The 144,179-nt window shown below is 38.7% G+C and overlaps 1 non-coding gene across 1 annotated transcript; it reads left to right on the top strand.

The window, feature by feature from the left end:
- Positions 1 to 122,478: 122,478 nt before the first annotated feature.
- Positions 122,479 to 122,609, top strand: LOC132650241 (small nucleolar RNA SNORA17). The gene has a single exon (XR_009588621.1). It is a non-coding gene; the product is annotated as a small nucleolar RNA SNORA17 (small nucleolar RNA).
- The last annotated feature ends 21,570 nt before the right edge of the window (positions 122,610 to 144,179 follow it).

The following is a 144,179-nucleotide window of genomic DNA, read 5'->3' as shown; positions in this document are numbered from 1 at the left end:
TATGTATCTGTTTCAATCCCCTGCTGGGTAGAATCTTTTAGAGGACATCTGTAGTAGGCTCCTGTCATGTTCCCTTTCTTCTCCCACTTCCAGCGTCTATCCTGTTTTCTGTTCTGGATGAAGATTAAGCATCTTACCCAGGGTCCTCCTTGATGTTTGGCTTCTTAAGTGTACAGATTTTTAGGATGATTATCCCATATTATAAGTTTAATATCCACTTATAAGTGAGTATATACCATGTGTGTCTTTCTGCTTCTGGGTGACCTCACTCAGAATGATCTTTTCTAGTTCTCACCATTTGCCTGCAAATTTCATGATTTCCTTGTTTTTAATAGCTGGGTAGTATTCCATTGTGCAAATGTACCACACGTTCTGTATCCATTCTTTGGTTTAGGGATATCTAGGTTGTTTTCAGATTCTAGCTATTACAAATAAAGCTACTATGAATATAATTGAGCAAATGTATTAATTCAATCCTTAATAAATATTGATCATGAAAAATATAAAAGAAATGGAAGCTTTACATATTGAAATACCTCCTTTTCAATCTATATGAAAATTGGTGCTAAAATACACTAGATTTGAGAATGACAATATTTTCTTAAGATGGTGGAACTTCTGTTATCCTTTGTAGTAGCATTTTAAATAAAATACTCTATAGAAGATACATGTTTCAATTCATGGCAGAGTGTTGGTGGTGGGCCTGAATCCTTGATTCTGGAGGGTTCCGATCTCCTGGTACAGTATGATTAAGATTCCCTCCCTAGACACCCTACACACACAGTGGGCCCTGAGGTGGTAAAAAGAATTTCTCAGGGCCAGTCTTTCTCTTTCCAGTCAAGGGCAGAAGATCATACAGCTATCAGATATAATTTATCAAATGATATACATTTCCCACCATACTTTTGGTTAAATGGAAGACTAAGGCACTTTTAGACCACAAAGAACATAGCTATTTACTGTACTATTAAAAAGAAAAAGATGACAATGTGATGGAAATATAAAACCACACACTACTGAGTTAATGTTACATAACGTTATATTTTTAACGTGGAGCTAGTGAAGGCTAAACAAACACTTATTTTGTTTGTGGGGCAGGGCAAGATGGCGGAACCAAGAGGACTCTCATTCTGAGCAGCAGCACAGCAGGATCGGCACAGTGACCAGCAATCAGAACTCGTGGCCATAAATCACAAGTGATTGTTGTTTCCCAGATGAGAGGATAGACCACGGTGGGGGATTCAATCAGCTTTTAACTCACCCGGCTAAACTCCGGAAGAGATCCCGGTTCCATCAGATGCTTAGTCGCCAACCCCAGCCCAGAGCCACATGCCAGTGTGCTCTGGCCACCGTCCCACACTGAACTGTGCTCACCACAACATCAGAGACTGGAATCTCCAGTTGAGAGATAACCCCACGGTTCAGGAAACAATTGGGACTGACCTTAGGTCACCCAGACATCCCCTGGAAAAGACTCAGGTTCCGTGGGCACCCCAGGAGCCAGCCCAGAGCCAGAGCCCGGGACCCAGGCTCCGGCACAGAGCCCTGCCTGCTCGCCTGATTCACTGCCTCAGATAGAACTGTGGGCCCCAGGGCACCAGAGATTGAGTTTCACTGTCGGGTGCAAACCCATAGAGAGGGAATCGGCTGGTCTGATCTCAGAGCACTCAGCCGACACCCCTGCCCCCCAAAAAGGTCTCAGGAAAATTTCCCAGTTTAGGCAGACACCCAGACTCCCAAAGGCCAGAAAGACAGAACCAAACGCGTCTGTGCCTGCGGGTTCTACTCGCCATCCCGTACAGAACGGCAGTCCCCAATCTAGCCCAGAAGGGTACACACACTGCCAGCCCAGATCAGAGCGTAGAGCCTCTAGACCAACGCAGTGCCCTCAGCCAACATCCCAGATAGGGACACACAGCTTCCGGCCCAGAGTGAGGTGCGCTGCCTCCAGACCAGAGAGGAGCCCTCAGTTGCCAGCCTAGAGAGGCCTGCACAGCATCCAGACCAGAGCGGCACCCCCTAGGCGCCCACTCAACCTAGGTACACATTCTCCAGGCCCAGAGCAGAGCACTCAGCCCCTAGCCCAGAGAATTGCTGGGTGCTCCTTTCAACTTCCCGAACAGAACTGTGTGCCCCAGGATACCAGATTGAGTTTCCCTGTTGGGAGAAAACCACATAGCTAGGGAATCAGCAGGATCTTCAAGAGGGCTGTACCTGGAAAACAGTGTAACAACAACAACAACAGCTCACTAAATTCAGAACGAGAAACCCAGCAGCGGGGCAACTGTCTTGAGAAATTCTCTGGGTGAGAGGAGAGCTCCCCTAACTAACAAAGACCACAGCTACTACTCAGGTCTATACACCTGAGGTGAGCAGTGGCAATTCCTGAGAAACACTGGCCATAGAGTGACCATACCCAAAAAGCAGAGAAGGCCTCCTTCAGGAAAAATCATCTTCTGGCCAAAGGGATTCTCCCTACCTCAGGACTCCAGGAAGTACAGAAACTAACAGCCAACACCTAAAACAGCCCAATGGGTAGAGGTCAGCGTAAAAGCCCAACCAACAAAAGACGTAACAATATGGCATCTCCAGAACCCAGCCATCCAGGGGTGAGCAGCCCTGGACAACCCAGCATAATAGAAAACCAAGAATATCTATGCTGATGAAGAGGATAATAGAGGAAACAAATAAAATACGTAAATAATTAGAAGAAGATAAAACCAAACAGATCATGGCTATTCATAAAGAAATGGAGGAAATTAAAGACAAGCAGATTATGGCCATCTGTGAAGAAATACGGGAAGATGCAGCCAAACAGTTTGTGGCCTTCAGAGAAGAAATAATTAAATCACTGAAAGAAATTAAAGAAACAGAGCTGAAGGAACTAAAAGAAAAACAGGAAAATACAATCAGAGAGGTAAAGGAAGTACACAAAACAACTCAATATCTGAAGATAGAACTGGAAAAATTAAAGAAAACACAAATGGAGGAAATAATGGAGAGGAAGAATCTAGGGAACTACAGAGGTAAGCATAACCAACAGACTACAAGAGATGGAAGAAAGAATCACAGGTGTAGAAGATACAATGGAAGAAATCGATGTATCTGTCAAAGAAAATGTTGAATCCAAAAAAAAAAAAAACCTGACACAGACCGTCCAAGAAATCCAAGACAAAATGAAAAGACAAAACCTAAGAATAATAGGTATAGAGGAAAAAGAAGACTGCCTTCTCCAAGGCCCAGAAAATAGTTTCAACAAAATCATTGAAGAAAATTTTCCCAAGTTGAAGGAGAGGCCAATAAGAATACATGAAGCCTACAGAACACCAAATAAATTTGACCAGAAAAGAAAATCCTTCTGCCACATAATAATCAAAAGAGTAAGTATACAGAACAAAGAAAAAATACTAAAAGCAGAAAGGGAAAAAGGCCAAGTAACATATAATGGCAAACCCATTAGAATCACACCTGACTTTTCAACAGAGACTATGAAAGCCAGAAGGGCCTGGACAGATATCATGCAGACCCTAAGAGAACATAGATGTCAGCCCAGGCTACTATACCCCGCAAAACTCTCAGTCCTCATAGACGGAGAAAACAAGATATTCAATGACAAGAATAAATTTCAACAATATCTACAAACAAATCCAGCAATACAGAAGACACTGGAAGGGAAAATAGAACCCAAGAAAATTAGCTACCTTCAAGAAAACACAGGAAATAATTAACCTTACTACAGTAAAACAAAAAGCAACCAAGCACACAACCTGATGACCACAGCCAACATCAAAATCAAGGGATCTGACAGCAACTGGTCATTAATCTCTCTCAACATCAATGGACTCAACTCTCCAATAAAAAGACACAGATTAACAGAACGGATACATAAACAAAACAGAGCAATCTGTTGCATACAAGAAACACACCTAAGGCACAAAGATAGACATTACCTGAGGGTAAAGGTTTGGAAGACGACTTTCCAAGCAAACGGACCCAAGAAGCAAGCAGGAGTAGCCATTCTAATATCTGATAAAATAGACTTTCAACCAAAATTAATAAAAAGAGATGGGAAAGGACACTTCATACTCATCAAGGGAAAATTCCACCAGGAAGACACCACAATCCTGAACATCTACGCCCCAAATACAAGAGCACCCACATTTGTAAAAGAAACATTGATAAAACTTAAACCACGTATAGATCCTCACACATTAATAGTGGGAGACTTCAACACCCCACTCTCAACAAAGGACAGGTCAACAAAACAGAAATTAAATGAAGAAACAATGTCTCTGACAGAGGTCATGAATCAAATGGACCTAATAGACATTTACAGAACTTTACACCCAAACACAAAAGAATTTACCTTCTTCTCAGCACCTCATGGAACCTTCTCCAAAATAGACCATACAGTTGGTAACAAACCAAGCCTCAACAGATACAAGAAGATTGAAATAATTCCTTGTATCCTGTCTGATCACCATGGAATAAAGCTGGACCTCAACAACAGCAGAAATAGCAAAAAGCCTACATACACATGGAAACTGAACAACATGTTACTAAATGACAGCTGGATCAGGGAAGAAATAAAGAAAGAAATTAAAGTCTTTCTAGAACTCAATGAAAATGAAGACACAACATACCCAAACTTGTGGGACACAATGAAGGCAGTGCTAAGAGGAAAGTTCATAGCACTAAGTGTCTTCAAGAAGAAATTCAAGACAGCTCATTCAAGCAACTTAAGGGCCCACTTAAAAACCCTAGAAAAAGAAGAAGCAGACACACCAAAAAGGAGTAGACAGCTGGAAATAATCAAACTCAGGGCTGAAATCAATCAATTGGAAACAAATAAAACATTTCAAAGAATCAATGAAACCAAGAGCTGGTTCTTTGAGAAAATCAACAAGATCGACAAACCCTTAGCTAAGTAAAAGGCAGAGAGACACCACCCAAATCAACAAAATCAGAAATGAAAAGGGGGATATAACTACAGACACTGAGGAAATCCAATCAATCATAAGGACTTACTTCAAAAGTCTATATGCCACACAATTTGAAAATCTAAATGAAATGGACAATTTTCTTGATCGATTTGACTTTCCAAAGCTGAATCAGGACCAGGTAAATCAATTAAATAGTCCTATATCCCCCAAGGAAATAGAAGCCGTCATCAAAAGTCTCCCATCCAAAAAAGGCCCAGGACCAGATGGTTTCAGTGCAGAATTCTACCAGACCTTCAAAGAAGAGCTAACTCCAATGCTCTTCAAACTATTCCACCAAATGGAAACAGAAGGAACATTACCAAACTCATTCTATGAAGCCACAGTCACCTTGGTTCCTAAATCTCACAAAGACTCAACAAAGAAAGTAAATTTCAGGCCAATCTTGCCCATGAACATTGATGCAAAAATACTCAACAAAATACTTGCAAACGGAATACAAGAACACATCAAAGATATTATCCACTATGGCCAAGTAGGCTTCATCCCAGGTATGCAGGGGTGGTTCAATATATGGAAATCCATCAATGTGATCCACCATATTAACAAACTGAGAGAAAAAAAAAAACCACATGACAATCTCCCTAGATGTTGAAAAAGCATCTGAAAAAATCCAACATCCATTCATGTTTAAAGTATTGGAGAGATCAGGGATACAAGGCACATATCTAAACATAGTAAAGGTGATATACAGCAAGCCTATAGCCAACATCAAACTGAATGGAGAGAAACTTAAAGCAATCCCACTGAAATCAGGAACAAGACAAGGCTGCCCACTCTCTCCATATCTCTTCAACATAGTGCTGGAAGTTCGTGCTAGAGCAATAAGACAGTTGAAGGAGATCAAGGGGATACAGATTGGAAAGGAAGAAGTCAAATTATCACTATTTGCAGATGATATGATAGTATACGTGAGCGACAGAAAAACTCTACCAGGGAACTCATACAGCTGAGAAATACCTTCAGCAAAGTGGTTGGATACAAAATTAACCCCCAAAAAAAATCATTAGCACTCCTATATACTAAAGACAAAAGGGGTGAGAAAGAAATTAGGGAAACAACACCCTTCACAATAGCCACAAATGACATAAAGTACCTTGGTGTAACCCAAACTAAGCAAGTCAAAGACTTGTATGAAAAAATTTCAAGTCTCTGAAGAAAGAATTAAAAGAAGATATGAGAAGATGGAAAGATCTCCCATGCTCATGGCTTGGCAGGATTAACATAGTAAAAATGGCCATCTTACCAAAAGCAATCTACAGATTTATTGCAATTCCCATCAAATTACCAACACAATTCTTTACAGACCTGGAAAGAAAAATTTTCAACTTCACATGGAATAACAAGAAACCCAGAATAGCTAAAACAATCCTCTACAATAAAAGATCCTCCGGAGGTATCTCCATCCCTGATCTTAAGCTGAGCTATAGAACAACAGTTATAAAAACTGCATGGTACTGGCATAGAAACAGAATGGTGGATCAATGGACCCAAACAGAAGACCTAGAAATAAAGCCACACACTTATGGACACCTGATTTTTGACAAAGATGCCAAAACAATATAATGGAAAAAAAGATAGCATCTTCAACAAATGGTGCTGGTCTAGCAGGATGTCTACATGTAGAAAAATGAAAATAGATCCATACTTACCACTCGGCACAAAACTGAAATCCAAGTGGATAAAAGACCTCAACATAAAACCAGACACATTAAATTGGCTAGAAAAAAAAGTGGGGAATACCCTAGAACTCATTGGCACATGGGACAACTTCCTGAACAGGACACCAACATCAACAATCAATAAATGGGACCTCATGAAACTGACAAGCTTCTGTAAATCAAAGGACACCGTCATCAAAACAAAACGACTGCCTACAGATTGGGAAAGAATCTTCACTAACCCTTTAGCTGACAGAGGGCTAATATCCAGCATATATAAAGAACTAAAGAAGCTGAAAAGCAGCAAACCAAGTAATCTATTTAAAAAATGGGAAACAGAGCTAAACAGAGAATTCTCTGTAGAGGAATATCGAATGGCAGAGAAACACTTGAAGAAATGCTCAACCTCATTAGCCATTAGGGAAATGCAAATCAAAACAACCCTGAGATTTCACCTTAGTCCCATCAGAATGGCCAAGATGAAAAACTCAAGTGACAATACATGTTGTAGAGGTTGTGGAGAAAGGGGAACCCTCCTCCATTGCTGGTGGGAATGTAAACTTGTACAACCACTCTGGAAATCCATCTGGCACTTTCTCAGACAACTAGGAATAGCGCTTCCTCAAGATCCAGCTATATCACTCCTAGACATATATCCAAAAGAGGCTAAAGTACACAATAAGGACGTTTGCTCAACAATGTTTGTATCAGCCTAATTTGTAATAGCCAAAGGCTGGAAACAGCCCAGATGCCCCTCAACTAAAGAGCGAATGCAGAAATTGTGGTGCATCTATACAATGGAGTATTACTCTGCAATGAAAAATAAGGAAATCATGAAATTTGCAGGTAAATGGTGGAATCTGGAAAGAATCATCCTGAGTGAGCTGTCCCAGAAGCAGAAAGACACACACCGTTTATACTCACTCATACAGACTTATAGAATAAACCTAAAATCTGTCCATCTAAAGAAACTAATCAAGAGAGAGGTCTCTGACTAAAACGCTCAATCCCCATCCCAAATTGCAAAGAGGATGGACATCAGAAGAAGAAGAAAGCAGGAAACAACCATTGAACCTGCCACAGAGGGCCTCTGAAAGGCTCTGCTCTACAGACTATCAAAGATGCTGAGACTTTATGACCAACTGTTGGGCAGAGTGCATGGAATCTTATGTAAGAAGTGGGAAATAGTAGGTTATGTAGTGGACAGGAACCCCACAAGAAGAGCAACAGAACTAGAAAATTTGAACACAGGGGTCTTCCCAGAGACCCATACTCCAACCAAATACCAGGCATGGAGATAACCTAGAACCCCTGTGCAGATGTAATCCATGGCAATTTAGTTTCTAAGTGGGTTACATAGTAATGGGAAGAGGGACTGCCTCCAACACAATCTGATAGGTCTGCTCTTTGATCACCTCCCCCTGAGGGGAGAGCAGCCTTACCAGGCCACAGAAGATGACAATGCAGCCACTTCTAATGAGAACTGATAGTCTAAGATCAGAAAGAAGGAGAGGAAGACCTCCCCTATCAGCGGACTTGGGGAGGGCATGCATGAAGAAGAGGTAGTGAGGGTGGGACCAGGAGGGGAGGGGGGAGGGGCTTATGGGGGGATACAAAGTAAATAAAGTGTAAAAAATAATAATAAAAAATAAACCCATGTGTTTTAGGTTATGGTGCCTAAAAGCCTTTATAACACTCTTTACTGTGTTACATGCTTAGTCTAAGTTAAAATTCAATATTTTTGACTAAAGTAAGAGCAATACTTATAATAAAATTTCTACTTTTAGATATGAGCTGAATCATTTAGGGAAAAATAAGGCACTTTAAAACTAAGTGCAGCTAAATAATCATATATATATATATATATATTTATATCAGTAAAGTCATTATCTACAAACACTCACAAGGAAACTTAAGAGAATAAACATTTGTTTTATATTTAAATAGCTACTACTAAATAGTTGATGTGCAGTTAAAAAAACTATGAAAAGGTAAACATTAAGCAAGGCTACCTGCTGTATTATAAATTCTAGGTAAATGAAGAGCTTCTTTCCAATAGTGGAAAGACCTAAGCTCAAAGAAAAGAAAGCCTACAGGTACAAGCAATTCTAAACGTTTCAGCAATAATTAAAGCCCACCCATCTAATACTGGGATAAAAATTCCTGGGCTTCTGCCTATCACTGCCCTAGCACATAGAGAGGAAACAAGTAAAAACAAAAACAGAGGCCATCACAGACAGACAGGAATCCACATTCAAAGAGAAGAAGGAAATTAATAAAATAATTCAAGACATGAAAACAGAATTAGAATCAATGAAAAAAAAAAACATAAACAAAGAAATCCCTGGAGCTGGAGAACTTAAAGAAAAGATCAGGAACCACAAAGATAAGTATCACCAAAAGAATATAAGAGATGGAGGAGAGAATCCAAGGTGTTGAAGTTACAATTGCAGAAATAGATACATCTCTCAAAGAAAAAAATAAAATTAGAAAATTTCCATACACAAAGTATCGAAGAAATAAAAGACATTATGAAATTATGAAACCTAAGAATAATAGGACTAGACATAAGAGAAGATTGTAGGCTCCAAGGCCCAGAAAATATTTTTCTTTTTTTATTTTTAATTTTTTATTAATTACACTTTATACACTTTGTATCCCCCCTGTAGCTCCCTCCCTCCTCCCCTCCAAATCCCTCTCTTCCTTTGCCTTCTCCACGCATGCCCCTCCCCAAGTCCACTGATAGGGGAGATCTTCCTTTCCTTCCTTCTGATCCTAGTCTATTAGGTCTCATCAGGAGTGGCTGCATTGTCATCTTCTCTGGCCTGGTAAGGTTGCTACCCCATCAAGGTGAGTTGATCAAAGAGCAGGCCAATCAGTTCATGTCAGAGGCAGTCCCTCTTCCCATTACTATGTAACCCACTTGGACACTGAACTGCCATGGGCTACATCTGTGCAGGGGTTCTAGGTTATCTCCATGCATGGTACTTGGTTGGAGTATCAGTCTCAGGAAAGACCTCTGTGCTCAGAATTTTTGGTTTGGTTGCTCTCCTTGAGGATCTCCTGTCCTCTCCAGATCTTACTATTTCCCAATTCTTTCATAAGATTCCCTGTACTCTGCCCAAAGGTTGGCCATAAGTCTCAGCATCTGCTTTGATAGTCTGCAGGGCAGAGCCTTTCAGAGGCCCTCTGTGGCAGGCTCCTAACTTGTTCCCTGTTTTCTCCTTCTTATGATGTCCATCCTCTTTGCCTTTCTCGATGGGGATTGAGCATTTTAACCAGAGTTCTCCCTCTTGATTGGTTTCTTTAGGTATACAGATTTTAGTAGGTTTATCCTATATTATATGTCTACATGAGTGAATATATATGGTGTGTGTCTTTCTGCTTCTGGGATAGCTCACTCTGGATGTTCCTACCAGTTACCAGCAAATTTCATGACTTCCTTGTTTTTTTTTTATTGCTGAGTAATATTCTATTGTGTAGATGTACCACAATTTCTGTATCCATTCCTCAGTTGAGGGGCAACTGGGTTGTTTCCAGGTTCTGTCTATTACAAATAAATCTGCTACAAACATGGTTGAGCAAATGTCCTTATTGTGTACTTGAGCCTGTTTTGGATATATGCCTAGAAGTGGTATAGCTTGATCTTTAGGAAGCACTATTCCTAGTAAACTTGTACAACCGCTCTGGAAATCAATCTGGTGCTTTCTCAGACAACCAGAAAATATTTTTGAGAAAATCATAGAAGAAAATTTTGCCAACCTTAACAAAGAGATGCCCATAAACATATAAGGGGCCTACAGAACACCAAATAGACTAGACCATAAAAGAAATTCCTCCCACCACATAATAATCAGAACACTAAATTTACAGAACAAAGAAAAGTTTTGAAAGTGGCAAAGGAAAAGCAACATATAAAGGCCAAGTAACATATAAAGGCAGACCTATCAGCATCACACCTGACTTGGCAACAGAGACTATGACAGCCAGAAGGGCTGGGATGGATATCATGGAGATACTTAGAGATCACAGATGTCAACACAGACTACTATATCCAGCAAAACTTTCAATCAACATAGATGGAGAAAACAAAAAATTCCATGACATAACTAAATTTAAACAATATATACACAGCAATCAAGCCATAGAGAAGATACTAGAAGGAAAACTCCAACCCAACGAGATCAACTACAGTCAGGAAAATACTGGATAAAGACACTGTCACAACACAAAAATCAAAAGAAAACAAATGCACAAACACAGTCACCAGCAATTCCACAACAAAAGGAACAAACAATCATTGGTCACTAATATCTATTAACATCAATGGTATCAACTCTCCAATAAAAAGACACAGACTAACAGTCTGGTTGTTGAAACAGGATCCAACATTCTGCTGCATTCAAGAAACACACCTGTGCAACAAAGATCGACACTACCTCAGAATAAAGGACTGGAAAAAGATTTTCCAAGCAAACAAACCCATTTATTAACCGTTGATCTTAGAGCATGAGCTGTTGCTCTTCTGTTCAGGAATTTGACTCCTGTGTCAATGAGTTCAAGGTTCTTCCCCACTTTTTCTTCTAACAGATATAGTGTGTCTGATTTTATGTTGCCGTCTTCAATCCACTTGGAATTTAGTTTTGTGCAGGATGAAAAGTATGGGTCTATTTGCATTTTTCTACATGTAGACAACCAGTTAGACCAGTACCATTTGTTGAAGATGCTATTTTTTTTCTTTTATGTATTTATTTATTTATTTATTTTGGTAAATAATCAGGTGTCCATACATGAGTGAGTTTATTTCTGGACTTTCGCGTCAATTCTTTTGATCCTCCAGTCTGTTTCTAAGCCAGTACCATTCAGTTTTTATTACTGTTGCTCTATAATACACCTTGAGATCAGGCATGGAGATACCTTCAGAGGATCTTTTATTGTAGAGGATTGTTTTAGGTATTCTGGGTTTCTTGTTATTCCATATGAAGTTGAGAATTTTTCTATCTAGGTATGATAGAATTTTTCTATCAAGATCTGTTGGTATTTTGATAGGATTTGCATTGAATCTGTAGATTGCTTTTGGTAGGATAGCCATTTTCACTATATTAATCCTGCTGAACCATGAGAATGGGTAATCTTTCCATTTTCTGATATCTTCTTTAATTTCTTTCTTCATAGACTTGAAGTTTTTTCATACATGTCTTTCATTTACATGGTTAGAGTTATACCAACATATTGTGTGTGTGTGTGTGTGTGTGTGTGTGTGTGTGTGCATGTGGTGTGTCGGTATTATGAAGGGTGTTGTTTCCCTAATTTCTTTCTCAGCCCTTTTGCCTTTCATATACAAGAGGGCTACTGTTTTTTTTTTTTTTTTACTTAATTTTGTATCCTGCCACTTGACTGCAGTTGTTTATCAACTGAAGGAGTTACCTGGTAAAAATATTTGGGTCACTCCTGTATACTATCACATCATCTGAAAAAAGTGATACTTTGACTTCTTCCTTTCCAATTTGAATTCCTTTGATCTCCTTTAATTGTCTTATTGCTCTAGCTGGGACTTCAAGTACTATGTTGTAAATATATAGAGGGAGTGGGCAGCCTTGCCTTGTCCCTGATTTTAGAGGAATTGATTTAAGTTTCTCTCCATTTAGCTTGACATTGGCTATAGGCTTGCTGTATAATGCCTTCACCATGTTTGTGTATGTGCCTTCTATCTCTGATCTCTCCAAGACTGTAACCATGATGGGTATTGAATTTTAGCAAATGCTTTTTCAGAATCTAAGGAGATGATCACATGTTTTTTTTTTTTTCTTTCAGTTTGTTTATATGGTGGATTGCATTGATGGATTTTCTTGTATTGAACTACCTCTGCATAGCTGGGATGAAACCTAGTTTGTCATGGTGGATGATATCTTTGATGTGTTATTGGATTTGGTTTGTGAATATTTTATTGGTTATTTTTGCATCAGTGTTCATAAGGGAAATTGGTCTTAAATTCTCTTTCTTTACTGGGTCTTTGTGAGTGTTAGTGAGTTTGTGTAAGGGTTTGTCTATCTTGTTGATTTTCTCAAAGAAATCTCTTGGTTTCTTTGATTCTTTGAATTGTTCTCTTTGTTTCTTCTTTATTGATTTCAGCCCTGAGTTTGATTATTTCCAACCCTCTACTCCTCTTGGATATGTCTGCTTCTCCCTCCACCCCACGGTTTTCCGTGAGCCATTAAGTTGCTTGTATGTGATGTTTTGAATTTCTTCTTGAAGGCACTTTGTGTTATGAACTTTCCTCTTAGCACTGCTTTCATTGTGTCCCATAAGTTTGGGTAAGTTCTGCCCTCATTTTCATTGAATTCTAAAAAGTCTTTAATTTCTGTCATTATTTCCTTCCTGACACAGCTGTCATTGAGGAGATAGTTGTTCAGTTTCCATATGTGTGTAGGTTTTTTGCCATTTCTGTTGTTGTTGAGATCCAGATTTGTTCCATAGTGCTCTGTTAAGATAAAAGGGCTTATTTCAATCTTCTTGTATCTGTTGAGGCTTGCTTTGTGACCAACTATATATTCTATTTTGGAGAAGGTTCCATGAGGAGCTTTGAAGAAGATAAATTCTTTTATGTTTTGGTGAAACGTTCTGTAAATGCCTGTTAGGTCCATTTGAAACATGACTTCTGTTAGTGTCATCATTTCTCTGTTTAACTTCTCTTTTGTTGACTTGTCCTTTGTTGAGAGTGGTGTGTTGAAGTCTGCTCCTATTAATGTGTGGAGATCTGTGTGTGGTTTAAGTTTTATTAATGTTTCTTTTACAAATGTGGGTGCCCTTGTATTTGGGGCCCAGATGTTCAGAATTGAGATGTCGTCTTGGTGGAATTTTTCTTTGATGAGTATGAAATGACCTTATGACTTTTGATTAATTTTGGTTGAAAGTCTATTTTATTAGATATAAGAATGGCTATTCTTCCCAACAGTTGCCCATCAGGCTCAGCATCTGCTTTGAGAGTCTGAAGGGCAGAGGCTTTCAGAGGCCCTCTGTGGTAGGTTCCTCGGTTGTTTCCTGTTTTCTTCTTCTTCTGATGTCCATCCTCTTTGCCTTTCCAGATGGGGATTGGACATTTTAGTTAGGGTCCTCTCTCTTGCTTAGTTTCTTTAGATGCACAGGTTTTAGTGGGTTTGTCCTATATTGTATGTCTATATGAGTGAGTATATACCATGTGTGTCTTTTTGCTTCTGGGACAACTCACTCAGGATGATCCTTTCCAGATCCCACCATTTACCTGCAAATTTCATGATTTCCTTATTTTTCATTGCTGAGTAATATTCCATTGTGTAGATGTACCACAATTTCTGCATCCATTCTTCAGTTGAGGGGCGAATGGAATTTTAGGTAAGAACTGGGAAATAGTAAGAGCTGGAGAGGACAGGGTCTCCACAAGGAGAGCAACAGAACAAGAAAATTTGAACACAGGGAACTTCCCAGAGACTCATACTCCAACCAAGGACTATTCATGGAGATAACCCAGAACCCCTGCACAGATGTAGCCCAGGGCAGTTCAGAGTCCAATTGGGTTACATAGTAATGTAAAGAGGGACTGCCTCTGACATAATCTGATTGGCCTGCTCTTTGATCACCTCCCTCTGGGGGGGAGCAGCCTTACCAGGCCATAGTAGAGGACAATGCAGCCACTTTTGATGTGAACTGACAGACTAAGATCAGAAAGGAGAGGAGAACCTCCCCTATTAGTGGACTTGGGGAGTGGCATGCAAGCAGAGGGAGGAGGGAGGGTGGGATTGGGAGGTGAGGAGGGAGTTATGGGGGGATGCAGAATGAATAAAGTGTAATTGATGAAAAAAAAAAGAAACAGTAAAGCCAAAAAAAAAAAAAAGAATGGCTATTCTTGCTTGCTTCCTGGGTCTGTTTGCTTGGAAAAATATCTTCCATCCCTTTACTCCCAGATAATGTCTACCTTTGTGACTCAGGTATGTGTCTTACATGCAGCAGAATGTTGGTTGTTGTTTAGGCATCCAATAAAAAGTTTGTCTCTCTTATTGGAGATGTTTTTTGTGTCTTTTTATTGGAGAGTTGAGGCCATTGATGCTGAAAGTGATTAAGGAATGACCAGTGACTATTAGAGGCTTTTATTTAGATGTTGGTTGGGTAGTGTGTTTGTGTGCCTGGCTACTTTTAGTTTGATGCAGTGAGGTTATTTATTTTCTGTTTTCCTGGGTGTAGCTAGCTTTCTTGTATTGTGTTTTTCCTTCTAGTATCTTGTGGATTTTTGGGTAGGAACTGTTTAAATTTATTTGTGTTAATTAATACCTTGTTTTCTGCATCTATGATGATCGAGAGTTTTGTTGATTATAGTAGTCTGGGCTGACATCTGTGTTCTCTTAGGGTCCGCATGGTATCCAACCAGGACCTTCTGGCTTTCATTGTCTCTGATGAGAAGTCAGGTGTGATTCTGATGGGCTTGCTACTATATGTTACTTGGCCATGTTCCCTTGCAACTTTTTGTAGTTTTCTTTGTTCTGTATATTTACTGTTTTGAATATTACATTGTAGAAAAATTTTCTTTTCTGGTCTAATTTACTGGGTGTTCTGCAGATCTCTTGTATGCTTATAAGCTTCTCCTTTAAATTGGGGAAACTTTCTTTTATGATCTTGTTGTAAATATTTTCTGGTCCTTTCCTCTATTCCAATTATTCTTAGGTTTGGTCTTTTCAGGTTGTGTTGGATTTCTTGGATGGCTTCTGTCAGGAATTCTTTAGATTTAACATTTTTTGATAGTTTCATCTATTTCTTCCATTGTATCTTCCATGTGGCTCTAGCCTATATCAGACAGGTCTCATCAAGAATCGCTGTATTATCTTCCTTTGTGGCCTAGTAAGGCTGTTCCCCCCTCAGTGGGAGGTGATCAAAAAACCAGCAAAAGAGTTTATGTCAGAGACAGTCTCTGTTCCCCTTACTGGGACACCCACTTGGATACTGAGCTGCCATGGGCTCCATCTGAGTAGGGATTCTAGATTATATCCATGAATGGTCCTTGGTTGGAGTATCAGTCTCAGAAAGGACCCCTGTGCCCAGATATGTTTCTGTTTCTCTACTTGTGGAGATCCTGTCGCTTCCAGGTCTTTCTATCTTTCCCTTCTTTCTTGTTTGGTTATGAGCTTCAGCATTTGCTTTGATAGTCTACTTGTTATAGTCTGTAGAAGTCCTCTGTGGTAGACTTCTGTCCTGTTTCCTGTTTTCTTCCTCTTCCAATGTCCGTACCATTTGCCTTTCTGAATGAGGATTGATCATCTTACCCTGGGTCTTTATTGCTTAGCTTCTTTAGGTGTACAGGTTTTTGGTATGTTTATCCTATATTATATGTCTAATATCCACTTATCAGTGAATATATACCATGTGTATCTTTCTGTTTCTGGGATACCTCACTCAGGCAGAGCCTAGAATTCATTGGCACAGAAGACAGCTTCCTGAACAGGACACCAACAGCACAGGCTCTAAGAGCAACAATCAATAAATGGGACCTCATGAAAACTGAAAAGCTTCTGTAAAGCAAAAGAGACTGTTATCAGAACAAAACGACAGCCTACAGACTGGAAAAGTTTCTTCACCAACCCTGTATCTGACAGAGGGCTCATATGCAGAATATATAAAGAACTCCAGAAGTTAAAAAGCAACAAATCAACTAATCCAATTAAAAATTGAGTACAGAGCTAAACAGAATGCTCTGTAGAGGAATATCAAACGACAGAGAAACAGTTAAATAAATGCTCAGCATCCTTAGTCATCAGGGAAATGCAAATCAAAACAACCCTGAGATTACACCTTACACACATCTGCTCAACCATGTCTGTAGCAGCTTTATTCGTAATAGCCAGAACCTGGAAACAACCCTGATGTCCTTCAACTGAGGAATGGATACAAAAGTGTGGTACATTTACACAATGAAATACTTCTCAGCAATTAAAATTAGCGAAATAATGAAATTTGTAGGCAACTTGTGGGATCTTCCTGCATTATTTTATGGGTGGCCATAATCTGTTTGGCTTTATCTTCCTGTATTTCTTTACATATTTTATTCTTTTCCTCCATTACATTCATAAGCATAGATTTAAGGTCATTTTTCTAAATTTCACTTTGGATATCCAGCACTGCTTGCCCTTGGATAATGGCTCTGGAGATGCCACGTTCCTTTCGTTTTTGTTGTTTGTGCTTTTATGCTGCTCTTTATCCAGCTGGCTGTTTCAGGTATTGGCTGTGGGGGTGGGGAGGTGGAGTTGTGGTGGAGGTCCCCTTGGCAGGAAAATGATTGCTCCTGAAAGTGCTGTCCTCAGCTTTTGGGCTATGATCAGCAAATGGCTGCAACTCTGATCAGGTGTATGGTCCTTGAAGCTGAGTTCCTTTGGAATCCAGGTGCTCTTCTCTCACCAAAAGTGTCAGAGACAGCTTCCCTCCCACTGGCTTTTTTTTGCTCTGAATTTAGTGAGCTGTTACTGCTCATACACTGCTTTTGCTGGGTAAAGCCCTCTTGAAGTTACAGGAATCCCTGAGGTTTGTTTGGTTTTACTAGGGAGGCAGGTTGAGCTTTGGAGCAGCATCTGGGGCTGATCCCATAACTCCCAGGTGTCCATAGGTCAGATTTGAAGCCACACACTTGAACTGTAGACCCCAAAACACCATAGACTGGGTCTCCCTGGCAACTGAGGGCCTGCAGGAACCCAGGAACTCTTTTAGGATTTATCTGGGTGACCTGAAATTGGACTGATTGCTTCCCACACTTGGGATTTCCTCTCACCTGGGAAACACAATTGCTGGTGTTTGGAGGCCCACAGTTCAGTATGTTGGTTGTCTTGCAGTCACTACTGCCCTGCTCATCAGACACAGTGTGATTTCCACGCTACCATCTTGTAGCCTCCCTAAAACAAATTTAATAAAAAATATATTCTTATAAAAAAGAATACAGGAGTGATGCTGGTCTTTTCATAGAATATAAAAGACTTTTGGGAGTTCTCTCTTTCTCTCTCTCTACCTCTGTCTCTCTCTTTCTCTCCTCTAGCTCTCATGCCTTTATCAGCTCTATAAAAAGTCAAAAAGTCTACATGTTTAAGAACTTCTAACACCCATGAGTTAACTTACAACTTAAGTTCTGTAGGTAAATTTGGACTTTAACATATCAGTCATGATTGACCGAAATATTTTTTCTCTTTTTATTATTATTATTAATTACACTTTATTCATTTTGTATCCCCCCATAAGCCCCTCCCTCCTCACCTCCCGATCCCACCCTACCTCCCCCTTCTGCATGCATGCTCCTCCCCACGTCCACTGATAGGGGAGGTTCTCGTCTCCTTCCTTCTGATCTTAGTCTATCAGATCTCATCAGGACTGGCTGCATTGTCTTCTTCTGTGGCCTGATAAAGCTGCTTCCCCCTCAGGGGGAGGTGATCAAAGAGCAGGCCAATCAGTTTATGTCAGAGGCAGTCCCTCTTCCCATCACTATGTAAGCCACTTGGACACTAAACTGCCGTGGGCTACATCTGTGCAGGGGTTCTAGGTTATCTCCATGAATAGTCCTTGGTTGGAGTATGAGTCTCTGGGAAGTTCCCTGTGTTCAAATTCTCTTGTTCTGTTGCTCTCCTTGTGGAGTTCCTGTCCTCTCTAGCTCTTGCTATTTCCCACTTCTTACATAAAATTCCATTCACTCTGCCCACCAGTTGGCCATCAGGCTCAGCATCTGTTTTGATAGTCTGCAGGGCAGAGGCTTTCAGATGCCCTCTGTGGCAGGTTCCTACATTGTTTCTGGTTTTCTTATTCTGGCTTTCAGAGGCCCTCTGTAGCAGGTTACTAGGTTGTTTCCCGTTTTCTTCTTCTTCTGATGTCCATCCTCTTTGCATTTCAGGATGGGGATTAAGCGTTTTAGTTAGGGTCCTCTCTTTTGCTTAGTTTGTTTAGATGTACTGATTTTAGTGGGTTTATCCTATGTTGTATGTTTATATGAGTGAGTATATACCATGTGTGTCTTTCTGCTTCTGGGACAGCTCACTCAGGATGATCCTGTCCAGGTCCCACCATTTACCTGCAAATTTCATGATTTCCTTATTTTTCATTGCAGAGTAATACTCCATTGTATAGATGTACCACAATTTCTGCATCCATTCTTCAGTTGAGGGGCATCTGGGCTGTATCCAGCTTCTGGCTGTTACAAATAAAGCAGCTAGAAACATGTCCTTTTTGTGTACTTGAGCCTCTTTTGGATATATGCCTAGGAGTGGTATGGCTGGATCTTGAGGAAGCGTTATTCCTAGTTGTCTTAGAAAGTGCCAGATTGATTTCCAGAGTGGTTGTACAAGTTTACATTCCCACCAGCAATGGAGGAGGGTTCCCCTTTCTCCACAACCTCTCCAGCATGTGTTGTCACTTGAGTTTTTGATCTTGGCCATTCTGAAGGGTGTAAGGTGAAATCTCAGGGTTGTTTTGATTTGCATTTCCCTAATGGCTAATGAGGTTGAGCATTTCTTTAAATGCTTCTCTGCAATTCGATATTCCTCTACAGAGAATTCTCTGTTTAGCTCTGTTCCCCATTTTTTAAGTGGATTACTTGGTTTGCTGCTTTTCAGCTTCTTTAGTTCTTTATATATACTGGATATGAGTCCTCTGTCAGATAAAGGGTTGGTGAAGATTCTTTCCCAATCTGTAGGCAGTCGCTTTGTTTTGATGACAGTATCCTTTGCTTTACAGAAGCTTTTCAGTTTCAGGAGGTCCCATTTATTGATTGTTGCTCTCAGAGCCTGTGCTGTTGGTGTTCTGCACAGGAAGTTCTCTCCTGTACCAATGAGTTCTAGGGTATTCCCCACTTTTTTTCTAGCCGATTTAATGTGTCTGGTTTTATGTTGAGGTCTTTGATCCACTTGGACTTCAGTTTTGTGCAAGGTGATAAGTATGGATCTATTTTCATTTTTCTACATGTAGACATCCAGTTAGACCAGCACCATTTGTTGAAGATGCTATCTTTTTTTCCATTGTATGGTTTTGGCACCTTTGTCAAAAATCAGGTGTCCATAAGTGTGTGGGTTTATTTCTGGGTCTTCTGTTCGGTTCCATTGATCCACCATTCTGTTTCTATGCCAGTACCATGCAGTTTTTATAACTGTTGCTCTATAGTACAGCTTGAGATCAGTGATGGAGATACCTCCAGAAGATATTTTATTGTAGAGGACTCTTTTAGCAATTCTGGGTTTCTTGTTATTCCATATGAAGTTGAGAATTTTTCTTTCCAGGTCTGTAAAGAATTGTGTTGCCAATTTGATGGGAATTGCATTAAATCTGTAGATTGCTCTTGGTAAGATGGCCATTTTTACTATGTTCATCCTGCCACGCCATGAGCATGGAGATCTTTCCATCTTCTCATATCTTCTTCTAATTCTTTCTCAAGAAACTTGAAATTTTTCTCATACAAGTCTTTGACTTGCTTGGTTAGGGTTACACCAAGGTACTTTATGTCATTTGTGGCTATTGTGATAATTTGACTTCTTCTTTTCCAATCTGTATCCCCTTGATCTCCTTCAACTGTCTTATTGCTCTAGCACGAACTTCCAGCACTATGTTGAAGAGATATGGAGAGAGTGGGCAGCCTTGTCTTGTCCCTGATTTCAGTGGAATTGCTTTAAGTTTCTCTCCATTCAGTTTGATGTTGGTTTGCTGTATATCGCCTTTACTATGTTTAGATATGTGCCTTGTATCCCTGATCTCTCCAATACTTTAAACATGAATGGATGGATTTTGTCAAATGCTTTTTCAGCATCTAGGGAGATTGTCATGTGGTGTTTTTCTTCCAGTTTGTAAATATAGTGGATCACATTGATGGATTTCCATATATTGAACCACCCCTGCATACCTGGGATGAAGCCTTCTTAGTCATAGTGGATAATATCTTTGATGTGTTCTTGGATTCGGTTTGCAAGTATTTTGTTAAGTATTTTTGCATCAATGTTCATAAGGGAGATTGGCCTGAAATTCTCTTTCTTTATTGAGTCTTTGTGAGGTTTAGTACCAAGGTGACTGTGGCTTCATAGAATGAGTTTGGTAATGTTCCTTTTGTTTCTATTTTGTGGAATATTTTGAAGAGAATTGGTGTTAGCTCTTCTTTGAAGGTCTGGTAGAATTCTGCGCTGAAGCCATCTGGTGCTGGGCTTTTTTTGGATGGGAGACTTTTGATGACCGCTTCTATTTCTTTGGGGGATATAGGACTATTTAATTGATTTACCTGGTCCTGATTCAGCTTTGGAAAGTCAAATCGATCAAGAAAATTGTCCATTTTATTTAGATTTCCAAATTTTGTGGCATATAGACTTTTGAAGTAAGTCCTAAAGATTGTTTGGATTTCCTCAGTGTCTGTAGTTATGTCCCCCTTTTCATTTCTGATTTTGTTGATTTGGGTGGTGTCTCTCTGCCTTTTACTTAGCTTGGCTAAGGGTTTGTCAATCTTATTGATTTTCTCAAAGAACCAGCTCTTGGTTTCATTGATTCTTTGAATTGTTTTTCTTTGTTTCCAATTGATTGATTTCAGCCCTGAGTTTGATTATTTTCACCCGTCTACTCCTTCTTGGTTCTTTTTTTTCTAGGGTCTTTTTCTAGGGTCTTTAAGTGAGCCATTAAGTTGCTTGAATGAGATGTCTCAAATTTCTTGTTGAAGGCACTTAGTGCTATGAACTTTCCTCTTAGCACTGCTTTCATTGTTTCCCACAAGTTTGGGTATGTTGTGTCTTCAGTTTCATTGATTTCTAGAAAGACTTTAATTTCTTTCTTTATTTCTTCCCTGACCCAGCTGTCATTTAGTAACAAGTTGTTCAGTTTCCATGTGTGTGTAGGCTTTTTGCTATTTCTGTTATTGTTGAGGTCCAGCTTTATTCCATGGTGATCAGACAAGATAGAAGGGATTATTTCAATTTTCTTGTATCTGTTGATGCTTGCTTTGTGACCCACTATATGGTCTATTTTGGAGAAGGTTCCATGAGGTGCTGAGAAGAAGGTAAATTCTTTTGTGTTTGGGTGTAAAGTTCTGTAAATGTCTGTTAGGTCCATTTGATTCATGACCTCTGTCAGAGACATTGTTTCTTCATTTAATTTCTTTTTTGTTGACCTGTCCTTTGTTGAGAGTGGGGTGTTGAAGTCTCCCACTATTAATGTGTGGGGATCTATATCTGGTTTAAATTTTATCAATATTTCTTTTACAAATGTGGGTCCTCTTGTATTTGGTGCATAGATGTTCAGGATTGTGGTGTCTTCCTGGTGGAATTTTCCTTTGATGTGTATGAACTGTCCTTCCTCATCTCTTTTTATTAATTTTTTGAAAGTCTATTTTATCAGATATTAGAATGGCTACTCCTGCTTGCTTCTTGGGTCCATTTGCTTGGAAAGTCGTCTTCCAACCCTTTACCCTCAGGTAATATCTAACTTTGTGCCTTAGGTGTGTTTCTTGTATGCAACAGATTGCTGGGTTTTTGTTATGTATCCATTCTGTTAATCTGTGTCTTTTTATTGGAGAGTTGAGTCCATTGATGTTGAGAGAGATTAATGACCAGTTGCTGTTAGATCCCTTGACTTTGAAGTTGGCTGTGGTCATCAGGTTGTGTGCTTGGTTGCTTTTTGTTTTACTGTAGTAAGGTTAAATATTTCCTGTGTTTTCTTGAAAGTAGCTTATTTTCTTGGGTTCTATTTTCCCTTCCAGTGTCTTCTGTAATGCTGGATTTGTTTGTAGATATTGTTTAAATTTGTTTTTGTCATTGAATATCTTGTTTTCTCCGTCTATGAGGACTGAGAGTTTTGTGGGGTATAGTAGCCTGGGCTGACATCTATGTTCTCTTAGGGTCTGCATGATATCTGTCCAGGCCCTTCTGGCTTTCATAGTCTCTGTTGAAAAGTCAGGTGTGATTCTAATGGGTTTGCCATTATATGTTACTTGGCCTTTTTCCCTTTCTGCTTTTAGTATTTTTTTCTTTGTTCTGTATACTTACTCTTTTGATTATTATGTGGCAGAAGGATTTTCTTTTCTGATCAAATTTATTGGGTGTTCTGTAGGCTTCATGTATTCTTATTGGCCTCTCCTTCAACTTGGGAAAATTTCCTTCAATGATTTTGTTGAAAATATTTTCTGGGTCTTGGAGAAGGCAGTCTTCTTTTTCCTCTATACCTATTATTCTTAGGTTTTGTCTTTTCATTTTGTCTTAGATTTCTTGGACGGTCTGTGTCAGGTTTTTTTTTTTTTGGATTCAACATTTTCTTTGACAGATACATCGATTTCTTCCATTGTATCTTCTACACCTGAGATTCTTTCTTTCATCTCTTGTAGTCTGTTGGTTATGCTTACCTCTGTAGTTCCTGTTTTCTTTCCTAGATTCTTCTTCTCCATTATTTCTTCCATTTGTATTTTCTTTAATTTTTCCAATTCTATCTTCAGGTTTTCCTTCACCTGTCTGATTGTACTTTCTTGTTTTTCTTTTAGTTCCTTCAACTCTGTTTCTTTTATTTCATTCAGTGCTTTAAGCATTTCCTTTCTAAAGGCCATAAACTGTTTGGATGCAGCTTCCTCTATTTCTTTATGGATGTCAATATTCTGTTTGAGTTTATCTTCCTCTATGTCTTTAAGTATCTTATTTGTTTCCTCTGTTATCATCTTCATGAGCATAGTTGTTAGGTCATCTTCTTGGATTTCAGTTATGCTGGGGTGTCCAAGGCTACTTGCCCCTGGTAACTGGGTTCTGGAGATGCCATATTGCTCTGTCTTTTGTTGCTTGAGCTTTTACACTGGCCTCTACCCGTTGTGTTATCTTAGGTGTTTGAGGTTATTTTCTGGTGGTTCCTGGGGATCCTGTGGTGGAGAGAATCCCCTTTGCAGAAAGCTGGAATTTTACTGAAGGATGTCTTCTCAGCTTTTTGCATATAGTCCCTGGATGGCTGGCACTTTTTCTGGAGTTGTTGCTGCTCACCTCAGAGATAGAGACCTGAGTGGTAACTGTGGTCTTTGTTAGTCCAGAGGGTTCTCCTCTCACCCAGGGAAGTCCTGAGGGCAGCTGCCCTGTTTCTGGGTTTCTTGCTGTAAATTTAATGATCAGCTGCTGTGACCCAGTTGGACATCTGGCACACAGCAACTGTTTGTGCCTGTGTCTGGAGCACAGCTGAGTGATGGCGGCTCGGCCCCGCCACTCTGGTAGCTTTTTCCAGGGAAGGATTGGGTGATATAAGTCAGTACAGTTTCCTTCCTTCCCTCTGTATTCTCTGGAGACAGGGACTCTCAGTCTTTTTTTTCTTTTTTTTTTGCCCTGGTGCGCACTGCTCAGTCTCTGCCAGCTGGCTGGCTGCAGAAACTGCCTGTGTCTGGAGCACAGCTGAGTGATGGAGGCTCAGTCTCTGCCAGTTGTCTTGCACGCAGGAAGTGCCTGTGTCTGCCTTTCTGGCCTTTAGGAGCCTGGTGTCTGCCTAAACTGGGTAATTTTCACAAGACCTTTTCGGGGTGGGTGTGTCGGCTGAGTGCTCTGAGATCAGACCAGCTGTTTCCCTCCCTGTGTGTTTGCACAGGACAGTGAAACTCATTCGCTGGTGACCTGGTGCCCACAGTTCTATCTCAGGCGGCGAATCAGGCACACACGCAGGCAGAGCTCTGTGCAGGCACCTGGGTCTCTGGCTCTGGCTCCGGGCTGGCTCCTGGGGCGCCCGTGGAACCTGAGTCTTTTCCAGGGGATGTCTGGGTGACCTAAGGTCGGTCCCAATTGTTTCCTGTACCCTGGGGTTATCTCTCGACTGAAAATTCCAGTCTCTGATAGTGTGGTGCGCACAGTTCAGTTTGGGACCGTGACCAGAGACACTGGCTTGTGGCTCTGGGCTGGGGCTGGCGGCCGGCAGCCAAGCGTCTGGTGGAACCTGGATCTCTTCAGCGGTTTAGCTGGGTGAGTTAAAAGCTGATTGAATCCCCCACCGTGGGGTATCCTCTCACCTGGGAAACACAATGACTGTGGTTTATGGCCGCGAGTTCTGATTGCTGGTCACTGTGCTGATCCTGCTGTGCTGATGGTCAGAATGAGAGTCCTCCCGGCGCCGCCATCTTGCCCCGAAAACCATACAAAATATTTTTTAATTAATTACACTTTATTCACTTTGTATCCCCCTATAACCGCCCCTCCTTCCATCCTAATCCCACCTTCCCTCCCACTTCTTCATGCATACCCCTCCCCAAGTCCACTGATAGGGGAGGTCCCCTCTCTTTCCTTCTGATCTTAGTCTATCAGATCTCATCAGGAATGGCTGCATTGTCATCTTCTCTGGCCTGGTAAGGCTGCTCCTCCCTCATGGGGAGGTGATCAAAGAGCAGGCCATTCATTTCGTGTCAGAGGCAGTCCCTCTTCCTATTACTATGGGACCCACTTGGACACTTGTGGAGAGCTGCGTGTGCCACGCCCTAAAGAGGGTGCCGGTTTCCGCCTTCTGCCAACCAGACGGCGAGTGCTCTCAGGATAAACAACTTCTTATTGGCTGTGGTATGTCTGATGATCTGCCGTCTACCTATCTACACTTCCCACGTGGCTTCCTGGGATTGGTTGGCTCCAGGGTATTTATTACTGGGGAGGGCTCTCCCTGGGGTCAGAAGATCGCTCAAACCTTCCTGAATAAACTACCTGGAGAAGAGTTCGTGTGCCGCGCTTTCCTTGCTGGTCGAGGTGGTCGCGACAGACACTGAACTGCCATGGGCTTCATCTGTGCAGGGGTTCTAGGTTATCTCCATGCATGGTACTTGGCTGGAGTATGAGTCTCTGGAAAGACCCCTGTGTTCAAATTTTCTGGTTCTGTTGTTCTCCTTGTGGATCTCCATTTCTCTCCAGATCTTACTATTTCCCATTTCTTTCATTAGATTCCATGCACTCTGCCCAACAGTTGGCCGTAAGTCTCAGCATCTGCTTTGATACTCTGCAGGGAAGAACCTTTCAGAGGCCCTCTGTGGCAGGTTCCTAACTTGTTTCCTGTTTGCTTCTTCTTCTGATGTCAATCCTCTTTTCCTTTTGGGATGGGGATTGAGCCTTTTAGTCAGGGCCCTCCCGCTTGATTAGTTTCTTTAGATGTACAGATTTTAGTAGGTTTATCCTATATTACATGTCTATATGAGTGAGTATATACCATGTGTGTCTGTCTGCTTCTGGGACAGCTCACTCAGGATTATCCTTTCCAATTCCCACCATTTACCTGTAAATTTCATGATTTCCTTATTTTTCATTGCTGAGTAATACTCCATTGTGTAGATGTACCACAATTTCTGTATCCATTCTTCAGTTGAGGGGCATCTGGGTTGTTTCCAGCTTCTGGCTATTACAAATAAAGCTGCTACAAACATGGTTGAGTGAATGTCCTTATTGTGTACTTGAGCCTCTTTTGGATATATGCCTAGGAGTGTTGTGGCTGGAGGAATCTAGATGCTGAAAACCACAACTCAAGTGGTTTTGGAGTCCTAACCTTTTTATATTTGAGATAATGGATGACATTTAGCCCCAAACCTCAGAATGCTTATTATTTTCGTTCATTTTTTCATAAAATATAGTTTGATCATATTCTTTCCCCTCCTCCAACTCTTTTCATACCCACCCAACTTCTTGTTCTTTTTCTCCCAGAACAATGCAAACCCTACACACACACACACACACACACACACACACACATCAAAAGCAAAATAAGCAAAATACCAATAACACAGAACCAAAAGTCCCATTCACCGACAAACACACCAAATCATTGAGTCTGATTTGTATTGGCCATCTACTCCTGGGCATAGGGCCTGTTTCCCAAAGGGTACATTTGTTGCTGTTGTTGCTGTGGTTTATATTGGCTTTAATTCAGTACATTACTATGTTAGGCCCACAAAAACAACCATCATGGCTGAATGGTTCTATGAAAATAGACACGGAACTAGAAAATCACATGGCTGTGGAGCTTGGTTTAACATGTGTTTATATACACTCATTCACTTCCTTACACATACACACCAGTAATTCCTGGAATTACAGATATTTATATAATAACTGTTACCTTCGTCGTTTGTGGAAGAAAAAATTTTGAGAACAGGGTATCCTCAGATGTGTTTTGAGGACACCTCACAGGAGTGTTATTTGGATTGCCTGAACTCTGTGCTTCTCTCCAGACTCAATGTGAGACATAGTATGCAAAGCTGAGGTCCTGTCTGTCTCAACAAACAAAGCCACTTTTCAGAAGACAAATAAGAGTTCATCAAATGTACCTGTTGTTGCCTGTAGCCCAAAAGGTATCATTCTTTTGCTCTTTGGACACTGTATTTGCTTTAAAAAAAAATCTCAGCCCCCAGAAGGGAATTAATGTAACTAAATTAATGAGAAGAACCAAAGGGTACGTTTGATATACCCCTCCCATAGACTCTATGTTTTCATATGTATATCAACCAACTTTGTTTGTGTATGGAGGATACTTTTTACTTGGTGCCATCCATCCCCTTGGGAATATTACAATATTTCCACCTCCACTTCCACATAGATCTCTGAGCCTTGAGGATACAGGATTGATAAAGACATCCATTTAGGACTGAGTATCCCAAAGTGTTTTTGCTTATTGTGTAGTTGTGGTTTTCTGGGTTATTACCATCTACTACAAGAAGAAGTTTTCTTGATCTTTACTGCTTTAATCAACTAAATTATGGGAAAATTTATAGTGCAGCAGTAGAGAACTAATGCAGCTTCCAAAATATCACCTATTTCAGAACATATCTCTAAAGCCCCTAAAATTCTCAGTTAGTGTGTAATGTTTTTAAGTCTTATTTCGGTCAGGTTTGAATCTTAGTCATATTGTCATTATTTGTATGTAATACCATCATATAAGTTAAATTGCATAAAATATTTGTAATTAAAAATTCCTACAAATAAGACACAAGAATTTTTTTTTTGGTTTGCCTTATGCTGAAGGAAGTCTTTTTTTAACATTTTAGTTCATTACTTATAAAAGTGATATTTATTTCTTGTAAAAAATTTAGAAAATTCAACACCAGGTACAAAAGTAACTAATGTCAGTGAGGATTGACAAAAGTCAAAAAGCTGATAAGTCCAGCATCTGATGAGATCAAATAGATAACCAAAACTAAATATTCTAAACTAATAATTTTGTTTATGAAAATATTTTCAATACCACAAATTAACAATTTTTCCCAGTGAAAATGTATAATGTTCACTTTAACATCCTCAAATTAAATTTATATATTATAACTTCCTTATATGCCTAAGTTGAAAATAAAGCATAATTATATAACTGATATATACAGTATAGAGGTACAGTAACTAAAATACCATAAATGATATTTTAGTGTGTAAATACATTGATAGGATATTATCAGAAGACAAAATGAAGGTATTACTGTCAACTGAGAATATATTAGCTTCAAATGCAGGTGGATTTGGGAGTGTTGTATTCATATTTTACACAATGTAAGTGCTATGCCATTGAGAAAACAATGAAGTGATACTGAAATACTGAAACAGAAAATACCTTACCAACCGATAATTCTATGCTCACTGAAAAACATCTTTCAGAAATGAAAGATAAAGGCATGTTTAGACAAAACCTAAGAGAAGTTGTTGCTAACACAAACATAAAAATATGTTAAATAAGTTCTTCGTGAAGAAAATAATGGGATTCTAGGCAGCTACTTGAATATATGCAAAAGCTGTAAAACAATAGAGGAAAACCTTCTGAGAAACATTTCCAGAAAGAGCATGATTTTTAAAATTTGTGATTGGAACTTGTGGTAGGAAGCATTTATGCCAAATAAACATTTATGTATTCTTTTATGTTTCCTAGCATACTTTGAAGTTGAGGTGAAGTTTTTATGGCTCTGACCTTTGATCTAAGAGCAGAAGTGATGTATCAGGGTGCTGAGGTAGATAATAGTAGTCGGCCAATGGGAAGCATTTTATGTTCAAGTTTCTAAGGAGATATCATAAACAATATGGATTTAAAAGAGCATTTAAAAATTTTAGTAACTCTTTAGTTTTAAATTAAACTATGATTAGATAAAAGTAGAATTTTTAATTTAATTTTGGATTCTTCCCTTCTGCTCCAATTTTGAATGAGAAAGAACACTTTGATGACTTCACCTTTGCTTAACAAATAAAGAAGGTTGACATACAAACAAGGTAAAATCAAACTGACTTTCCTCTACATTGAAATCAGTCTCATTTATATTGTGTAATAAATAGGCCATTTATAAAAACAAAAAATATTTCCCAAATCTCTAAATTAAACATTTGCATAAAAATCTAAGAGGTGGAGAAAAAAGGTGTCTGTTCCAACACACGTTCTAGGAGTGTGATTTTGCTCATTCAAGACTCAATTTTTTTCAACACTCTATCTTTGAACAGGAAACCCATTATTAAAGAGTCAAAATAAAGGATAGAGAGATGAATTAGCCATTAAGACAGCTTACCACAGGGGGCCTCTGAAAGACTCTACAAAGCAGGGTATTGAAGCAGATGCTGACACAATAGCCAAACTTTGGGCAGAGTGCAGAGAATATTATGGAAGAAGGTGGATATAGAAAAACCTGGATGGGACAGGAGCTCCACAAGGAGACCAACAGAGCCAGTGAACTAGAATAAAGGAAAAGGAGGAAAAGAATGAAGGAGGGTAGAACCAGGAGAAGATGATTGAGGGGGTTACAGTCAGGATACAAAGTGAATAAAGTGTAATAAATAATACAAATAATAATAATCTTTATGTTAATAGAAACCCTTTAGACATGTATTAAAAATATAAAATAGATACAACTCCAAAAAAATGCTTAGTGCTAATCCAGAGAACCCCAATTCAGATCCCAGAACTCATGTCAGGTGGCTCACTACCATCTACAATTCCAGCTCGAGAGGATCAGACTCTTTCTTCTGACTTCTGCAGGCATACACACACACACACAAAGAGAGAGAGAAAGAGAGAGAGAGAGACAGACAGACAGACAAGCATTCAGGCAGACAGACACATGAACATGCATGTGCAAAAAATTGAAATTAATCTTTTAAGAGGGTGTAATACAACAAATGATAAAAATCTAGTAAATTAAGGAACTATTTTGAGCATATTACAGAATGTGAATGACTCAATGAAAGTATTACAGGTCATTTCATTCAATACTTATATTTTGTATGTAAGAAACTTAATAAATGTACCATAATTTCTGTATCCATTCCTCAGTTGAGGGGCATCTGGGTTGTTTCCAGATTCTGGCTATTACGAATAAAGGTGCTACAAACATGGTTGAGCAAATGTCTTTGTTGTGTACTTGAGCACATTTGGGCTATATGATGTCCAGGAGTGGTATAGCTGGATCTTGAGAACACACTATTCCTAATTGTCTGAAAAAGTGCCAGATTGATTTCCAAAGTGGTTGTACAAGTTTACATTCCCACCAGCAATGGAGGAGAGTTCTCCTTTTTCCACATCCTCTCCAGCATGAATTGTCATTTGAGTTTTTGATCTGAGCATTTCTGATGGGTGTAAGGTGAAATCTCAGGGTCGTTTTGAATTGCATTTCCCTGATAACTAAGGAAATTGAGTGTTTCTCTGCCTCTACAGAGAATCCTCTGTTTAGCTCTGTACCCCATTTATAAATTGGATTAGCTGATTTGTTGATTTCTAACTTCTTGAGCTCTTCTTTTTTTTATTTTTTGGTTTCTTTTTTATTAAATTTATATTTTTATATTAATTACAGTTTATTTGCTTTGTATCCCAGCTGTAGCCCCCTTCCTCACTCCCTCCCAATCCTACCCTCCCTCCCTCAACTCCTCCCTGCCGGCACCTCTCTAAGTCCACTGATAGGGGAGTCCTTCTCCCCTTCCATCTGACCTTAGCTTATCAGATCTCTTCAGAACTGGCTGCAATGTCCTGCTCTGTGGGCTATCAAGGCTGCTCCTCCCTCAGAGGTGGGGATGTCAAAGAACCAGCCACTCAGTTCATGTCAGAAACAGTCCCTGTTCCCCTTACTAGGGAAACCCAATCTGTAGGCTGTTTTTTGTGTTGTTGATAGTGTCCTTTGCTTTACAAAAGCTTTTCAGTTTCATGAGGTCCCATTTATTGATTGTTGATGTTAGAGCCTGTACTGTTGGTGTTCTTTTCAGGAAGTTGTCTTCTGTGCCAATGAGTTCTAGGCTCTTCCTGAGTGAGGTATCCCAGAGGCAGAAACACACACAAAGTTTATGCTCAGAAGTGGATATTAGACATATAATATAGGAATAAACATACTAAAACCTGTACTCCTAATGAAGGTAGACTCCTAACGAAGGGTACGATGATCAATCCTCAATCAGAAAAGCAAGCAGAATGGACATTGGAAGAGGGAGTAAACAGCAAACAGGAAAAGAGCCTACCACAGAAGGCCTCTGAAAGTCTCAACCCAGCAGTGTATCAAAGCAGATGCTGACGCTCATAGCCATACTTTGGGCAGGGTGCAGGGAATCTTAAAAAAGAAGGGAGAGATAGAAATAACTGGAGGGAGGGGCCAGGAGCTCTATAACAAGAGAACCAAGAAATCTAGGCACAGGGGTCTTTTCTGAGACCAATACTCCAACCAAGGACCATGCATGGAGATAATCTAGAACCATTGCTCATATGTAGTCCATGGCATCTCAGTATCCATGTGGGTTCCCTAGTAAGGGGAACAGGGGCTATTTTTGACATGAACTCCGTGGCCTGCTCTTTGATCTTTGTTCTTCCCCTGAGCAGGGAGCAATCTTACTAGGCCACAGAGGAAGACAATGCAGCCAGTCCTGATGAGACTTGATAGGCTAGTGTCAGATGGAAGGGGAGGAGGTCCTCCTTCTCAGTGGACTTGGAGAGGGGGATGGGAAGAGATGAGGGAGGGAGGGTGAGATTGGAAGGGAGTGAGGAAGGGGGCTACAGCTGGGATACAAAGTGAATAAACTGTAATTAATATATAAAAATTAAAAAGAAAATTGAATGCTGATAAAAGAAACTAACTAAAATAATTTCTACACTAATGCTGTCCCCAAAATAATCATACCAAGTATGAATAGTACATAGACAATGACCCAGATATATTATCTCTTAAGTTAGTAATTTCTTAATTAATATTCATTTACTCTGACATATGCTCTATATAAACATAGCTTTGTTTCTTTTATATGTGAATATGGATTTCAAAAGTTGAATGATACAACATAATGAGAGGAGTTAAAGACTATATATGAAAATCTATTTAAGAATATATAAAGTTATTCAAGGCAAAAATACTAGTGCTTCAAACCCCATCCAAAACTTTCTGAAATTAACCATCACCACATTTATTAATAAAATGCACTTGTACATCTTTATTTCCAGGGTAGGTTGTGCAAAAGCACCTACTTTGTTCCCACCAACTTCTGAACTGACTTGCTGGGGACAGTACTATAGCATGGAGCTAGGATATGGAATGTGGTCATTAATGCTTTGTGGAGGCCTCAGCAAGTTAATGAAAGGAATCCTTCCAATTTGTATCTTGCCTGACTCAGTCTTTGGCCTGACCACAAACTCAACCCAACCTGATTCTTTGTTCTCCATAAGCAAGAATAATCAGAGGCTTCATTTCTCTCCAACGAGCTCTCATATTTAGTCAACTATCTGTGCTCCCCCTCCATCTTAATGCTATGACCATGAGAGTAGAGAGAACATCACTGGAATGGAACATGCCTTCCTCTCAAACTTCTTTTCTGTAAGAAAACCCCATAATGCGTACTTTCCAGTCCTTCTTCCAGTTCATAAGATAGTATAATCTCAGCAGGTGAAGGCCATACAGTCCCAGGTGACTCATGCAGTACTGGGGAGCCTCATCTACCATGCCTTCCACACCAGGCACTGAGGGTACAGTATGCGATGCTTAAGGGATTCCATTTATTAAAAGGATATTTTAAGGTGTATTCTGTTGACATTGGTATCATACACATCTATAAGCAGAGTGCTTTCTTTCGGTGACAGGAGGGAGAAATGATGCAAACAAGGATCTAGTGGATGCACCTGCATTATGCAGAATGCTGACAAGGCAAATCATGGTGCATACCCAAGTGAATATTGTAATGTTTTCCAATTGTCTTACTGAAATCATTAGTGAATTCCCTCAAGACCCCAAAATTCATACCATGTTGACTTGCTGAATGGTGTATATTTTCTGTTTATTCCTGTCCCCGAATTTTCCTCAATAACTATTGTTTACCATTATATTATTGCTTAAATGTTTGGCTCTTTTTCTATTGTTTACAAAGGCTGACTTTAATTGCATATATCTATATGCCTACATAAATAAACAGTTGTAGGTTGAAATTGTGTGTTCCTATAGCATAGATATAATATTTATACTCTTTTTGGAGAATTGTTATTTAAGTTTGATCTCCCTTGCACAAATACTCTAAATAAGACTTTTACAATTAAATAATTCTTTTTACATTGTGATGTCTCTACTTTTCTGTTCAAATCCACCCCCAGTTTACTGCTCCAGTAGTCTCTAGGCTTAGAGAGGGTGTAGTTTGGGGCTAGAAAATGCTTTTAGGCAGTAGTTCTTAAATTTTATCATACATGAGAATCCCTCAGGAGCTTGTTAAAACAGAATGCTGAACTCACCAGAAGTTGTGATTCAGTAGGTCCACTGGATGCAGGGTGTTGAGTATTTGTATATTTGACAAACACCTAGGTGATATTGAAGCTACTGATCTGGGTACTACAGTATGAGTGTTGCTCTTCATGCAAATACATATCTGCCTATCTCTGACTTTGATATCATAGTTTGAAACTAGCTCACATACACAGAGAAAGAGAATTAAGGAAAAAAATGTTTTCATGTAATAATCATGTGGAAAGGAAGAAACTTTTAAAACTAGCGCACATACACAGAGAAAGAGAATTAAGAAAAAAACCTGTTTTCATGTAATAATCTTGTGGAAAAAAAGAATATAAAGTTTCATCCTTTTTCTTTTCAAAGTTAAATTTACAGAAGATAAGGTAGCCCACACTTGTAATAAGAGACAAGAGGGAGGAAGCTGAAACAGCATGTGATAGTTACTGTATTTTCTGTACACTGATATTTAGACTCCTCTCCCCACCCCCAAAAATAAGATCACCAGCTCTCCTTTGCTCTAGATAAATTTCATGGTCTATGTCTCAAACTGTAGTGAAAAAAAATTCATATTTGAATTTCCATTTCTTCATCAGATATGAATCTTAGGAAAGCAGCTCACACTAAAAGAGTAACTTGAAGATAGGTAGTAGAGAGAACATACTTTGAGAAGCAGCATTCAAACATAAAAAAGTGGTGAAACTTAAGAGTTTTGAAACCAATGTGATATTTTAGTAAACTCTAGAAGCAAGAATCCCTTCACATATTTTAAAAACATACTCGGACCTAGAAGTCTGGTGTGGTGACAATAAGTCTTGCAAATGTTGTCTAAGATTCTTTAAAAGGAAATATAGTAAACAAATTTATTTAGTAAGAAAACTAACTCCAGAGCTTTAAAACACTTGTTTCAATTACCTGATTCCTCAACAGTACCTCTGTGAACTTGACTGTTCTCCTCTTTAACATATTTGTTTTCATTCATATTAAAAAAGTTAAATGACAGAACTAAGAATGGAACTTGCGTCTTGGGACTATATACAGAGACCAAATTATTGTGCTGAGTTGAACTCAAAGCTAGTTGAATGTACAAGGCATAGTACTCCAGGTTGTCAACTTTTTGGGTGCTCTGCCATGCTTAGTACCTAAAGTTCACAAGCTATGGTACCATTGCACAAGATCCAGAATTAACAAGCAAATTACCACTCTCATTGAGCTATATTTTTTTGAGACTTCAAGATTATAGTCATCAAAGTGGAGGGACAGAAATGTTGAGGACAGAGACACCACTCAGGTCTGTTACTATTGGCATTATATTTCTTTCAAGAGCACAACAGAGGTGTCTGCATTTCTACAAGCCTTTCCAAAGCACTACAGGAAAATTGGTATAATCTGGCATTCCTTCACCATCTGCAAAGTGCATTTATTTGCAGCATCTGTCCCTAACTGTTAAACACCTTTGTGTATTTGCTGTGGTCCCATATGTTTATGAAAGGAGTAGCTTTGGTTAAGTGAAATATCAGGCAAGAGGGATAGACATGTCTGATTTGGGTTAAAATACATTACCCTCTAAGAACCATGACAGAAAGCCACTCTCAAAAGCATCAAGGATTAGAGAGCCAGAAGAACAGATTTATTTAAATATCAAGTGTCAGCTATAGACTTCAGTCTTACAAATTCTCCTATCCTTATGATACCATCACAAAGTTGTGTATTTCATCCTTATCTGCTCTTCATGCTAACACTCAGTATACATGAAAAGTAATTCTGGTTCTCCCATCCCTTCCCTAATTATTAGAAGACAGACATTTTAGAATGAGTTTCAATTGGTGTGATGTATTCACATTCTAGCTTGTCAGAATTCTTATTCAGTAGCATTTGTGAAGAAATGGAGAACTATAGTTGAATAGATCTTTGAGAGGACAACCCACTGACAGGATGGCTTGCAAGGCATCACATGATAAAACACACTGGTGTTTACCTTATTACCTTCCACATTCAGTTGCTGGCTTCTATCCAAGATTAGAATGGGATGCCTTAGGTACTTGACCTTTCACTTCACAATTTTTCCAGCTTTTATTTCCATGCCCACATCCCTTTGCTGTAGAGAGCAGTAGATATATAACACAAATCACAAGATCTAGAAACACTTATAATGAAAATAAGGATGCTTAGTGCAAGTAAACAGAACAAACAATACAGACACTACTTTTGCATATTGTAAACTATTTATCAATATGAAGGGCAGAATCAAAGCAGCACATTATTAACAAATTTTGATTGGAGCTCAGTCTTTAAAACAATTTTTCCTTCTTCTTTCAATATACACAGGTAACACAACAAACCAAATCAATGTGTTGATCAGTCACACACCTCTCCCGGGGCAAAGAGTTATTTGCAAAACATCAAACCCTCCTTCCACTGATATTCATTCTTATGCTTCTATAGAATAACCATGTGTAATTATCCTGCCTGGACTTCATGTGGTCAACGGCTTCCAGTTTCCTTTGATTTTGAGGGAAAATCACAGCAGTCTTCTCTAATTGCCAAGGAACTAGGATACAGGGCAAGTGTTGTGGGAGAAGTATGCAACTGTCTTCCACATCAAGTCAGTTGAATTCCCCAATTTCTGAGCTACTCTGTATTGCCTCTTCTGCCTTTTGTTTTTACTTACACTTTTCCCTTTATACTTTCTGGCAGATAAAGCAAATATCTGGAAGAAGAAAAACTGAGATTCCTCACTCCCTTGCTTTTCTGCTTTCTCTTCATTATCAAGTAGTGTTGGCCAACTTCGATTTATACATTTCCTCCTCCATTTCTCCCAGAGGAAATGAATTTGGATCCATATGCCAAGATTAGATCTTTAGATAATGATCTTGATGTATTAATAGTGCATTTGTTTAATTAGTATACCAGGGTTACAAACAAAAAATATATATTGTTAGCTCATATTGATTCTACATTCACTCTAATTCTAAATGCTACCATTATCTGTATTGTATTGTTTTGGAGACTGAAATATTAAGGAGTTACACAACTACCCAGTCATACAGACAACAAGCAATGATATGGAGACTTAAAGCCAGAAGTGTATGGCTTCATACTGATGTTTTAATCACTACATTTTACTGCCTCTCATAGTCTGATCAGCTGCAACAAGAAGTTAACCAATCATCCAAAAGAAGATAATTTTCCAAACCTTTTTAACATTCTTGAGTGTTTAGGATATACCTTACTATGCCTTAAACAGTAGTTTCAGGAGTAGGTGGATAATGAATTAAAAAGAGATGGGCTTTGTTATTAGCAGAAGGCATGAACAAAGAGCAAGGCAATATATCCTTGTAATAGATATAGAAAGATATAGTAGGGCAATAACTCTACAAGACAGGCTAACATTGACATACACATACAATATATATATATAATTTAGATATTATTCTGTGTAAATATGCACATATATCATGTTATATCTCATAAATACATACAATTAACATTTGGAAAATTAAAATTCATCATAAGTGTGAGATTCTTGGGCTGGGAAAGTTGATTTTTTGATAAATGTTTGCTGTGCAAGCATGAAGAAATGTATTTGGGTCTTTATGATCCAAATGAAAGTGTAGTGGCATACAACTGTATCTCAAGCACTGGGTTCAGGGCAGAGACAGGTGGATCCCAATTGCACACTGGCCAGTAGTCTAGCCCAAATGCTAAGCTCTAGGAACAGGGAGATACTGTATAGAGAGTGATAGGGAAAGATCTACCCATGCATGCAGACATGGGTCCAGTGTGCATGCGCGCACACACACACACACACACATACACACCACACACACACACACACACACACAAGACAGAGAGAGAGAGAGAGAGAGAGAGAGAGAGAGAGAGAGAGAGAGAGGAGGAGGAGGAGGAGGAGGAGGAGGAGGAGGAGGAGGAGGAGAGGGAGAGAACTTAAGAAGACTCTAGACTGTATCTGAGGGGCACAGGACCTGAAACTCTGAAATTGGAGAGTGGAGGGGTAACTGAAGCCAGAACATTGACATTGAGGCTTTCTGGGCGAGAGAGGACAACCAGTGAGCTGAGTCCAGGTCACCCGCACACATCTCCAGAGATTGAGAGTGGTGAATAATCAACCCTCCTGCACATCTTCTTGATCAGCAGAGGCAGCATACAGTGCCCACTGCTCCAAGCATGGGCCTCCCTGATCCGTAACTGAGACAGCAGAGGTAGGCCTCCCAGTTCCACAGCAGCAGGCAGCTGTACAGACCTCCCAAGTCTGCGGTCAGCTGTACAGGCTTCCCAGGGGCTCTCAGTGGGCAACTGTACCAGCCTCCCAGTTCTACGGCTACAGCAGCAGGTGGTATATGGGCCTCCCAGGTCTGTGGACAGTTGTACAGGCTTCCAAGGACCTCCCAGCTGGAAACTGTACCACCCTTCCAGGTCTGCAGCGGTTCCAGGCATCTGTACAGGCTTCCAGGGCCTCCCAGCGCGAGACTCTGTCATCCTCCCAGGTCTCCAGGGGTGGCAGCAGGGTCGCAGCTGGCCCTAACAGAAGCCTCCATGCTCGATGACTGGGCCTATTGTAATTATTCTTAGGTTTTTGTCTTTTCATGGCATCCTTGATTTCTTGTATGTTTTGTGTTTGGAACTGTTCTGATTTCATTTTTTTCTTTGTGAGACGTGTCAATTTCTGCAATTGTATCTTACTCAACTGAGATTCTTTCTCCCATCTTTTGTATTCTGTTGGTGATGCTTACCTTTGTGGTTCCTGATCTTTTCTCTAAGTTCTCCAGCTCCAGGGTTTTCTCCATTTGTGTTTTCTTTATTGATTCTAATTCTGTTTTCATGTCTTGCACCATTTCCTTCATCTGTTTGAATGTGGATTCCTGTCTTTCCATGATGGCCTCTACAGTTTTGTTGTTGTTCATTTCCTCTCTACATGCCACCAATTGTGCCTTTACTCATGCCCCTATTTCTCTGGCTGCCTTTGTGTTTCTTTGGGAGCTTTGTTTGTTTCCTCTTTATGTTCCTCTAATATCTGGATAAGCCTAGAATTAAGATCATTTTCTTGTGTTTCTGATGAATTAGCATGTCCAATGATTTTGGGGGTTGCTGGTGAAGCCATAATACCCTGATTCAAACAAATAAACATCTCTTTTATGAACACTGATAGAAAAATGCTCAATAAAATACTTGCAAAATGAATCCAAGATCTCATAAAAGATATCATCCAAGATGACCAAGTAAACTTCATCCCAGGTAAGCAGGGTGGTTCAGTATATGGAAAACCATAAATGTAATACACCAAATAAACAAACTGAAGAAAAAAAAACACATAATCATCTCTTTAGATGCTAAAAAAGCATTTGACAAAATCCAACAACTATTCATGTTTAAAGTCTTGGTGATATCAGAGATACAAGGCACATACCTAAACAAAGAAAAGAAAATATACAGTTACCCCATAGACAACATTAAACTAAATGGAGAGAAACTTAAATCAATCCCAATGAAATCAGGGACAAGGCAAGGTTGTCCACTCTCTCTCTATCTCTTCAACATAGTACTTGAAGTCCTAGCTAGATCAATAAGACAACTAAAGGAGATCAAGGGGATAAAAATCAGAAAGGAAGTCAAAGTATCACTATTTGCAGATGATGTAATACTATACATGAGTGGCCCCAAAAATTCAACCAGAGAAGTCCTTCAGCTGAAAAACATCTTCACCAAAGTGGATGGATAAAAAATTAACTCAAAAAAAAAATCAGTAGCCATCTTGTATATGAAAAAAAAAAAAAAAAGGATAAGAAAGAAATTAGGAAAACTACACCCTTCACAATAGCTACAAATAACATTAAATACCTTGGATTGACTCTAACCAAGCAAGTGAAAAACCTATTTGAAAACAAAAACAAACAAAAAAAACCCAAAAACTTTAAGTCTCTGAAGAAAGAAATTGAGAAGATATCAGAAGATGGAAAGACCTACCTTGCTCATGGATCGGCAGGAATACCATAGTGAAAATGGCCATTTTGTCAAAAGCAAATACATATTCAATGCAATTCCCATCAAAATACCAAAACAATTCTTTACAGACCTTGAAAGAACAATCCTCAACTTCATATGGAAAAACAAATACCCAGAATTGTCGAAACGATCCTGTACAACAACAGATCTTCTTGAGGTATCTCCATTCCTGATCTCAAGATGTACTACAAAGCAATAGTAATAAAAACTGCATGGTTCTGGCATAGAAACAGAATGGTGGATTGATAGAATAGAATAAAAGACACATAAATAAACCCACACACCTATGGATACTTGATTTTTGACAAAGAAGCCAAAACCATACAACGGAAAAAAGACAGCATCTTCAACAAATGGTGCTGGTTTAACTGGATGTCTACATGTAGAAAAATGCACATAGATCCATATTTTTCACCCTGCACAAAAGTAAAGTCCAAGTGGATCAAAGACCTCAACATATAACCAAACACACTAAACCTGTTAGAAGAAACAGTGGGGAAGAGTCTTGACCTCATTGGCACAGGAGACAACTTCCTGAACAGAACACAAATAGCACATGCTCTAACAATAATAATCAATAAATGGGACCTCCTGAAATGGAAAAGCTCCTGTAAAGCAAAGGACAGTGTCATCAGAAGAAAACAACAGCCTACAGACTGGAAAATGGGCTTCACCACCCCTATATCCGACAGAGGGTATACCCAGAATATATAAAGAACTCAAGAACTTAAACATCAAAAACTCAACTAATCCAATTAAAAAATGGGGTACAGAGTTAAACAGGAATTTCTTTATAGAGAAACACTTAAAGAAATGCTCAAAGTCTTTATTCATCAAGGAAATGCAAGTGAAAATCACCCTGAGATTTTACCTTTCTCCCATCAGAATGGCTAAGATAAAAAACTCAAGTGACAATACATGCTCGACAGGATGTGGAGAAAGGAGAACGCTTCTGCATTGCTGGTGGGAATGTAAAGTTGTACAATCACTTTTGAAATCCATCTGAGTCTTTCTCATAGCCAAACTTTGGGCAGAGTGCAGGGAATCTTATGAAAGAAGTGGGAGATAGAAAGATCTGAAGGGGACAGGAGCTCCACATAGTGAGCAACAGAATCAAGAAATCTGGGCCCAGGAGTCTTTCCTGTAACCACAAGAGATCTGAAATTCTCTTTTGGCCTCTATAGACACAAGGCATGTATGTGGTGCACAAACATGCATGCAGGCAAGGCACCCATAAACATAAAACATTTGTTTTTAAAAATTAGAAAACACAATTTTAAAAAAGCCATGTCAAGAAGTAGTGGCACACGCCTTTAATCCCAGCACTTGGGAGGCAGAGGCAGAAAGATCTCTGAGTTAGAAGTCATCCTTGTCTACAGAGTATGTTCCAGGATAGCCAGGATTACACAAAGATTTCCTGACTCAAAAATATGCAAACAAGCAAACAAACAAGCAAGCTACCAAACAACCCAGATTTTATTGAATACATGAATAATTAAGCCTACCATGGTATATACATTTTATGAAATTCTACTCAGCAATAAATATAAAATCTACTCATAAATGACAACTTACTTCAATCTCCAGGAAAATATTATGAATAAAATATCCAATATCAAATGCCCTATAATATATTATTTGATTTAAATAATATTCTTGAAATGAAATTATGGAGACAGAAAAGATAATAGTAATTGCCAGGAGGTAAGAAATGAAGAACAAAGGAGTAGATTATAACTATAGCATGGCTACAAAAAGATACTTACAGTGGTACAACTCTGTAGCTTGATTTTGCTGGTGGTCAAAGGACTATGTATCAAAAATATGCAGAATTAAATACACCAAAAGAGAGAAGGAAGATGGAGGGGAGAGGGAGAAAGAGGGATGGAACTCACACCAGCCAGCTCTGAAACACTTCCTATTCCCGTGACAATGTTTAATAATGAAAACATTCTTCTGGGGACTCTTTGAGGGAGATATTTGGGTGATGGTTCTGAGGTCCTTGTTCTGAGGTTGTTGCTGTTGTTCTGGGGATAAAATTCAAGGTTTTGCCCCAGTAAGGCAGATGACTTACCACTGTCCTATATCCTCAGCCCTTGGTTTATAATACAAAGTATCATTATAAAGTAGTCAAAATTGGCCTCAACTTTAAAATCCTCCTGCCTAGGCCTCCCAAATTGTGAAATTACAGGAGTACTACAGCATTTGGCTCTGACATTGCATAAACAGTGAAAACTGTAAAAATTCTATTTCTTCCCTCTAAACCAATTCTCTGAATTATTTTCTTAAAAATTCAGAACTAGTGAAACCTCTTAATTTACACACACTTACTGTGTAACTATGGGCAGTAGCCAGATTATGGATGTGCCCATTAGTGGATGAAGGGAAATGGGTAGAGCTGCGTCCCCTCCCTCCTTGTGTTAAGTGAAATCAATCAAGTTCACAACTACATATAATGCATATTTTCACTTATATGTGCAATCTGAAGTTTAGAACAAGAAAGTAGTATGGGAATATGATGAGTGTAGAAAAGGAAGTGGACAGGGAAGAGTAAGATCAGAACAGATGGTGTGTACAATAACTATACATCATATGTACATATGAAAATGACATGAGACCATTTACTTTGCACAATGAATTTTTACTTATAAAAATTTATAATTGGCAGTATATAAATCCTTTGTATGATATTGTTAGTAAATTATTATTCTACTTGTACACCATTTATTAACAATCATTCTTGACCAAAGCAGCCCTAAGTATGTAGAGGCAGATCTACTACATTAAAATGTTTTCCTATGCTGTTATGAAATTGTTCTCCTTATAATTTTGCCACTCATCCTCACCAGTGAAATAGGAAAGTATTTTAGTGGACTCTTTGTTATATTCAAATACTTTATTATTTTTTCCATGTGGACTAAGACTTGCAATAGGCAGCAGATAGTCCCTCTCTTTCATCCCAAGTGCTGATAATGGCTATAATTTTCTGCAAAGGCATCAGACCAATAATCAGCATGATTTCACAAATTCAACAGAATATAGTGATACTAGCATAACTGTACTTTGAATTTACATAACACCTTATCGCTGAAAGCATCTCTAATAACAAGGCTGGTGTGGGTGCCTCTTGTGTCACATTGAAGCAAGGAAGTTCCTGTAAACACCTTGTCATTTTAACTTATGTCATTTGGATAGGAAGTTTCTAAATTTGTGCTTTTTCATATCCACTGCATTATAAAAAGCTGAGGGTGAAAATATATGGTGCAGAGGAGCATTCAGGTGTAAGGGATTAATGGTTCTTTGGATTTTCTGGGAATTTACATGTAAAATCCTCATTAATGCTAATGTGAATTCTGGACCTGTATAAATCTTCTCTATCAATGAAAACATGTGCAATTTAGAGGGTTTCAATTGACATATTCTATTAACTCTGAAATTCCTAATTGATTTTCACTTTATTTGCTTCCTTGCCCTCCTCCCACATCCTACTGCCTTGACAAAGGGAAAAATATATTTTTCATTATGAACGTCAATGCAATTCTTTCTCCTTGACCAAGCTCAGAATGAGAACTGTCAGTATGACCCGACCTTTTAAAACCTCCTTTCTCAGCCAAATCCTCTGCTCTTTCTGGCTTCCATGTGAAGGCAAGGGCTTCTGGCCCCTGGGGCACTAAGCACTCATAAAAATCCCTTCTTAGTAATTATTGTTATTATTCCCCATTTGGTAAGTGGCAATATTGTTTATCTAGGCTAAGAGGCCACATCCTGTGTCCACCTTTCAACAACTATGGAATCATGCTGACACTGCTTCAAAATATAAACTTCTGTCCTTGGTTGTTGGTATGTGGCCTGTGAGGGAACCCTAGATTGTCACTTTTTATGAATATATGTCAATGGGTGAAGAATGCAAAAGTGAAGGGTGGCATACAATTGTGACAAAGTATAGTCAGCAAAGAAATAAGCTAGTGCCGGGGAAGGATCTGGGAGACCTGAGAGCCAGGGTGAATGCTGATGCAAGTGTTCAACAACTGGAGTGAAAATCAGAGAGCCAGAAGGCAAAGTTCAGGGCCAAGAAAAAAAAAAAAAAAAAAAAAAAAAGAACCAGCTAAAGAGGCCAGATTTATAGCACAATGGCAACACGTGATTCAGGATATTTACATAGGTGTGGAAATTCAAGCAATTTAGTCAATCCCAAAGGGAATATTGGAAGAGAAAGGGGAGCAAAGAAAGGGACAATAATGAAAAGGACCCAGACAGCAGACCTGTTTTGACTTGCCCTTAACAAAGCATTTATTGGGATTCTTGTGAAGATAGTCAGTCCTCCTAAAGCTGATCATAGCTGAGCACATAACTGAATATGTCTGAGACAAATACTATCTTGTCACAGAAATATCTTGATTATGAACAGATTCCCTCAGAGTAGATCTGATCACTCATGTGAAAAGCACCTGCCATAGTTCCATTACCTTAGATTTTTGCTAAACAAGAACATTGAACTATATTTTAATCTAACAAATCCAGCTTATTTTATACACTTCTGAAGCAGCTCCTCATAGGGAAGTAAATAATCTACATTGTTTTAAGATATATTGAGCAACCAAGATGTGGGTTGAGAGGTGTTACTAGAATTTTCAGGGGTGATACACAGTGACAAGCCCCAGATCTATTGACCTGTATAGGTAGGGAATATACATATGTTTAATATTTTTCTTTATTAATTACACTTTATTCACTTTGTATCCCCCCCGTGGTTCCCTCCCTCCTCCTGTCCTAATCCCTCCCTTCCTCCACCCTCTGCATGCATGCCCCTCCCTAAGTCCACTGATAGGGGAGGATTTCTTTTCCTTCCTTCTGATCCTAGTCCATTAGATCTCATCAGGAGTGGCTGCCTTGTCTTCTTCTGTGGCCTGGTAATGCTGCTTCCCCCTCAGGGGGGAGGTGATCAAAGAGCAGGCCAATCAGTTCATGTCATGTTTCTATTACTATGGAACCCACTTGGATACTGAACTGCCATGGGCTACACCTGTGCAGGGGTCTTAGGTTATCTCCATGCATAGTCCTTGGTTGGAATGTGCTTTAATATTTTTAACTTTCAATTACAGATAGTTAAATTAGTCATATTTTTGTTTCAAGACACATAATTACAATTAGTTACTAGTTTTATCAATTACTCAATTCATTAAATAGTATTTCATTTCTAACCATCTTCCCTGTATTCAATAATTTTAACATGTAGTATTTTAAGATGTGTTTTGGCGTGTGTGCTAAGTGACCCTTCCTATTTTTATTAAGATACAATTATACTATAACATGCACACATTTCAAGCTGTCAGTTGGTCACTAAACATGCCCTCTATGTGAGTACAGAGAAAAAAAAAGAGATTAATATGGACTAAAGAAGTAGTGTAGTTATTTTCTCTAGAGTTGGAAAGCCCCTAAGCTTCTAGAAGTGCAGGAACCTGTGAGTCTTAGGAAATCTACGATCCTTAGAAAAATCACAAGGTCCTTTCCCAAAGCTATATAGGCAATAAAAAGTTGCCAGGGAAGAAGTGACTCTTTCCATGAGAGCTACATGAAAATTGTTCAGGGAGATCCAGACATGCAACTTCCACTGTTCATACCTGGGGTTGTCTTTTTGATGATGTAGATGCAGATTGGTCATTCGTGTTCCTGTAATTAACCCCAATAAACTCATTGGTTCACTAAACTAGACTTGGGTGAGAATATTACTGGTTTGTTGTTGTTTTGTCTAACATTGATGTTTGTACACATCTCTCTGGGAAAAATAATCCAAAAGAAATCCAAAGTGTTTTCCCATAGAATTTAAGACTCTGATAACCCAAACTACATAGTTATATTTTTAAGAAGTCACAAACAATACAACATAATGGATAAATATAAAAAAATCTCTCAAAATGATTATTTCCTATTCGTTGATCTTCAGTCACTCAATAATTAATCATATATTTAGTGAGTTCCAGACATTGTGAATTTAATGAAGAAAAAGGAAATACCCCCTATTCATATGTTCCATAAAGTAGGATAAGTAAAACAAATATTAATTAGAGCAGTTAAATAAATATAAAACTTTACAGTACAAGAGAATTACAGAAAAGAGACTGGAAAACAGAGACAATTCATCAGACAGCTCAGACAAGGCTTCCTAGAGCTTCAATCTGTGACACAGCAGTTCAACAAGCATGGAGAGGTGTTAGAAAGGGAAAAGAGTATGAGTACATGCAAAGATCCTAAAGGCACATGGGAGGAGACATGGCAAAATCTAGTATGTGAAAGACAGCCAGGACAGACAAAAGAATGAGAGGGGAATAGGATGCTACCTTTGCTTAGATCCCTTCTCTAATCACTCCACTTAAGACTTACTGAGTTATTTTACACGTTTTCTGCCCTTCAGACACTCTAGCCTTCTTAATCTCATTCTTTACTCTCCTCTCCAGAAATGAACATTTGCATTGCATCATGGGTCCCCTTTAAGAAAAATGGCATTTTACCTCATATATTGTGCTAGGCAGGCTCAAAGGGCTTTTTAGCAGACACACCAAAGACCTTAAGTTCCTATTCTTCATGAAGTAAATTATTTTAGTAATAGCATCTATAACTTCTAATATTTTATACTTTGAAATAAGAATATTATCCTATATTATTCTAAGGATCTTTAGAGTAATCAGACAATAATCCTGAACAGGCTTATAGGCTAAATAGTAATGTAAATATTTCCACACAATGACTAAATTAAGTTGGATTCTATATATTTCTGGTTATATTTCTTAGATATATGAGTTATGTGGGATCTATGGTATAAGATGCTACAGTGAGGAATCAATGTTAAAATACCAATCCCATAATAAGAAGCTTCAGAGGAGTCTGGGAGGGATGAAGGGAATGACTCTAGTGTGGAATAATCAGAGAATATCACTTAAGCCAAAATAGTGTTTCCCAAGCGTATGCTTGTGAATTCATGCCAACAAACACTGGGAATTTATTTGACCAAGGTGAAATGATTAGACTGCAGAAAATTTGTACTGTTCATAGCCCTAAAATAGTTCAAGAGCTTATTATGAGCATATGTCATATTTCTTTCTTTTTAAAAATATAGATTCTTTCATGAAATGACAATATATGCCATTGACATGTGAATTCTGGTGTTTATGTGTGTGTGTGAGTGCACATGCACATGCTTTTGTGTCTTTACTTGACAAGATAACATGCTAAGAATACTGTGTCAATCTATTTGATAGAGTGAGGAAATACTTTTAATTTATGACATCTGAATATGGTAATCAGTGATTTAGGTGGGTTTCTTTATGTTAGTTTTGTCTCATTTTTTGAGGCAGCTTCTTCTATAGTCTAGGTTGGTCTCAAACTAGCTATGCAGCTTAGGATAATCTTGAACTTTTGATTATCCTGTTTGTACCAGCTGAGTGCATGGATTATATGTATATACTACCATTCCCAGATTTATGCAGTGCCTTAGGCATTCTGCATACTAAGGAAGTACTCTACTAACTGAGCTTCATTCCTATTTCAGATTGAACTGTTTTAAGATCCACACATCATTCAATGATGTAGGCCTAGGCAAATACCACCCTCCTGCCACTGAGCTTTCACAGCATATTATCTTGACAAGTGCAATGGCACCCACAACTTTGGCCTTCCTCTTTTCCTTAATTCATGTGAAATGAAATGAGCACACTCCTTTCTTTCCCTAGCGCAGATCTACAAATGATCTTGCCTGCATATTGGCTGTGTGAGCAAGTGAGCTACTACAACAAATGTGACACTTTTGTATTTAATGAATGCAAAAAAAAATTGCAGCTGCCTATGAGCCCAGCAAAACCACATTACAGAGCCACTGACTCAACTGTCAGACAGGCCAGAAGGTTAGAAAATTGATCTTTATGTTGGATTCTGATATTCTGCCCTCTCAGTTCCACGTAATAGTTTTAGCAATATAAGTTAAGGCTGATTCTTCCCCTGTATCAGAAGACAGTTAATGTTTTTACTTTAAGCAAAGTAATTACCTTGCACCTGTCATCCTTGCTTCTCGGTACACAGTTTATTTTTTGAGACAGGGCCTCAGATACCTCAGGCTAGCCTCTAACTTCACTATGTAGCTTATGTATATAACCTTGAACACCTACCTGATCCTCCTGTCTCCACCTCCTACTTGCTGGGAATGCAGATGTGTGCCATCAGGCTAAGTACACAATTTTATACCTCTATAAATTCTAAAATCAGTCTTCAGAGTCTTCTGTTTAAGGCCAGATCTTAAGTCGGATGGAGTATGTCCATTCCTTATACATCCATTATTTTCGTGATCATAATTTTGTGAACATATTATGTATATTGTGGTCATAATATATAAACATTGAATCATTATAACTTTATAATTTTTAAATTTTTGGGACAAGGACTCAAGCAGCTCAGGGCTTTAACTCACTTTATATAGCTTGAACTCTTGGTCTTCCTGCCTCCACTTCCATATTGCTTGAATTATTAAAAAATAACACCACACACAGTTTTATGTGATACTGATTATTTTAATAAATCCTATGTACCACCTGATACATTGTATTTTGGACAAAAAAAGTGTGACTAATAAAAACACATTTCTTGCCTTCAAACAATCTTAATATTTCAAAACTGACAAACATCTAAAAATGGAGATCCAAGATGGCAGCAACTTGGCTTGCATTTTATCTGGGGCAGAGGGGCAAGGATCAGAAACTCCAAAATTGGTGAGTAGAGAGGCAGCTGAACCCAGAACATCGACATTGACACGTCATAGGAGAAAGCGGACAAACCCTGAGCTGAGACCATTAGGATTCAGGTCAACTGTGGATTTCTCCGCGGGTTTCACCTGGGGTCGCAATTCTCCAGCACTTCCCCAGGACAGGCCTCCTTTCTCCCTCCATGGCAGAGGCAGAGGCTCCAGAGGCAGCCCACAGCGTCCACCACAGTGTGTGGTGCCCAGTCGACATTGCCTACAGCCCCTAGCACAGAGCACAGTGCCAGCAGCTCCAATAGGCCAACCAGGACCACGGCTCTCCAGGGCCTTCCAGAAAGCATCTGTTACAGCGGCCTCCTAGTCCTGCCACGGTGGTGGGACTCATAGTGTACCACAACACCAGCCCCCAAGTTCTGCGGTAACATAGAGATTATTGGGACAGCATTATCAACATTGAAGACCCTGCTCTGCAGGTCTGCCAGTGAAGTCCAGGCAAACACTCCCTGGAGCCCAGACAGATCTGAATACCAGAACAATGATATGACAGGACTGTAGACCACTGAGGTATTCAGGGAAATGGCACAGGCACACTGTGCCCATAAACTGAGACTGCAAACTGAGCCTATAAACAGCACCCACGAACAACACTAGCATCTGCACCTGCTCCTGTACCTGCATCCCCCTACTCATTCCAGCATCTGCTCTCTCTAGCACTCTTTCCTTCAAGACACACTGCCACACAAGCACGCATGCTTGCTACCCTGCAATTGTGATTCTGTGCCAGTGTCTCTTCCTCCCTTAGGTACAGTTGAAACACCAATGCACACTCTCAAACCAGTGGACCTTTCTCATGGTCCTGAAAAACATTCCAGAAACTACAGAAAGATTGACCCAGTCTGAAGTACAGGCTCTAGGAACAAACAGTGAAGGTTACAAAGTTTATGGATTAGTAGATGGCCAGAGATCAGCATCAGAACACACCCAACAAACATCAGGACATCATGGCTCCACCAGCAACCCCCAACATCAATTGATATTTCAATTCATTAGAAACATAGGAAAATGACTTTAAAGCTATGCTTATCTAATAAGCTATGCTTATTAGAGGCACATAAAGAGGAAATGAACAAATCTCTCAGAGAAATACTCACACAAGTGGAGGAAAATAAAGAGGAAATGAACAAAGCTCTTAAAGAAATAGAGAAAAGCACAACCAAAACAAATAGAGGCACAAGTAATGGGTTTTAGAGAGAAAAATGAACAAAAAAAAAATAGAGGTCATCATGGACAGACAGGAATACACAGTCAAACAGATGAAGGAAATGGGACAAGGAATAAAAACAGAATTAAAGTCAATAAAGAAAACAGAAACAGAGAAAACCCTGGAGCTGGAGAACTTAGAGAATACATCAGGAAACACAAAGGTAAATATCTCCAATAGAATACAAGAGATGGAAGAGAGAATATTGGGTATTGAAGATACACTTGCTTTAAGTGATATATCTCTCAAAAAAAGTAATATCAGAAAAGTCCCAAAAACAAAACATCCAAGGAATCAAGAACACCACGAAAAGACAAAATCTAAAATCAATAGAAATAGATGAAAAAGAAGATTCCAGGCTCTAAGGTCCAGAAAATATTATCAAGAAAATCATAGAAAAAATTTTCACAACTTAAAGAGATGTACATAAACATACAAGAGGCCTAAAGAACACCAAACAGACTAGACCAGAAAAGAAAATCTTCATGTCACATCCTAGTCAAAACACTAAATGTACAGAACAAAGAAAAGATATTAAAAGCAGCAAGAGAAAAAGGCCAAAAAACATAAAAAGGTAGACCTACAACAATCATACCAGACTTCAAAACAGGAACTATTAAAGCCAGAAGGGCCTGGGAAAATGTCATGCAGACATTAAGGGACAAGAGATGCCAATCCAGACTACTCTACCCAGCAAAGCTTTCAATCAACATAGATGGAGATGCAAAATATTCAATGACAAAATTAAAATTAAACAATATCTACACAGCAACACAGCCCTACAGAAGATATTAGAAGGAAAACTTCAATCCAACAAAAACAACTACACCCAAGAAAACATAGGCTATAGATAACTTTCACAACAAAAATTAAAACAACACAAGCAATGAATCACAGTAACACCACCAACTCCACAATAAAAGGAACTGATATTCATTGGTCACTATTTTCTATCAAGATCTATAGACTCAAATTAACCATAAAAATATGCAGATTAATGGAATGGTTGCAGAAAGAAGATCCAACATTCTGCTGCATCCGAGAAACACACCTCTGCAAAAAAGATAAAGACTACCTCAGAGTTAAGGGCTGGAAAAATATTTTTCAACCAACTGGACCCAGAAAACAAGCTAGAGTAGCTATCCTAATCTAATAAAATAGAACTTCAACCAAATTAATAAAAAGATGAGGAGAGACACTTCATTCTCATCAAAGGAAAAATCCACCAAGAGGACTTCACAGTCCTGAACATCTATGCCCAAAATACAAGACCACCTATATTTTTAAGGAAACATTATTAAAGCTTAAATCACACATCGATCTCAATAACAACTTAATAGTGGGAGACTTAAACACTCCACTCTCACCAAGAAACAGATCATCTAGACAGAAGCTAAATAGGGAAATAAAGGTATTACAGAGGTCCTAAATCAACTGGACCTAATAGATGTCCACAGAATTTTTCACCCGAATTCAAAAGAGTATACCTTCTATTTAGCACCCCATGGAACCTTCTCCAAAATAGATCATATAGTTAATCACAAAGCAAGCCTCAGCAGATACAAGACTGGATTATATCTGACCACCATGAACTAGAGTTGGACCTCAATAACAACAGAAATAGCAAAAAGCCTACACACACATGGAAACTAGACAACTTGCTACTAAATGACAGCTGGGTCAGGGAAGAAATAAATGAAGAAATTAAAGTCTTCCTAGAAATCAATGAAAATGAAGGCACAACACACCCAAACTTATGGAACATAATGAAAGCAGTACTAAGAGGAAAATTCATAGCACTAAGTGCCTCAAAAAGAAATTTGAAACATCTCATACAAGCAACTTAATGGTTCACCTGACAGCCTTAGGGAAAAAAAAAAGCAGACACACCCAAGAGGAGTGGATGGCTGGAAATAATCAAACTCTGGGATGTAATCAATAACTTGGAATCAAATAAAACCATTCAAAGACTCAAGGAAACCAAGAACTGCTTCTTTGAGAAAATCAACAAGATAGACAAACCCTTAGCCAATTTAACTAAAAAGCAGAGAGAAACTATCCAAATCAGCAAAAGTAGAAATGAAAAAGGGGACAAAATAACAGACACTGAGGAAATACAAACAATCATTAGGTCTTGCTACAAAAGCCTATATGCCACAAAAATTGAAAATCTAAACGAAATGGACAATTTTCTTGATAGATTCCATTTAGCAAAATTAACTGAAGATCAGCTTGAAAGATTGAATAGTCCTATATCTCCCAAGGAAATAGAAGCAGTCATCAGAAGTCTCCCTTCCAAAAAAAGCTCAGGGCCAGATGGTTTCAGCTCAGAATTCTACGAGACGTTCAAAGAAGAGCTAACTCCAATATTCTACAAAATATTCCACAAAACAGAAACAGAAGGAACATTAGCAAACTCATTCTATGAAGTCACAGTCACCTTGATACCTAAAACACACAGAAACCCAACAAAAAAAAAAGAAAACTTCAAACCTATCTCTTTTATGAATATTGATACAAAAATACTCAGCAAAATACTGGCAAACTGAATCCAAGAACATATAAAATATATCATCCACCATGACCAAGTAAGCTTCATCCCAGGCATGGAGGGGTGGTTCATTTTATGGAAATACATCAATGTAATCCACCATATAAAAAAAAAAAACTGAAGGAGAAAACTCACATGATCATCTCCTTAGATGCTGAAAAAGCATTTGAAAAAATCTAATACCCATTCATATTTAATGTCTTGGGGACATCAGTGATACAAAGCACGTACCTAAGCATAGTAAAGACAATATACAGCAAGCATATAGCCAATATCAAACTAAACAGAGAGAAACTAAAATCAATCCCATTAAAATCAGGGACAAGGCAAGGCTGCCCACTCTCTCCATATCTCTTCAACAGAGTACTTGAAGTTCTTGCTAGAACAATAATGCAATTAAAGGAGATCAAGGGGATAAAAATTGGAAAGGAAGAAATCAAAGTATCACTATTTGCAGATGACATGATAGTATAGACGAGTAACCCCAAAAATTCTACCAGAGAACTCCTTCAGCTGATAAACACCTTCAGCAAAGTGGTTGGATACAAAATTAACTTAAAAAAAAAAAAAAAAAAGCAGAAGCCTTCCTGTATACAAAGACAAAAAGACTAAGAAAAAAAATTAGGGAAACTACACCCTTCACAATAGCCACTAATAACATAAAATACCTTGGGGTGATGCTAACCAAGCAAATGAAAGACTTGATCAAATGAAGAAATTAAAGAAGACAGCAGAAGTTAGAAAGATCTCCCATGTTCACGGATAAGTAGGATTTACATCGTGAAAATGGCCTTCTTGCCAAAAGCAATCTACAAATTCAATGTAATTCCCATCAAAATACCAACACAATTCTTTACAGACCTTGAAAGAGCAATTCTTAACTTCATATAGAAAAACAAAAAACCCAGAACTGCCAAAACAATCTTGTACAACAACAGATCTTCTGGTGGTATCTCCATCCCTGGTCTCAAGCTGTACTGCAGAGCCATAGTAATAAAAACTGCATGGTACTGGCAGAGAAACAGAATGGTGGATCAATGGAATCAAATAGAAGACTTAGAAATAAAACCACACACTTATGGATACTTGAATTTTTTAATTTCTTTTTTTATTATTATTATTAATTACACTTTGTTCATTTTATATCCCCCCATAAGCCCCTCCCACCTCCCCTCCCGAACCCACCCTTCCTTCCCTTTCTGCATGCATGCTCCTCCCCAAGTCCACTGATAGGGGAGGTCCTCCTCTCCTTCCTTCTGATCTTAGTCTATCAGATCACATCAGGAAAGGATACTTGAATTTTACAAAGAAGCCCAAAACCATACAATGGAAAAAAAGACAGCATCTTCAAGGAATGGTGCTGGTCTACCTGGATGTCTACATGTAGAAAAATGCAAATAGATCCATACTTATTACCCTGCACAAAACTAAAGTCCAAGTGGATCAAAGACCTCAGCATAAAAGTGGATACACTAAATCATTTAGAAGAAAAGGTAGGAAAGAGCCTAGAACTCATTGGCACAGGAGACAAATTCCCGAACAGAACACCAACAGCACAGTCTTTAAGATCAACAATCAATAAATGAGACCTCATGAAACAGAATAGCTTCAGTAAAACAAAGGGCACTGTCCTCAGAACAAAATGACCACCTACAGACTGGGAAAGGATCTTCACCAAACATATATGTGACACAGGACTGATATCCAGAATATATAAAGAACTGAAGATGTTTAAAAAACAACAAATCAAGTATTCTAATTAAAAGCTGGGGTATGGAGCTAAACAGAGAATTTTCTCTAGAGGAATATAGAATGAATGAGAAGCACATACAAATTGGTCAACGTCCTTAGGCATCAAGGAGATGCAAGTCAAAATGATCCTGAGATTTCACCTTACACCCATCAGAATGGCTAAGATCAAAATCTCAAGATATAATACATGCTGGAGAGGATGTGGACTAAGGGGAACCCTCCTCCATTGCTGGTGGGAATGTAAACTTGTACAACCACTCTGGAAATCCATCTGGTACTTTCTCAGACTATTAGGAATAGTGCTTCCTCAAGATCCAGCTATACCACTCCTAGGCATATATCCAAAAGATGTTCAAGTACACAATAAGGATATTTCTTCAACCATGTTCATAACAGCTTTATTCGTAATATCCAGAATCTGTAAACAACCCAGATGTCCCACAACTGAGGAATGGATACAGAAATTGTGGTACATTTACACAATGGAATATTACTCAGCAATTAAAAACAAGGAAATCACAAAATTTGCAGGCAAATGGTGGGAACTAGAATCAATCATCCTGTATGAGGCATCCCAGAAACAAAAAGACACACATGGTATATACTCACTTATTAGTGGATACTAAACATATAATATAGGATCAACATACTAAAATCTATACATCTAAAGACGCTGAGCTAGAAGGATGACCCTCTGTAAAATGATCAATCCTCACTCAGAAAGGCAAACACGATGGACATTGGAAGAAGGAGAAAACAGGAAACAGAGCCTATCAGAGAGCACCTCTGAAATAGTCTTCCCAGCATGGTATCAAACCAGATACTGAGACTCATAACTTTGGGCAGAGTGCAGGGAATCTTAGGAAAGACAGGACAGATAGTAAGACCTGGGGAGGACAGGAGCTCCACAAGGAGAGCAACAGAACCAAAATATCTGGGCACAGGGGTCTTTTCTGAGACTGATTCTCCAAACAAGGACTATTCATGTATATAACCTCAAACCCCTGCTCAGATGTAGCCCACGGCAGCTCATTGTTCAAGTGGAATCCCTAGTAAGGGGTTCAGAGAGTGTCTTTCAAATGAACTCAGTGGCTAGCTCTTTGACAGCCTCCTCCTGATTGGAGAGCACCCTTGCCAGACCACAGTGGAGGACAAATAGTCAGTTCTAATGAGACTTGATAAGCTAGGGTCAGATGGAAGGGGATGAGGACCTCCTCTATTTGTGGACTTGGAGAGGGGCTTGGGAGGAGATGAGAGAAGGAGGGTGAGATTGGGAGGGAATTTGGGAGAGGACTACATCTGGAATACAAAGTGAATATACTGTAATTAATAAAAAAACATAATAATAAAATTGGTAACACTTATTAAAACACTCTGAGGAAAGTATAGGTAGAAAGCTTTACATACTCTTACTCTTTTGACCCTTATAATCTTATTTGAAAGGTACTATTATTATCTCCACTTTTTGTATCAAGATACTGAGACATGAGGTTAAGTACATACCCGGATTACACCACTAACATATAACAGAGCTAACTCCTGACAGTCTGCCTCCACAATTTGACCTATAAACCACTGAGCTCTAAGAAAGAATATCCCTATATAAAATGCATCATTAAAATTAATACTTTACAAAGTGAATAAAATGTAAATAATAAAAATAATTAAAATTAAAAAATGAGTACTGTACTTTAATGGCAACACACACACACAAGAATGTAATCTGAAGTATGTTGGGCTGGGAGGGTGATGGAGGTTGAAAATGTATTTAGAAAGGTGATTGGTCTAAGACACCTTCTTGGAATAAATACTCCTGTGTCAGGTCTTCAATGAAAAGGAGCACAACTGTTTGTCAGACTTGCTGTTCCTAACCTCAGCCAGCTTAATAAAGAAAAGGCCTTAACAGGATTTAAAACAATTACCCTATGATAAGGTAGTCTTGTTCTTGACCTCATATATAAATTTGAAGTAATATTGGCACACACACACATTCTATAGGAACATATAATTAAAAGGAATTAAGGGCTTATTCACAAAACTTTATGGAATGGACCATAATCTTTAGAAATTGGCCACAACAATTGGAAAAGCAGTTAATCTCATAGGACTAAAGAATGAGTTAGCTATTGAGAAGAAATCATTGATAGAGAAATCAATATGTCTTAGATAAGCCCCAGATGTAATGGTGTGAAAAGAGAGAGCAGCATATAATCAAGCCCTTACATTATAAAACAGACCAGAGATTTATCATCACCAAATGTTATTTAAAATAGCCTATCACCTTAAACACTTGCCACAACTGCACACTTTTTTTTTAACTGCACACTTTTTATCCTCTCTATTCAGTCAAACTTAAAGCTTATTTGGTTTTATCATCATTTTGATGTCTTGCACTCCAATCTGCATTTTAATCACCAAATGACATCACTACCCTTGATATCTGTCTTCTTTTTATAGATTTTACTACTCTGCATGTGAATTTTTAGATTAAAAACAAAATGGAAATTATTGTTATCTTGAAATACAGCTACATTTGCTTTCAGAACCATTATTCATTTGCAATTTCTTTGTATAAGTAATCAAATGACTGCTTTTCACCAAACACATCATTTTGATATTGGAACATTTCACTTCTACCAGCTAAGGCTAAAATTAGCTATGAAAAGTAAAGTCATAATCATTGCATGAAGCTATTCAGGGTACGTTCTTTCACCTATTATTAGCACATGAAAAAATAACTGATTCAGCAAAGAAATAATTTTTAAAAATAAGCCATTAGGTTTTAGTCTCTTTAGGACTAATTTGTACAATGAGTGTACTTAAGAGAGCTGAAAATTCAGCACCTAGCACTACATGCAACAACAAAAATTTCAATAAAAGTAAAAATTTGTAATTGGAGAGTTCTGCTGTATATCCTTTGGCAGAATATCTTTGCTAAGGTTTAATATTGTTTAATGTCTGCGTGTATATGTTTGTAAGTCAGTTTGTGCCACAATGTGCTCATGGAAGTCCAAGAACAACTTACAGAAATTATTTTTTTCTGTCTATGTTTTGGGCACCAAACTCATGTCAGGCTCCAGAGCTGACATGCTCTACCTGTTTAGGAATCTTACCAACCCCTAAAATGTTATTATCATCTGAGTTTTTCCTATACATTATTGTTCACTGGGCACTTAGAATCTGTGATAAATGGTCTTTCTCCTAGGATTAGAAACATATGTCTATAACCTAACTTGTAAGGCAAAAACTGTATAGCTATCATTCATACCAGTAGAGTATAAAGTAGCTATAAATGCCGAGAACGTGAATATATCAAAGTTTCTTTCACAGCTCTCAGGGGTTATAAAACAAAAGCAAAATTGACCAAACCTAATTGTACTCTTGCACAAGTTCATTCACATAATTGTCTATTCAGATATTTTCTTTAGGCATGCCTCTAAATAGCACTAAGTCAGAAACACTTTCAAGGAGGTACAAAGTTGAGCAATGTTCCATTAATTATTAAGTTTAGAAAAATACCATGAAACCAACATTTATTAAATACATATTATAACCTATGAGATACTAGAGATGGTAAAATTAAGGTTTATTTTACTCTCTCAACATGTTTGTAATCAGTGACTATAATAGACAAGTAAGTGAATAACCACTGAGCATATATAGTAAAAGCCATGCACACAAAGGTTGTAGAACAGAAGAATGCCATAATACAATTCAGCCCTAGTCCTTGTATATTATGATTCTACATATCTGTAGAATTGACTCTACATAGCTGTGCTCTCTGTGTACACTGACTCTACATATCTGTGCTCTCTGCATTCTTAGACTTTACATATGTGTGCTCTCATCTTCTGAACACCTTCCACCAAAAGAAGAAAATAATCCCACAAAGGGACGGAGGTACTGATGTAGTCATTTCCATAACACTGTGCAATTTTGTATAAAGTGTAGGTTGAGATTGGAAATTACATAAGCAAACCATGATTGTCATACATATACCATCACATCTCCACTGCATGTAATTATGATACAATTGCATCAATTACATGAAGCACACATGGTTAGCAAAGTTGATAGATGCAATCACTAGAAATTCTTCTACATTGGAATTCTATTCAACAGATGACATTTTTCCAATTTACATTTCAGTTATACTTAACAAATGTTTAGGAAGAGTGACCTTAAGGATCTCTGGTTTCTAAAAGAAATTGGCCTCTATCAGCATCTAGACAGACTTGCTAGGTAATCTTAACTATTAAGCTCATCTTCTGTCTAAGAAAATTACTGCTACTTTCTGATTAGAATGAAAAACAAAACTGCCACCCCCCATGAGTCTGTACAAAGAATAACAAAGTGGCAATCATGGAGCCTCTATGGATCTGCACTAGGTCCTCTGCATATATGTTGTAGGTTTTTGAGCTTGGAGGTTTTGTTGAACTCCTAACAGTGGGCATGGGGGTGTCTTTGAATCTTTTGCCTACTCTTGGGACCATTTTCCTTCTATTGGGTTACCTTGCTCAACCCTGATATGAAGGTTTCTATCTAGCCTTGTTGCATCTTGTTTAGTTTATATCCTTAGGAGACCTGCTCATTTCTGAAGGGAAATGGAAGAGGAGTGTATATATGGGAGATGGAGAGTCAGAGGGATCAGGTTGAATAGGAGTTAAAGAAAAGTCAGGATGTACTGAAAACAAAAACTTAAATAATAATAATAGCAAACATAGTTCTTGAAGAGTTTGTATTTTCTATACTATAACATAATTTATTCTTGATCTTTATATTTATTATATCACTGTTGTTTCTTGGAGAATTTTATTTCTTTTAGGAGAAAGAGTGGTTTTTTGGTTTGGTATTAGCTTAAGGCCAGACACACACACACACACACACACACACACACACACACGCACGCACGCACACACACACACACACACACACACACATACACACACACACAACTAAAAATTTGCTCTTCCTGTTACCACTGGGAAAAACTGAGCATAGATAAAAAAACAAACTTGTTACTTCCAAAATATTGTAATCATGTAAAATACATTCAAATATATATATATTATATAACATATATGTTATATAATAGAAATACGTATAGATTTTAAAAAGAAAGCATCAATACATAGTAGTCATATGATCAGATCAGAGGCTTTGGAAGAACTTTAACATCAGATTGAAGTATACATGTTCACCACTTTGTCATTAATTCAACAACTATAAGCAACAGATCCTCATTATATGTTTAGGATTGTGCTTTGTGAAAATGGAAGACTGATGAATGTACCAAAATCTCTACCATGAAAACACTTCCATCGTAGCAAATCAGGACAATCAATCAGGAAGCATGCATTAGTTTATTTTAGATATTTAGTAGTAATGACCTTTAGAGGAAAGAAAATACAATCAAGAACTACAGATTGATGAGTGATCTTTTTGAATATAAAGTTTCCAAGAAAGTTTCGAATGGGTGGCATTCACTAAGATGGCCACACTTTTTTAGAGATGAAGAATAGTATTAACTCTCCTTTGAAAACTGTTGTATGTGAAAGAAATAATACATAAAGAGCATCTAGTACTTCTCTATCATTAGAAGCACATCCTCTAAACTTTACTAAAAGTTACTTTATTGTTTAAAGGAAAGGGTGATGAAAGTAGTTAGCAAAAAAGCTCCAGTGAGTCAAAAAACACTGTTGTTCCTCTAGTTGTTATTGAACCTCTTGAAACTAAATACATGGAGAGGACCTAGAACCCCTGTACAAGGAAAGCCCATTGGCTGCTCAATTTCCAAGTGGGTTCCCTAGTAAGGGGTACAGGGTTGTCTCTGACATAAACTCAGTGGCAGGCTCTCTGATCACTTCCCCCGTTGGGTGCAACCTTACCAGCTCAAAGAGGAAGATGATGCAGCCAGCCCTGATGAGACCTGATAAGCTAGGGGAAGATAGAAGAGGAGAAGGACCTCCCCTATTAGGGCACTAGGGAAAAAGCATAGAGTGAAATAAGGAGGGTAGATAGGACTAGGAGGAAACAAGAAAGGGGGCTGCAGTGGAGACAAAAAGTGAATGTATTGTAATATATATATATATATATATATATATATATATATAATTTAAAAGAACAAAAAAAAAAAGACTTTGGATACAGCATGGTATATGACAAAACAATTTTAATGAAACATATTCCTCTAATTCCATGATGTCCCTTCATGATCCTGGATGACTCTAATTCTTTCCTACAGCAGTGAAATGCCATGCTTATTTTCTCTCTCAGAAGAACCCTGCATCAAGGAGTGAGCTATTTCATTATGTGTGCTGCCTTTGAACGGGAGTTCCTGTGAGTGTCTGTAGCAATATGTGGTGATTGTTCCATTCTTTCACAGCCTCATGCATGATGCACTCTGTTTTTTATTCCCAATACTTCTCACTTCAAAGGATGCTATTTTTCTAGGGAAAGACAAACCACTAAGATCCACAAGAAAAAAAAAAAAAAGAAGAAGCTCTTGCTGAAAGCTGCCTTTCTTCTTTGTCATTCTGACACTGACTTGCCAGCCTACTTTCCAGTTTGCCAGATCCCCTCGGTATGTACAGAAGTCAGCCTCTATCCCCCTTCCCCTAGCCTGAACTTTCTTTTAACTTAGTGCTGTTCTATCTCCACTGCCACCTAATATTTGATACACCTCAATTCTGAGTCAGAAATTCAATAGAAACAGGTTTTAAGTGAAAAAGTACTATCCAAAGCATTTATTTCATACCCTCCCACAGCTCAGGCAAGTGAGTGGGACAAATGTAATTACTTACTTTTAGAAGTAGAATACTTTTAGAAGTAGAAATGGAGGCTTGTAAGTAAAAGCATTACAAAGGTCACAATGGGAAGTCAGTGTTTACAACCTAACTATCACTACTTCTAAAGTACCTGAAAAGCTTCTGAACCAGGTGTATTTTCACACATGTGAAATGAAGTATTAGGCAAGCGTCCTTGTATTGAAAACTGTTTTTACTTTGATCACTGCCAGTAGTAAGGAAGCAGTCTGTCTAGTGGTTAAGAGCTTTAATGGCAAGGGAATCCAAGATGGCGGCAACCAGCACACAACATATCTGAGAGGCACAGGATCCAAAACTCTGAAATTGGTGAATGGAGGGGCAGCTGAAGCCAGAACATTGACACTGCGGCTTCCTGGGCCATAGGCGAAAGCACGAGAGTTGAGACCATTTGGATCCAGGTCATTCCCTGAATGTCTCCTAGGACAGAGTGTGAATATTCAATCACCCTACACTTCCACTTAGCCCAGGCATGGACCTTCCTCCTTGGCGGGGGCAGCCCACTGCTCCAAGCACAGAACTCTCTGCTTGGTAAACGAGACAGCAGGCCTCCCAGTTCCACCACAGCAGATGCCTGTACAGGCCTCCCAGATCTGAGGGCAGCTGTAAGGGTCTATCCAGGTCTGTTGGAGGCTGTAAGGTCTCTCCAGGGCCTCCCAGGAGGTGGCTGTTCCAGCCTCCCAAGTCTGTAGCAGTGGTAGCAGGGTGGCAGCTACCCCTCCAGGAACATCCATACTCCTGCTCTGTGACTGAGACAACAGAATTGGCTATGCCAAGTAAGGATCTTCCTGCCCATTGGATAAACAGTGGAAACCACTTAGCTGATGGATCTCTTACACTTTCATTTGCCCCTGTGGGCCCAGATCTGAGAGTAGAGAAGAGGGGGAATCCATGTTCTTTCTGATTAAGCCTGCTAGCGAACGAGTGTGCCTTCAAGTGAGTGCAGGCAGAATGCCAGATTCAGGGTTTCTCTACACTAGCAGCCAGACATCGGATCACTCTCACCCACACACCCACTGTGGGCAAAATAGGGATTCTTGGGACAGGGTTTTCAACACTAAAGTCCCTGTTCTGTGGGTCTAGCAGTCTAGTCCAGACAAACAATTTCTGGACCCCAGACAGATCTGAATACCAGGAGGAGAGTACAACATGCCTGTAGACCATCGGGGTATTCAGGGCTCCTGTGCAAGCATACTGTGTCAGAAACATCGCTAGCACTCCACCCCCTCCTGTGCTTAATCCCCACATTCCAGGCATCTACACACTCTAACACCCTGTCCTTCAAGGCACAATTCTAAGCACATGCACTCGCTTGCTTTCCCTCATTTGTGCACTTATATCTGCAACCTTCCTCCCTTAGCTACAGCTGAAGCACCAACATCCACAATCATAACAGTGGATTTCTCTCATCTTCCTGAAGAATACTCCAGACACCAAAAAAGATAGAACAAGTTTGAAGTACAGACTCCAGGAACAAACAGCGGAAGTTACAGATAAGCAGATGGCTAAAGGTTGGCATAAGAACACAACCAGAAAAATCAGGGTATCATGACTTCATCAAAATCAATGGACATGCTAATTCATTGGAAACAAAGGAAAATGATTTCAATTTTAGGCTTATCCAGATATCAGAGGCACACAAAGAGTAACAAACAAAGCTCTCAAAAAAAAATAAAATAAAATACAGGCAAATGCAGCCAAACAAATAGATGCATGGGTAAAGGCAGAGAGGAAACAAACAAAGCTCTTAAAGAAATACAGGCAACTACAGCGAAACAAATAGAGGCACAAGTAGAGGCACAATTAGTGGCATATAGATAGGAGACGAACAAAAAAATGAGGCCATAATGGAAAGACAAGAATCCACATTCGAACAGATGAAGGAAATGGTGAAAGACATGAAAACGAAATTAGAATCAATGAAGAAAACACAAACAGGGAAAACCAGACAAGAAACTACTCGCATCACATAATAATCAAAACACTAAATCTACAGAACAGGAAAAAATGTTAAAAGCAGCAAGGGAAAATGGCCAAGTAACATATAAAGTAGACCAATCATAGTTACACCGGACTTATCAACAAAACCTATTAAAGCCAGAAGGGCCTGGGCAGATGTTATGCAGACTATAAGATAACACAGATGCCAACCCAGACTACTATGCCAAGCAAAGCTTTCAATCAACATACATGGAGAAAACAAAATATTCCATGACAAAACTAAACTTAAACAATATCTACAAAACAACAGAAGATGCTAGAGGAAAATTTCAACCCAAAAAAATCAACTACACCCAAGAAAACATAGGATATAGATAACATCATAACAAAAAAAAAATAAATAAATAAAACAAAATGAGCATTGAAACACAGTTACACCACCAGCTCCACAATAAAAGGAACTAACATTTATTGGTTACTATTTTTAATCAACATAAATGGGCTCAACTCTCCAATAAAAAGACACAGACTAACAGAAGAGTTGCAGAAACAAGATCCAACATTCTGCTGCATCCAAGAAACACACCTCTGCAACAAAACTAAACACACTACCTCAGCATAAAGGAATGAAAAAGTTTTTTCAAGCAAATGGACCTAGAAAACAAGCTGGTGTATCTACCCTAATATATAATAAAAAGGCATTCAACCAAAATTAATCAAAAACATGAGGAGGAGAACTTGATTCTCATCAAAGGAAAAATTCACCAGGAGGACATCACAATTCTGAATACCTATGCCCAAAATAAAAGAGCACCTTCATTTGTAAACGAAAGATTATTAAATTTAAATCACACATTGATCCCAACACCTTAATAGTGGAAGACTTCAACACTCCACTCTCACCAAGGGACAGATCATCTAGACAGAAACTAAATAAGGAAATAATGACACTTACAGAGGTCCTAAATCAAATGGACCTAATAGATGTCCACAGAACTTTTCACCCAAACACAAAAGAGTATACCTTTTTTTTCAACACCTCATGGAGCTTTCTCAAAAATTGACCATTTTGCTGGGCACAAAGCAAGCCTCAACAGATACAAGGAGATCAAAATAATCCCTGATATCCTATCAGACAACCATGGCCTAAAAATAGACCTCAACAACAACAGAAATAACAAAAAACGTACATACACATGGAAACTAAACAACTCTCTACTCAATGACACCTTAGTCAGGGAAGAAAGGAAAAACGAATTTAGAGATTTCCTAAAATTCAATGAAAATAAAGGGAGAAAAGAAGAAACAGGATACAAGCCTACCAGAGGGCCTCAGAAGACTACCCAACAGGGTATTAAACCAGATGCTGAGGCTCATAACCAAACGTACCACAGAGTGCAGGGAATCTTATGAAAGAAGGGGTATAGAAAGACCTGGAGGCTTGCTTTGTGGCTGGATACAAAATTAACTCGAAAAAATCAGTAGCTTTTCTGTATATGAAAGACAAAAGGGTTGAAAAAGAAATTAGGGAGACTACACACCTCACAATAGCCACTAATAACATAAAGTACCTGGGTGTGACTCTAGCTAAGCAATGAAGGACCTGTCTTAAAAAAAAAATCAATTCTCTGAAGAAAGAAATTGAAGAAGATATCAGAAGTTGGAAAGATATCCTGTGCTCATGGCTTCGCAAGACTAAGGTATTGAAAATGGGCATCCTGCCAAAGCAATCTACTGATTCAATGCAATTCCTATCAAAATACCAACACAATGCTTTACAGACCTTGAAAGAACAATTCTCAATTTCATATGGGAAAACAAAAACCCAGAATTGACAAAATAATCCTGTACAACAACAGATCATCTGACAATATTGCCATCCCTGATCTCAAGCTGTACTGCAGAGCCATAGTAATAAAAACTGCATGTTACTGGCAGAGAAACAGAACGGTGGATCAATGGAATCGAAATGAAGACCCAGAAATAAAACCACACACTTATGGATACTTGATTTTTGACAAAGAAGCCAAATCCATACAATGGAAAAAAAGACAATATCTTCAACAAATGATGGTAGTCTAACTGAATGTCTACATGCAGAAAAATGCAAATAGATCCATATTTATTACCCTGCACAGAACTAAAGTCCAAGTGGATCAAGGACCTCAACATAAAACCAGACACACTACATCTGTTAGAAGAAAAAGTGGGAAGAGCCTTGAGCTCATTGGCACGGGAGACCACTTCCCTAACTGTATACCAAAAGCACAGGCTCTAAGATCAACAATCAATAAATGTGACCGCTTGAAAATGAAAAGCTTATGTAAAGCAAAGGACAGTGTCATCAGAACAAAATGACAGCCTACAATCTGGGAAAGGATCTTCACCAATCATATATCTGACAGAGAGCTAATATCCAACATATATAAAGAACTTGAGAAGTTAAAAAGCAACAAATCAATTCAACTAAAAATGTGGTACAGTTCTAAACAGAGAATTCTCTATAGAGGAATATCGCATGGCAAGGAAACACATAAAGAAATCCCCAACATCCTTAGTCATTTGGGAAATGCAAATCAAAAGGACCCTGAGAATTCACTTTATACCCATCAGAAAGTCAAGTGACAACACATGCTGGAGAGGATGTGGAGAAAGGGGAACACTACTCAATTGCTGGTGGAAATGTAAACTTGTACAACCACTCTGGAAATCAATCTGGCACTTTCTTAGACAATTTGGAATAGTGCTTCCTCAAGATCCAGCTATACCACTCCTAGGCATATAACCAAAATATGCTCAAGTGCGCAACAAGGACACTTGCTTAACCATGTTTGTAGCAGCTTTCCTCATAATAGCCAGAACCTGAAATCAAACCAGATATCCCTCAACTGATGAATGGACACAGAAATTTTAGTACATTTACACAATGGAACATTAATCGGCAATTAAAACAAGGAAATCATGAAATTTGCAAGCAAATGGTGGGACCTAAAAATGATCATCATGGGTAAGGTATCCCAGAATGATCCACATGGTATATACTCACTTATAAGTGGATATTAGACATATAATATAGGATAAACATACTAAAATCTGTACACCTAAAGAAGCTAAGCAAGAAGGAGTACCCTGAGTTAGATGAGCAATCTTCCCTCAGAAAGACAAATTGGATGGACATTGGAAGAGAGAGAAAACAGGGAAAAGGACAGGAGGCTACCACAGAGGGCCTCTGAAACACACTCCCCAGCAGGGTATCAAAGCAGATGCTTAGGCTCATAGCTAAACCTAGAGCATATTTCAGGAAATCCTGTGAAAGAAGGGCGAGTTATAAAGACCTGGAGGGGACAGAAGCTCCACAAGGAGAGCAACAGAACCAAGATCTCTGGGCCCAAAGGTCTTTTATTAGACTGACACGCCAACCAAGGGCATTCATGAAGATAATCTAAAACACCTGCACAGATGAAGGCCATGGCAGCTCAGTCTCCAAGTGGATCCCCTAGTAAGGGGAAAAGGGACTGTCTTTGACATGAACTCAGTGGCTGGCTCTTTGTTCACCTCCCTCTCATGGAAGAGCAACCTTACCAGGCTACAGAGGAAGACAATGCAGCCAGGCTTTATGAGACCTGATAGGCTAGGGTCAGATAGGAGGACCTACCCTATCAGTGGACTTGGAGAGGCCCATAGGAGGAGATTAGGAAGGGAGTTTGGGATTGGGAGGGAATAGGGAAGGGGGCTATAGCTTGTATGCATTGTGAATAAAATGTAATTAATATAAAAATTAAAACAGAGCTTTAATGGCAAGCTGAGATTGCCAAGATGATGAAAAATTAGACTGTCCTTTTTGTTAGCTGTATAAAATTGACTAAGGACTTCATCTGTGCATGGGTGTTTTAATGTTTAAACTAGAGAAATAATAGTAGCTTGTTCTATTATAGTAATGATTATGTGAGTAATTACCACTTATTTATAAAAATCTTTGGTACATAGTAAATACTCAATAAATATCTATTACTAGTAATAATAATAATATACTTAATATCTAAATTTTTCACTGTTGACTCTGTCAATTATGTCAAGGCCAATTTCATATTAAGAAATCATTTCTGTCTTAGCCCAGCCAGGTCTTTCACATATTGTTCCAGTACTCAACTGGTTGATTCTCCTGATCTTGGTCTCTATGCATCACCCCACTCTGCAGTTCTAGCCCAGTTTCTATACCCAGTGCTTCAGCCTTGTACATATACACAATGGCATACCATTCAGCTGTAAAGAAAAATGAAATTTGCAAATAAATACGGGATTGGAAGAACTAGAAAGTATATTGAGTGTGGTAACCCAGCCCCCAAAAGATAAAATATACATGTTCTTTCTCATCTGTGGTTCCTAGCTCTAAAATTTCAGATGTGCCTATGTGGCCTTGTACAATTACAAATACCAGGAAATTAATAAGAGGACCATGGCATGGAAGAGACTACTACAGTAAAGAGAACAGAATACAAGTAATGTGTGAAGGAATTTGGGTGAAATAAAGAGTAAGTTTTAATTCAATTTAGAGAGAGAAAATACAGAAGGACATGGGGAAAGGAGGATAAAATAGCATTAATCATGTCTGGAAAACCCATAAGGAATCCTAGAATTATTTATTTATCTAAATTACACATTACATACAATACATTAAGTTTGTGTGTATTTGTATATATAGCTCAAATGAAATCATCTTGTTTTGGTTGACAATATTCCATGCAAAGAGACAGACATTAATAACAACAACAAAACTACCAGGCATGAGTTGTTGGTAAGAGTAGAACAAGAGACACCCCAAACAATATTGGCTATTGTTGTTGCCTTTGATTGCCCACCAGAAGTTGAAAGTAAGTCCATATTGCTAGAAGACACCATGCACTTCAGAAATAAGTTCTGGAGGATCTTGAGTTGGATCTACCTTGAAAGCTTCCTCCATGAGGACTAGCTTTCATAGTACCAGAAGTTGTCATGCGAGTATTCAAGGGAGGGAGGCAACCAATATTCCTACCCAAATAGCAACATTTTATGAACAAAGACAATGGCCAGCATGGCTAACCTTAAGGGTACAATAGTTATATTCATATCTTGGTGGTAAATAACAGTTCTCTGATTGGACTAAGTGACCATTCAAGAGAAGGGACATTATGCCTGGTACTAGAAACCTAGACAACCACTTATGACTAGAGAGGCCATGTATGACAGAGGAGAACGTACTACTGCCATTTTGCTAAACAAGTATAATTTCTAAATGCAGTCTAAATATCTGTCTTCAAATTCACAGGTAAGTGTAGCTCTCACTGTTCATCAAAGAGACATCTCTTTGCAGCAGAAGGAAACCATAACAAAAACCTACAACTGGTCAAAATATAGAGAACAAATGACTGTTTGGTGCTCAGCCCTAGTTGATACATCTACAACACAGATCTTCCACTCAAGGCTCAGGGAATGTTATATATGAATATATAGAAAGATTGTAAGAGCCAGAAGAAAAGGAAATATAGTGGGAGACTGCATCTCCTAGAAATATCAGGAAGCTACACACCCATGAAGTCTCAAAAACATGGCTGCCTAATTAAGACCTAAACAAGGATGAAAACAATAGACATGGTAATGGGAAATGGGAAACCTCAGGACCCGCAACCCTACAAAAAGAACAGGAGAATTAATCTTCCTCAGAGAAGAGCTCCCAACTACTTATCTAACAAAATCACTCTGTCCTGGTTCATATACATATAACTAGCACTGAACAGATTGAACAAGTTTTACTTCTATATTAGACATAATATATACATGTATTACATATATATATACATGTATCATATATATACATGTATCATATATATATATATATATATATATATATATATATAACAATTAAAGAAAAAGAGGCTGTGATTTTGAGAGAGATCCAAGGGAGAGTAGATGAAACAGGTTGGAAGGAGGGAAAGGAAGAGAAAAGTGATGTAATTTTATTTTAATTTGAAAACAAAGAAGGAGGAAATTATTTCTGTTCTTTGGTTCAGGTTGGCTTAGCTTACCAGGGGTTAGCACAGTTAATGGTCTTTGTTCACTCATGTTCTTGCTATGTCAGTAATTCTATATGAAAGGGCTGGCAGTCTACAGTGACATCAATACTTTGAGCAATATAGCATAGCACAATAAATACTGTTGCTGACCTAGCAATAATTCTCTACTGAATACGAATTGTGGGACAGCTCTGAATTTCTGATCACTATAAGACATTTTGCAGAAAAGCTTTCTGAAGCAATGTTAAGGAGGTGGCAATCTAGCTATAAGCTGGAAAATCACTCCACATGTCCTGGACCAGTCCATTACCTTAGATGTTATTTCTGCCTGATAACTGAACTTCTGAGTACTCACAAGCAAGGCCATAGCATTCAATTCAACACAAATCAGAAATTCCAAAACAGCACTTCACTTCAAACTTCTGAGAGACTTAGGTTACAAGATTATGCCCTCCACTCCACCCCCACTCCCAATGTTATACATTGCCCGTGTTGAACTAAAATCCCAGATGTCCAAAGAAAATTCCTGTGCTTCAGGAGAGAAATATTTGCTATGTATTACTGAAATGGAAACATGTCTCTGTGGTACGTTTATGCCAGGTGAACTTCCGAATGGAATTGCAGCTGCAATACCTTGAGAGAAACATCTGCAAGAAATTTTCTGCATGGGAAAACAAACAAACAAACAAACAAAAACAGTCTTCATGGCATTCTCCCCAAAGGGAAATTCCTGTAACCTTTATCTGACAGGCAAACAATAAGTATTCACAAAAGAGCATATTGCTTATATTCCCCTGACTGTTTTTTTTTTTTTTTTTTTTTTTTTTTTTACTCTGGCAATATATATATGGTGGATAAACTGCAGGTATATTTCTTGTCCTGATCCAGGTGCAAGATTTCAGTGCTTGAGTGAAACCAAAGGCAAAGAGTCAATAAAGTACTCAAAGCCTGTAATAGGAGAAAAAAGTACATCTTAAGGTGAAAGCAAAAAAGAGGTCTTCAGGGATTGTACCTGCCTAAGCTGGTTTCAGTCTACAGAACACACACAAGCCTTAGATGCTTATTTACTTCTCTTGAAACAGAGATGTGCCTATTAAGAGTGATAGTTTCCTTCCAAGAGTGTGTTAGGAAATGGCAATGCTGGTAAGTATTGATAAGTAGGTAAAAGCCTTTACTCTTTCTACATTGTATTATGAGGTATATAACACTGATAAGAAAGTTAGGTGAGACTGATAAGTCAGTTATGAAAATGAAATAACAACTAGCTCCATCATAGAACTTTTTTATTTTATTTATTATTAGTTACATTTTATTAACTCTGTATCCCAGCTGTATCCCACTCCCTCATTCCCTCACAATCCGTCCCTCCTTTCCTCATCTCCTCCCTGCCCCTTTCCAAGTTCACCGATTGTGGAGGACCTCCTCCCCTTTCATCTTACCCTGTTTTATTAGGTATCTTCAGGACTGGCTGCAAAGTCCTCCTCTGTGGCCTAGGAGCACTGCTCCTCCCTTGGGGGGTGGGGAGGTCAAAGAGCCTGCCATTGAGTTCCTGTCAGAAATAGTCCCTGTTCCCCTTATTATGGGAAAACAATTGGTTACTGAGCTACCATGGGCTACATCGGAGCAGAGGTTCTAGGTTATATCCATACATGGTCCTTGGTGGTGTCAGTCTCAGAAAAGACCCCTGTGCCCAGATATATTTGGTTCTTGTGGAGCTCCTTCAGCTGATAAACACCTTCAGCAAAGTGGCAGGATACAAAATTAACTCAAAAAATATCAGAAGCCCTCCTGTATACCAAAGACAAAAGGGCCGATAAAGAATTCAGGGAAACAACACCCTTCACAATAGCCACTAATAACATGAAATACCTTGGGGTGACTCTAACCAAGCAAGTGAAAGACCTGTTTGAAAAAAAACTCTAAGTCTCTGAAGAAAGAAATTGAAGATATCAGAAGATGGAAAGATCTCCTGTGCTCATGGATTGGTAGGATTAACATAGTGAAAATGGTCATCCTGCCAAAAGCAATCTACAGATTCAACGCAATTCCCATCAAAATACCAACTCAGTTCTTCACAGACCTTTAAAGAAAGATTCTCAGCTTCATATGGAAAAACAAAAAAACCCAGAATCTCCAAAATGTTCCTGTACAACAACAGATCATCTGCAGGTATCTCCATCTCTGATCTCAAGCTGTACTACAGAGCAATAGAAATAAAAACTGCATGGTAATGGAATAAGAACAGAAAGGAGGATCAATGGAGCTGAACAGAAGACCCAGAAATCAACCTACACACCTATGAATACTTGATTTTTGACAAAGAAGCCAAAACCATTCAATGGAAAAAAGGCAGCATCTTCAACAAATGGTGCTGGTCCAACTGGATGTCTATATGCAGAAAAATCAAAATAGATCCATAATTATCACACTGCACAGAACTAAAGTCCAAGTGGATCAAAGACCTCAACATAAAACCAGATACTCTAAATCAGTTAGAAGAAAAAATGGGGAAGACCCTAGAACTCATCAGCACAGAGGACAACTTACTGAACAGAACACCAACAACACAGGCTCTAAGAGCAACAAATCAATCAATGGAACCTCATGAAATGGAAAAGCTTTTGTACAGCAAAAGACACTATTGTCAGAACAAAACGACAGCTTACAGACTGGGAAAGGATCTTCACCAACCCTATATCTGACAGAGGGCTGATATCCAGAATATATAAAAAACTAAAGATAATATTCAAAGCTTCTGTAATTTTATAAAACAGCCTTGAACAGGAAACAAATACTGTGAGTCTCCTACAGATCATAAAAATCATCCAACAATGAGCAGCATTATCTTGGTATCGTCTTTTTGTAGGATTATATTTTTATTTCAAATAATCTACACATGGGCTACATCTGTGCAGGGGTTCTAGGTTATCTCCATGCATAGTCCTTGGTTGGAGTATAAGTCTCAGGAAAGACCCTTGTGCCCACTTTTTTGGTTCTGTGTCTCTCCTTGTAGAGCTTCTGCCCCCTCCAGATCTTTCATCACCCCTTCTTTCATAAGATTCCCTGCACTCTGCCCAAAGTCTGGCTATGAGTCTCAGCATCTGCTTCTCAGTCTCCAAGTGGGTACCCTAGTAAGGGAAAGAGTTCACATCTCTGACATGAACTCTGTGGCTGGTTCTTTGATCACCTCTCCCTGAGGCCACAGAGGAAGACAATGCAGCCAATCTTGATGAGACCTGATAAGCTAGGGTCAGATGGAAGGGGAGGAGGACCTTCCCTATCAGTGGACTGGGGAAGGGACATTCGAGGAAAACAGGGAGGGAGGATGGGATTGGGAGTGGAGAAGAGAGGGAGCTACAGGTGGGATACAAAGTGATTAAATTGTAATAAATAAAAACTAAGTTAAATTATTAAAAAATCTACATATGAATTAACATTTTGTTTTTGTTGCAGTGTTTATGTATATCAGTATTAATAATGTTGATAATGTTTTTAGTGCTAGAATTAAACCTAGGGCTTCATGCATGCTACACAAGCACTCTGTGCCTGCATTACATTTCCTGTCCAATAATATTAATAATTAGCCTTAAGAAATAAATGAACTGAGACACACAGTAGAGAGCCATCCCTGACACTAATAATGGGTGCTTTGCTATGCTTTCAGACAAGAGTCTAACTTGTCTGTCATCTGGGAGGCTCCAGCCAACAGCAGACCTACATAGATGCACACTTGCAACCAAACATAGGGTGGAAATCTGGGGGTCCTGTAGGAAAGATGGAAGGATTTAGAGGAGATAGGAACCTCATAATAATACCAACAGAGACAACTAACCAGTCACAAGGAGGTTTTCAGAGACTGAAACATCAACTAAGGAGCATGCATTGTGGGCACTTAGGTCCCATGAACATATGTGGCCAATGAGTGGCTTGATCTTCATATGGGTCACCTGGTGAGTGGATGTGGGCCTGTTTCAAATGTGAACTCAATTGTCTGTTTTTCAATCACTTCCCCCTGGTAGGGATTCCTTGCCTCATGGGATGAAGATATGCACAATCTTGCTATGACTTGATGTGCTAGGGAAGTTTAGTACAGGGGGAGGGGTAGCTCCCTTTTTCTGGGGGAAAAGGGAGAGGGAACAGAGAAGAAGAGAAAGTAGGGTAGACTGCGAGGAGGGGAGGGGAGTACCCTTGTAGAGTAAATAAACTAATATAAAAATGTCCTTGATGTAAAGTACATTAATATAATTTTTTAAAAGAACTGAATGAAACAGTTTATTTCTAGAATAGGTAAATATTATTACTGACAATCCCCCCTAACAATGGTAGCTATGAGGAAGAAGAAAGGAGTTTTGGAAGAAGTAAAAGGTCACCAGAAATTAATTAGCAATTAATTTAATTAAATTAGTAATTAATAGCCACAAGTCAGAAAATATACCTTTATCTTCAATTACCAATGACTGTACCAATAGTCTTAGATAATTATTGAAGTGATGCTTCGCTATATCTGAATTGTTTAGCTGGGCACTGCTGTGTTTTCTTGCTCTGTGGAGACAATGATATCTCTTTAGTGGCAGCCCAAATGGTTGCAGGCCAACTTCAGCAAGTTTGCCACAGATACTAAGGAGGTAGGCAGTGAATAACATTAAATATTTGTATATTGAGTTAGTAAGGCATCAAGGGTTTGATGTCAATGAGCAAATGTGCCTTTCCTTTCCCAGTGGTGTGGCTTGGTATATCATTCTGTTAGTATGCTTCAGTGAGTTTCTGCAAGAGATGTGGCTTCATCTGTTGATATCTCATACTTCAAATCTCTGTCCTGGCTTTCCATCTTAAGTTTCTCTTTCATTCTCATTCTTTATTATTTTCTATACATTCTAAATTTCATACCTTACGTTAATTTTTGTGATTCTCCACTATTTCTGGTCCTGTGTAGAACATTTCATTTCTAGAGATTCTAATGGCAGGGTCCAAAGCCCTTTTTTTCTTGAGATGCTAATTAATTTATTCCAGAGATTCTAATGAATCTCTTCTCTGTCAGCAGCAGTTGATGTCCTGTTTGCTCAGATATTTCCAGCCTGAATGCCATATTACCTATACTTTATTCATTTATTTATTCAAGATGCATGGGTGTTTGCCTATATGTATATCTGTGCTCCATGTACATTCCTTGGGCCCTGGAGAGCTGAATACAGTATCAGATTCCTTGGTACTGGAGTTACAGGTGCTTGTGAGCTCCTGTGTGGGTACTGGAAAAATGAACCAATGTCTTCTGCAAGAGCACCAAGAGTACTTACCACTGAACCACCTCTTCAGAGCTGAGCATATGCTTTTTTGTGATGTGTGAAGAAGCTAATATATAGCAATGGCTAATGGGTTTCTCTAGCCCTATGAGTTACTACTTTTTTCTTATAGAAAACTTCATTGGAGACAATGTCATAATCTTCAAATAGTTACACTAACAATAAAATTACTAGGCATCATTTTCAGGACAAGGAGAGATCCTTGTGGTCAAATAGAATCTCAAGGGTCAGAGAGTGGCTTCCGGATCCCATCTTAAATAGGCTCTAATGGTAGGATGGTCAGATAACAAACCTCTGCAGGTTAGAAGTCAACAGTATTCTGTTGCATGATCTTTGGAAAGCAGATGGCAGAATGTGAGAACATATTGCCAAGCAAGATGACTATGAAATATACAAGGCCAGGGGATACTTGACCCATTGAATGAAGGTTATATTTGTATACTACAAAACAATTGATAAATATATGTGACAACTTTTCTGTAAAAATGCCTACAAGACTCCTACTACACGGAACACTTAAACAAAGAGCTAATTATGAAAATTCAAATGGCAAGACTTTCACAGGTTTCCAAGTCAGTTGCTGATGTCTTTTCAGCTCTCTGCTCCCTTCTATTTAGGAAGAGATGGAGCATCATTATGCCTGGGCTGTTTTTTACTAAGTGCTTGAGGAGGCACTTGAGTTTAATTGCAGCCAGCCAACCTTCTTCCCAGGAGTTGTTAGCCAGGTGTTGAGCTGCAGTAAGACAGGATGTGGGCAGGAGATGAATTAAGCCTTTCCCAATGCATGCTAATGTGATTTCAACTGCCCTTACCTTATCCAATAAGTCTTAAATGGGGATGAAATAACTGAACTCCCCTATTTCAGTAAGATGTTTGTTTTCACATCCCTTTTTTTTTTCTTGGAAAAGGGATTTAATGATAAAGAAATGTCTATCTAAGGGCCCTGATTATTAAACAACACACAGAAATATATAAAAAAACATTTTTTTGGAAATATGAGTATGTTTTATGACATAATATAACGGTAAAACTATATATAGGTACAATGAAAATATATTAGGTCAGGGAAGTGGTAGATGAAAATTTCCAAACAAAGGCAGTGATCACAACAGAAATACTCTGCCTCCATCATTCTGGTTCCTGCAATATTAAGATGAACTGGAATCTTTAACAGAAAACCTCTGACATCTCAACATCTTGAAGTGCAAGTCTTAAGTGAAAAACCAATATTTATATATACTGAGTTTTATATATATATATATATATCTTTATGCATCAGAAGAATCAATCATTTAGGTAGTCATTCTGCTTAATCTTATGTCATGTTTATTACACTGATGCAAAAATCACTCTGAGCACCAATGTCTACCAAGTAGTCAGGAAAAACAATGGACAATAACATGAAAATATTTTATAAACACAGACATAAAAGAGATACCGTTTCTATCTATATTCTATCCCAAGGCTTACATGGTCATGTTTCACCTTTTGCATGCCAAGAAATATAGTCTATGTGCCAAGTAGTAAAAGAAAATGATTTGTGGTGCTGTGGTCCAGTGGGAAATGAATGCTTGATGTCCAAAGATGAAGACCTTAGTTTCAATCCCCAGTTGCCACCTGAAAAGCTGGGTATGGCCATATGTGCCCATAACCCCAGCACTAAAATGGTGGAGGAAGTTAGAACAGATCGTGGTGATCACTGAGGCTTGCTGGCCAGATTATATTAAGGAAGTAGAGGACAGCACACTCCAGATTCAGTGGAGACCTTGTGCCATCAGACTAATGATACTCTAAGTCTCTTCCTTTGGCCTCCAAACAAATGCACAGACACACACAGACACAGACACACACACACACACACAAACACACACACACACACACTACAGCACATACCACACACATACAAAATGTTTAAAAATCAGACTGAGGTCATGTCAGAGACAGTCCCTGTTCCCCTTACTAGGAAACCCATTTGAATGCTAAGCTGCCATGGGCTACGTCTGAGCAGGGGTTCTAAGTTATATCCATGAATGATCCTTGGTTGGAGAATCAGTTTCAAAAAAGACCCCTGTGCCCAGCTATATTTGGTCCTTGTGGCACTCCTGTCCTCTCCAGGTCTTACTAACTCCCCTTTCTTTCATATGATTCACTTCCCTCTGCCAAAAGTTTGGTTATGAATCTCAGCATCTGCTTTGATACACCATTAAGTAGAGTCTTTCAGAGGCCCTCTATAGTAGGCTCCCATCCTGTTTCCTCTCTTCCACCGCTTTTGGTGTCAATCCTATGTGCCATTCTGAATGAGATTTAAACATCCTCCCTAGAGTCCACCTTAGTGTTTAACTTCTTTAGGTCTGCAGATTTTAGCATTCGGTTAAATATCTGCTTATAGTAAATTTATACCATGCTTGTATTTCTGCTTCTGGATTACCTCTCTCAGGATAATCTTTTCTAGTTCCATCCATTTGCCTGCAAACTTCATGATCTCCATGCTTTTAATAGCTGTGTAGTATTCCATTCTGTAAATGTATCACAGTTTCTGTATCCATTTCTCAGTTGAGGGACATCTGGGTTATTTCAGAATCTGGCTATTACAAATAAAGCTACTATGAATGTAGCTGAGCAAATTTCCTTGTTGAATGGTGGGGCAATCTTTTGGGTATATTCCCAGGAGTAGTTGGATCTTGAGGTTGCACTATTCCCAATTTTTTTGCGAAAGAGCTAGATTGCTTTCCAGTGTGACTGTACAAGTTTGCACTCCGACCAGCAATGGAGGAGGGTTCCCCTTTTTCCACATCCTTTCCACGATGTGTTGTCACTTGAGATTTTGATCTTAGCCATTCTGATAGGTGTAAGCTGAAAACTCAGGGTCGTTTTGATTTGCATTTACCTGATGACTAATGACATTCAGCATTTCTTTAAGTGTTTCTCCACCTTTTGATATTCCTCTGTTGAGAATTCTCTGTGTAGCTCTGTACCTTACTTTTATCTGGATTATTTTGTTTGTTAGTGTTTAATTTTTTAGTATATTCTTTTTATATTCTGGATATTAGCCCGCTTTCAGATGTAGGGTTTGTAGAGATCTTTCCCCAGGCTGTAAGCTGTCATTTTGTTCTGTTGATAATGCCTTTGCTTTACAGAAGCTATTCAGTATTATGAGGTCTCATTTATTAATTGTTGATCTTACAGCCTGTGCTGTTGGTGTTCTATTCAGAAAGTAGTCTCCTATGCCAATGAGGCCAAAGCTATTCCCCATTTTTTCTTCCAACAGACTTTGTGTGTCTGGTTTTATGTTGTGGGCTTTGATCCATGTGGACTTTAATTTTGTGCAGGGTGATAGATATGAGTTTATTTGCGTTCTTCTACATGTAGACATCCAGTTTACACCAGCACCATTTGTTAAAAATGCTATCTTTTTTCCATTGTATGTTTTTTTTTTTATATATATCTTTGTCAAAAATAAGGTGTCTATAGGTGTGCGGGTTTATTTCTGGATCTTCTATTCGATTCCATTGACCCACCAGTCTGTCTCTATGCCAGTACCATGCTATTTTTATTACTTTTGCTCTATGGTACAGCTTGAGATCAGGGATGGAGATACCTATAGAAGATCTTTTATTATAGAAGATAGTTTTAGCTATTTTTGTTTTGTTTTGCTTTTCCATATGTAGTTCAGAATTTTTCTTTCTAAGTCTGTAAAGGATTGTTTTGTTAATTTGATGGGGATTGCATTGAATCTGTAGACTGCTATTGGTAAGTTGGTCATTTTCACTCTGTTAATCCTACTGAGCCATGAACATAGGAAATCTTTCCATCTTTTGATTTCTTATTTACTTTATTCAAAGACTTGAAGTTGTTGGTTTTTTTCTTTTTTCATACAAGTTTTTGACTTGCTTGGTTAGAGTTACACCAAGAGACTTTGTTATTTGTGGGTGTTATTGAAGGGTGTTGGTTGCCTAATTTCTTTCTTAGCCCATTTGTCTTTTGTATATAGGAGGGCTACTGATTTTTTTTTTCTTTTTGAGTTAATTTTGTATCCAGCCACCTTGCTAAAGGTGTTTATCAGCTGAAGGAGCTCTCTGGTTGAATTTTTGGGGTCATTCGTGTATAATAGCACATCATCTGCAAATAGTAATACTTTGTCGTAGTGGATGATATCTTAATGTGTTCTTGGATTCCATTCGTGAGTATTTTTGTGTGAATGTCTATAAGGGAGTTTGGTCTGAAATTAGATTTCTTTGTTGGATCTTTGTGAGGTTTGGGTATCAAGATGACTTTGAACTCATAGTAAAAAGGTTTGTATGTTTGTCTTGTCTTATAGGTCTAGTATCTGCTTATAAATGAGTATATACCATGTGTGTCTTTCTGCTTCTGGGATACCTCACTCAGGATGATCTTTTTTAGATCCCACCATTTGCCTGCAAATTTCATGATTTCTTTGTTTTTAATTGCTGAGTAGTATTCCATTGAGTAAATGCACTACAGTTTCTGTATCCATTCCTCCATTGAGGGACATCTGGTTGTGGGTTTTCCTAGTAAGGGGAACAGAGACTGTCTTTGACATAAACTCAGTGGCGGGCTCTTTGATTCCCACCCCTTATGCCAGGGAGGAGCAGCCTTGCTAGGCCATATAGGAGGACATTGCAGCCATTCCTTATGTGACCTGATAAACTAGGGTCAGATGGAAGGGGAGGAGGACCTCCCCTATCAGTGGACAAGAGGGCCAGGGAGGAGATGAGGGAGGCAGGGTGGGATTGGGAGGGAATGAGGGATGGGGCTACAGCTTGGATACAGAGTAAATAATTATTTACAAAGTAAATAATTAATGTAAAAAATAAAAATTATTAAAAAAAGAGGTTGGTAATGTTACTTCTGTTTCTTTTTTGTGGAAGAGTTTGAAGAGTATTAGCTTCTTTTAGAAATGTGGGTGCCCTTGTATTTGGGATGTAGATGTCCAGAACTGAGATGTCTTCTTGGTAGAATTTTCTTTGATGAGTATGAAATTACCATCCCCATCTCTTTTGATTAATTTTGTATAAAGTCTATTTTATTAGATATTAGAGTGACTACTCCTGCTTGCTTCTTGAGTCTGTTTGCTTGGAAAACCATCTTCAAGCCCTTTACTCCCAGGTGATGTTTACCTTGGTATTTGAGGTGTGTTTCTTGTGAAGGAGAATGTTGGGTCTTGTTTTGACATCCATTCTGTTAGTCTGTGTCTCTTTATTGCAGAGTTGAGTCCAATGACATTGAGAGAGATTAATAAGCAGTGACTATTAGATGCTTTTATTTTGATGTTGGTTGTGGTAGTGTGTTTTTGTGTTTGGCTACTTTTAGTTTTGCTGTAGTGAGGTTATTTATTTCCTGTGTTTTTCTGGATATAGTTAGCTTTCTTGGGTTGTATTTTTCCTTCTAATATCTTCTTTAAGGCTGGATTTGTTGGTCGATGCTGTATAAATTTGTTTTTGTAATTGAATTTCTTGGGTTTTTTTTTTTTTTTGCATGTATGATGATTAAGAGTTTGCTAGGTATAGTAGTCTGGGCTAACATCTGTGTTCTCTTAGGGTCTGCATGATATTTGTCCAGGCCCTTCTGGCTTTCGTAGTCTCTGTTGAGAAGTCTAGTGTGATTCTGATGAGTTTGCCATTTAATGTTACTTAGCCTTTTTCCTTCTGCTTTCTCTTTGTTTGAACTTCTTTGTTTCACCTCTTTGTTTGAACTTTTCTCTATTTCTTTTATTTCTTTAAGTGACTTAATTGTTTCCTCTTTAAAGGGCACAAACTGTTTGGCTCTATCTTCCTCTATTTCTTTATGGAATTTATTCGTTTCCTCCACTATCATCTTTGTAAGCAGAGGTTTAAGGTCATCTTCTTGAATTTCACTTCTGTTAGGGTATCCTTTTAGGTATTCTGTACTGGCCCCTGGATAAGTGGGTTCTGGAGATGCCATATTGCTTTGGGTTTTGTTGGTGTGCTTTTATGCTGGCCTCTACCCATCTGGCTGTCTCAGTTGTTAGGTGTTAGTTTCTGGTGCTGCTGGGATTCGGGGGGGGGTGGCGGAGGTTATCACTTTGGTAAGAAGATGGTTGTTCCCTGAAGGACAGAGCCCTCCTCAGCTTTTTAGGTACGATCACCAAATGGCCGATGCTTCTCAGGGAACTGCCACAGCTTTCTTCTGGTGTATGGTCCTGTGGGTTAACTGGGCTCCATGGGAGCCTAGGGGCTCTCCTCTCACCAGGAGAACTCCAAGAGACAGCTGCCCTGCCATTGGATTTCTTGGTTTGAAATTAGTGAGTTGCTGCTGCTCATACATTCTGTTTTCTGGGCACAGCAAGCTTGAAGAACCAGGGAGACCTGAGGTTTGGTCGGTTTAGCTAAGGATACAGGTTGATCTTTAGAGAAGTGTCTGGGGATGACCCTGTGGGTCCCAGGCTTCTGTAGGTCTGAGGTAGGAGCTCTCTGCTGCAGTACCCAAGAGGTAAGCAGTGGCTGGTAAACACAGCAGAGGCTTGTGGCTCGAGGCTAGAGCTCCAGAAGCATGTGGGAACCCAGGAATATTTTTCTGGGATTAGCTGGGTGCCCTGAGGTCAGACCTGATGTTTCTCTCACTGTGGGGTTTCCTCCCAAAAGTGAGACCCAGTCTATGGTGTTTGGGAGTCCACTGTGCTATCTAAGGTGGTCAATATAGCAGACAAGCACAGGCATGTGACTTTGTGCTGGTGACTAAAGACCTGCAGGAACCAGGAAAATTTTCTTGGGGGAGGGGTAATGACCTGGGGTTGGAACCAACTGCATCCTTCACCATTGGATTGCCTCTCTACTGGGAATCCAAGTCTCTGGTGTTGGGACCCCAGTTCTGTCTGGGACAGTGAGTATTGAGTACAGGCATGTGGCTCTGGGCTGGCAGCTAAGGGCCTATAGGGAACCCAGGAACTCTTCTGGGGCTTAGCTGGGTGACCTGAGATCAGACCCAATTGTTTCCCACACTGTGGTGTTTCTGCTTACCTGGGGAATACAATTACTGGTGTTTGGGGGTCCACAGTTCACTCTGTTGGTCACTGTGCAGTCACTGCTGCCCCTGCTGTCAGACACAGTGTGCTCTTGGCGCCGCCATCTTGGATATCCAAATAAAGTATCGTAAATAAGACTTTTTAATTTAGCAAGATATAGATAGTGGGTAAGAGCATAGAAATCATGAATGACACAATCAGAGTGAAGTAGAATTTGTTCATTGTTGTTGTTGTTGTTGTTGTTCCCCTGGGAACACTGAAATTCACCTCCTTCCTTCAATAACAAATCAACCAATCCCTTTTTAAAGAAAAGAATCAAAGGATGGTTTTATATTTTTATAAATTTACTCAAAGAGCTCTTTGTCATACGAAGAAAGAAAAACTGCAGATTTAATACTCAAGAACTGAGAAGTTGGATGACATACCTAATCTTTGAATAGTTTTGATGTCATCAAAATGACACATCATGACAAAATGATACACTTTCCCAACAACTGTACTCAAGTTCTACTTTTAAAAATAGAATGTTGAAACTCTGGAGTTTCCCCACCTTTCCAAAAATATATCAGCTATTTTTACAAAGACAGAGCTGTGGCAAGATGAAACAAATGCTGTGTCTGAAACCATATGCACTTAAATCAGTTCACTAACCTGTCTCTATTTGTCTATGAGATTAAAGGAAAAAAAAGTCCCAAGGGCTCTGTTTCCAGTGTTCATATCGGCCTGTTCTTACTGCTTTTCTCCTGTTCTCTTTCTCTAAACCAATCCTGCTTGGCTTCTGAACCTTTCTTTCATCTGTTTCTATTCCATGTTCCTCATTTGCATTCAAAATATAAGTCTTAGGTTATTTGGGTTACAATTTGGAGACACTGGTAAATAAAATACTCTCATTTGCTGTCACTTTAAAAACAAAACCTCTTAAGTGTTAAGCCAAGTCTGCCAAATCCTCTACTTCAGCCCCTTAGAAATGAAACTTAATTAATCCATGTGATGTCAGAATACTGAGCAGTTTCAAGACACAGACCCTGCTATGGGGTCTCCATTCAGAGTCATAGAGTGGTGATCATCAAGAGGCAGTATACACTTGACCCCCAAACTCACCAGAAATAGGGAAAAGAAGAGCGAGGGGAAGAATATTTGGCTCTTCAACATGATCAAAATCTCCTCAGTCTGTTAGTCAACATTCTTAGGGGCCAATATAAACAGGAATTTCATAGGTACCTTCTGAAGCAATACTATCTTTTATTCAGTCCAGAAACCATGCTACATAATCTAACTGACCATCATGTGATTTCATATACACAATGACTCACATTTACTATCACCGATGTTTGCCAAAGAGGACAAAGGAATCAGATAACTTGGCCGCAGTTACCAGGCTAGACCAACAGGAATTTGAACAAAGAACTGATTGACCCCAGAGCATAAATAATACTGCATCATAACTGCCAAAAGAGTACCACTGATTACACTAAGGGAGTTTTCAGGTGTCTATTTAGAAACAGTGTCTCTCAATGAATGCAAACTTCCTAAATGCAGAAACCACATGTAATCTGAACAAAGGAAATCAGAAAATTGATATTACAAAGTTTCTTCTAGTATAAGACACTAACAGAGAGGTTGCTTGCTGGAACTAGCAGTAGGTAATTCGGGACATGATGGAGAGAATGGGGATTAAGAAATTACAGGTTAAAAGAAAGAAACAGAAAACCTAGGGATAATTTTGGGAGGATGTTCAGTCAATACTGAATCCCCAAGTTTACACAACAGCTCCTTTTAAAAGGCAAAGCAAAGTAATTCACATCAGTACAAGGACGGGGTTTGTGGAAGAGTCAAACTTGTTTTCTTAGACCACATTCCTGTATGGCAGACATGGTCCAAAGTCACACAGACAAGTTAAAGAAACTTGGCAAAACCTCATGCTTATTTCCTTTTCAAAGTAAAGGCCAGACCAAAAACATGTTTTTCCCTGAAAAGCAGCCTGCCAAGCAAGAAGCTTTCCACACACACACACAGCTTGAGAATGAAGTTTGGGTTCCCACTGTTGGTACTTAGAAAAATATGAGGTTACTAATGTTGACTGAAGAGTAGAGTTTGTATAAAGGTCTCTGAGAGAGGAAAGGCTAAAAATTCTATATCCAGAAGCAGCTTAAGGTGGAGCTAGAATATAGATCTGGAAGAACATGGAATACAGACATAGAACTATAGAATGAATTTTGTCATAGCATAGCATAGTATGGCATAGCATCATACAGCACAGCATAGCACAGCAGAGCAGAGCAGAGCAAAAAGCAACATGAATGAGCTAGATAATGAAATACAATTACCATAACTGCAATGCTTTTAAATAGGAAAGACTCAAACCATTATTATCAAAGATGAACCAACTGCTTCAAAATCATCCTTAAATCTCCAGTGAGTCAAGCTCTAAAATTCTTATCAGCTCTTCAATGATAGCGTGTACTATTTGCTCCTCAAATATGTCTCCTATTACTTCAAGGATTTGTTTTAATTCTAAAGTGACTTGATAATAGTCATCACTGTTTTTGTACATTATGACATTTATACAGGATGGGAAATGTTCTTAGCCCACAGCAAAGATGCTTTAAAGAAAATATCCAGTTCTTGAATACTGAAATAAAATACCATTTAAATTAAATCAACTGACTTTTTCAAAATAAAGTCGTAAAGAAAGCTTGTGAATGTCTTATTTTTGTTAAAGTTCTTAGTAACCTAATACATTGATATAGAAGCAAATCAGCAACAAAGATACTTATTGATTTCTCCATTACTTTTCAAGCATGATAGAGAAGAAGTTTATGTAAAAGTTCTTTATATTATTTGTCAGTTTACATTTTCCAAAATCCTTGATCTCAACTCATCATACAAAAATTAGATTCACAAAAGTACTTATTCTGCTTTTCTCTCACCACTGAATGCAAAATGTTAGAAGACTAAGCTTTAGAAAACAGTTAAGCCTCAAATTCCTTATTAGAACAGATTAAGAACTTAATGAATGCACATCCAAACAATTGCTTGGGTGGCAGACAATATTAGACTCATGATCACAGACATCCTTAACAGAAAGGTCAATTGGAGTTAAAGAGAAACTCTCCCAAATAAAGTGTCTCACTACCTTTTACTTTTTCAGTTTCAATTACCATCATTACTGTGTGTGTGTGTGTGTGTGTGTGTGTGTGTGTGTGTGTGCGTGCGCGTGCTCGCGTGTGCATGTGCATGCACATGTGCACCCTCATGTGAGAAAGAAAGGGGTGGAGCAGGGGTCATATAGCACAACAGCAAAAGAGACAGTACAGAACACTTTCTCTGACATCAAATGAATATGTTTTGCCATAACCATAATTAATTGTTTAGACATGGCATGGACATGTTCCTATAAGGCAATCAAATAATAAATGTGTTTACCTATTTTCTACACCAACCATTTTATCACTCGTGTTTTGTCCACAAAGCCTTATGCATAATCAGAGTATCAAAGAAGGGCAAGTCAGTAATCCCTTACTGAAAAGTTGTATATAAAATTTACATTAGACACCAAGTGTCACAGACTATCAGTTCATCAAGTTCATTTCCATCCCATGCAATTTGCATAGCTTGAGTATATTTCTAGAAACAAAGAAAAAGGCAGACAGTGAAGTTATTGCCTATATTTCACATACCTTATCACCACAGCCAGCATAGAATGGACATAAACTGCTTCCACTTCTGGTAGATACTGGGAATTAAGTGTAGTCATTATGACTTGAAATACAGTACAAGAATCAGTATGGTGAATCTTGGTACTGAGCAGGGAAGAGCCGCACAGCCTTTACCTCTAGGTTAGACTAAGACAGGAATTATATAGGCAGAGAGAAAAGGGATTGTCTCTAGCACTCCTTACAGCTGCTAAGTACAGAGCAAGACTCTATCCACCTGTTATGAAACAGGGTACAAAAACCAGAACAAGATTATCTAACAACCCAGTGTTATATCTCCTGCATGAGACTTAGCAATAGTAGAAACAGATTCACAGCTATGGCTCATAGACAAAAGCTATCTAGACTGGCCCCAGTATCACCTACAGACCTGTATACAGGTTACAACATGTTTAAGATTTGGTTTCATGTAAGTGGGCCTAGAGCACAGTCCCTCTGCTCTAGAGACTATAAAGGATGACAGAAATGTACAAGTTTGGAACATGTCAGCTTACCAATAGTTTCAGTAGGCAGGGAACAATCTGCTGCTCACCTACCAGCCTCATGAGATACAATGATCCCAATGCAGTTAGTGTTACATGAAACTCTAGAACCTACGTTCTAAACTGAAATTGAATATCTATGGCATTCAGCTGTGACATATTTTACATGATTTCCAGAGCTGCCTTCAACAATACTGTTCCAACCTTAAACACCACAATATAGTATAACACCCCACTCACTAAGTGTAGAGGAGAGGCATAAGCACAGTTTTTTTTTTTTGCTTGAGAACTTAATGCTGCCTTGGTGAATCCTACCATTGGGACTATCATGATGATCTGCACCCTCAGCCTGACTATAAAGTATCCATGATAGAAGAAGATAAGTGACCCTAGTCTTGAAATTCTCTTTCATATGGTTTATCTTGGCACTGATCTTGGACTATCATACATCTAAAAATAGGCAGTCCATAGTCATCTGGTTCATAGGCCTAACTCAGTGAAGTGCTGGTCTGTGGGCACAAAATGTGACACGGGTTGGTAGCACTGGTAACCTCAAACATAAAGACTTTAGAGATCAGTTCAAACACTGCTTCTGTATAGAATTCAATCTGGTTGAATCTCATAGTAAGTGAACAGAAAAATCTTTACCTGCTTGGCCACAAGAAGAGCAGTTGTGGGCACTGAGTACTTGTTCTAGACACTCCTTTAATTCAGTCTAAGCAACACAGATTTGGAACAAACCTATGTGTGTGTCACCCTCTAATGGTGAAATCGGGATAATATGTAATAAGTCTATTCTTAGAAAGCCTGGATTCTAATGTCACCTAGTGGTAATATGGTGGAAGTGATTACGTTTACAAAGAATACACATGGCCTGTATAGACTTTCTAGAGACAGACAAAAAGGCCAGGATACAAAGATTAGATTAAGGAGTCCTTCAATGCCCAAACATCATCCACCACAAATACTAAGAAATTTCAGAAAACAATGAACTCATTAGACAAAATAAGGAGACAGAAACTAACTGGAGGGTAATAAATACAAAAAAAAGGGGGGGGGTATAGAATTAAAAACAGCTTTGTTTAAAAAAATACTTGAAGAAAAAAAATGAGTCAATACCCCAACAGAGAAAAGTCACAAAGAGATATAAGCAATTCATAAGGAGAAACAGGAGTACTTGAATTGAGATACATACTCAGTAAAAAGGTGAGTGAAGGTATCAATCACAGGCATTAGTGGCTCAAAGAAAGAGCATTTGAAAATGCACCTTCAAAGGAGGAAAAACAATAAAAATAAATGAAGAAAGCCTAAAACAGTATTCAATGAATAAAAATTCAGTTTATTTGGGGTCTAAGTGAGTCTTGAAAACACTAAAGATGAAAATATCAAATGTTCTACAATGCCCACTCAAAGAAATAGTAACAAAGAAGTCCCAACACCTAGGAAGAGATGGAAATCTCTAAGGCATATGCCAATCAAAGGTCATCAGTAATATTTAATTCAGGTAAGCTATCCACAAGATATCTTAAAATCAAAACATTACAAACAAATAGGTGCTGGAGAAATGGCTCAGAGGTTAAGAGCACTGGCTGCACTTCTAAAGGTCATGAGTTCAATTCCCAGCAACCACATGGTGACTCACAACCATCTGTAATGAGATCTGGTGCCCCTTCTGGTGTGCAGATGTGTATTCAGGCAAAAACCTGTATACATAATAAATTAAACAAATAACTATATAAATAGAAACAACACATGGGTGTGACCCAGTGTGCCTAACAGTTGACAACTTAGTAAAATCTATACAGGCCAAGAAAGAACAGCAAGAGGTTTTCACAGAGTTGAAGAGAGAAAAAAGGGCAACAGAGAATGTGGTGTCCAGCAAAACTATCTTTTAGAAATAAAGGAAGGATAAAGACATTTCCAGACAAACAAAAGCTGAGATCATATCTCTACCAAAACCATGCTACAAGAAACACTAGAAGAAAGGTTTCCAACTGAAAGAAACGTTAATGAGCGAGAGTCGCCAGCTAGTCTACAACTCACTGGAATAAGTCATTATGTAAGTCCAGTGCTCTAAATGTGTAAATGTAAGCCATGTACAGCTTCAGTATGAAGAATGAACTTTAAAAAGAAATATAACTAAATTAATAGGTAAGAAAGTAAAAATGCAGAAAACTGACATGGGAGGCAGCTCAGGGAGTATATTTCTTTACCTGTAATCATGAAGGGGATCTGAGTTCAGATCCCTGGTACCCATGTAAAAATGCTGGGTTTAGCAGTGTGCACATATAAACCCACTGCTGGGAAAGTGGATTTTGGGAACTTGCTAGTCAGCCAGGCTAACTATGAGTTAAAGATTGAGTGACAGAGCCTCATCTCAAATAAAAACAAATAAGGTATGACTAAAGGATGCAGTTACAATCATAAGGACACAAGGGGACAGGAGCCTCACAAGGAGAACAACAAAGCTAAAAACCTGGGCCCAGGGGGTCCTACAGAGACTGATGCACCAACCTAGGACCTTGCATGGAGAGGACCTAGACCCCCCTGCTCAGATGTAGCCAATTGGCAGCTCAGTCTCCATGTGGGTTTCCTAGTAAGGGGAGCAGGGGCTGCCTCTATCATGAACTCAGTTGCCTAGTCTTTGATCACTTGCCTGTGGCAATGTGGCCCTTGTCAGGCTACTGAGGAAGAGGATCCAGCCAGTCCTGATGAGACTTGATAAGCTAGGGTCAGATGGCAGGGGAGCAGGATGCCCCTTTTAATGGACTAGGGGAAAGGGATAGGGGCCAAGAGGGAGGGGAGGGACTGGGAGGAGTGAAGGAGGAGGCTTCAATTGGGATATATAATGAAGAAAGAGTACAAAATTTTTTAAATAGTAAATATTTAAACCCATCCCAGTAGCTTGCTTTCTTAAATATTTATGTATGAATAGCCATTTATACTATGTAACAGCTTTGTATGCCTATCTAACACATTCAAATAGTTAAAATAATGACATTTACATATGAATTAATAAAATCATAATTCTATACATGTTAAATACATATGTAAATAAATAAGTTGGACAGCAACAGAGAAAAACAAACAATGTTAACACACACACAAACACATAGAAACAACTACACATGCACCTTACAATCCCACTGAAATGCCATTTCAAAATGATGTATTATAACCAAAAGACTTTTTGTAGGCCTTGTGACACCCACAAATCAAAAAGCTATAAAGAACAGATAATAGGCAAAGAATTAAAATACACTAGTAAATGTAATCATATAACCATTAACAGAGACTATAATTTTTTTCTTCAATGCAGTTTATTCAGGAACTTTGAACAATCATCTGACCTTGGGGAAAGCCAGCCCACAGCTTAAATAGCCTCTGGGTAGCCAACTCCAGCGTGCCACGTGGGCAATGCAGATAGGTCCACATACACGGAAGCAAGCCAGATCTTCGCCCTTAGCCAAATATGGAGTTGTTTGTGACAGAGAGCACTCACCATCGGGAAGGTGGAAGGTGGAAACCAGCTCCATCTTTAAGGCGAGGCATTACGCAGCTCTCTACAGTTCCCCCTTTGATAAAAGGGAAAATACAATAAAACTTGAACACAAGATACAAGATAGTTATAGTAAGACCTTACCTATAACCACTTACTTTGCAAGTTTTAAATAGAATAAGTTCTTCAATTAATAAAGAATTTTTTAATAAATTAAAATCTGCAAGATCATCTGCATGTCACTTTCAAGACAGTTACACAACTTCTAAAAACACATGAAGATTAAAGGTGAAGGGACTGAAGGAGCTATTCCATGCAATGGGATAGAAAAGAAAACAGGAAAGCCATATTTTATCATATACAAACATACCTTATATCAAAATCAGTGAAAAGAGAGAAAGAGAGCAATTATAAAAATAGCAAAGGGGTTAATTTGACTAGAGGAAACAATTCTGGATATGTACTAACCAAATACTGGAACACTTAAATGTATGAAAGAAGTATTAGTGGAATTAAAAGGAGAAGGAGACTCCAGTACAGTATGAACAAGTATCTGGAAAACCCCCTTCTCAGTAATGGATGGATAATCCACACAAAAACTCAATAAAGAAGTATCCTGGTTAAATTGCACTCTAAAATATATTTACAAATCTTCCTTAGCATTACTTGTGGCCTGGGACTGTGAACACAAGTTCACTACTAGTTCTGAGTCATGAAAACCCACACACATGATTCTCTGTCTTCTGTTTTCTTCTTTGATGAAAGTTCGATGACAACTTGGAGATAGGCACATTGAAGATGATAGGCAAAACAATGTAAGTAACATTAGTCACTGAAGTCGAGTTCCAGCCAGTCAGGAGCATCCAATTTAGACTTATGCACATTAAAGATTAACAGCTTGGTAAAAACCATTGAGATCTAGGGGATTTGGTGTTACTACTTCATTACACTAACATCCAGGAAAATACCCAAAAATGAAATATGGGACAGATACATCCTTGATACCACAGGAAAGAAACTAGATCTGGACAAGTCCTGCTAGTAGAGAATGGCCGATTCAACAGGACAGCTCAGTTCTGGGATACAAGAAGGTGAAGGTTATCAACCCAAATCTCTTTGTGTTATTGCACCTAGGAATGGCCCTTGTTACAGCAATAATCCAAAAAGCCACAAAATACATTACCTCAGTGTGGTACTATTTATACCTCTGATCCTTACTCATATTCCTACTCAGAAAAAAATAGATTTATAATTGTAATTAGCTAAAACGTACAGAGATTAAAATATATTTTATAGGGATTCAATAAATATTATATAAGCAATCCATTTTTCTTTAAGCGGAGCAATAGTTTACAGGTTTCTGTGACTTACACAAAACATTGCAGACAATGCCCAAGAGAGAAAAAAGAGAAGCAGGGGCACTTTAATTAACCCACAGTTCCTTCTGCTTAGCCTGCCACTATGAAATCAAGCCACCCTAAAAAACAGGAAATCATTCAATTACCAATACTGACATATTATTTAACCCTGAGGACAAGAACAAATACATTATATTTGCATTGGATTTTGAAGATGATCCAGTGACCACCTGTCCAGAATGAGCAACATTTGGGAGGCATTTTACTTATTCAAATCTATCAGCTACTCTATAAAGAAAGAGCTTGTCCTATGAGCATTTATTGTTGAGTTCAGGACTTTTAATATATCTGCCACATCATCAGAAAATAGTGATTTCTTTAAAAGAAAAAGTAGAGACAGGAGATGTAGGTCAATTGTAGAGATTTTTTTCTATTATGTTCAGGGCCTTAATTTCAAATAAAATAAAAATAAATGAATAAAAGACAGAGACATGAGCCCAACAAGGAAACACAGTAAATTTGAAGACATGCTTCCAGAATTAAGCAGTTTTTTGGGGGTCTTTAATTAGCATAAAATCTCTATAATGCCTGCAGGAACACATTCAAATGCAAAGGTGAATTAGAATTATCAAAATCAGGTAACCCACACTCAGATTATAGTAAACCCCATGCATAAATTCATAAATCTGGGCACAGCGGGCTTTTTAATAAAATATTTACTAACAGATGTGAAAACATGGCCAGATCCCTGGATTTTTTGTAAAATCTGGAAATGTTATTACATACCTGTACCTCCAGTGCTCCTGTGCGGATGTGAGAGGTAAAAACATGAGAACCCCTGGAACTATGTGGACCAGCTAGAAGAGTCCTTGTCTAAAAACAAGGTAGAAATTATTGATCAACACCAGAGGTTATTTTCTGACGTCCATATGCACATTGTGGAACACAAGTGCCCAACCCACATTCTCATATATCACATGTACACACACAAAGATTTAAAAAACATGAATCTGATATTGGGATAATGCTTTAAAACATTTGTTTGTTGATGACTGCTTTAAATATCAAGTCCAAAGTCCTTAGCATAGCCTACAAAGCCCCAAATCATGGTCCACTACCATGTACTTTCACAACCTGATCTTTTTGTTCCCTTTCAATTGGTCTTCATTAAATTCCTCATTTGTATTGTACTTCACTCCTCTGGGTACCTGAGCAGACTCTCTGCCTGAAATGACCTTTATTGTCCAGAAAGTTTCTACTGGTTCTTCAAGTTTATGTTCAAAATGTCCCTTCATAAGGCAGATCTTCTCTTCACCCTCTAGGCAGCTCAGGCCATCCATTACCTGTTGATTTAGCAGCCCTTTTATATTTAGAATTTGTAAACTTCTACAATATTATGCCAAAATCCCTTTAGAAACACTATGCGGGGGAAGAGTTTGAAGGTCCTGACTACGCATCTAGAACATATTTTGTGTCTGAATTCAACCCAAAGACTCTTAAAAATGTCTTAGGGAAGAAAAGAAGGAACAGAGACTGAAAAGTGGCTCCAATTTTGGCTGATCATCTTTCTTGTTTCACAAGTCACAGGTTTGGACTGTGAGAGGTGATATTTGATGCTCACTTTTGAACCACTTTTAACTGCTTAGTGATAAAGCTTAAGCATAACCATTAAAAAATCTGCAAGACCTGAGCCATTTGGCATGTAACTAGCTTCTCAGGAGGGTGAGGCAGAAGGATCTCAAGTTTGTTTGACACCAAATGGGCACTTCTAATTCTGTAGGCTTCCTAATTACACATTAACAATCCAACCAGATATTTAACTGTTTGGTGGAGAAAAACAAACCAACAAAACATAAGTGAACTGCAATACAATCCTTTCTTTTCAATATTAGACTGAACAGCTCCTGCAGAATTTTTGCATTACATGTATGTATATTCAATACAAGTACATTTTCATGCTGTTTTAAAACAAGACTAAAGGATATTTCAGTTTTAACAGCATTTCAAAATGCCAGGTGAGAAGCAAAGAGATAGCTCACTGGGTAAAAGCACTTGTCAACCAAGCCTAGTGGCCTGAGTTAGATCCATGTGACCCATGGTGGAAGGAGAGGACCAATTCTACAAAGTTGCCCTCTAACATCTACATACGTGCTGTAGCATGTGTACCCCCAAACATCTCCCTCTCCCTCCCCCCTCACACACACACACACACACACATTCACACACAAATAATAAAAAATTATACTTTTTAAAAAGTCAGCCAGCTGTGGTGGCACATATCCAACACTCAGGAAGCTGAAGCCTGAAGATTTTCATGCCTTTTGAACTAGCCTAGGCTACAGATCAAGTACCAGGCCAATGAGAATTACATAGCAGAATCTTGTCTGAAAAAAGAAAACAAGAGAAAAGCCTTATCATATTTAATACAATTGTTTAAAACTGCTAAATAAAATTTTAGTATCACTTCTTATTAAGCAAATGCTAATGTGCTATGATAATATATCTAAAGCACTACTAATATTCCATCTTACAGAACAGGGAATTGGAAGCTCAGATCACATTATCCAGTTGTCTTGAAGGCACATAGCTAGTAAGCATAGAGACCACACCCAAGACAGGACATAATGGCTCACTAGGCTTAATTGTTAGTCTATACTGTTAAGTAATAAGCTACAAAGAAGCCTCTTAATATGGGATAGAAGTTAAAGAAAAAAGTAAAAGTATTATTATTTGCAGATTATATGCTGGCATATATAAGTGACCTCAAAAATTTGACTAGAAAACTCCTACAGCTGATAAACACCTTTAATGAAGTGGCTTGATACAAGCTTAACTCCAAACTATGAGGAGCCCTCCTTTATACAAATTATAAATGGGCTGAGAAAGAAATTAGGGAAACAAGACCCATCACAATAGCCACAAATAATGTAAAATATCTTGGTGAAACACTAAACGAACCAAGTGAAGGACTCATATGACATGAACTTCAAGTCTTTGAAGAAATTGAAGAAGAGATCATATGACAGAAAGATCTCCCACACTCATAGATGAGTAGGATTTACATAGTAAAAATGACCAGCTTAACAAAAGCAGTCTACAGATTCAATGCAATTCCTATAAAAATTGCAACGCAATTCTTTACAGACCTGGAAAGAGTAATCGTCAACTACATATGGAAAAACAAAAACAAAACAAGAGAGCCAAAACATTCCTGTACAATAAAAGAACTTCAGGAGGTAACATCATCCCTGATTTTAAGCTATACTACAGAAAAATAGTAAGAAAAGCCAAATGGGAGTGGCATAAAAACAGACAGGTTGCTCAATGGAATCAAATTGAAGACCCATAAATAAACCCACATATCTACAGATATCTGATTTTTGTCAAAGAAATCAAAACCATGGATTGGAAAAAAGAAAGTATCTTCAACAATTGGTGCTGGTCTAACTGGTGATGCAGGATGATAGATCCACCATTGATCAAATTCCAAAACAAGTGAAAGACAGCAACCTAATCTTTAAGTTTGCTATAATTTGAGTGATGTTCCAGAAGCTAGCAGGGAGGGAGGATGTACGCTACTTTCATGTGCGTGTTTATACAGAAGCAGGAATTAGAAGAGTGCTAATCTCACTGTCCTACTCAGTTCACTGTGGCTAGATCAATGAACTTTTGGTGTATTTAAAATACTTTTCTGTGCCTCATTACAGAAATATATGGGAATTTGTTACTTAATGACATTGTACTCAATAAATATTAGACATGGGTAAAAAAAAAAAAAAAAAAAAGAATGCAAATGTATCCATATCTATCACCCTGCTCAAAACTCTAGTCCAAGTGGAACAAAGATGTCAATATAAACTAGATACAATAAATCTAATAGAAGAGAAAGTGGGGAATAGCTTTGAACTTATTGGCACAGAGAGACAACTTCCTGAACAGAACACCAACAGCACAGAAAATAAGATCAATAATTAAAAAATGGAACCCTTAAAACTTTAAAGCTTCTTTAAGGAAAAGGGCACATCAAAAGGACCAAATGGCAATCTGATTGGGAAAAGATATTTACCAACCTAACATCTTACATAGGCTAATATCCAGAATATATAAAGAACTTAAGAAATTAGACACTATCAAATAAAATAACCAACCTAGAACCCTGACAATGCAGCCATTTCTGATGAGAACTGATAGACTAAGATCAGAAAGAAGGAGAGGAGGACCCCCCCCCCATCAGTGGACTTGGGGAGGGGCATGCATGCAGAAAGGGGGGAGGGTGGGACCGGGAAGGGAGGGGGGAAGGGCTTATGGGGGGATACAAAATGAATAAAGTGTAATTAATAAAAGTTAAATAAAAATTTTTAAAAAATTGGGTACAGAGCTAAACAGATAATTCTCAATAGAGGAATCTCTAATGGCTGAGAAGCACTTAAAGAAATGCTCAATGTGCTTTGTCATCAGGGAAATATAAATCAAAACATCTCTGAGATTCCATCTTGTACCTGTCAGAATAGCTAAGATAAAAAACTCAAGTGTTAGCATATGATGGTGAGGATATGGAACAAGGGAACACTCCTCCATTGCTGGTGGGAGTACAAACTTGTACAACCACTGTGGAAGTCAGTTTGGATATGTCTTGAAAAACTAAAAATAGCTCTACCTCAAGACCCAGCTATACAACTCCTAGGCATATACCCAAAAGATGTTCCACAATATCACAAGAACACTTGCTCAGCTATGTTCATATCAGCTTTATTTGTAATAGCCAGACCCTGGAAATAACCTAGATGTCCCTCTACTGAAGAATGGATAATGAAAATGTGATGCATTTACACAATGGAATACTGCTCAGCTATTTGAAACAAAGAGATGAAATTTGCAGGCAAATGGATGGAATTAGAAAAGAGCATCTTGAGTGACATAACCCAGAGCTAGAAAGACATGCATGGTATTTACTCACTTGCAGGTAGATAGCAGTCATAAAGTACAGGATAACCATACTACAATCCACAGACCCAAAGAAGCCAAGGAGTGCACTAGTGAAGATGCTGAATATCACTCAAAACAGGAAATAAAACAGACAACTGAAATAGATGGAGGAAGGGAATTGGGTCAGAGGGGGTTGGGAAGTGTAGTAGGAGTATGAATCAGGTGTAAGGAGAATAGGGGTTGGGCCTGGGGTAGGACTGCTAAAGAAAAATGAAATCTCTGGAACAGGGGGGCTCTTGGAAGTCTATAGGGGTGACCATAGCCCAGACTTTTAGCAGCAGGAGTTAAGGAGCCTGTAATAGGCACATCCTATAGCTAGCTAGGACTTCCAGTGGAGGGAGGAATACACACCCATAAAACTTTAGAGTGAGGTATCCCAGAAGGAGAAAGACACATATGGTATATACTCACTTATATAGACCTATAAGATATGTTAAACATAATGAAATCTATACACCTAAAGAAGATAAACAAAAAAGAGGACCCAGGGTAAGATGATCAATCCTCACTCAGAAAGACAAATGGGATGGACATTGGAAGTTGGAGAAAACAAGTAACAGGACAGGATCCTACCACAGAGAGCCTCTGAAACACTCTACCTAGCACTGTATCCAAGCAGATACTAAGACTCATAACCAAACCTTTGGCAGAGTGCAGGGAATCATATGAAAGAAGGAGGAGTTAGTAAGACCTGGAGAGGATTGGAGCTCCACAAGGATCAAATATATCTGGACACAGGATTCTCATATGAGTCTGTTTATCCAACCAAGAACCATGTATGGATATAACCTAGAACCTCTGCTCCGATGTAGCCCATGGTAGCTCAGTAACCAATTGGTTTTTCCCTAGTAAGGGGAACAGGGACTATTTCTGACATGAACTCAATGGCAGGCTCTTTGACCTCCCCACCCACCAAGGGAGGAGCAGCTCTGCTAGGCCACAAAGGAAGACTTTGCAGCCAGTCCTGAAGATACCTGATAAAACAGGGTCAGATGAAATGGGAGGAGGTCCTCCCCAATCAGTGGACTTGGAAAGGGGCAGGGAGGAAATGAGAGAGGAAGGGTGGGATTAAGAGGGAATGAGAGAGCAGGATACAGCTGGGCTATAAAGTTAATAAAATGTAACTAACAAGAAAAATGAAAACCTTAGTCTCAAAATTTGTCTTGCCTACAAAAAGTGTAAGGTTAAAGCTGGAGCAGAGATTAAAGGAAAACAAACCAATGACTGGCCCAACTTGAGACCCACCCCACAGGAAAGCACCTACCCCTGTCACTAATAATGATACTCTGATATGCTTGCAGTCATATCAAGCATATGACAGGTTGATAACTGCCATAACTGTCTTCTGAGAGGCTTCATCCAGCAGCTGCCAACAGAGACCCATAACAGATGCAGAAACCCACAAACAAATAAGAAGCCAAGCTCAGGGAGTTCTGTGGATGAATGTGAGGGAGGATAGAGAGAGGATAGATAGAGGATAGTGGGATCAATGACACCACAAGAAGATCTACAGAGTAAACTAACCTGTGCCCATGGGGGGCTCACAGAAACTGAACCACCAAACGAGAGCATACATGGTCTGGACTTAGGCCCCCTACACATGTGAAACAGATGTGCAGGGTGGTCATCATGTGGGTCCCCAGCAATGGGAGCAGGAAATATCTCTGACTCTGTTTCTTGCTTCTGTATCTCTTTTCCCTAGCTGGGCTGCCTTGTCTGGCTTCAGTGAGAAAGGATGTAGCTTGCAGTGCATGGGTGGGTTGATACCCCATGGGGGCCTTCCCTTTTCTAAGGAAAATGAGAGAAGGGAATGGGGGTGGGGCATGAGGCTGGAACCAGAAGGAGAGAAAAAAGGGGGCTGGGATCAGACTGGGAAGAGATTAAATTAATAAATAAATGGAAAAAAAGAGTCAAGTATGTGTCTTATGAAAATTATTATGGTGGGTTGAATTAGAATGGTCCCCAAAGGCTTATGTATTTGAATGCTTCTTTCCCAGTTGGTGAAACTTTTCAGGAAATATTAGGATGTGTAGCCTGGTTAGAGGAGAATATGCCCCTGGAGGTAGGATTTAAGGCTTTAAAAAAAATGCCTGGTTAGCTCTTTCTGTCTCCTGCTTGTCTCAAGATGTGAGATCTCAGCTACTGCTCCGAAGCTGTGACTGCCTGTCTGCTGCCATAATCCCTACCATCATGGACATGGACTCTAGCCCTCTGAAACTGTAAGCTCCAAATTAAATTCTTTTATAAATTCTTTTATAAATTGCTTTGGTCATGGTATTTTATCACAGGAATAGAAAAGTAACTAACTCATTCATAAAATAAAGGTAAGAAAATGTGAATTATTGTGCTACGGCACCTGGCTTATGAATTCAATACAAAACCCTTAAACAGAAAGTTTGTGGGGAAAGATGAAAGAATTAACAATGGCTAGGTCTGGCTCCCTCTTTACACTCCTTGCTTCCCCTCCTCACCCCTCTTCACTCCTCTCTAACCACCCTGGAAAAGAGTTGTGCCAAACTTTCCAAAAGTATGATTTCATTTTCCAGTGCTGTGCCAGGAAATATTTAGCTACTCAGACCAACTGCACTGAGGACAGCAGCTGACTGGGTCCCTCAAGGCACTGCTTTGTGTGAAAAGACACAGCTGCTAAGCAATCACAGAGCAGTATTACTGTAACTCTCTGATATCTCTATGATGGTTCATGAAAGCCATGAAATTGCCAGGCCTTTTTAAGGAAAAGATTTTTAAAAAATTGTCTTCATATAAATCTTATGGAGTTCCCATGAGATCAGGGACTGGTATCCAAGACACATTCTCACATTCTCTACCATCTGAACTAGAATTTTCTTGAAAATAATATTAGAGTAGATGCCTCAAGAAGTTGATTGAAGGGCATCTTTTTGAGTCAGACCCTATTCCTCTCCCAAATTTCAAACCAATGTGCTGCTCTCTCCCTAAGGTTTTAAACTGGCAAAGAACACATAAATTTGGACATAGTGTGGAAAGAAGAAAGATTTTATTCAAAAGGATTATTGTAGGAAGAAAACTACTTTAAATTTATTAATTGCTGTTTTAATATTACTGAATTCACACACACCTCATATTCTGATCAATATATGAAAACGATCAGAGGAGTACAGAACAATGAGAAAAATCCTTACTATTATTACTAATTTATGGACTATGGTCACTATTTCCCATGTAGCACTCTTAAGTTTTCTCACATCTCGACAGCCTCAGAGACAGGAAGTTTATTATTTATTTATTTATTTGTTTATTTATTTTTGGTATCTCTTATTCCCATTGCTATTTCAAATCATTCACTCTTATAAACACCCATTTTTGCTTATGTTGTATGACTACTCAGCTTCTCTCTCTCTCTCTTTCTTTCTCTCCTCTCTCTCTCTCTCTCTCTAGCTATCAACCATTGTTTTTCATTTATCAAACTTTGACCTCTTCTTCTCTTATTCAAGCCCACTCATCATTCTTGGTGATATCAATACTCATAGAGATGGTTTTTCTCAGTTCATAGATTTTTAGTTCATTGGCCTATTCAAGCCCCTAGATCTTCCTCTACTCCTGATCTTAACCATCTGTCCCTAAGATTACTGAATCTACTTCGTCTTCCATATCAGTCACACTAACAAAGTGTTCTCTGTTTATAACTGCTTCTATTTCTACTTTGTATTTTTTCAAATACATCCATTATACCCAAATTTTTACTTCACTAAAATCCCCGGTCTAGTGATTTATGCACTTCCTCCTATCAACTATGTTTCTTTTATCTTGCTTTGCTTCCGAAACCTTCTCAATAATTGTTGTCAATCCCTTAAATACTCTTTACCTTGTGCTATTTGGTTCAATCCATCTGAAAAAAATTGCATGAATGCTATTGCCTGTTTTATCACGCCTGCATCAGACTGCTCAATACGTGAGAGAAACTTAAAGAGGAGAACGATTGGAAGCATATCTTTCATGACAGCCATTTTCATGCATGTTCTTAACACTACCTTCAGTTCTGATACATGTCTTTAATCAACTCAATTTCCTCCTCTCTATAGAAAATTTCAACATTTCTTATTATTTCCAAAGCCTTTAACATTCTCCAACTCTCTACATTGATCACAGAAATTTTAATTATTAAACATATGGGTTCACTTCTTCATGATCATAAACATAAAAGTCAGTGAGGCACAGTGGCACACGCCAACAATCTCAGCATTTAGGAGATGGAGGCAGAAGGACCATGAGTTCAAAGCTAATCTTGCCTACAATAGATATTGTATTTTAAAAAGCCATACATACTTTTGTATGTCCTATCAGTTAAGAACCTGTTCTATCATGCACTGCCTGTGGGAACTATGTCAAATTGTATATCCTTTTTTTACTTGTAAATTTTTGTGGAATGCATTGTGTTACCATAGGTAAAGAGCTTACAATAATGTCAGCTAGTAGAGGCTTATTCAACTGTTTGCTGCTTGATGTGTTATTATCTCTCTTGTCTACCATCATAATGAAAGAATGCCATTCTTTTAAGTGAAAGCAAATTCATCATGCATTTGCTGGTAGCCTATCGTTTTTTTCATTTTTACTAAGCGAGTCATTCAACAAAATACTAAACAAGTGTTCACAGAGTGCCACACACTTTCCTAGACATTGAGCACATAGTCAAGTATGAACTTTTATAGTATTTCACTTACAATAAGTTCATCAAGACTGAATCAGAATGTGAAAAGTAGCCATCAAAGGGACAAGAAAAGAATGTGGGTTCATAATACACAGGATCTTATAAGGCAAATGTTTGACAAATGCTCACTGGTTTCAAGATTATGGACAAAGAATAAACTAAATTACATGTATGACTTGGTAGCTATTTTTCACTAGCCATCAAAGCAGTGAACTTCCTCAGAAAGCAATGTGGAATGTCAAGATCAACCCTACAATCTATTTGAATTACAGATCTCCTTTAGTTGTTAAAAAATGGCTACATCAAGATTCCCATATAAGCCCTTACCAAACTTACCCACTACTATCTCTCTTTTAGTTATGGTTTATCTTTAATGACAAACCATCTTTCCTTTTAGGACTTCATTTTATGTGCTGTTTCATAACACCATTTAAATGGTTCTGGCCTGGATGCCATTCCCATTTTACACCTCAGTAACTGTGTGACCTTGGGTGAGTTACACCCTAGCCTCCATTATCTTATCTATAAACTGAGAATAATATTAATGCCTACTTCACAGGTTGTTCTGAGTATGAAATGAGATATGACACATACAAACTGTTTATACAATAGTTGATTTTATAATGAATCATCTCAAACCTTTAGCTTTAAAAGTAAGTTGTCCTGAGCTTCCTCCCTATGTGAAACTATATTATTGTTTGATGTATTTTCTTCCTCACGTGTTAACTACTTGATTGTGTTTCTTATCATAATAGGATTCCTTCAAGGCTAATGTTTCTATCATCTGACAACCAAACTAACATTATATGTACATTTTGATCATGAAAAAAAAAATTGACCACAGATAGGAAGGAACACATTTCAACTGTTGTTTGAGTCTATCTTTACCTACTTTTCATAAGTGATTATCACATTTTGGACTACTTAAAGTAAACTAGTTACTTCATAACAACACAAAGAAAGTCTGAGATAAGCTATGCCCTGACCATGGAAAATCCTTTTGTAAAGGAGATCGGCTTTCATTTTGAGAAAATGGGACAGGGTGAGGAGAGCAGGTGATATTTTAGAGCCACAAGAGATCAGATGAGGTAGGACTTCTATAGATTAGCATTGCTTTTGGTAAATCACACTGGGAAACTGGTACTTATCTCCCGGTTATCTACCTTGTTAAAGGCAGAATTTAGAACTTCTAGTTTCCTTGGTTTCTTGTTTCACTTAGAAACTAGACTCTCCAACTCAATGGCATTCTGGGTCTATACAATGTGCCCTTTCCTAAGAGACTTAGAATCACTAGAGTTAAATTACAAGGTTGAAAGTATTTCAGTAGGGAACAAGGCAATATCCTGCTAGAAGTTGTTTATGTTCTTGTACATCATTCTGATTCAATCTGGCCTGTGCTTGCTTATTATATGAGGGCTTGAACTGTGAGTAGACATCAGCAAGACTGCAGCACACTTCTCTGCATAGGTGTGATGGGGCTGAGTTTTGAATGCCAATTCCTCTTAGATGGCACCACACTACTCAGCTGACAAGCTTGGAAAATCCAAGCTATTGCTTATTTGTCATTTGCCCTAGCAGATGGTGTTAAGATGCCCAGATGGTAACAAGAAAACAGTGGGAAGCAAACAGCATTTGGACATTGCTTTAAAGTAGATATGCCTAGAAAGTATCAGTAGAAATAAAAAACACAAAGTCATACTTTGAATATATAACTGAGATGTTACAGGTGAAGAAGTAATTTTGCTGTAGGTGAAAGTAGTATATTCTCTCTCTCTCTCTCTCTCTCTCTCTCTCTCTCTCTCTCTCTCGTAATCTATACATTTCCTATATGGAACAAGAACTCTTACTGTGGAAAAGACTAAGCCCAAGTAATCTCTGGGTCCATAAAGCAGAGGGTAAAAGTTCCCCATTATTCTTCCAGTACCACTATATCACCAGGGTATCCCCTCCTTACACTCCAGAATCATCCAGGTCTACCTAAAAATCATAAACCCAGAAAAACAACTTGACCAGACTACAGATCATCCAGTCTCTATTACTTCAGTTATTAGCTGGTTTCTCCTTAAAGTCAGAAAAGATGGGTAAAATTGGAAATATGGGTATATGGTGGCACTGTATTTTTTAATCAGGAAATAAGTCAGCCCCAGAACAGAAGTCCTACTGCGTTCTAGAAACAAGTTCCCGTTAACAAAGACCGGATTGCTGGAAAAGTCTCTCATAGAGATACATATGTGGACCAGCTGTGTCAAGTCTTGCATTGAGTGTCCGGAGCTTGGTTAGGATGAATAGCCTTTCTCTCTTTCTCTTGTTAGTGACACATTTAGCCAGTTTTCATAATGCCTGGAATGGGTACACCTATTCTCAGAAGATTGCATTTTCTTATTTTTGGAGTAACCATACATCACTTTTGTTCAAAATTATATGAGTTTTAGACACACTTGAAAAAACTTTGTTTTTAATTAAATGACTTTTTAATAAACTTTTAATATTCCAGAGATAAAAGTTCAACATTTTACAGAATCAGTTTAGAAGTCCTGATTAGTGCTAAGGAGTGTCCATGAATTATTCTAGTCATCTATTACTAATGCAGCAGGTGATAATCTGCATGTTCAGACATGGAAGGTGTCTACAATGAACAATTACAACCTGTGGTTATGGTGTTGAATTCTTTAGTGCCCATGGTTCCTAACCCCTAAAGGCTACTACATAGACTAAGTGTCACATTCCTTCAATAATAATTTTTTAAACATGATATCTGCCACAGGTTCTGCCAAGTCAACTCTTAAGATGCCAAAGTGTATAGGAAGTGATTCAAATAAGAGAGGATCATTTCTACCTTTTCCAAGGCTTCAGTCTATAACATGGCAAGAGACTACACAGCCCTCCAATCAGATGCTCACCAGCCAACACAAACCCTTTTCCATAAAAACTTTCTCCAAGGAAATTATCTTCCTGACCTTCCCTCTCTCATATGAAAATCAAAACAGTGACTGATGTGACCTATTCCAATCATTCTCTTCTGATGTTCCAGGAAGCCCATTTCAATAATGTGTTTTTTATTCTGATAATATTTTGAGGTATCCATATTATTCTTAGGAATGATAAAAACATGCCAAATAAACAGAGATGTCCTTGCTTGGAATTACTCCATGATATTAACATGTTAAATATAGCAATACTCAGATGTAAATAATATTTCTCAAAAGCTAGAACTTGTATAACACACACAACTTGCCAGGAACTATTTAAGTACTTTAATACCTTGTAGGCTAAACTAAGTCAGATTTTACAGTGACAGAGCTAAGAAAAAACATTGACATTGAATGACTTTCCAAAGGTTGTAGAGATGACATGTGGCAGAGCCAAGAATATAATCCTGTGTCTGGCTTAACAGTTTATGTAATAAGTCACCTATTTTACTGGAAATGCCCAGTATATCTCTGAGAAACTGTGGTTTATTCCTAACCAAGTGGATATCCTCTTTCCCTTCTTCACTTTCACCAACAACTCTCACTACACCGCAGTGATCTTCCCTTTTAGATAATCCACCCTATAATTGTATACATATGGCCTTAAAGGACATGCCACTAAAATTTGTGGGGAAATGACACAAGACCACAGAGGGAAGTACACATATCCTATATCCCAAAGTTTTAGTGAACAGTTAAATAAAATATGTTTTATCCCCCCTAATTTGATTAAAAAAAAAAACTCTCAGAAGAAACTGCAAGTCCAGATTCACAGGATTTTTGTTCTTCTTAGAGATCTTAAAAAAAATGCAATGATGCAAAAGAAGCTGCACTCTCTTCTTCCACGTACTCTAGTTCTATCTTGCATCATTATGTTGTTATTGTGTGTGTATGCAGATACTCTAAGTGTGAAAGATCCATCCACACTCTCCACATTAGTCACCTTTGGGCTCAGAGGTGTACTTGTTACTGGGCATCTGCCTTTAAGAGAACAGAGCATGTAAGTTCTAAGTTTTCTTTTTGAAAGAAAAAGAGGGAGGAGTCACACATAGTATATATAAATCTTAGCTGTGATCACTCATCTCATGAAAATATAGGCATTAATATGACTATATGTGTAAATGAAACAGATGCCCACTCCTTAAAGTGGCATGACAGTTCTGATTGCCCATGCATAGAATTCCAACATATTTTCGCAAGATGAGGTTTCTAGTCCAGAAATCCTCAGTTTTCATGTGTGAATTCAAACCGATAGAGAAATAAATGTGCAAGATCACGTTGTAAGCAAAATTTTTAACTCTTGGTAAAAAAGATTAAGCAAAGAAAATAAAGTGAGAGGATATCACAGCACATTCCCATGAAATAGACACAGCTGTGAGGAATATTAGGTTTTCTTCCATCATCTATAAAAACATTGAGTTGAAAATAAGATATGTAATGCATAAAAATCAAATAAGTGAAATGTAGGACTACCTAAACAGTATATACACACAAAACAGAAAGTTGCTCTACCATTATTATTCCCCCCAGTACAGGAAATTTCACCAACTACAACACATTTCTTTGAATTATGGGTTCATATTCTCTAGGAGTATTACATGAAATGTAATTATGAGTTGAGAGACTATATATCTGTGCATTTTTACTCAATAAGAAGTTATTAGTAATAATCTCAATACAAGATAATCAGGAGCTGGAAAACATAGTCTTAAAGGCATGGAACTTCCCTGAATTACAGAAAAGAGTGAACCTTTTGCTTTGGGGGACAAAGACAGAAAATCAGAACACACAGAGAATTTCTGTAATTCAACATTTATATCATTAAAAATAAACAATCAACATACACATATCATTTTAAGTGGGCAAAGGATTTTAATCAACATTTTTATAAAGATAATATATAAATAACAAATACATTAATAAATGCCTAATATCACAAGTTCATTAGGGATAAGAAATCAACACAATAAGATGCCACCAAAAACCCATTAAGAAAGTTAATAATAAAACTAATAAGCATGATGATTTATCAAAAATATGAATATGTACAATTACTAGATCATTCAGTAATTCTACTTCTTAGTCTGAAACTAAGATCTTTGAAAATAGGTACTCAGATATCTGTACACCCATGTTCATAGAAGCATTGTACACAACAGTGAAATTGTACACAATATACAAATAGTAAAGTAACACATGTACTTCAATAGATAAAAAGATAATCAAAATATGGTATACATATATATATAATAAAATATTAATCAGTTTTAAAAAGAGAAACATTCAAATAATGAAATAACATGGATGAATCTTGAAGAATCATGCCTAATAAAATAAGCCATTAATAAAAGAAATATGTTGTCCAATTACACATATATGCAGTATATAAAATGTGATAGAGATCTAAAAATAATTATCAAAAGTAGCAACTGAAACGGTTGATAAACACAAAGAAATTCTCAACATCCTTAGCCATCAGGGAAATGCAAATCAGAACTACTTTGAGATTTAATCTTGCAAAAGTCAGAATGGCTAAGATCAATAAAACAAATGATGGTTGATGCTAGCAAAGATGTGAAGTAAGAGTAATGCTCATATATTGTTGGTGGAAGTGCAAACTTGTACAGCCACTGTGGAAATCAGTGTGGTACTTCCTCAGAAAGATGGGAATCAATCTACCTCAAAATACACCTACACTACTCTTAGACATATACCCAAAAACATTTACTCAACTATGTTCATAGTAGCTTTATTCATAATAACCAGAAGCTCTTAACAATCTAGATGTCCCTCAACAGAAGAAAGGATAAAGAAAATTTCTAAAATGGAATATTACTCAGTTGTCAAAAAGGATGACATTATGAAATTCGCAGGTAAGTGGATGGAGATAGGAAAAAAATAAGTTGTCATCAGAGAAGCTTCCTCCTGAAATTACTGGCAACAAATATAGAGATCAACAGCTAGACATTATACAGAGAATGAGAGACCTTAGAACACTTAATCATAAATGTGGTGTCTCCAACAAATACCTTCCTCCGGAACTTCTGCTGGTGAGAGAAGAGCCCCCTCTTGTCTACCAACAACCTCATTTATCCCACAGGACCATACACCTGAAGTAACCTGTGGCAATTTCCTGAGATGCACCGGCCATTCTGTGACCATACCCAAAAAGTTGAAGCTTCTTTCAGGAAAAAACATCTTTCTGTGAAAGGGGTTCTTCCCACCCCAGGAATCAGGCAAGCATCAGATACTAACAGCCAACACCTGAGACAACCAGATGGGTATAGGCCAGTGTAAAAGGACAACCAATAAAAGCCAAAGCAATATGGCACCTCCAGAACCCAGTTGTCCAGGGGCAAGTAGCCCTGGACACCCTAATATAAGTAAATTCAAGAAGATGACCTTATATCTATACTTATGAAGAGGATCATGTAGAATACAAATAAAATGTGTATAGAAATAGAGGAGGATAAAGTGAAAGAAATGATGGTCTTTTGTAAACAAATAGAGAAAGATAAAGTCAAATAGATTGTGGCCATTTGTAAAGAAGTACAGAAAGATGCCTCCAAATAGTGTGTGGCCTTCAGAGAGGAAATAATTAAATCACTGAAAGAAACAAAAGAAACAGGAATGTTCAAACAAACAGGTAAAGGAATTAAAGAAAAATACAGTCCAACAGGTGAAGGAAATCAATAAAACAGTTCAAGATCTGAAGATAGAATTGGAAAAAAAAATAAAGAAAACACAAATGGAGGAAATCATGGAGAGGAAGAATTTAGGGAAGAAAACAGGAACTACACAGGTAAGCATAACCAACAGACTACAAGAGATGGAAGAAAGAATCTCAGGTGTGGAAGATACAATGGAAGAAATCTATATATCTGTCAAAGAAAATGCTTTTATTTCTTTATTAATTACACTTGACTCACTTTGTATCCCCGCACTTGGTTCCCTCCCTTCCTCCACCCTCTGCATGCATGCCCCTCCCCAAGTCCACTGATAGGGGAGGACTTTATTTCCTTCCTTCTGATCCTAGTCAATTAGGTCTCATCAGGAGTGGCTGCCTTGTCTTATTCTGTGGCCTGATAATGCTGCTTCCCCCTCAGGGGGAGGTAATTAAAGAACAGGCCAATCAGTTCATGTCAGAGACAGTCCCTGTTCCAATCACAATGGAACCCATTTGGATACTGAACTGCCATGGGCTAATTCTGTGCAGGGGTCTTAGGTTATCTCCATGCATAGTCCTTGGTTGGAATATCAGTCTCAGGAAAGACCCCTGTGCTCAAGATTTTTTGGTTCTGTTGCTCTCCTTGTGGAGTTCCTGTCCTCTCCAGATCTTACTGTTTCCCACTTCTTTCCTAAGATTCCCTGCACTCTGCCCAAAGGTTGCCCAAAAGTCTCAGTATCTACATTGATAGTCTGCAGGGCAGAGCATTTCAGAGGTCATCTGTGTCAGGCTCCTGACTGGTTCCCTCTTTTCTCCTTCTTCTGATGTCCAGCCTCTTTGCCTTTCTGGGTAGGAATTGAGAATTTTATCAAGACTCCTCCCTCTTGATTAGTTTCTTTAGGTGTACAGATTTTAATAGGTATATCCTATATTATATGTCTATATGAGTGAGTATATACTGTGTGTATCCCTCTGCTGCTGGAATAGCTCACTCAGGATGATCTTTTCCAGATCCCACCATTTACCTGCAAATTTCATGATTACCTCGTTTTTTATTGCTGAGTAATATTCCATTGTGTAGATGTACCATAATTTGTGCATCCATTCCTCCACTGAGGAGCATCTGGGCTGTTTCCAACTTCTGGCTATTACAAATAAACCTGCTACAAACATGGTTGAGCAAATGTCCTTATTGTGTACCTGAGAATCTTTTGGGTATATGCCTAGAAGTGGTATAGCCGGATCTTGAGGAAGCACTATTCCTAGTTGTCTAATAAAGCACTAGATCGATTTCCAGAGTGGTTGTACAAGTTTACATTCCCACCAGCAGTGGAAGAGGGTTCCCCTTTCTCCACAAGCTCTCCAGCATGTGTTGTCTTTTGAGTTTCTGATCTTAGCCATTCTGATGGCTGTAAGGTGAAGTCTTAGGGTTGTTTTGATTTGCATTTCCCTGATGGCTAATGAGGTTGAGCATTTATTTAAGTGTTTCTGGGCATTCGATATTCCTCTGCAGAGAATTCTCTGTTTAGCTCTATACTCCATTTTTCACATGGATTACTTGATTTTTTTGTTGTTTAACTTCTTTAGTTCTTTATATATACTGGATATTAGCCCTCTGTCAGATATAGGGTTGATGAAGATCTTTTCCCAATCTGTCAACTGTTGTTTTGTTCTGAGGACAGTATCCTTTGCTTTACAGAAGCTTTGCAGTTTCATGAGGTCCCATTTATTAATTGTTGCTCTTAGAGCCTGTGCTGTTGGGGTTCTGTTCAGGAAGTTGTCTCCTGTGCCAATGAGTTCAAGACTCTTCCCCACTTTTTCTTCTAAGCGGTTTAGTGTGTCTAGTTTTATGTTGAGGTCTTTGATCCACTCGGACTTTAGTTTTGTGCAGGGTGATAAGTATGGATCCATTTGCATTTTTCTACATCTAGACTTCCAGTTAGACCACCACCATTTGTTGAAGATGCTGTCTTTTTTCCATTGAATGGATTTGGCATCTTTGTCAAAAATCAGGTGTCCACAAGTGTGTGGATTTATGTCAGGGTCTTCTATTTGATTCCATTGATCCACCATTCTGTTTCTATGGCAGTACCATGAAGTTTTTAGTATTGTTGCTCTATAGTACAGCTTGAGATCAGGGATGGAGATACCTCCTGAAGATCTTTTTACTGTAGGGAATTGTTTTAGCAATTCTGGGTTTCTTGTTGTGCCATATGAAGGTGAAAATTTTTTTCAAGGTCTGTAAAGAATTGTGTTGGTAATTTGATGGGAATTGCATTGAATCTGCAGATTGCTTTTGGTAAGATGGCCATTTTTACTATGTTAATCATGCCAAGCCATGAGTATAGCAGATCTTTCCACCTTCTGATATCTTCTTCCAATTCTTTCTTCAGAGACTGGAAATTTTCTTTCATAAAAGTCTTTGACTTGCTTGGTTAGGTTCACACCAAGATACTTTATGTCCTTTGTGGCTATTGTGAAGGGTGTTGTTTGCCTAATTTCTTTTTTTTTTTCAATGCAGTTTATTCAGGAACCTTGAACAATCATCTGACCGTGGGGAAAGCCAGCGCACAGCTTAAATAGCCTCTGGGTAGCCAACCCCAGCATGCCACGTGGGCAATGCAGATAGGTCCACATAGATGGAAGCAAGCCAGATCCTCAGCCTTAGCCAAATGTGGAGTTGTTCGTGACAGAGAGCACTCACCATCGGGAAGGTGGAAGGTGGAAACCAGCTCCATCTGTAAGGTGTGGCATTACACAGCTCTCTACAGTTCCCCCTTCTTGTTTTATACGCATCAGGCAAGAGTAGAGGTCTGATCTCTGATATTAGACATAAATTGGGACTTTGTACTGATGTTCATTTAGGTGTCATCCACCCAAAGAGCATCAGACCCGTCAGATACATTTTTCTCAGAGGCGGGACCTGGGGCATCAACCCGCATGCATGCAATCAGACATGCTCTTCTCTGGGTCGAAAGCGGCTGACCCTGAGTGCAATGCTTAGCCTCGCATCCTGAGCGTAACATTTTCTCAGACCTTTTGTCCTTTGTATACAGGAAGGCTACTGATTTTTTTTTAGTTAATTTTGTATCCAGCCACTTTGCTGAAGATGTTAATCAGCTGTAGACGTTCCCTGGTAGAGTTTTTGGGGTAAATCAGGTATACTATCATATCATCTGCAAATAGTGATACTTTGACTTCTTCCTTTCCAATTTGTATCCTCTTGATCTCCTTCAATTGTCTTATTGCTCTAGCTAGGACTTCAAGAACAATATTGAAGAGATACGGAGAGAGTGGACAGCCCTATCTTGTCCCTGATTTCAGGGGACATGATTTAAGTTTCTCTCCATTGAGTTTGATGTTGGCTATAGGCTTGCTGTATATCGCCTTTACTATGTTCAGGTATGTGCCTTGTATCCCTGATCTCTCCAATACTTTAAACATGAATGGATGTTGGATTTTGTCAAATGCTTTTTCAGCATCAAAGGAGATGATCATGTGGGTTTTTTTTCTTCAATTTGTTTATGTAGTGGATCAAATTGATGGATTTCCTTATATTGAACTACCCTTACATGCCTGGGATGAAGCCTACTTGGTCGTAGTGGTTGATGTCTTTGATGTGTTCTTGGATTCAGTTTGCAAGTATTTTGTTGACTATTTTTGCATCAATGTTCATGAGGGAGATTGGCCTGAAATTCTCTTTCTTTGTTGGGTCTTTGTGAGGTATCAAGGTGACTGTGGTTTCATAGAATGTGTTTGGTAGTGTTCCTTCTGTTTCTATCTTATGGAATAGTTTGAAGAGTATTGGTGTTAGCTCTTCTTTGAAGTTCTGGTAGAATTTGGCGCTGAAACCATCTGGCCCTGGGATTTTTTTGCATGGTAGACTTTTGATGACAGCTTATATTTCCTTAGGGGATAAAGGACTATTTAATTGGTTTACCTGGTCTTGATTCAGTTTGGCATGTAGAATCGGTCAAGAAAATTGTCCATTCCATTTAGATTTTCAAATTTAGTGGCATATAGACTTTGGAAGTAAGACCTAATTATTGTTTGGATTTCTTCAGGGTCTGTGGTTATGTCCCCCTTTTCATTTCTGATTTTGTTGATTTGGATAGTATCTCTCTGCCTTTTAGTTAGCTTGGCTAAGGGTTTGTCTATCTTGTTGATTTTCTCAAAGAACGAGCTCTTGGTTTCATTGATTTTTTAAAATTGTTTTATTTGTTTCCAATTTATTGATTTCAGCCCTGAGTTGCATTATTTCCAGCCATCTATTCATCTTTGGTGTGTCTGCTTCCTTTTTTTTATTCTAGGGCTCTTAAGTGAGCAATTAAGTTGCTTACATGAGATGAATTTCTCACATGAATTTCTGTTTGAAGGGACTTAGTGCTATGAACTTCCCTCTTAGCACTGCTTTCATTGTGTCCCATAAGTTTGGGTATGTTGTGCCTTCATTTTCATTGAATTCTAGGAAGTCTTTAATTACTTTCTTTATTTCTTCTCTGACCCAGCTGTCCTTTAGAAGCAAATTGTTCAGTTTCCGTGTGTGTGTAGGCCTTTTGCTATTTTTGTCATTGAGGTCCAGTTTTAGTCCATGGTGATCAGATAGGATACAAGGGATTATTTCAATCTTCTTGTATCTGTTTAGGCTTGCTTTGTGACCAACTATATGGTCTATTTTGGAGAAGGTTCCATGAGGTGCTGAGAAGAAGGTAAATTCTTTTGAGTTTGGGTGAAACAAGGAGTTTCTGTAGATTTCTGTGAGGTCCATTTGATTCATCACCTCTGTCAGAGTTATTGTTTCTTTGTTTAATTTCTGTTTTGTTGACCTATCCTTTGTTGAGAGTGGGGTGTTGAAGTCTCCCACTATTAATGTATGGGGGTCTATGTGTGGTTTAAGTTTTATTAAAGTTTCTTTTACAAATGTGAGTGTCCTTGCATTTGGGGCATAGATGTTCAGGATTGTAATATCTTCCTTGTGGATTTTTCCCTTGATGAGTATGAAGTGTCCTTCTCTAACTCTTTTGATTGATTTTGGTTGAAAATCTACTTTATTAGATATTAGGATGGCTACTCCTGCTTTCTTCTTGGGTCCATTTGCTTGTAAAACCGTCTTCCAGCCCTTTACTCTCAGGTAATGTCTATCTTTGTGATTTAAGTGTGTTTCTTGTATGCAACAGATTGTTGGGTCTTGTTTATGCATCCATTCTGTTAGTCTGTGTCTTTTTATTGGAGAATTGAGTCCATTGATGTTGAGGGAGATTAATGACCAGTGGCTGTTATATCCTTTGATATTGATGTTGGCCATGGTAGTGTGTTTGTGTGTTTGGCTGCTTTTGTTTTGCTGTAGTGAGGTTATTTATTTCCTATGATTTCTTGAAAGTAGTTAGTTTTCTTGGGTTGTATTTTTCCTTGTAGTATCTTCTGTAACTCTGGATTTGTGTGTAGGTATTGTTGAAATTTGTTTTGTCATTGAATATCTTCTTTTCTCCATCAATGAGGACTGAGAGTTTTTGCTGGGTATAATAGCCTAGGCTGACATCTGTGTTCTCTTAGGGTCTGCATGGTCCAGGTCCTTCTGGCTTTCATAGTTTCTGTTGAGAAGTCAGGTGTGATTCTGATGGGTTTGCCATTATATGTTACTTGGCCTTTTTTCCTTGCAGCTTTTAGTATTTTTTCTTTGTTCTGTATACTTACTGTTTTGATTATTATGTGATGGGAGGATTTTCTTTTCTGCTCTAATTTATTAGGTGTTCTGTAGGCCTCTTGTATTCTTATAGGCTTCCCCTTTAAATAGGGGAAATTTTCTTCAATGATTTTGTTGAAAATATTTTCTGGGTCCTGGAGGAGGGAATCTTCTTTTTCCTCTATTCCTAATATTCTTAGGTTTTGTCTTTTTATGTTGTCTTGGATTTCTTTTATGGTTTATGTCAGGACTTTTTTAGATTTATTATTTTCTTTGACAGATACATCAATTTCTTCCATTGTATCTTCCACACCTGAGATTCTTTCTTCCATCTCTTGTAGTCTGTTGGTTATGCTTACCTCTGTAGTTCCTCTTTTCTTTCCTAGGTTCTTCCTCTCCGTGATTTCCTCTGTTTGTGTTTTCTTTAATTCTTCCAATTCTATCTTCAGATGTTGAGCCATTTTGTTGATTTCCTTCACCTGTCTGACTGTATTTTCCTGTTTTTTCTTCAATTCCTTCAGCTGTTTGTTTGAACATTCCTCTGTTTCTTTTATTTCTTTTAGTGACACAGACTGTTTGGCTGCATCTTCCTGTATTTCTTTACAGATGACCATAATCTCTTTTATTATGTCTTCTTCTAATTCTTTATGCATTTTATTTACTTCTTCCATTACCTTCTTCATTAGCATAGAATTCAAGGTCATGTTCTTGAATTTCACTTATGTTAGGGTGTCCAGGGCTACTTGCCCCTGGATAACTGGGTTCTGGGCATGCCATGTTGTTTCTCCTTTTGTTGGTTGTGCTTTTTCGCTGGCCTCTACCCATCTCTCTGTCTCATGTGTTGTCTACTAATTTGTGGTGCCTGCTGAGTCTTGGGGTGGGGAGAATCCACTTGTCAGGGTTCTGAAGTTCTCCTCTGCTTTTTGGGTATGGTCAACTGAATAGTGGTGCTTCTCAGGAATTGTCACAGTTCACTTCAGGTGTATGGACCCGTATGGTAACTGTGGTATTCAGGAAGGGTCTCCTCTCATCAGGAGAAGTCCTGGTGATGGCTGCCCTGCTGCTGAGTTTCTTGCTCTGAATTTAGTGAGCAGCAGCTGTTGCTCTTAAGGTGTAATTGTCGGGTGCAGCCCTCTTGAAAGACCAAGGATTCCCACAGTTTTGTCCGTCTAGCTAGGGATAACTGGTTGATCCTTGGCACAGTATCTGAGGGCTACTGTAATGGCTTTCTGTCTTTTGTAGGTCTGAGGATTCAGATTGGTGGCCCAGTGCCCTAGCAGTACTCAATAATGGCGGGTGAGCACAGCGCTCATGCCTGCAGTAGAAGGCTAGAGTCTAGAGTATGCGTGAATGGAGAAAGTCTTTTGGTGCTGGGTGTCCTGAGCATTAGACCTGATGAACCCCCTGCTGTGGGGTTTCCTCCTGACAGGGACACCCAGTCTTTGCTTTGGGGACCGCCGTTCTGTTTTTGGATATTGAGTAGAACCCCCAGGCACAGATGCGTGTGGCTCTGCCTTTCTGGGCTTTGGGAGCCTAGGCGTCTGCCTAAACTGGGTAATTTTTCCTGAGACCTTTTCGTGGTGGTGGTATCAGCTGAGTGCTCTGAGATCAGACCAGCCATTTCTCTCCCTGTGGGTTTGCACAATCCAGAGAAACTCAGTCTCTGGTGCCCTGTGGCCCACAGTTCTATCTGAGGCAGTGAATTAGGAGCACAGGCAGGACTCTGTGCCTGCACCTGGGTCCCCAGCTCTGGCTCAGGGCTGGCTCCTGGGGCACCCGCAGAACCCGAGTCTTTTCCAGGGGATGTCTGGGTGACCTAAGGTTGGTCCCAATCATTTCCTTCATCGTGGGGTTATCTCTCGACTGGAAATTCCAGTCTGTGATGTTGTAGTGCCCACAGTTCAGTCTGGAACAGTGATCAGAGCACACTGGCGTGTGGCTCTGGGCTGGCGACCAAGCGTCTGGTGGAACAGGGATCTCTTCAGCAGTTTAGCTGGGTGAGTTAAAGCTGATTGAATCCCCCACCGTGGGGTATCCTTTCACCTGGAAAACACAATCACTTGTGTTTTATGGCCGGGAGTTCTGATTGGTGGTCACTGTGCCAATCCTGCTGTGCTGCTGATCAGAATGAGAGTCGTCCTGGTGCCGCCATCTTGCCCCCTCAAAGAAAATGTTAATCTAAAAAATTCCTGACAGAAACCATCCAAGAAATCCAAGAAAATATGAAATACAAAATCTAAAAATAATAGGAATAGAGGAAAAAGAAGATTCCCATCTCCAAGGCCCAAATAATATTTTCAACAAAATCATAGAAGAAATTCTATCCAACTTAAAGGAGAGGCCTATAAGCATACAAGAGGCCTGCAGAACACTAATAGATTAGACCAGAAAAGAAAATCCTCCAGCCACATAATAATCAAAACAGTAAGTATACAGAACAAAGATAAAATAATAAAAGCTGTAAGGGATAAAAGCCAAGTAACTTATTTTAGTGTTTTGAAATGAATTCCAAACTGTTGGAATAAATTTGATGCTCTAGGAAGATGTTTGCCCTGAGGCTATAAAACATGTCACACTCTCCTTTGATTTGAGCAATTTGAAATCTGAAAGCATTGTACAGTGTTTCTCAACCATAGGATGATTGATATTCCGAACTCAATAATTGTTGCTGAAGTGCTATCCAATGCAACATGTTAGCAGTCTTGAACCTGTGGCCCTATGCATTACATGGCAGTGGTAAGAAAAGTGAACTAAGCCCTCTGAAAAACAGTTTTTGAAAGGCAAAAACTTGCATTCTTGGACAGAGAGCATACTTATGTTACATATTTGTAAGGTTACAAATTTTAGGTACATAAAAAATTTACTAAAAATGTTAGGTGGAAGTAGGGAGATCTGTTTACTGAAAACGTTCAAATGATTGGTACTTTGCTAACACTGATTTCTGTCCAGGTTGACAAAAAGCTATTTACCATTTAATTTTATTTCTATGACAGAAATTACTTCTTTGGGGTCTCTTCTGTATTGATGTTAGGATATATCAGATATATAATATGAGGAATGGTTCATTATATTATAGAGATAGAAAAATTCCATAATATGTCATATGTATGTTAAAAACCCAGAAAAAAAATTATGTAATTTCCATCTATGTCTAAGAGCCTGAGGAATAGGGGAGCCCATTGTGTAAATCCTAACCTAAGAGTAATGTATATTCCTGGAACAGCCAAGAAAGAAGCAGAGATGGACTTTTTTTTTCTGCTTCTGTTCTGTTTAGTTCATCAACAGATTGAGTAATGCCCACCTATGTAAAGAAGTGGAACCTAATTACTAGAGCCACCAGTTAAAATGTTAATCTCATCTGTAAACATATAACAACAACAACAATGTTTAATCTGGATACTTGTGGGTCAAGTTAACATAGGAAATTAACCACCATGCTGAACTTGGTTACCTAGAAGTAGGAAGGATATCAAATGATATTTATATTGATTGAACACACAGGTGATCAGCTGTGTAGAAATGGAGATATATCTCAGTGGTGAAGAATGCTTGATCTTCTTGTGAGACTCCTAACATTGGGAGCAGGGAACGTCTCTGAATCTTTTGACTGCTTTGATGACCCTTTTCTTCCTATTGGATTGCTTGATCCAGATTTACTAAGAGAGGAGTTACATAGTATTACAGCAACTTGATATGTATGCCATATTTGGTTGCTATCTATGGGAGGCCTGCCCTTTTCTGAAGAGAAACAGAGAATGAGTAGATGGATGGCTGGGAAGAGAAGGAGAGAGTAGAAACTGTGTTCAGGATGTAATGCATGAGAGAAGACTAGATTTTTTTGTTTTTTGTTTTTTTTGTTTTTTTTTTTTTTCAATGCAGTTTATTCAGGAACATTGAACAATCCTCGGACCCCGGGGAAAGCCAGCCCACAGCTTAAATAGCCTCTGGGTAGCCAACCCAGGCGTGCCACGGGGGCAATGCAGATAGGTCCACATACATGGAAGCAAGCCAGATCCTCGGCCTTAGCCAAATGTGGAGTTGTTCGTGACAGAGAGCACTCACCATCGGGAAGGTGGTTTATTTTTAAATTTGCTACTCATCCATAGAACTCAGATTTGATTCTTAGCTCTCACATGGCAGCTCATGCTTTCTGTAACTCCAATACTGGTGGTTCAGATGTCTTCTTCTGGTCTCCATGGGCTCCAGGTATTCACACAATATACAGACATATATTCATTCAAAACACTCACACACAAAGTAAAATAAAATAAAATAAAAAACTACAACTGAAATAGATACTAAGATGCCTACTATACAACTTCAATGACTTAAGGCACTAAAAGTCTGGGCCAGTCCTGGGTCAATGAAGTGGCCAATGACTGATTTGCCCAAGGTTATCCCATTTTACCACTAATAGTCTCAAATTTGGAGAATACACTCAATCTTAGAATCCTAGGATATTTGACTACTCCATAATCAGCAATAGCTGCATCAGTGGGAGATCTGCTAGAAATGTATTAAGCCCAACTCCAGACTTAATGAAACAGAAACATTGACGGAGGAGCCCAGTAATATGTGCCTCAGTAGTTGATTCTGATACATGCTGAAAGACAAGAAAAAGTGTCTGTAATGTTTATTTTTTTTAATTTTATTTTATTTTATTAATTACACTTTATTCACTTTGTATCCCCCCATAGGCTCCTCCCTCCTCCCCTTCCGGTCCCACCCTCCCTCCTCCTTCTTCATGCAGGCCCTTCCCCAAGTCCACTGATAAGGGAGGTCCTCCTCTCCTTTCTTCTGATCTTAGTCTATCAGTTCACATCAGGAGTGGCTGCATTGTCATCTTCTGTGGCCTGGTAAGGTTGCTCCTCCTTAGGAGGAAGTGACCAAAGAACAGGCCAATCAGTTTATGTCAGAGGCAGTCCCTCTTCCCATTACTATGTAACCCACTTGGACACTAAACTGCCATGGGCTACATCTGTGCCGGGGTTCTAGGTTATCCCTATGCCTGGTACTTGGTTGGAGTATGAGTCTCTGGGAAGACCCCTGTGTTCAAATTTTCTGGTTCTGTTGCTCTCCTTGTGGAGTTCCTGTCCTTTCCAGATCTTACTATTTTTCACTTCTTACATAAGATTCCATGAACTCTACCCAACAGTTGACCATAAGTCTCAGTATCTGCTTTGACAGTCTGCAGGGCAGAGACTTTCAGAGGCCCTCTGTGGAAGGTTCCCAGGTTGTTTCCTATTTTCTTCTTCTTCAGATGCCCATCCTCTTTGCCTTTCGGGATGGGGATTGAGCGTTTTAGTCAGGGTCCTCTCTCTTGATTAGTTTCTTTAGATGTAAAGATTTTAGTAGGTTTATCCTATGTTATATGTCTACATGAGTGAGTATATACCATGTGTGTCTTTCTGCTTCTGGGACAGCTCACTCAGGATGATCCTTTCCAGGTTCCACCATTTACCTGCGAATTTCATGATTTCCTTATTTTTCATTGCTGAGTAATACTCCATTGTATAGATGTACCACAATTTCTGCATCCATTCTTCAGTTGAGGGGCATCTGGGCTGTTTAAAAAAACACACCTAAGTCACAAAGAGAGACATTGTGATGGCTATTCTTGAGTTTTAATTAATTCGAGACACAGTCAAGTTGACTAAAACTCAAGTGGCTAGGTATATTTGTGAGGGATTGTTTTTCTTAATTATATCATTTGAATTGGAAAAACCCACTTTTATTCCAGATATTCTGAAGTGGGAAGATCTACTTGTAATCTGGGCCACACCTTCTGCAAGCAGCCTATATAGTGGCCATTCTGTATTTCAGTGTATGCTAAAGACCAGCTAAGACAACCAGCCTCATGGACTGAGCAACTGCTGGATTCTTGGAGCTTCTGTTGCTAGACAAGCATTATTGGACTAGTTGGACCACAGCCTGTAAGCAATTTTCGGAAATCCCCAAAATATGATATAAATATGAGTATATATATATTCATTTTTTCAGTTCTGTTCCTCTAAAGAATCCAAACTAATACACTGGCCAAAATAAATCATTTTAATGGCCTAGAAAAAATTTTAGTCTTTCAGGATAACTTCAAGCTGTCTTTTCATCTAAGCCTAAAAATGAAGCATGATATCGAAAGCAAGCATGTTGCTTTTGTTTCATTTTGTTTTCTCTTTCCAAGTTTTATGTTATTATTAGATCAAAGCTTTATAGAAAATAGATTAATGCATTATTTAAATATTTATTGAATACCTACTATGCATTTACTATGCTTTCTACCACATTGTGCTAATGCTTTCTATCTAAAGTGTGACAATTACATTGCCTACAAATTGGACTTTAATTCATGTTGATTAATCAATAATACAGCATTTTGGATGGGATTTTCTATATTCTTATCATCTAAAAATAAATGCCTATGTTACCATCATCAACATGGCATTCTTTTCTATAGCGCTGAGCTTAGAGTAGAAGCCAAGTATGGTATAGCATGCTTATCATCCTAACACTTGGGAGGCTGAGGCAGGATTGTCAGATATATCTATACAAGTCAGATTGAGCCATGTAAATACTACCAAGTCAACCAGTGTTACTACATAGGAAGACCTTCCTCATAAGGAAAAAAGAGTTTAGAATAGAAAAAAAAATTGTGGGGGTGGATGTACATTCACATGTGTGTGAAAATTTTTGTAAAACTAAATCCTTGTAAATTGCATGTTTAAGTTTTGACCTATATAGATGAAAAATGCATGATGAAAACTGCAAGAGGATACATAGCATAGAACAACTTAACAGGAACAACTTAGCAGGATCAGAAATATTAGCACTGAAGTCCTATCTGCAAGGAAAGGACTCAAGAACAAAGAAAGAAAGGAAAAGAAAAAAGCAAAGGAGCACATAGAAAGTACTCCATGTGTTTTATGTAATGTTAGATTCCACCATGAACCTGTAGCTACTGGCTTGTAAGTCTCATTTTCTGGTCCTTGCCTGAGGTAGAATGCTAATCAAACTAAAATATAGTATCCCCACCTCCAAGTGGTCATATTGAAGTCAGGATCAGTAAAGCTACTTGGTATTTGGGCAATAAATATGATTATGCAAAGTCTACTGCTCTTTAATTTTTCTAAAGCATGTGCTACAAAGAATTATAATAAGTGAATGGGGGGATATGTACTTGGAAATGTCTACATGAAAAGTTCTGTGTGCCCATTTCAATGAGTCTGTTGTTAATAAAGGAGTCAAGTAGCAAGAATACACTTTCAACTTCGTAATTAAAGTGAATGCAGAATAGGACTGATTCAAATTACAGCATGCTTTAACCTATCCAATATTTTCAACTATTTCTATTAAATTATGTTGTAAGATGGGTTGAGTAACAATACATTAGCTCATTAACTTTGAGAGTCTAACAACCTGTGCTCTCCAAGAATGGCTTCTGAATGCCCTCATTTATATGCATTTGATTCACTCACATAAGTTTTCCAAAGAGAAAAACAAAACTCATAATTTAAAAAGTGCTAGTAAGACAATACCACAATAATTCTAAGGAATAATATCACAATTATGTCTTCAAATTCTGACTGCATAAATCTGAACCTACTTTAGGCAGGAACTTGTAAAAATAACAGGCAGATGGTATGTAGAAATTCATGCTGTTAAAAGAAAAAAGCAAAACATTGTGCTTTGCATTGGACAAGATTCTTCCTTAAAAGGAACTCAGGTCTCAATACATAAGCTCTGACCCTTTAGTGCAATGTACTTTATGAGTTACCCATAAGTCTGGGTGCAGATAGTCATGTTGTAGGAAGGTTCTAAAGTCATGTGCCTCAACCCTTTCTGTACTTGGGGGGAAATGGACTTCCAGGGACAACTGGTACCTCTTGGTCTGTTCAAGACACTGTGGTGACTACAGAAATAAAGCTGAACCCCATCTTTCATCAATGTATTGATCCATTTAATCAGTCCAAACAGAATTACAGACATTCATTCACTTACTAAATAATTTTACTAAAGTTCTGGCTCCATATTCAAAACTTCTCATGTACAGTTAATACAAATAATATCAAATATAAAACATTGAGCTAGAAGTCTTCTTGATAGCACATTTATTGAGACAAAATTCATGTAATACAATTCATTCACCAAAAGCATGTAATTCAATGTGTTTTAAAATATATCTACAGAGTTACACAACCATCCCCTCAATTAATGTTAGATCCTTTTCATCATATCTAAAATAAATTCAGACCTAAGACAACCCAAAATCTGACTCATACCATCTATTCTTAGGCAATTCACCTAACTTTTGTTAATATGTTCAGAATACATTATGCAAAATTCTCAAGACTTAATAAAAACGCATTTAAAAACAAACCTCCCCAAGCATGGTTGGATACCATAAAAAGCTAAAATGATACGCTCAGGATGCGAGGCTAAGCACTGCACTCAGGGTCAGCCGCTTTGGACCCAGAGAAGAGCATGTCTGATTGCATGCGGGTTGATGCCCCAGGTCCCGCCTCTGAGAAAAAGGTATCAGACGGGTCTGATGCTCTTTGGGTGGATGACACCTAAATGAACATCTGTACAAAGTCCCAATTTATTTCTAATATCAGAGATCAGACCTCTACTCTTGCTTGATGCGTCTAAAACAAAAAGGGGGAACTGTAGAGAGCTGCGGAATGCTGTGCCTTAAAGATGGAGCTGGTTTCCGCCTTCCACCTTCCCGATGGTGAGTGCTCTCTGTCACGAACAACTCCACATTTGGCTAAGGCCGAGGATCTGGCTTGCTTCCATGTATGTGGACCTATCTGCATTGCCCCCGTGGCACGCCTGGGTTGGCTACCCAGAGGCTATTTAAGCTGTGGGCTGGCTTTCCCCGGGGTCCGAGGATTGTTCAATGTTCCTGAATAAACTGCATTGAAAAAAAAAAACAACAGTGTTTAGGGGCTAGCAAGCTGGCTCAGTGGGTAAAGGCACTTTCTGTAAAGCCTGACAGCTTTAGTTCTATCCCTGGGACCCGCTTGTAGAAAAATAAAAACAATTCCTGAATGCTAAAAAAAAAAAAAAAAAAAAAAAAAAAAAAAAAAAAAACTCTGAGGCCCTGCATTCAACCTTTAGTACTGAGGGGAAAAGAAAGAGGAGTTAAAACAAATGGCATACTAGTTTTCACATCCACGTTAAGCTTAGGAAAATCTTAAACTATTTTCCATTTTTAAAAACATGTCTCTTCTGTATACTTTATATAACTAGGATCTTATGTGGTATTTTCTGTCTGGCTTTGCTCATTTATTAGTGTTTTTAAGATTTATCAATATTGCAGGATCAGTCAGTACTTCATTTTTATAGCCAAATGAAACTCTCTGGTATGCTAATATGAAGTTTTTAATTCATCAGTTGATGGATATTTGTGCCTTTGGCTATAATAAATGATACTAAGATGAATGTGTGTGTACAAACTTTTATGTGGATCTATACGCTCAACTTTCTTGGGTATGCATCTAGTAATGAAATTGTGCCAGATCAAATGGTAATTCGATGTTTAGGTCTTGACGGACTTCCATGCTCTTTTCCAAAGCAGCTGCAGCCACTTAAAACCCTGTGTGTAATATATGAGGACATCAATTTCTCTACATTCTCACTCAAACTAGTTATTATCTGACTTTTAAAAATAGTCACCATCTTAGGTGAATTTTATCCTGTTCAAGGAGTAGTCTTCATTTTTTTTTTAATAGAGTAGCACTATGTAGTCCATTACATTACATGTATGTAAGGCTGGCTTTAAACTCAGAGAATGATTCACCTACTACTGTCCCTGCCCCTGCCCCTGCTCCTGCCCCCTCCCCTCTCCCCTGCTCCTGTGTATACACCTCTTCCCCTGCATCTTTGTCCCTACTCCTGCTTCATAAGTGCTTGGATTAAAGGCATGCACTTCTACACCTTATTTTCTTGCTATCTCAACATTTCTTGTGAGTCCCAATCATTTGCAATATTGAAGTATAATTTATCTATTTTGTTGTTTTTGTTGTTGTTGTTGTTGTTGTTGCTCATGTTAGAGCAGTAATAGAGTCAGGCTTTTGGAGATTTTCTACTTTGAGTTTAAACACCTATGTCTTTCATCCATTTTAAATCAGAGTTTGTATATGAGATGAAGGTCCAACTTTTTTCCATACGGTTTTCTAATTGTCTGGGAACAATTTATTGAACAAAATGTACTTCATTCTCATTGAAACATTTTGGTATAAGTTTGTAAGAAAAATGTGTTGTTGAACATGGTGACATGTGACTGTAATTTCAGAACTTGAATGGTAGAGGTAAGAGGAAAAGGAGTTCGTGATCATTCTCAACTACATACTGAGTTCAAACCAGACAGAACTACATAAAACCTTTTCTCAAAAGGATTAAAGAGAAAGGAAGAAGGAAAGAAAGAAAGAAAGGAAGGAAGGAAGGAAGGAAGGAAGGAAGGAAGGAAGGAAGGAAGGAAGGAAGAAACTGTGTCTGAAAAGAGGGTTCAGTTGTTAAGAGCACTTGTCTGACCCAAGATCTGTTCTGAACACCACATGGCAGCTCAAAACCATATATATCTCCAGTTACACGCTATATGATGTCATTTTATGGCCTTCATAAACACAAGGAAACACTTGCACACATAGAAATAAACCAGTATTAAAACATTTTTAACCTGCCCTGGAAGTATTGCAGGTGTGGCTGCTGTGTCACATGTATGTCAGTAGGTAGTTGAGAAGAGAGAAACTATGTTTGTACTCAGTGTTCTGACCTGTGAACATCTGAAAGATTAATAGCCTAGCATTCCCTGTAAATAGCAAGCCCATGATGGCCACCAGTCCAGTGCCATGGGGGCCAGACAGGGAGCTAGTCTGAGAACACCACCAGTCCAGTGCTGAGAAAACCTGTTAGGGGGCAAACCTGGTCCAGCACCAAAATGTATGAGTGGGGCATGGCACTCGTGAGACCACTCCTGAGACAACCCCAGACACTCAGAGACCCTAGGCACCACTAAAGGGCACAAGTAAGTGGTAGAGAAATGGAAGAGAAAGAGAAGCAGAAGGATGTGTGCACAATGAAGAAAGGCAGAACTGGAGACTATAGGATAATGAGGAACAGCCTAATGTAAGTAGCTGGTGATGCTACCAGGGACAATGGTGGGGTCCTTGTCTGTGCTTCTATCGAGGACCATGTCTGGGTCTGTGGAGCTGCATCAGCAGAGGTCTGTTACTACCAAAGGCCAGACAGATGGCTCTGACCTGTGCAGCCATCCCAGAACATGTTGGTTTCTGATGGCTATGCAGAACTGGCTCTACCTCTCACCTATATTGTGGGAGAGCTAGCCATAGAGGCTTAAGAGAAGGAAAGCTGATCCCACCCCTAGCCAGCTGAAGTACTTGGGAGAGTGGCCCTGCACACTGCAGGAGTTGCAGGTGAGCGGACTCTGAGGATATGTGCATGAGAGAGCTGGCCCTAACACTTGTCTCCCATGTGGTAGTGTGGACAAGAAAGAGATACCCGTTTTGTCCATTGCTCCTCACCACCTGAAGCAGGTGTGAGACCAGACCCTGGGGTCATGAGAGCAAGATAGCTATGCCTGACCTTCACAAGCTGCAAAACTCAGGAGAATAGGCCATGTACCTTACCAGGGCAGCAGCACAGTAGCACTGACTCTTCAGGCGGAAGCATGGGTGAGCCAACCTTGATGGTTTGAGCATGGGAGAGCTGGCCTGGCAACTTGTCTGCTGTGTGTCGACATGGGTGAGGGCCAACCTACACCCCTTGCCGCCTATAGCAGGCAGGAGAGCTGGCCCTGGGGTCATGAAAGCAAAATGACTTGGCCCTGGCCCACACCTGCTGAAGTACTTGAGACAGCATGTCCTGCATCTCACCTGGGCAGCACAGTAGAGCTGGCCCTGGGTGTAGGGGGGGCAGGTGAGCTGGCCCTGAGGGTGAAAGCTCAGGAGAGCTCACCTTGCCCCTTGCCTTTCAAGCAGTGGCCCGAATGAAGGAGAGATACCCTCCTCCCCTCTCTCATCCCTTGCCATCTATGAATGGTGGGAAAAGCTGTTCCCAGGTCATGAGACTGGGAGAACTTGTCCTGTCCCTCACCAGCTCCAAAACTCAGGAGAACAGACCCTGAACTTTGCCTTGGCAGCAGGGTAGAGCTGGCCCCGGTTACAGAGGTTGCTAGTCAGCTAGCCCCAAGGGTGTAAGTGCAGGAGAGTCTACAGACTGACCAGCTCAGATAGTTCTCAGGCCCAGACCCACCCCATCATATGCCCCATCCATGAAATGGAACTGCTGGAGTGCATGAAGAGGCTGGTCCTACAGATCTAAAACTCCAGGAACGCTATTGCACAGGGCAATAACATGATATCCTAGAGGAGTCTCAGTGAGATTCCAGTATTGATAAAGTAGCAGAAGCCAGAGGCCTATTACCAGACAAATGCATAATTGCAATGATGCAAGCAAAGAAGAGTGGCCAAAACAGTGGGATACACTATGACATACTACATCTTACACAAATATATATATTTGCAAGGGTTGCAAGGGTGGAGGGTGGGTACGCAGGGAAGTGAAGATGAAGGGGATTGATGTGAAATTCACAAACAACCAGTGAAAAGTTTAAAAATAATTTTAAGGTTTAAATAAACAAATGAAATAAATCAACTATAGATTCATCTAGGTTTATTTCTCAATTCAGATTTATTCCATAAGCATTATGCCTGTGACACGTTGTCTTTATATTTATAACTTCACAGCAAACCTTACAATTTGAAACTGTGGGACTCCTGCTTGAATCTTACTTTTCAAGAGAAAAATCAAGTCTTAAAATTCCTTATGAATTTTTAATTAAATTTTTATTTTTATACTGATTACACTTTATTCACTTTGTGTCCTAGCTTCAGCCCCCTCCCTTCCTCCCACACAAATCTCCTCCCTCCCTCATCTCCTCCCATTCCCCTCTACAAGTCCACTGGTAGGGGAGGTCCTACTCCCCTTCCATTTGACCCGAGTTTATCAGGTCTCATCAGGATTGGCTGCATTGTCCTCTTCTGTGGACTGGCAAGGCAGCTCCTGCCAGAGTGGGGGGAAGTGGTAAAAGAACCCTCCACTGAGTTCATGTCAGAGACAGTCCCTGTTCCCCTCACCAGGGAACCCACTTGGATACTGAGCTGCCATGGGCTACATCTGAGCAGGGGATCTAGGTTATATCCATGAATGGACCTTCCTTGGACTATAAGTCACAGAAAAGACCCCTGTGCCCAGATATTTTGATTCTGTTGTTCTTCTTGTGGAGCTCCTGTCCCCTCCATGTCCCACTATCTCCCCCTACATTCACAGGATTCCCTGCATTCTGCCAAAGATTGGTGAAGAGTCTCAGCATCTGTTTTGATACACTGCTGGGAAGAGTATTTCAGAGGCCCTCTGTGGTAGGCTCCTGTCCTGTTTCCTGTTTTCTCCTTCTTTCAATGTCTATCCTGTTTATCTTTCTCAGTGAGGGTTGATCCTCTTACCCAGGGACCTCCTTCTTGCTTAGCTTCTTTAGGTGTACAGATGTCAGTATGTTTATCCTATAGTATAACTCCTGTATCCAATTAAAAGTGAGTATATACCCTGTGTGTCTTTTTGCTTCTAGAATACCTCACTCAGAATGATCTTTTCTTGATCCCACCATTTGCCTGCAAATTTCATGATTTCCTCCTTTTTGATTGCTGAGTAGTATTCCATTGTGTAAAAATACCACAATTTCTGTATCCATTCCTTAGTTGAGGGATATCCGGGTTGTTTCCAAGTTATGGCTATTAGGAATAAAGCTGCTACAAACATGCTTGAGCAGATGTCCTTATTGGATACTTGAGCATCTTTTGGATATATGTCTAGGAGTGGTATAGCTGGATCTTTAGGAAGTGCTATTTGTAACTGTCTGAGAAAGCGCCAGATTGATTTCCAAAGTGGTTGTACAAGTTTACATTTCCACCAGCAATGGAGGAGAGTTCCCCTTTCTCCGCAACCTTTCCAGCATGTGTTGTCACTTGAGTTTTTGATCTTAGCCATTCTTATGGGTGTAAGGTAAAATCTCAGGGTCGTTTTGATTTGCATCTCCCTGATGACTAAGAATGCTAAGCATTTACTTGTTTTTCTGCCATTCTATATTCCTCTACAGGGAATTCTCTGTTTAGCTCTGTACCCAATTTTTTAAAATTTTTTATTTAACTTTTATTAATTACACTTTATTCATTTTGTATCCCCCCATTAGCCCCTCCCTCCTCCCCTCCCGGTCCCACCCTCCCCCCTTTCTGCATGCATGCCCCTCATAAAGTCCACTGATAGGGGGGTCCTCCTCTCCTTTCTAATCTTAGTCTATCAGTTCTCATCAGAAGTGGCTGCATTGTCAGGGTTCTAGGTAATCTCCATGAATAGTCCTTGGTTGGAGTATGAGTCTCTGGGAAGTTCCCTGTGTTCAAATTTTCTTGTTCTGTTGCTCTCCTTGTAGAGTTCCTGTCCTCTCCAGTTCTTACTATTTTCCACTTAATTGGTTGCCTTTTAACTTCTTGAGTTCTTTATGTATTCTGGATATTAGACCTCTGTCAGATATAGGGTTGGTGAAGATCCTTTACCAGTCTGTAGGCTGTCATTTTGTTCTTACAACAGTGTCATTTACTTTACAGAAGCTTTTCAGTTTCAGGAGGTCCGATTTATTAATTGTTGATCTTAGAGACTGTGCTGTTGGTGTTCTGTTCAGGAAGTTGTCTCCTGTACCACTGAGTTCTAGGCTCTTCCCACTTTGTCTTCTAACCGATTTAGTGTATCTGATTTTATGTTGAGGTCTTTGATCCACTTGGACTTTAGTTTTGTGCAGGGTGATAAATATGGATCTATTTTCATTTTTCTTCATGTAGACATCCACTCGGACCAGCACCATTTGTTGTAGATGATGTCTTTTTTTTTCCATTGAATGATTTTGGCTTCTTTGTCAAAAATCAAGTATCCATAGATGTGTGGGTTTATTTCTGTGTCTTCTATTTGGTTCCATGGTTTCTCCTTTCTGTTTCTATGCCAATACCATGTGGTTTTTATTACTATTGCTCTGTAGTACAGCTTGAGGTCAGGGATAGAGATACCTCCAGATGATGTGTTGTTGTACAGGATTGTTTTGGAAATTCTGGGTTTTTCCATATGAATCATGGAAACATGGTTGAGCAAATGACCTTTTTGTGTACTTGAGCCTCTTTTGGATATATGCCCAGTAGTGGTATTGCTGGATCTTGAGGAAGCGCTATTCCTAGTTGTCTGAGAAAGCGCCAGATTGATTTCCAGAGTGGTTGTACAAGTTTACATTCCCACCAGCAGTGGAGAAGGGTTCCCCTTTCTCAACAACCTCTCCAGCATGTGTTGTCACTTGAGTTTTTGATCTTGGCCATTCTCATGGGTGTAAGGTGAAATCTCAGGGTTGTTTTGATTTGCATTTCCCTAATGGCTAGTGAGGTAGAGCATTTCTTTAAGTGCTTCTCTGCCATTCGGTATTCTTCTACAGAGAATTCTCTGTTTAGCTCTGTTCCCCATTTTTTAAGTGGATTACTTGGTTTGCTGCTTTTCAGCTTCTTTAGTTCTTTATATATACTGGATATGAGTCCTCTGTCAGATATAGGGTTGGTGAAGATTCTTTCCCAATCTGTAGGTGGTCGCTTTCTTCTAACTGGTTTAGTGTGTATGGTTTTATGTTGAGGTGATTGATCCACTTGGACTTTAGTTTTGTTTAGGTTGATAAATATGGATCTTTTTGCATTTTTTAACATGTAGACATCCAGTTAGACCAGCACCATTTGTTGAAGATGCTGTCCTTTTTCCATTGTATGGTTTTGGCTTCTTTGACAAAAATCAAGTGTCCATAGGAGTGTGGATATTTTCTGGGTCTTCTATTTGATTCCATTAACTCACCATTCCATTCCTATGCCCATACCATGCAGTTTTTAATACTATTGCTCTGTAGCACAGCTTGAGACGAGACAATCTGTTTTTGTACAGGATCTTTTTGGCAGTTCTGGTTTTTTTGTTTGTTTGTTTGTTTTTCAATATGAATTTGAGAATTGTTCTTTCAAAGGCTGTAAAGAATTATGTTGGTATTTTGATTGGAATTGCATTGAATCTGTAGGTTGCTTTCCACAGGATGGCCATTTTCGCTTTGTTAATACTACTGATCCATGAGCATGGGAGATCTTTCCAACTTCTGATATCTTCTTCAATTTATTTCTTTAGAGACTTGAAGATTTGGGTTTTTTGTTTCTTTGTTTGTTTGTTTGTTTTGTTAGTTTGTTTTTCTATACAAGTCTTTCACTTGCTTGATTAGAGTCACACCAAGGTACTTTATGTATTAGTGGCTATTGTAAAGGGTGTTGTTTCCCTAATTTCTTACTCAACCCTTTTCTTTTTGGTATATAACAGGGCTACCGATTTTTTTGAGTTAATTTTGTATCCAGCAATATTACTGAATGTGTTAACCAGCTGAAAGTGTTCCCTGATTCAATTTTGGGGGTCGCTCATGTATACTATCATATCATCTGCAAATAGTGATACTTTGATTTTTTTCCTTTCCATTTTTTATCCCCTTCATCTCCTTTAGTTGTGTTATTCCTTTAGCAAGGACTTCAAATACTATTTTGGAAAGATATGGAGAGAGTGGGCAGCCTTACCTTGTCCTTGATTTCAGTGGGATTGACTTCAGTTTCTCTCCGTTTAGTTGGATGTTGGCTATAGGCTTGCTTTATATTAGGTATGTGCCTTGTATGCTTGATCTCTCCAAGACTTTAAACATGAATGGGTATTAGATTATTTCAAATGCTTTTTTGGCATCTAAGGAGAGGATCATGTGGGTTTTCTCCTTCAGTTTGTTTATATGATGGACTACATTGAGGGATTTCCATATATTTAACCACACCTGCATGCCTGGGATGAAGCCTACTTGGGCATAGTAGATGATATCTTCTATATGTTCTTGGGTTGGTTTGCAAGTATTTTATTGAGTATTTTTGCATCAATGTTGATAAGAGAGATAGGTCTGAAGTTCTCTTTCTTTGATTGGGTCTTTGTGTGATTTAGGTATCAAGGTGACCATGGCTTCATAGAATGAGTGTGGTAATGATCCTTCTGTTTCTGTTTTGTGGAATACTTTGAAGAGAATTGGAGTTAGCTCTTTAAAAGTCTGGTAGAATTCTGAGCTAAAACCATATGGCTCTGGGCTTTTTTTCAGAAGGGAGACTTTTGATGACTGCTTTCATATCCATACGAGATATAGGACTATTCAAACTATTTACCTGATATTTATTTAATTTTTGGTAAATGGAATCAATCAAGAAAATTGTCCATTTCATTTAGATTTTCAATTTTGTGGAGTATAGGTTTTTGTAGTATGACCTACTGATTGTTTGGATTTCCTCAGTGTCTGCTGTTATGTCCTCCTTTTTATTTCTGATTTTGCTGATTTGGAGAGTTTCACTCTGCCTTTTAGTTAGTTTGGCTAAGTGTTTGCCTATCTTGTTGATTTTCTCAAAGAACCAGCTCCTGGTTTCATTAATTCTTTAAATTGTTTTATTTGTTTCTAATTTATTGATTTCAGCACTGAGCTTGAACATTTCTAGCCATCTACTCCTCTTGGGTGTGTCTGCTTCTTTTTTTTTTTCCTAGGGCTTTCAGGTGAGCCATTAAGTTGCTTGTATGAGATGTTTCAAGTTTCTTCTTGAAGGCATTTAGTGCTATGAATTTTCCTCTTAGCACTGCTTTCAAAGTTTGGTTATGTTATGCCTTCATTTTCATTGAATTCTAGGAAGCCTTTGATTTCTTTCTCTATTTCTTCCCTAACCAAGCTGTCATTGAGTAGCGAGTTGTTCAGTTTCCATGTGCGTGTAGGCTTTTTGCTATTTCTGTTGTTGTTGACATCCAGCTTTATTCCATGGTGATCAGATAGTATACAGGGGATTATTTCAATCTCCTTGTATTGGTTGAGGCTTGCTTTGTGACCAACTATATGGTCTATTTTGGAGAAGGTTCCATGAGTTGCTGAAAAGAAGGTATACTCTTGAATTTGGGTGAAAAATTCTGTAGACATCTATTAGTTCCATTTGATTTAGGACCTCTGTAAGGGCCTTTATTTCCCTATTTAGTTTATGTCTAGATGATCTGTCCCTTGGTGAGAGTGGAGTGTTGAAGTCTCCCACTATTAACGTGTTGGTATTGATATGTGATTTCAGCTTTAATAATGTTTCATTTACAAATGTAGGTGGTCTTGTATTTGGGGCATAGATGTTCAGAAATGTGATGTCTTCTTGATGGATTTTTCATTTGATGAGAATGAAATGCTCCTCCTCATCTTTTTTGATTAATTTAGGTTGAAAGTCTATTTTATTAGATAGTTGGATAGCTACCCTAGCTTGTTTTCTGGGTCCAGGTGCTTGAAAAACCTTTTTCCAGCTCTTTATTCTGAGGTAGTATTTATCTTTATTCCAGAGGTGTGTTTCTTGGATGCAGCAGAATGTTGGATCCTGTTTCTGCAGCCATTCTGTTAGTCTGTGTCTTTTTGTTAGAGAGTTGAGTCCATTGATGTTGATAGATAATAGTGACCAATGAACGTTATTGTGGAGTTAGTGGTAGTACTGTGATTCATTGCTTGTTCACTTTTAATTTTTGTTGTGAAGTTATCTATATCCTGTATTTTCGTGGGTGTAGTTGTTTTCATTGGTTTGGGTTTTCCTTCTAGTGTTTTCTGTAGGGCTGGGATGCTGTATAGATATTGTTTAAATTTAGTTTTGTCATGAATATTTTGTTTTCTCCATCTATGTTGATTGAAACTTTGCTGGGTATAGTAGTCTGGGCTGGCATCTGTAGTCCCTTAAAATCTGCATGACATCTTCCCAGGCCCTTCTGGATTTCATAGTTTCTGTTGAGCAATCTGGTGTGATTGTGATAGGTCTATCTTTATGTTACTTGGCCTTTTTCCCTTGCTGCTTTTAGTATTTCTTCTTTGTTCTGTAGATTTATTGTTTTGACTGTGATGTAACGTGAGGAGTTCCTTTTCTGGTCTAGTCTATTTGGTGTTCTGTAGGCCTCTTGTATATTTATGGATATCTCTGTCTTTAAGTACAGACAATTTTCTTCTAGGATTTTCTTGAAAATATTTTCTGGACCTTGGAGCCTGGAATCTTCTTTTTCATCTATTCCTGTTATTCTTAGATTTTTCTTTTTCATGGTGTCATTGATTTCTTTTTTTTAAGTTTTTCATCAATTACACTTTATTCATTCTGCATCCCCCCATAAGCCCTTCCCTCCTCCCCTCCCAAACCCACCCTCCCTCCTCCCTCTGCTTGCATGCCACTCCCCAAGTCCACTGATAGGGGAGGTTCTCCTCTCCTTTCTGATCTTAGTCTGTCAGTTCACATCAAAAGTGGCTGCATTGTCCTCTACTATGGCCTGGTAAGGCTGCTCCCCCCCCCAGGGGGAGGTGATCAAAGAGCAGGCCAATCAGATTATGTCAGAGGCAGTCCCTCTTCACATTACTACGTAACCCAATTGGACTCTGAACTGCCCTGGGCCCTGGGCTACATCTGTGCAGGGGTTCTGGGTTATCTCCATGAATAGTCCTTGGTTGGAGTGTGAGTCTCTGGGAAGTTCCCTGTGTTCAAATTTTCTGGTTCTGTTGCTCTCCTTGTGGAGACCCTGTCCTCTCCAGCTCTTACTATTTCCCAGTTCTTACCTAAAATTCCATTCACTCTGCCCAACAGTTGCCCATCAGGCTCAGCATTTGCTTTGATAGTCTGAAGGGCAGAGGCTTTCAGAGGCCCTCTGTGGTAGGTTCCTAGGTTGTTTCCTGTTTTCTTCTTCTTCTGATGTCCATCCTCTTTGCCTTTCCGGATGGGGATTGGACATTTTTGTTAGGGTCCTCTCTCTTGCTTAGTTTCTTTAGATGCACAGGTTTTAGTGGGTTTATCCTATGTTGTATGTCTATATTGAATGGTTTGTGTTGGGACTTTTCTGATTTTACTTTTTCTTTGAGAAAAGTATCAATTTCAGCAAGTGTATCTTCAGTCCCCGAGATTCTCTCTTCCATCTCTTGCTTTCTGTTGGTGATGCTTACCTTTGTGGTTCCTGATCTATTCTCTAAGTTCTCCAGCTCCAGGGTTTTCTCTGTTTGTGTTTTTTTTTTAATTATTATTGATTCTAATTCTGTTTTCATGTCTTACACCATTTCCTTCATCTGTTTGAATGAGGATTCCTATCTTTCTATGATGCCTTCTATTTTTTTTTGTTCATTTCCTCTCTGTTTGCCACTACTTGTGCCTCTACTTGGGCCTCTATTTGTTTGGCTGTATTTGCCTGTATTTCTTTGAGAACTTTGTTCATTTCCTCTTTATTTTCCTCCATATGTGTGGCTATTTCTTTGAGAGATTTGTTTGTTTCTTCTTTATGTGCCTCTAATAACTGGATAAGCATAGCTTTAAAATCATTTTTCTGTGTTTCCAATGAATTGAAATATCCATTGATTTTTGGGGTTTGCTGGTGAATCCATGATGTCCTGATTTTTGTTAGGTGTATTCTTACCCCAACCTCTGGCTATGTGCTTATCTGTAACCTTCATTGTTTGTTCCTGGAGTCTGTACTTCAGACTGGGTCTGTCTTTCTCTGGTGTCTGGAGTATTCTTCAGGAAGATGAAAGAGGTCCACTGGTTTGAGAGTATATGTTGGTGATTCAGCTGTAACTAAAGGAGGAAGGTCATGTAGGTGCAAGTAAGCATTCACATATACATGGAAGTGTGCCTTGATGTATAAGATGCTAGAGAGCATAAATGCTTGAAATGTAGGGCAGGGGAGGAAGGGCAGACACAGGACGGGGTGGGGATGAAGGTGCTGTTTGCAGGTGCAATGTGCATATGCAGATTCCCTGAATACCTCAGTAGCCTACAGGCCTCTCATACTGTCCTTCTGGTATTCAGCTTTCTTTTTTTTTTTTATTTATTTTTTTTTATCAGTTACATTTTATTAACTCTGTATCCCAGCCGTGTCCCGATCCCTCATTCCCTCCCAGTCCCTCCCTCCCTCCCTCCCTCATCTCCACCGTGCCCCTTTCCAAGTCCACTGATGGGGGGGGACCTCCTCCCCATTCATCTGATCCTGTTTTATCAGGTATCTTCAGGACTGGCTGCAAAGCCCTCCTCTGTGGCCTAACAGGACTGCTCCTCCCTTCGGGGGTGGGGAGACCAAAGAGCCAGTCATCGAGTTCCTGTTAGAAATAGTCCCTGTTCCCCTCACTTTGGGAAACCAATTGGTTACTGAGCTACCACAGGCTACATCTGAGTGGAGGTTCTAGGTTATATCCATACATGGTCCTTGGTTGAATGTCAGTCTCAGAAAAGACCCTGTGCCCAGATATATTTGGTCCTTGTGGAGCTCCTATCCTTTCCCCATCAGACTAACTCCCCTTCTTTCTTATGATTCCCTCTACTCTGCCAAAGGTTTGGTCATGAGTCTTTGCTTTGAAAACACTGCTAGTTAGAGTCTTTCAGATGCGCTCAGTAGACTCCTGTCATACGTTCAATGCACATCCCATCTGTCTTTCTAAACGAGGATTGATCATCTTACCCCATGTCCGCTCAATTGATTATCTTTTTTAGGTGTATAGATTTCATTATGTTTATCATATCTTATAGGTCTATATAAGTGAGTATATCCCATGTTTGTCTTTCTCCTTCTGGGATATTTCACTCAGAATGATCTTTTCTAGATCCCACCATTTGCCTGCAAATTTCATGATTTCCTCCTTTTTGATTGCTGAGTAGTATTCCATTGTATAAAAATACCACAATTTCTGTACTTTATCTGACAGAGGACTAATATCCAGTATATACAAAGAACTAAAGAAGCTGAAAAGCAGCAATCCAAGTAATCCAATTAAAAAACGGGGAACAGAGCTAAACAGAGAATTCTCGACAGAGGAATATCGAATGGCAGAAAAACACTTAAAGAAATGCTCATCCTCATTAGCCATCAGGGAAATGCAAATCAAAACGACCCTGAGATATCACCTTACACCCATCAGAATGGCCAAGATGAAAAACTCAAGCGATAACACATGCTGGAGAGGTTGTGGAGAAAGGGGAACCCTGCTCCACTGCTGGTGGGAATGTAAACTGGTACAACCACTCTGGAAAGCTATCTGGCGCTTTCTAAGACAAATAGGAATAGTGCTTCCTCCAGACCCAGCTATACCACTGCTAGGTATATACCCAAAGTTTGTTCAAGTACACAAAAAGGACACTTGCTCAACCATGTTTATAGCAGCTCTATTTGTAATAGCCAGAACCTGGAAACAACCCAGATGTCCATCAACGGTATTCAGCTTTCTATGGGCTCCAGGAGTTGTTTGCCTGGACTCGACTAATTAGACCTGCAGGACAGGGCCTTCAGTGTTGAGGACACTACCCCAAGAATCCCTGTGTTGCTCACAGTGGGTGTGTGGGTGGGAGACATCCGATGTCTGGTTGCTAGCTTGGAGGGACCCTGGATCTAGGGTTCTGCAGGCACTCACTTAAAGGTGCACTCACTCTCTAACAGGTCTAATCAGAAAGCACAGGGGTTCCCCCTGTTCTCTACACTCAGATTTGGCCTTCAGGAGCAAATGTAGTTATAGTCAACTCAGCTGCAGCCACAGAACTTAGGCTGTTAAAGAGGTCCAATGGGAGTCCAGCCACAGCAGCAGGACTAGGAGGTAGGTACAGATGCCTGCTGGGAAGTCCTGAGGAGCCCCTACAGAGGTCCATGGAGGAGAGTATCCCTTCAGACCTGGTGGAACTCGGTGTCCTGTAATGGTGACTACCTGCTAATGAGGGACTGGGCAGCCAGCACAGTCACTGGCTGGGAGGCCCTTTGGGACCATAAAGCTGCTTGTGGATCCAGGACCCGGAAGGCTGGTACTGCATACCTGGGATCCAGAAGGCTGGTTCCGCAGACTGGGGATCTGGAAGGCTGCTACAGCTGGTAGCTGCTGCTGAGGAACTAGAAGACTCATCTCTGCTGTCTCAGTCCCCAGACAGTGGGTTCTGTGCTATGAGCCATGGGTACTATGGGCCGACTCTGCCAAGGAGGAGGGAGGTCCGACAAGGGGAAGTGCAGGGGGATTGGATATTGGCCACTCTCCATCCCCAAAGAAGTCCGTGGATGACCTGAATCAAAATGGTCCCAGCTCACATATTGTCTCCTCTGGCCAAGGAAGCCTCAATCTCCTTATGAATTTTATAACCATCATTTGAATTTCTACAAAGAAGCTGGCTCAAATTCTCACAGTACAGAGTTCCTCGTTTAGCCTCATAAAAAGTCCAATGAACATTTGCCAGTTAGTGTTGATACACCACAAAATAAACATAGTTTGCATGTTTGAAAAATTTTCTGTTCTTTGATCACTAAGAAATATTTATAAGAGAACCAAGTAAGTTATTAAACATGTAATAAGAGTCTACTTTATTCTAATACATAGCTTCAAATAGACTGTTGCTCAGTTCTCTCCCAAGAGTCAGAAGGACAAAAAGAAAATGAAGATATATGAAGTGAATAGTAGACATGTTACAGAAGGACCACCAGTTTCAGTAGAACAAATGGTCTGGTTAATGCTTACCTCATACAATGGACACAAAATTTATATCTACATATAAATATTTAATACTTGGGTCTTCTGTACTCTTTTAAGTACAATTGTGCATATCAAGAATAAAGAGCATACAGAAACAGAACAGAATAAAGAACATTATGCCATGTTAAGAACTAAACACTGTGCTGTATGCAGACATATGTTTTGGCTTGCTTTCATTAAACATATGAAGAACTTCCTGTTCCTGGAGCACCACCTGTATTCTAGCCAGGGCGAGAAATATGGAACACCATGAAAAAACACATGACCTCTTTAATGGTTAATGTTATCAACTTTATAGACTCTAGATTCATTGAAGAGATATTGTCTAGGTATGTCTGTGATAGATTATTCAGATTAAATTAATTGAGATAGAAAGATCCAGTCTAAGTGTGTGAACTAGATACCATCCTGAGGATAAGGTACTGAATTAAATAAAAATGAGAAATATAGCTGAGTAAAAGTGTTCATCCTGTGCTTCTTGGCCCTCAACACAATGTAACCAGCTACCTCAATCTCTTGCTGCTATGAGTCCTTCCAGCCCCAAAACACATGATGAATTTTACCCTTGAATTGTAAGCCAAAGTACAATGCTGATTTTTGTTGTAGCAATTAGACAACAAATTAATAACTGCATTAATCAAGGTTCTAAACGGTGTTGGGACTAGCGAAGACTATGAAGACATTTGAAGTCATAACTAACTGCACTTTGCATCATGAAATAGCTATATTGGAGAGTTTGAGGAATCTTTAGGAAGTGGTTCCTTATTGGGAAAAAGTATATCACTGAGGGCAGGCTTTGAAATTTTTGAGCCCAGCCCCACCTCCTGTCCATTTTCTTTTCCCTCACTATTAGTACAAGGTGACAGGCCAACTTCATGTTCCTGATACCATGACATCTCCGCCATCATGGACTAAATTCTTCTGGAATTGTAAGCCAAAATAAACCCTTCCACCCTTGTTTCCTTTTCCAGGTTATTTTTATGAAAGCAATGAGAAAGTAACTGAGATAATTGTCCTATTTACAATCCATGTAAATTTGTCTGGTCTATATTTTAAGTGTGAGAGCCTAATGAGGAAAAAAGTCAATAACACCACAAGATGGGAGAAAGCTCTGGGACAGTGTCTGTGGTTATGTGAATTCACATTCAATAATATACAGAATTCTAATTGCAGACAAACGGGACTCCTAGACATCAGTAAACATGAGCTCTAAATGGTATCATTAAGTAACAGTGAGCTCACACTAAACCATCTTTCTCAAGCTAGACTTTGTTAGAAACAAAGGTTCCATTTTGTACTCCATCTGCTTTATAGTCAATTGATTCAAGACTCGGTTAGAATATTGTGAAAGTAACAATCAAAGTTTATGACTTTTCTCTTTGAAATCCACATGTGAAGCTCAGGCACAGAGAGAATGCTAAAGAAGACAGCCCATGTTTCCAAGCTTATGTTAATGCCTGGAATTCTTAGAAAATCGGAGTAATAAGGTATCCAGAAAATCTACTTTAATTTTATATTTTGGAAGGCAAATTAACAAAGGTGTTTAAAAGCACAAACTCTGGGGTCAAAATTCCCAAGTTTCAATCTTAGCTCATTATTAGTTTATGGGTCCTGAACACATTATTTTACTCCTTGTTGACTCTGTTACTTCTGTTGTAAAATTTAGTGGGATGGCATGAAAGGCAAAAGTATCAATGAATATTAATTGCTAAATACAGCATCAGGCATGTTGAAAATAATGTGTCAGTTTTAGTGTTGCCATTGAACAGTCTTTATGTAAATCTCTATACACAAGAGATGGAAAGTGTTACAAAAAGTGACAATAATTCATTCTTGCAGAAATTTCAGAAGATTTCTTTGCTCACTGACAATATTAATTGATGCAATGAAAGAAGGTGAAGCTGGGTTAGATAAGTAATTAGAAACTATAGAAACATACTCTAGTAGCTAATGAATGAGTGGTCTCATTATTCTTCTTAGTTGAGATAGTAAGTGGATCCAAGCAGTCTATTCTTTACTTGGATAGAATCTAGAAATTTGAATCAGTCTTCAATTATTGTAGATTTGGTGCTTGACTGAGAAAATATTTTATATTAAATTGGTAACCCAATGTTTTCCAAAGTGATATTTCCTTTATTATTAATAAAGGGCATAAACTTTACAGTTCAGGCAATAGAAAGGATTTATTTTGTGCACTCTTGGTATTCATATTTCATCAGGCATTTTTCTTTTCTTCTGGTAACTTTGCATGTCGCACTAACACTCAAAAATATCAAAATATAAAAACATTTGATTAAATGAATTTCTGTGAGTTTGTGTCTGTGTCTCTTCAAAATCTTTATGAAATAGGTTTCTAAACAAATTCCTGTTGTTGGTTAAAAAAAGTTTTGTGATAAAGATGTTTAGAGGATTCTTAGATGTCAAATTTCTAAACAGAGGCAATATTAATAATAGCCAACAATTTCTGAGTACTTCTCTTATGCCTGGCTCAGAACTACATGCATATTCCATTTGATTCTCACAATAACCCCAGGAGACAGATATTATGATTTATACTTGGCATATGTGGAAACTGAAGCATAAAGAGGTTAAACAAATTTGCCAATGTCACAGAGCTAGCAAGTGATAGAGTTGAGGTTGAAGCCCAGACTCTACCTATTCTGCATTCTATCAACAGTATTATTCTCTTCTATTTGGGTGGATTGTGGATAGGCATTCTCTACTTCTTTGCTGGAAAGATAGGGAGAACGTGACAGACAGTATATATTATCAGCCTCTTAACAAGAAAGAGAACTGTAGGTAGGCTTTTCCTGCTTAATTGTTCACTTCTTCAGACAGATTGTCTCAAGAGCCTGAAATATTCCCTGTACTGAATGCCCTATTTCAAATGTCCTTCTTTGTGCTAAACTCTCTCTTTTGTCCTTCACAGTTCATTTCAAGACCCCTCTTCCAATAAGGGATTCTGAGCCTAATTCAACTCTCATGGCTCTCAGCACTGTTTCCTGCATATGCCCTCATATACCTAGCATCCTATCAAAGCAGCACAGAAGAAAATGTATACAAATGGATAGTTCCATTCTAAGTAAAATTGAGGAGGAGTTCATTGTCAATCTAGACAGAAACACCGATCACAAATAGAGGAGAGACTTTCCACTAGGGTGGGGTTATAATTAGGTCAATGTACATTTGCTTCGCTGTTTGTCTGTGTAACTTAGAACAAGTAACTTCTTTCAATTACATTGGTCATATGGGAAAGTAAACAATAAAACTCCCACAATACTTATGTGAAAATTCAATGAATTGCATATAAATTACTTGGCACAGAATTTGACATATAAAAAAACTTAATGAGAGATACTCTGCTCTTGAAATAATCTAATGGAAGTGCCCAGGAATTCTTCCCAAGAGCATACTTAGCCTTGAGGAAGACACAATAAAGAAGACAGAAACAACAAATGGTGGAGTACAGATACCATTCTCTGGTCACCATATGATCAAAAAGAAGTTAAGTGTTCCAGAACTTTACAATTTACCCATTCCCAAGACAGCTAGAAAGAGACCCCTGGCTTCACACAAGTACAGCCCTTAGGTTCCCACTACCTCCAAAAGAGAGAGAGAAATGGAAAACCTCACGATATCTCCTTCCAATACTAAACCAATTCCCTAAGTGAGCTGGTATCCCAGCACCTTTGCACTATAGCTCTTACTGAGTAAATACAGAAAGCAGCAAACATCTCTGAGTATCTTCCTGAGTATCTTTCTTGTCCCATGGAAACTTCCACTGTCCTTTACACATAAGCTGGGCACTTGTTCTTTATTTAATGTTTAGTATAGAGGACAAGGACAGGGCAAATGACTAGATCTAATTCCTAATACTCTGATCCTCATCCTTGAAGACCATGATAAGCACTCCACTTTTAACTATTAGTTTTCACTTCGCGGTTGGTGAATTTTTTTTCCTTATGGCAAATCTTGGAAGCATAAAGCTTATTTTGTGCCACACCCATGAAGCAAATCAGAGGAGATTTAAACCACAAAAATGTGATGGTCTCTGGCAAAACAGAACCCCCACACATACTCAACAGTCTGGGCACTGCTAATGCTGTCTGCAGGAGCTTGTCCTACTTCAAGTACATTTGAAATGACAATTGTTTTACCGTGAGCAGCTGCTGTATGTCTTTTGCACAACACGTTCAAATAATAAGAAAACCACTCACCTGTTTCTCTGCATGAAAGGCTGACTTGTCTAACACTCTGGATGGCAGAAGCCTCAGGGATCCTGGAGAGAAGCAGTTGTTTGCTGATTGACATTTCATCTAAGTAATAAGGACATCCACTGAAGAAAAGACATTAGATTTTACTTCAACTGGCAAGAAAGCAAAGATCTCTCAAGGTTGAAGCTTTTACATAGTTGTCCCCTGTCCTCTTGCATTCTGCCCTTTAGCCTGTGACTCACCAAAGCTCACCTTGTAGAGGCCTAGCCTTTATGCTGCAAAGAATAAGTTGCTCTAGACACTCACTGTTTTTAGCTCAGAGAGAAGTTGTCTCATTAATAAGGTAGTTGTGACTTGAGGCTCATTTCCCAAGACATCATCTCCATTCCATTCTGCCTCCCTGAATCTGTATCATCCCTTAACAGCCACATAAAATAAGAAAAATTTGGTTCTTATCTTTCCAGGTTTTTAGCCTCTAACACAAAGCCCAATTTATCCCTTCAGCAACACTCTTGCTTATCTATCTTGGAAGTACTTCAAGCCTAGATAATCTTTCATTACAACGTTATCACCCTCACCTCTCAATGACTGACACCTACCTTTTGTTGAACTCCATTATGTGATAAAAATAAATAAAACAGTATGTACACAGTGCTTAACAAAGAAAAATAAACAACCTTCATTTGAATCTTACTTGTTAATGCTTGGAACTTAATGGGACATAATTGAAAGTTTAATACATTTAGAGTTAATACATTTACATGTGATATGATACCTCTACTAAAATCATTTCTGTTGCTGTGATAAAATACCCTGGCAAAAACAAGATAGTGGAGAAAGAGTTTATTTTGGCTCACAGTTCCAGGTTATTGTCTATCATTGTGTTGAGGTCAAGGCAGGAACTAGAAGTAGTTAATAACATCCCAGTCAAGATCAGAGATAAATTAATGTGTTCATGCTTAATACCCAGCTATCTTTCTCTACTATTTTATAATTCAGAGCCCAAATACAGGGAACAGTGCGATCCACTTTCAGGCTGGGGTTTCCCACATCAGTTAAGGCAATCAAGACTATTCCCATCAGAAATGCCCACAGGTAAACTAACCTATCTCCTTGAGACCATCTTCACAGGTGATTCTTCATTTTGTCAATTTGACAATTAAAACTAACCTTCACAGAAGCCAAGAAATAGATCCTATTTTAACGTAAAGTAAATAAAAATAAAGGTTTAGGTTTTTCTAGTGATTAACAGCCACATGTGTCTTGTATCTACTGCTTATAATGTTTTCATCACAAAAATATACATGAATGACATTACTCCGGTGAAGACTTTAACATTTGTTTTCAGGCCTTGTGATGGATTACTAAGAGTAACAAGAGAGATGTGTAAAGTAAACAGATCATTATGAATCATTTTTGAAGTATCTTCTGCTTGTACAGAATTTTTTCTCTCTTGTTACTTCCCCAAAAGACTCAGGCTTTTCCAAAAAGTCGTTTTATGACACCTCTCCCCCAACTCAGGTATTGCATAACATTTTGAAATAGTGAAAATGGCCATCAATTGAGTTCCTACTTTAATTTATTAAAAATTATAAAGCCATTAACATGGTTCTGCCTGTAGTTTACAAAAACTACAAAAAGGAATGACTGAAAAAACCTAATCATAAGGCCGGAAATTTTCTCTTTTGACATTAGGAAGCTACCATGTCACTGTAGTCAATTAGACTACCTAGTCTTAAACAGATTACTTTTGTCTTAAAAGATCCTATATCTCTATGAAAGACTTAGGGGCAGCCACTAAACCTACTTTACTAAGAAGTAAAGTGGCAATGGACATTTAAAAACTATTTCCAAACAAAAGGAATAAAATCAATGAAGTGTTCTAGTCAACCCTTAGTTGATTAAGAAATAAGTTCAGCCAAAAACTTCACATAGGACAATCAAGAATCATCAAAGTGGCTTCAGATAGTTAACATCACCTCAAGTTTAAAGCATTTCTGTAATTCATTTAAGAACCTCAATCTCTAAGCTAATATTATTTCAATTACCTCTTATAAGAGAACAAACTATACAAACCAAAACTGCAAATATATATATATATATATATATATATATGTGCTTATTATGTTAGAGATGCTATTCTAGGTATGTAAAAATACATAGCATATATACAATATATTCTTAGAATATATTAATTGAAAAATTCTCATAAAATATTTTGGACCCTAGGGAAGATGCTTAACCTTCATTCAGAAGGGCAAACATGATAGACATCAGAAGTAAGAGAAGACAGGAAACAGGACAGGCTTCCACAGAGGGCCTCTGAAAGACGCTGCTCATCAGGGTATTGAAGCAGAGGCTGAGACTCATAGCCAAACTTTGGGCAGAGTGCAGGGAATCTTATGGAAGAGAGGGGAGAGAGAAATACCTGGAAGGGACAGGAGCTCCATAAGGAGACCAACAGAGCCAAAAATCTGGACTCAGGGAGGCCTTCAGAGACTAATGAATCAACCAAGGTCCATGCATGGAGAGTACCTAGACCCCCTGCTCAGATGTAGCTCATGGGCAGTTCCTTAGTACATGTGGGTTCCTTAGTAAAGAGAGCAGAGGCTATTTCTGATATATACACAGTAGCTGGCTGTTTGATCACCTCCCCAGGTGAGGTAGTGTAACTAGGACACAGAGAAAGAGGATCCAGACTTGATAGGATAGGGTCAAATAGTAGGGGAGGAGGACCTCCTCTATCAGTGTAGTAGGGGAGGGATATGGGGGAGGGAAGAGGGAGGAAAAGGGTGGGAGCATGTGACCTGGAGGATATGAAGGATACGAGGGAGGGGGCTACAGCTGGGATACAAAGTGCATGAACTATAATTAATTTAAAATTATTAATAAAAATAAAATTTTAAAAAGAAAATTATTTTATTAATTACACTAATTAATAAATAAAATATTTTTAAAAGAAAAATATTTTTATTAATTACAGTTTATTCACTTTGTATCCCCCCTGTAGCTTCCTCCCTAGTCCCCTCCCAATCCCACTCTTCCTTCTTTATCTCCTCCTATGTCCTTCCCCATGTCCACTGATAGGTGAGGTCCTCTCCTCTTCCTTCTGACCCTAGCCTATTAGGACTCATCATTACTGGCATTGTCTTCCTCTGTGACCTGGTAAGGCTGCTCCCACCTCAGGAGGAAGTGATCAAAGAGCCACTGAGTTCATGTCAGAGACAGTCCCAGTTCCCCTTACTAAGAAACCCACTTGGAGACTGAGCTGCCATAGGCTTCACTTGTGCAGGGGTTCTGGGTTATTCTCATGCATGGTCCTTGGTTGGAGTATCAGTCTCAGAAAAGAACCTGATGGCCAGATTTTTTGGTTCTGTTGCTCTCCTTGTGGAGCTCCTGTCCCTTCCAGTTCTTTCTATATCCCCCTTCTTTCATAAGATTCCCTGCACTCTGCCAAAAGTTTGGCTATGAGTCTCAGCATCTGCTTTGATACCCTGATGGGTAGAGTCTTTCAGAGGCCTTCTGTGATAGGCTCCTGTCCTGTTCCTTGTTTTCTCCCTCTTCCAACGTCCGTCTTGTTTTTACTTTCTGAGTTTATCCTGCTTAATCTTTAAAGGAATATTAGTGGTATTATCACAATGCTATTGCCATTCCCAATTTTAAAATGGGGGAAACTGAGACACAAAGATGCTAAAATACTTTAAGAAGATCACAGAGCTAGAAAATGATATTGAAAGTATTTAGACTTAAATCAATTTCCATTCTTGAATATGTAAATGAATGAATTTCGGCATAATATATATATTCTGCCTGTAATGTACTCTTATTTATTGTATCAAGTATTGAGTTACCTCTGATTCCTCATGAGTCTTATCGCTAGGTTTTTGTGAGGTCCTGGAGACAGGATCCACACTTCTTTTTACTTCCACAACCTCATTTTCCAGTGTTGAGCCCAGACTTTGTATTACATAAGCACCTATTATTTGGATCAGTGCCCTACTGAGGAGGGGTTTTCTAATCCAAGCCTGCTGACAAGTTTCCTATCTTGACTTCTCACCTTCTACAGCATCTCTTGCTCCATCTGAAGGTATTGTAAGAAGAAGGCTGAATATTGACACTGGCTGAACATCTTTAAAGAGCCATGTTTCCAGTGAAAGAGTGGAGGCAGTTTTTTACTCCTATGAGGAGAATTATTTCCTCTCTTTTGTTTAGAATTGCTAAGAAATCATGGCAAAAAGTAAAAGATCAGAGAACAACTTATGGAAGTTAGTGTTTAATGTAACAATGACATTTCAATGAAAACTGACATCTCAAAATTTAATATTTTTCCGTAAATGGGTGAGAGTTCATCACAGTTCTCTGTTTCTCCTCTACATTCCACAGATGTTTGCCTCAGAAGAAGGCTCCCGCATAACATCATGTCTCTGTGAAAGAATTATTAATAATTAATAGAATATAGATGCAAAAGAACATTTTAACGCATA

The sequence above is a fragment of the Meriones unguiculatus genome, chromosome X, assembly GCF_030254825.1.
Source record: "Meriones unguiculatus strain TT.TT164.6M chromosome X, Bangor_MerUng_6.1, whole genome shotgun sequence".
NCBI classification, from domain to species: Eukaryota; Metazoa; Chordata; class Mammalia; order Rodentia; family Muridae; genus Meriones; species Meriones unguiculatus.
Note: the sequence above shows the minus strand (reverse complement) of the source record. Positions and strands in the feature narration are given on the sequence as shown.